The 126,961-nt window shown below is 41.2% G+C and overlaps 2 protein-coding genes across 8 annotated transcripts; one reads left to right on the top strand and one right to left on the bottom strand.

The window, feature by feature from the left end:
- The first annotated feature begins 6,091 nt into the window (after window positions 1-6,091).
- On the top strand, window positions 6,092-33,608 carry GSDME (gasdermin E). 5 transcript variants are annotated; one of them, XM_056335523.1, is made up of 11 exons: window positions 6,092-6,394; window positions 8,179-8,298; window positions 10,505-10,923; window positions 12,077-12,269; window positions 20,795-20,966; window positions 21,980-22,100; window positions 26,549-26,722; window positions 28,683-28,810; window positions 28,927-29,113; window positions 30,660-30,733; window positions 31,538-33,608. In XM_056335523.1, exons 3-11 carry the CDS (start codon window positions 10,713-10,715, stop codon window positions 31,766-31,768), a joined length of 1,491 nt encoding a protein of 496 aa, XP_056191498.1. In that variant the 5' UTR covers window positions 6,092-6,394; window positions 8,179-8,298; window positions 10,505-10,712; the 3' UTR covers window positions 31,769-33,608. The 5 variants fall into 5 exon arrangements, with proteins under 5 accessions (XP_056191498.1, XP_056191495.1, XP_056191494.1 ...); XM_056335520.1 differs by having other exon boundaries at window positions 6,094-6,394; window positions 10,693-10,923; window positions 26,534-26,722; XM_056335519.1 differs by having other exon boundaries at window positions 6,094-6,394; window positions 26,534-26,722.
- Window positions 33,609-41,407: 7,799 nt separating this feature from the next.
- PALS2 (protein associated with LIN7 2, MAGUK p55 family member) lies at window positions 41,408-97,387 on the bottom strand. 3 transcript variants are annotated; one of them, XM_056335518.1, is made up of 12 exons: window positions 97,223-97,387; window positions 66,990-67,090; window positions 61,933-62,085; window positions 54,055-54,207; window positions 53,308-53,535; window positions 52,026-52,157; window positions 49,916-50,015; window positions 49,295-49,363; window positions 48,103-48,264; window positions 45,276-45,478; window positions 44,748-44,876; window positions 41,408-42,495 (listed from the first exon to the last, which is right to left on the bottom strand). In XM_056335518.1, the coding sequence occupies exons 2-12, from the start codon at window positions 67,086-67,088 to the stop codon at window positions 42,319-42,321; spliced, it is 1,605 nt and encodes a 534-aa protein (XP_056191493.1). In that variant the 5' UTR covers window positions 67,089-67,090; window positions 97,223-97,387; the 3' UTR covers window positions 41,408-42,318. The 3 variants fall into 3 exon arrangements, with proteins under 3 accessions (XP_056191493.1, XP_056191492.1, XP_056191490.1); XM_056335517.1 differs by having other exon boundaries at window positions 66,972-67,093; window positions 97,223-97,386; XM_056335515.1 differs by having other exon boundaries at window positions 66,972-67,090; window positions 97,223-97,386.
- Window positions 97,388-126,961: the final 29,574 nt, after the last annotated feature.

Raw genomic sequence — 126,961 nt, 5'->3', positions numbered from 1 at the left:
ACCCACAGCACCTTGTGGCACCTTGCTGTCTTTTTGGGCAACACTTCCATTACATAAAAAGAACTCCCATGCAATTAGCAGCCCACACCGTTTTCAGCTGTTTGCCAGCCCTTGCTCCTTGTTTCCAAAAGAACTGTGTTCTTGCCATCCTGCTTCCCTTCGGTGGGGAAAACCGTGGTATGTTCTTACCCCTGTGTCTGTAAGACACTGAAAAGAAAACCCGTCGTGTGCTGAAACGAGGAGGCAGCAACAGCAAGCTGAAAAATGAAGTGGCTTGAAGAAGAAACATGGGCCCTTCAGTCTTTGTATCCAGTGGGGCTGAACTGTTGGCCCTGTACAAAATGGGGTGGGTTTTGCCTTTTGTCCTCCTTTGCAATGTGCAGAAGGTGCAGGCAGCCCTTGGCAGCTCCTGCTGCAGAGACTCTGGGAAGCTGTAGGAGCGCTGACTCACCTGGTAGTAGCAATGCAGCCTCACGGCCCTAAGGGCCCTCTGGAGCCACTGGCTACTTTGCCGTTTGTGGTTTTCTCCTCAGTACATCTGCTACTTCTGTGGGCCCTGGCCTGCTTCAAAGATCACCACACAAAATTCTCAATTTCTGTCTTTGTGGGTACTTCAAAAATGCATTTACTTTGCTGTCCAGGACAAACACCTTTCAGATTGCCCTGGAATGGGAATTCCAGTTGTTCGGTTCTGAAAGAGAGACTGAGCTGACAGTTAACAGATAACACGAATGGGGGGTTACGGAGTAGCAAAATAACTGGAAATAAAACAAAGGAGGCACAAAAACCAAAAGGGAGAGAAAGATTTGTTTTAAATCAAAATAAAGCTATTGCTACAAATGTTGTAGTAGATGAAAACATGCGTCTGGTGTTATCCAATGAAATATTAATGTTCGCTTCTGAACATTTTGCAAGGCTTGACTACGGCTGTGCTCCAGTTCTGTGTCAGTGCAATACAAACACCAGCCAGCTGCCTCAGGAGGAACTGCAATCGCATACTACGGACTATTTGGAAAATTCTCCCCAGATCATTTGTTCCTACAGTCAGATAATGAGTGTTTTTGAGAGTGCTTATGCATATACACATCCATTCAGAGGATCCAAGAGGAACTGTGTGAACCAGAATAAACCTGGAGAGCTGATCCTTACAGTCGGCTTTCCTCTCTACAGGCAGCTTCAGTCGCAGGCTCTTCCCCACAGATCATTTAACTCCTCATTTCGCCAATCTTGCCCAAAACTTTCTATGTATTCTTTAGATGTGCTTTCCTTCGTTCTTCCATTCGCTGTAACTTTAAGGTTGTCTATAAGTAACAAAATCAGTATAAACTGCACTAATTTTAGGATCACAGTTTTAATGATCTGAAAATGTAACAGTAGAACATTTATGAGTGGATGTACAATGTATTAAATCAATGCGTATTATGTAAATACTTACAATCAGTTGTACCTAGCTGCTTCTAGGCACTGTGTAATTACACTTTAAATAGTGCCATGAACTGTATAGTTATATTTTAAAGAACCCTGCCAGAGTGCTTACTGAAAGTGTACGCACACAGAGATACAAAGATGAAGGGCCTCATTTTTTGGAGGCTCAGTGACAGGTATCCTCCGTTTGCAGTGTTTTATTGAAAAAAACCAAACACCCTAATATTTGTTATTTCAATAGTTTGTCATTTGGCTTTGTGTAGGTCCTGTTCCTGGCTAAGAACCAAAGAGGTAGAAAAAAAAGAAAAATTAAGAAGCATAGGGAATAAGCTTCATTTCCAATTTTAGTACTGATATTTTCTAGACTTTTGTAGTTTAATTTGGAATAATATGCTTTTAAAATAACAGTTTATATGGAACCTACATAAATGTTTGGGGCTTCTACGCTATAGTTTGATAGCCATTCCTTTTGGCTAATTTATGAAAAAGTCCTACTACTGAATAGTTTGAACAATAGAGCAGCCAGATGGTTTTTGATAAAACATTAATGAGACCAGATGGTTCATAATAAACTATTATGGAAAAAGACTTTTGAGACATGCAAGAAATGCTATCTATTCCTAAGTCTTCATTTATCATTATTATAAAAGAAATGAAGTTCTGTGGCTGCCAGCTAATCTACAGTTTAAAGTTAGAAGCGCTTAGTTCATGCAAACTGTCCTCCATATTATTATTAAAGACATCACTAGACGACTCCTTAGGTAATCACAATCTATTAGACATGATCCTAGCCTACCCTTTCTGACAATTTTCTTAAAATCATGGGAAAATCATTAAATAATCACAAGGTTTTTACAGGTAGATATTTAGAAAGTTACAGCTACCGTAAAACACACTCACCGCAGAGACAAGGCAGCTTTTACAGTGACAGAGGGGAGCCCTGTGCCACATGTACTACAGAAAGGTAGATATAGTGCTGTTTCCCCCCATGCCAGCATCAATACTCAAGGCACCAAGATCTGACTGAGTTCCAGCAAACAAGCTGTGCTGAGCTACACTGCACACATCTGCCTCCTGCATCTCAGTCTGGCACTCCCCAGTTGTCCTTCCAAGGGACTAAAAGATCCAGAAGTGAAGTCTTTTTTTTCCTTTATATTGGTCCCTAAAGTTCCAGAGATGAACCTGGCAATAAAAGATAACCTCTAAATAGTGGCCAAACTCATCTTGCAGGCAAAATCTTCAGATGGTTAAAGATGTCACCTTCCCATCGCTGCCATCAAGAGCTGAATGGACGTAAACCGGTAGGGAAATGCAGCAGAACGGTTTCCTGGCTGCTTTGAGCTCACACGGTCGCTCCTGGCTTACTGCACCTTCCCACTGGTCTCCCCGAAGCAGGACACAGTAACTTGCTGTTTGCTAAGCTTGTCACTAGCTGCTGGCAATGTGGCAGGGCTCATGACAGCCATACCAGCAGGAGAGCGAGAAAGCTATTGCTGCAGCAGGAGATGTTCTGGAGGACTGAATGGTACAGGCAAAATAGAGCACTCCACCAAAACAGGAGATTCATTTTAATGTGAAATACAAACAAGGCTGGTTAGTTGATTTGAAAGAAAGAAAGAAAGAAAGAAACAAAAAAATGCTGCTCAGGTCTTTTATTCTTGCAAAAGGAAATGGGGAAAAGTTCATTCTTTTGCTGGTGATTTGGCTTACGTTGCTGGACACCTTTAAAAAGGTTTGCTACCCCAAGTATCCTTCTTTTCTAGATATAAGCCAAAAATAGTTTCACGCTTTCTTCCCCTTTCCTCCACAGCAGACCCTTCTGCACCCAGTGTGAGGGTTTAAAAAAAACCTAGCATGCAGCAACAGAGCTTTGGACAACCTCCTGGCACATCAATATATAGGCAGAATTTCAGTGAGTGCTTTCTAGCCAGGCTGGATGCAGCCTGAAACAACTCACTGATGGCTCCAAGGCGTTATACACCATTAGCACAGCTGTTAATACTGACCCCGTGAAAACAGAAGTTTTTAAGACTGAGACCAAAACAAAACAAAACAAAAAAAAAAAGGCATTTCAGAAATTCCCCTTTGCAGCCAATTTTGGACTTACATCCTAATGTCAATAGTTGAAAAAAATAAGGCTGGATTATACCATCATTAAAATAAATAAATAAATAAGTAAGTAAGTAAATAAATAAATAAATAAAGCCACATGCTTATAGGATGCAAAGAGCTTTTCTGTACCCGGTAGGAATAGCCACCTAAGCACTCTGCAATGCTGACATCTTGCGGTGGCCTGCTCAAGGATTGCTTAACATCACAGCTGAGAAAGTTGACCCAGGTTTTCAAAGAGCATACAACTATTGTGTTGGGGTTTTTTTTTCCTTTCACATTATTATCTTGTGTGTTCACATATGTGCGTTACTCATTTTTTAAGTTGTGGCTTTGAAGTTCTCGCGTCAATTGCCTCGTTTACTTAAATGAGGAAGCCAAATCCTGCCCCATACCAAAAGCAGTTTGTCCCGCAGGCAAAAGTCTCTGGCTTTCTCTGTTTGCTCGTTTTGCAAGAGGACTTTCTCAAGCAGGAGTAATGCAGAAGGATCTCCTAGTGCAGAAGGGATGCACTTCATTCTTCAGCTCAGGAGATGGAGTGCGTGGCGGACAGATCTGCATGCAGACCACACTCCGAATGTTACTCCTCTGCTATGTTCTCTCTGCTGGCTTCTGAGCCAATCATGAAGTAACTGTGTGCTCTGAGTTTGGAGCGTGTAGTACACCTGAAAAGCATTTCCTTGGAGACTGAAGGCTCAAGGTGAGTGTTCAATCCTAAATGTCTCCTGCTTGCAGCCCATTTTGGTAACAGCCTTTGAAGCCTTTCAGTTAATTGCTGCATAGCCCCAAACCTGTTTGCTAACACCCAAGACCTATGTTCGTCTCTTCTAATTAATGAAGAGCATCTGAAAACTATCCTATGCTGGCCTGTGTCTTTCAAGTGGATAGAAGATTTCCACTCAAGGTTTTTTCTTGAAAAGATGTAAATATTCCTGGTGTGGGCACCCTTTAGTGTGCACACAACCACTGGTAACATCCTTAAAACGACTAGCAAGTTTCACTGTTTTTGTGTCCTCCCGCCCCAGTGAATATTTCCATGGTAATGTGGTTCAGTGCAACTTCCTGGCTCGATTTCTCAAAATCTGCTTTAGCAGACACTTGCATTTGAAATGAATCACACATTGCCGCTCCCGGGAAAGACATATGATAGCTGATGAAACGTGTGCTATTACTGGCCACTGTGGGAGATTGTTACTGGAGCTGGCAATTCTGCAGCTTGGTGCTGATTTTAAAAAGAGATCTCCCGAGGATGTGTGGGTGCTTTTCCTCAGGATGAGGCTCTAAGAATGGAGCTTTATATTTGTGGGGTTTTTTAATAGTCCATAAAAAGTAAATTATCACAAATGCTGATATTTACTTAGCTCCATTCAGGCTCTTTGTTCAAATTTTTGTAAGTAGGTGCAACCCCAGAAGGGAAATCTATTCACCATCGATTCACTAAGGGTGTTACCTGGAAGAATCAGAAAGGAGTGAGGGATTAAAACCTGCTGAGATGAATTGGAAGTTTTGGCTCAAGTATGTAGTTAAACAGAATGGAAGAAATGGATGCTACTTTAGCTATATGCATTAACTTCTCTCCTAAGACTGTTCATTTAAGGACATGCAGCTTTCAAGTTCCCTTTGTTCCAAAGCCCAGGTGTTACTCCATTCAGATCCGGTGATGTGACATTTGTGACTATACCCCACAGCCTGAAATGCTCTCTTCAAACCACAAAGGAAGTACCTGGCCTGTGGCACGGTTCACTTGAAAAAGATTTCTTTGATGTTTATTATCTTGAAGAACTACTCCTCGGGTTTCTGCAAACTCATCTGTTTCTCACCGGATCGGTCCTTTGGTATCGTGACCAACCAAGCTGTCTGGCTCTGGTGTTGCACTGTTTTCAGAGGGCTGAGATACAGTGATGGAGCTCAGTATTTCATACTGCGGTTCACCAACCTGCCCCCCGCGCTCCGTTGATCAACATTTCCCATCCTGCGCAGTGCTGCCGGTCAAGGTCGCTGGACTGGGGACCTTGGCGTGGCAGCTGCCATTTGGGCCACTGCCGCTTCGCCGGGCCAACAGTGCCAACCCTGCAGCCGCGAATCCACAGCCCAAAGCGCGGCAGGGCTGTTGCTCCCCGCGGATCCCGCAGGCAGACCGCTGACCCTCTGCATTTCTGACCACGGGTCATCCGGGCCGGATTTGAGAGGATATCGCAAAAATTTCCCTTTTAACTGGGTCATAACGTGTCACCACCGGGCAACGACTCCCAGCAGGGCAAAGCTGCCGCCCGTGCTGTTTCACAGGCTGTAACCCCGCAAACCCAGTGCCCCGGCTGAGCTGACGAAGCAATGGGGCCGTCCGGCTCGCCGGGCACTGGGCAGCCCTCCACGGGGCCCCCCGCCGGGCACCGCCGCCGCGGCCCACCGCAGGGCCAAGGGCCAGGCCGGCCCTTCCCGCCCGCGCCCCCTCACAGGCGGCCCAGGCCGGGCGCAGGCGGGCGGGGCGGCGCGGGAAGCACGAACCGCCCCGGGGCTCGGCAGGCGGACCCCCCCAGCCGGCATGTGCCGGGGCGCCGGCCCCGCGCGGCAACATGGCGGCAGCGCCTCGACCGGCGACCCGGGGCGCCGCCACCGCGCCCTCCCCGCCCGGCCCAAGCACCCGGGCGGGGCCTGCGCGCCTCCCGCCTCGCCCCTCGCCGCGCCCTCGGCACGACACCCCCTCTGCGCCGGGGGTCTTCGCCCCCGCCACTCGCACAGCCTCGCCCTCGGCACCTCGCCTCGGGGCGCGGCCCCGCACGCCCCACGGGCGGAGCGCACCGCACCGCACCGCACCGCACCGCATCCTCGGGGCCGGGCGGCGGCCATCGCCGGGAAAGCCGTGAGTAGGGAGGCCGGCCCGGAGAGGCCGCGGGAGCCGGCCCCGGCCGCCTCCCCAGCGCCCGCTGAGGGGCCCGGCCGCCGCCGCCGCTCCTCCCTTCTCGGCGGGCTGAGCCCCACGCGTCCCGCCGGCTGGCGGGGCAGGCGCCGCGGGGCCTCGGCGCGTCAGGGGCCGCTCGCCGCCCGGCCCGGCCCGGCCCGGCCGCACGCTCAGGAGCGGCCGCTGCAGCCGCGTCGCTGACGGCCGGAGCTCCGCGTTGCTTCCCTGCCCGCCTGTGCGCGCCCCCGGCTTCGCGGGGGACCGACAGGGCCGAGGGGCGGCAGCCGAGGCGAGCTGGTTTCGAGGGGCGTTGGAGCGCGGCGGCGGGGCCGCAGGGCTGTGTGAGGGGGTCCCCGCGCTCGGGCGCTGCCTGAGCCGCCTCGGCCGGGGGTTGCTCACCGGGGACTGGGAGGGCCGGGCCCCTTCCCGAGGCTCCTGCCGCAGGCCCCCGCACCCCCGCCCCACGTAAGGAGCCCTGGTCAGGGCGCCATGGCCCTGTTGGGTGCCTTGAGCCGCTGTGGCTTCGCGCGTCCTCGAAGGCACGTGCTGTAAAGCCCTCAAGGCGCGGTAGAGGGCTGCATCCAGGGCTGAACCTTACTGGATGTGGTTTTGGGGATCACACGTGTTCCGGGACTGAAATTTGCTGTGTCAACATCCCCGCTAGGCTTTGCCTAGTAGCTTTTATGGCTGTTTTTAAATTCTTTAGGAAACGGGTGAAATAACTATAAGGTTTCATAAGAAAACACACGTCCTGCTTGTCACCACTGCCACACTTCAGTTGCCTTTTGGCGTAAACCCCATCTTAATTAGGATTCAAAGGCGGTTGCCGCTGCTGCAGGGCAGTTAAGGTCTAACAGCCCTTCTGACGCCGCGGCCACCTTTGGCCTTCAGGGGTTGTGTTTCCTTACAACTTGGATTGGCGAGGGATGCCCTGACATTTGGCAATCCAGTTGTCACAGTCTTCCCAAATTCCCTTTGTACTTTTTCCAGCTACAGCCTGGGTAATCTTATGTTAAACGGAAAAGAAAGCTTTTTTGTATTTTTTGTAAAGGTCAGTGTACGTGTGTACAGAATGTAAGAAATATCAGGCAGCTGTTGAGGACTTGCTTTTGTGCTGACAAAGGTAAACGCTGATTATTCATAAAATGTTGGTTTGGATCTAATGTCCCGTTGTATTGAGTTAGGGAGATGTGATAAGGGAAAGCAGCAGGGTAAGATTTGGTTTTCTTTAAGTAAATAATGAAGTTGCTGTAAATATCTTCGCTTGATCTCATCAGCTTCTTTGAATAATCCTCCTATAGCCCACGTTCAGGCTAATTTTAAATTCTTCGGTAGGCAGGCAAGGTACTCCTCCTTCCTTTTCTGCTTTCACACCTAGCTGTCAATCTGCGGAAGTGAATTTGCTCTTGACAGGCTTCTCGTACCAGCTTTGATACCTTCCCTTTTATCTACCAAACCAAGCACAGTTCTGACATTCCAGAGGAAGAAACTCCAAAGGCAGAGTTTCCTTAATGCTGTGCCCATAAGCGCGCCGTGTCCGTTCAGTCAGGATGCTGTCAGTCCTGCTAGCTGCATTAACTCAACTCCTTCATGTTGATTAAGGGCATATTTAATCGCTCGCTCTCTGCCGATGTTTTGTGAGCGACTGAAGCAAGACATTCGGGTGCGTTTTAGAAGTTGTGTTAGAGGCACAATATCCAAAGAGCCATAAACAGGGATTTGCATAGAATATTCTTGCTTTGCAGGTACAGCTGCACCAGCAAATATGCTCCCTGCAAAGACTTTCCCAGCACAGCAAAGTGTGGGAGATAGTGACGTCGTCATCCTGAGGCTGAAGACAGTCCCATCTCTCTCTCTCCTGCCTGGTGAGTCTCAGCAGCCCTCATGAAGCACTCCGTGGTCTTCCCTGGATGTCCTTTTTGCTAGTCAGAAGCATGGTGACTGGGAGTGAAAACAAACCACTGTGAATTGCGAGTTTTATAGAATAGTGTTAATGGTTCTTCTGATGAGATTTAGTGAATGTGTAACAATGCCAGATCATAGGAACTGTTTTTTGCAATTTGTCTTGTCAGAAACTCCTCAGAAATTGGTGAGCCTTTTTCTTTTCAGAAACTGTGCCCACGTGAGTTGGTTATGGAGGAATGGGATCAGAATGAGCGAACAGTTGTGTAAAGCACAGAAATGTTTGAGGCACAGTAATGCTGGGGAAGAGCAGCTAATGCAGGCAGTGAGAATTTTCTTGATGGTCTCCTCAACTACAAATGAGTGATCTGGTTGGTTGTGAAATAGTGTCATACAAAAGAAGTCCCAGGGAAAAAGAAAACTTGGGTTTTTTTGGCTGTTGGGGGTTGGTTTGTTTGGTGCGTTGTTTTTTTTCTGCTGCAGTGGTGCTCCATTGCTTATTCTGTTAAAGCGTTCTCACTGAGATTAAAAACAGGAAAATTAAAACCAGGAGAAATTTAAGAATTCAGAAAATCAATCTCAATTCAGAGTTTAGGGAATAGTTCAGAGAACAAGAAAGTCAGTGGAAATACTCCCAGTGCATATGGCTGGGGCTGTGCTACAGGTTTGTTGCAGCCACAATTACAGTGAAAGTCCCAGAAGACTCTTCAGTAGAATGTTATGTGACTTTGACATTGTTCAAATCCTTTTCATGCATGCATTGTTGAGAAACACTCTTTGCTTGCTTACATGGAGAGCTAAGAGTAGGCCATAGGGGTTCCATGAGGAGGTAGATACCTCGACATGAATTGGTGAATAGTTTGTGAAATATTTTCTGAAATGGGATTTGAAAAAAAGCTGGTGGAAAGTTAAGCTCCCATCTGCAAAAGGGCTTTTTTGTTTCTCTGCCCCTCTAGCTGATACTAAAACTTGGGGCCTGTGGTCTAACCACTAATACCTTCCCTCAGTTTTCCGTTTTCTCTCAATAATCCTGAGTACACACTGCAATATCAATTTTTGTCTGAAGTCTGTTGTAACTTATTTTGACGTGTATTTGTACATGACAAATCTACCATCTCTGCGCAGCAAGACAAGTAATTAATCGTGAACATGTGGGTACCTAGCTAAGACATCTTACGATCTTGGTTGAACTTTCCAGTTGGTGTCAGCTAGGGTATTCAAAGGAATGCTGCCAACTTAAAAAAAAATTACTTGATCTAATATTTCCAGAATTAAATAACACAGAGTTGAAAAACTAAAAATTATTAGATGTTTTAAAAAGACCAGTAATTAGTTCATTAGAATTGTGTATTTAGTACTTGTGAATGGTCGCTTTTACCGTTTCTCCTGCGTTTAGCCAGTTTCCCTTAATGAAAAAGTTCCTTGTAAATACAGCAAAATGGATTGCTTGGGATAAAGAAAACCTTGTAAGAGATGCCAATTTTTTAAATTTAAAACATTTAAAAGCTAGATTAAGATACTGTATGTAGCTGTTTAGCAGATACCGATAAGAGTTGCAAATAACTTCTGTTCAAATTAGCTAATGGAAAGTAGGAAATGGGAAAATGTAAGAGGTAAAAAGGTTCAGAAGGAAAACCATTAATTGGGATTTTCCAGGGGCGTAGTTCAGAAACAAAACTTAGTGAGAAAGATGCCAGCACAAATACTTGTTGCGTTTTATAGAATAATTTTTATTATCCCTGTATGTGTTTTCTCACTATTAAAAAGATCAAGATAATTTGTGTGAATACCTAATTACCTTACATGGAATAAGATAATTTTATGTTAGGTAGTAGAAGGAGGATTCTGTGGGGCAGAAATCCTGTGCTGTTGCACTAGTGCTTTTCTTATCCCAGCGAGTGTCTGCAGGGTGCTCATTAGTAGATGCTTTTTCTAAGAATTTCAGGTAAACCGTATGATCTTTTTTCTCCCTAACAGATTAATGACCTGTGCGTGTTCCTTGGAAGAACTTTGCCGCTATAGATTAGATTTTTTTTCTTTCTTTGTTATCTGCGTGATCATAACTTCCATGCGTTATTGTTGTAATGTTTAAGCCTTGCGTATCGTGTTGTATTGCATCGTTCACTGTTGCTTATTTAAAATTTTAACTAAATTTCTTTCATCTGTTAGTGTGAAAATCTTCTTACTTTGGATTAAGTGGTTTGAACCATCATGATTCCCAGCCCAGAGTGGAGAAGACAGGGTGAAAACACTAGCTGTTCCTGCATTAATACCAATACTATGAAGAACTTCTTAAAGTAAAAATATGAATATTTATACTTTCCAACTGTCGTTGAAAAACAGGTGTACTCTTTCAGGCTTTAATTGATTACCCAAGATGTTTGCAAAAGCAACAAAGAATTTTGTGAGAGAAATTGACAGTGGAGGTGACTTGATCCCTGTCTCCCACTTGAATGCCTCAGACAAGCTGCAGCTTCTGAGCTTAGTTACGAAGAGGAAGAAATTCTGGTGCTGGCAGAAGCCCAAGTATCATTTCTTGACAGTCACCCTGAGTGATGTGCTTACTGAAGACAAACCAATAAAACCAGGTAAAGCCATACTTGGGCAGCACTATTATCGCAGATAAAAAGAATGCAAAACCTAATCTTTATTATTATTTTCAATTGTTTTACTAGAGGGCTGCTTTCAGAGGAGTGCTCTGAAGTATTCTCCAACCATGGAAATGAGATGACTGGATCTTTTCTCACTTTTATTTGTTTAACTAAAACCCATAAATCATTTTATTTGCTTAACCAAACAATATAAATGTTTGTTTAAAAAAAAAAAAAAAAAGTTTTGCCTAGATGGACTACTGAAATTGAGTGCTGAAGGTTGTCAAGCCATGCAGTTCTACTATTTAATAACAGTGCAGTGTGCAGCCACAGGAACTTCCCTAGAACATTTTTGGGGGATTCCAGTATGTGCCGGTAGCGTGAAACTATACTGTGCTCCAGGGAAAAAAAGGACTGGATAAACAGTGTCTTGTTGGTGATGGTAGCCCAGGGGATGCTTGCACAGGCAAGGCCAAGCGACTTTTACCACTGCTTCCATTCTTCTTGCACAGACTGTTAAAAATGGTTGACCCTTGTACTTCTTTATTCATCCAGATGTGACGGTCCTAACCAGGTTTTAGGATTGACGATCTGGAATCCCATATTTCTGGGCATGTTACAGTTCCATACAGGAAAATAGATGAGTCCCTAGGTTTAGATGTTAATTGTAGCTGGCTTGGAAGATTAGCTGATTCTGATTCAGTTCTTTGGTTTATGGGTGTACAAGATTGAGAGTTTTAAGCCAGTCAGGTGCTTCTGTTGGTTTCCAGTGAGCTTTGGGACAGCCCTATAATGAGGTAGTCTGAATCCTGTTGTACAAGTGGGTCGGCTTTGTAGTTTTTTGTTGTAGCTGAAATAAGTTTCAGTCATTCTGTATAAATCTTCTATAGCATCTGAGCTCAGCATTTCAATCACATTATATTTTCCTAAAATGACAAAATATAAAAGATGGCGGAGCAAAGATGATGAAAATATGAATGAAGCAGAAGTAAGAGTTGCAGAGCTGTAAATTTCATTATTTATCTGCTTGATACCATTCTTGCCTTCACTAACTTGCCATATTTTCTGTAAGCTTCTGTTTTTCCAGTCACTTCAGGACTGTTTCAGCACTTCTCTTCACAGCTAGTAATTACTGTTATTACTTTCCTAGTAATTGTGGAGTCTGACTTTGCAAAATACATGGGGAAGTTTGAAGATTTTGTTCAAGGAAGTATTGAAACTTCATTTGGAAAAATCAGCCTGGGAGCTGGAGGGAAGGGCTACGTGGAAAACCAGTCCTCATTTGGAAACCTGAGGAAGCAGGAGATCGACTTGCAGCAGCTCATGAAAGATGTCAAGGACAGGTTTGTTTTTATTGTGGCCATCGTAATGGCCGGGAAAGATTACTGAGCTGAAAAGACTTGGGCCAGCTGTGATCACTGAACAATTGATTCTGTAGTATTGCCGTAGTTTGAGAATTATTTTTATTGTAAGCTCTCATTTTCTGGTGATAAATCACATGTACAAACATGAAAATTTCCAGATTTTGAAAGCTTGATGTCAGCCTTTCCCCTTTTGTTTTAAAAACATATCTCTGTGATTTCACCTTATGTATTTGCATGAATTGCCACGTGGAATGAGCCAAATCCTCCCTTCTTTGGGGGGCTGTGCTGAGGTAATAATCCGGGGGGGAAAAAAAAGGATTATTTTTTCTATGTTGCTGGGGCAGATGCTATGGAAACTGAATTCAGAACTACTAATGTTCTTGTAAGCAGGCTTTGTAATTTTTTGCATGTGTGTGACTGCTAGAAAATTGGATTATTCGAAGTTGAAGGAATAGCAGAGGTGAGCAAGCATGTTCAATGCATGTTCTACTAGTTGAACAAAATATAGTTTCTAGATCTGTTGCTCACTGTTCATACACTGTAATAGTTGAGGGGAACTATAATCTTAATTTTACAAGATATGCAACACTTCCTGTCCTGCTCTGATACCAGATTTATATAACCTTTGCAATAGGACGGTCATGGACCAAAGCCTACTTGGCAACTAGCTGACAAGCAAGGGGTCCGCTCTGTATTGCAGGTCCTGACTCATGGGAGGTGAGGGTGATTAATTGGTGCCACCATTGTACCCTAGTTCTATAGCAGGTGGTGTAATGCATTTTAATAGCCTTTGCTGATGCTCTGAAGATAAAGATGTGTTGTGGTTTAACCCCAGCCAGCAACTAAGCACCACAACCAAAATCAGCACAAGATGATACGTTTTGTTCTGGTGCAAAAGTTCTCAGACGCAGTGTAAACTTGCTTCAGATACACTGATGATTTAGAAAAAATCAATTCTTCATTTTCACAGGAACAAACGGCTGCTGTTCATACTGTGAGCATTCACAAGTCAACAAACTTACTCTGAGTTTCTATTCTAAGGCACCTTTCTCTCTTTGCACTAAATGCCTTATTAAAAGCAGAAAATACTGGGCTGAATGTGTGTACAAGGCCTGTAAAATTAGTATGCATATAGTATCAGAAAAATAGTATCAGTCAAGATTTAGAGTCTTGTCTCTAACGCTAAATAAATGAGTCCTACAGAGAAACAAATCAGAGTGACTTCTGTTTAGATCAGTAAGCTTTTACTTAGTTTTTTGCAGTATGTTACTTACTCTGTTCAAAGAAATAATCCTCCCTGATTTACTTCAGCACATATTGGTATTATAATCCTGGATGTAACCAAATATTTTCGAGTATATTATCTTCTTTTTGAGTGTGGAAAATCAGTAGCTCTACACCAATCTGAATGTAACTGTCGGTGAGGTTAACATGTGTGCTGTCCTATACAAGGAGCTAGTTCTTAGTTCATAGAAAAGATGCTCATAGCTTATTAAGGCTTACGATGCGAAGCGTATAATTGATATCCAGTCAGTCTGGCTTCTGCCAGGTCACTGAAAATGATAAGGATAGCAGAATATTCTTTTTATTTTTTCTTCAGCATAATGCTGAGTCTCACTGGAAGTTGTGGCAATGCCTTACAAATGGAATTCCAGTTACTCATTCGTAAATATTCTATGATTTATGATGCATTGTGTCCGGGCTTCTAGTTTTTATCTTATTCATGGAGCATGGTGTGGAATTCAGGAACTCAGTGTTCAGGAGTGCCGGTGCCTACAAGCTAGTGATTTTTGGATGCAAACCATTTTGGTACTAAGAGGATGTTTAGCTCTCAGTCCTTGTGAGATGAGAGTCAGCTAAATGTTCTTGATGTCATCTGATGACATACGTTGCTTGTACTTGTTTGATGAATTACTGTTTCATTTATCATTTCTACATACATAGCCTAATGAAGCTGCATTTTAAAATGTTCTTGTATTAGGCTCTTTAAGTCAAAGTTGCAGATAAACAGCAGAGAACTGGGGGGAAAAAAAGTCAAAGCTGATACGCCTTTTAAACTTAAGTCATGTGAGTCTTCAGGGTTCAGCAAGCTGGAAGTGCTGAGTGGCAGCAAATCAGTTTCCTGTCACTTCTTATGTGAACTTGCTGAAGGAGAATCCTACTGATCTTTTAATTAGATTCCAGGTGCCAGATTGGCTCTCCTTTTCTGAAGAGGGTTGACAGCTAAAGGATGCAGGATGAGATCCTTCCTGACTTGCAGGAACAATGACATTGCAAATGCAGAACACACTAACATAATATACAGTATAAAAAGGAAGTAAATGGTACTTTTAGTTATATAAACTCTGCGTTTGTTTTTTTTTAACATTTTTCTTGCTTTTCGTATTACGTTGTGCTTGTTAACAGAGTATGGCAACATACTGATTTCAGGTCAGTCCCGTGCCTTTAACCTATGGATTTAAGAGTATGTTCCGTCTTCTATTTTAAGGCTTTCAATACTGCCTGCCATAAGATCTTCATAGAGAAGCTGCTGAAGTATGGGCTGGACAAGCAGACAGCGAGGTGGATTGAAAACTGGCTGAATGGCTGGGCCCAGAGCATATTGATCAGTGGTGCAAAATCTGTGCGCAGGCCAGTGACTAACAATGTACCCCAGGGGACAGTTCTGGGTCAGTCCTGTTTAATATCTTCATTAGTCATCTGGGTGATGGCGTCGGTGAACACACCCTCTGTTGGTATGGCAAGGTTGGGGGAGGCGATCCTTCCCTCCTGCTCAGCACTGGTGAGGACACAGCTGGAGTAGTGTGTCCAGTTCTGGGCTCCCTAGTACAAGGGAGAGATGGACATACTGGAGAGGGTCCAGTGAAGGGCCACAATGATGATGAAGCAACTGGAGCACCTCACATCTGAGGAGAAGGTGAGAGAGAGGACTGCTCAGCCTGGAGAAGAGAAGGCTCGGCAGGGATCTTACTAATGTATATACATACCTGAAGGACGGATGCAAAGAGGACACAGCCAGGCTCTTTCCAGTGGTGCCCAGCGACAGAACAGTAGGCAGCAGACACAAACTGAAAAGCAGGAGGCTCTGTCTGAACGTAAGGAAACAGTTTTTCACTGTGAGGGTGACCGAGAACTGGCACAGATTGTCCAGGGAGGGTGTGAAGTCTCCCTCCTTGGAGACGTGAGCCTAGGCAGCCTGCTCTAGGTGGCCCTGCTTGAGCCAGGGGTTGGGCTGGATGACCTTCCAACTCAACCGTTCTGTATTCTCCCCTTCAGTGAAAAGGATTATGAGGAGGTTATAATCTCTGTAGTTCTCATGGATTGCCAAATTTGCCTGTTTTTTTTTTTACCATTTCACTAGGTTTTGTCAGGTGATTGAAATAGAAGCTCTGAGAGGATTGTGACAGCAGAGAGAAAGAAATAGGACCAAGTGGCAGCTGTCAGTCAGTTCCCATCAGTTGCAGAAAAGTTTGCCTGTTCCAATTCCATCGTTCCTAATTCTGATTAGCATATTAGAAAAACAGGGTAAGTGTTATTAGTGGTATGCTCTGGCATGATTGAAAGAGATTTTTACACTATTGCATTTTGCACTTTAGTATGTACTTTCATTGATTTAACTGTTGTCTGCACTGAGAGAAAAATAGGTGCCTATTCCTAACCTGAGTACAGTGGAAATTCAGCCCATCTTATTAATTATTCTTTAAAACTCCTTGAGCGTTCATGCATGTGAGAAAACCATTCAGTTTTCTACCAAGGTGCTACATGGATAATAGGAAGTCACAGTATCTTGTGAGACAGGGTTGAATAGAATCAGTTGTCTGTGTCTGTGACTTAAAAAATAAGGAGGATGCTGAATAGAAAACAGAGGAACTGTCTCACTTGCACTCTCGAAAATCTCTGGTATTCTTAGAGAAGATGTTCTGTGAAGTAATTGTCAGGTTATTCTGTAGGGAGAATTGTGAAATGCTGTCAATAACGTGACTATAGCAGATACCGTGTTCCAGTGTGACTGCAGGAAGCAGGTCAGAGAGGTTACGTTTGAAATGGATAGATGAAAGAAATACTACGCATCTGTGCTTGGTGGAAATTGGCAGAGTGAGGTCTGGTGGGTTTTACTCCATGGCATTCATCTAGAGGTCTCTGTTAGAGAAGGAACAAAGCTGGGTGAAGCCTGTCACTGGGCAGCAAGCAGCATGTGTATGGAAGGCATCAGCATTGTAAGTGGAAAAGACTGAACAAGCTGAGGAATTCTGGCTGAGCAGTGAGAGAGGTTTGGAAGTCAGTCATGTGGATGTTGTGGAAGCAGTTGTATTTGGGCAAAGCGGTGAGAATGGGCCACCCATGTCTCTAGAGCTTGGAGAGGAGGTGTGTTGAGGTGACGTTGCCCAGTGCAGGACTGAAAAGATTTTTCACTCATGAGTAGTCTGGACTAGTGAAAATTTGTGCAGGCAAGCAACAGCGCTGACTTCAGTGTGAGGGTGGAGAGTACTCACAGCAGTAACCATTCTCTTTGGTATTCGTAGTAAATTGGCAGGCACCTTGCTTTGAGGATTTTTGGGGGTAGATTACTGAGAAGACTAGACAGGATTTGATGCAAAAATGGTCCTAGCCCCCCTCCTTTGTGGACAGTCCAGTCAGAAATTCTGTATCTGAAGACCCTCGGTTTCAGCTGTGGGGGTTCGAGCAGGTTCATGCTCTCTCCTTTAACTGTGAGAGCCGGCTCTATTGCCAGGTGATGTTTGTTTCCTCTTGCCTTCCATTGGTTTCTGCCTTGCTCCTTTCTTTCCTGCTTCTAGCCTGCAGCAAATTGGCTTTGTGCCTCTGTTCTCCAATGCTTTCCTCATGCAAGAAGAGAAACGTTGAATAGAAGTGAAGGAAGCCTTTGCATTATGGGAGGGTGGAAGTGTTTAATCCATTTAAATGTGCAGTGAGTGAGACCAGAACTCAAATTCCTTTCTGTTCATGGCTGACCTATAGAGCTTCCAGCATAGTAAATCATTGACCTCAGGAAGGTTATTTAAGCAGAACAATCAAACAAAACCCTATAATCCTTATCTTTTAAATGATCTTTATTTATACAGACTCATACTCTGTGTGTTGATAATGGGACTTAGCAAGCCACCATCTCATTGTATTTTTTATTTATATTACTTTTATATATTTATTTAACTTTTGAATATTTTGGCTCAGCTTCTCAAGGTGGGAAGGAGTACGGTGATGTAGTACAGGTCACAGAAGATCGATGAAGGCACCTGTACGATAGGTGGTGAAAGAGATGGTAAGAGTGGTGGTTGTAGAGCAGAAATAAAAGCTCTGAAACGTGACCTGTAAAATAAAAAACCACAATGCAATTCATGTGCCTGCATGCCTGTATTCCTGGGGATTTAACTGAACCATCTCTTGTTACTCAGATGTGCTCGTGATATTCAGAGCCTTATGCAAGCCAGTGAGTTCAGCTCTTGCAGAAATACGTTCATAGATTCAGCAGCCATTGCCTTGCAATACTTTAAGACCTACTCTGATTGTCAGACTTTAACCCTGTTGCGTTTTGCTCTTGATGACTATTTTCAGTGGTAATTTAGATAAGCTGGGTGTTTGCTTACTTCACGTTATCTCCTGTTTGAGTCACTGAGAAGAGCAAGGTATTTTGCCTTCCACAAGCTGCGCTCCGGCGATAACTTGTGATGTGCCCACGCACAACCCTAGGGTCTAAGGGGTTTTGTATAGAAAGTTCAGTGCCAGAAGTCTAGAGGAAAGCGTATTTGTAGCTGTTGGTATGGGTATGTGTTTTAAAGCTTGGAATATCCAGTACTCCCTAAACTTAATGGGGAAAGAAGAGCTTTTCCGCTGGCTTTACAGCCGAACGCATCCCACCAAAGGCACTTGAAGCTTGGGGGTAAGGCAGCAGGCATGTCTCTGCCACACAGTGTAGCTCTGTGCGGAGACACGGGGCCTGCAGGAGTGCTGCCGCAGGGACCGAAGCAGGTAGCTCTGTGCCCCTTGGTGTTAGGGTTGCTGCGTAGCCTCCAGCGCTGCCTCAGACATTTCTTCACTGTGCCTCTTTGCAAGTTTATCTTTGTCTTCTGACTCTTCCACTCCGCAACTCTGCTGTTAGTTCCGCATCTGAACGTCAAAGCCAGGAGCATGCGGGCATCTGAGCCAGGCCTACCTCAGGCAGAATGCTGTAGAAGTAGATGGAAGGAAAAAGTCTCTTGAATTACCTTGGTCTTTCGTTTGTATAGAGTTAAATCATATTCTGTATGCTTCTAACGTTAACACTCTTACAGAAACAGCGAAGCTCTAATCTGTACTTTTCTACCTTTGATTGTTTCGTTTCTTCTGCTCTAACTTTTGGGGATATCCAGCAAGTTTGTCATCCGCTAAAGCAGGCAAAAAATAAATCATATGAAAGCAAATGACAGATTGCTTTTGTGCTTCTTCGTTGTATTTCTTCCCCTGTGGCTTCTTAGGTCAAATGTTAAAACTGCAAGTTCTTAGTGCATCAGTTAGTATTTCCAAGATGTTTAGCACACCTCTTCAGAATCATAAATAATTATTGTGAGGGATGTGATAGGCTTGATGGTCTGTTATTGTGATAAGTAATAGCTCTGATTTGGCAGACACTTCTAAGAGCAGCGGTGTTTGTGATAGCTTGACATTTCTTCCATTTTTTCTTAATCCAAAGATTCATTGCATTCCAAGCATAAAGCATGGCTTTGCACCAAAATCAAAAAAGGTTATATTAATAATCTCAGGAATGTTTGGGGGTGCTTTTCTAGTGGCTGCTGCATTGCTTCAGAGGTATTTTCTTTTCCTTGTTTAAACAATCAACTTTAAGGTTTTCAGACAGTTCATTCCAACTGATTGAACTTTCATATAACCATGTAACTCTCCAAAGAACAAAAATTGCCTCAGGATATTTTTAATTTAATAAAGAGCCAAGCTGACTTCAGGCTTACACAGGCTGCATAAATCCAAAACTCCAGAATCTAATAAATCTAAAACTTTTAATTAAAAGTGGAGATATCTTGATTTAAATAAAGTCAGACATGTCTTTCTGTCACATTTTTGGGGAATTGCCATTTAGCTCCATGAATAGCCATTTATGGTAAAAAGGAGGAGAAAAGACTGAATAACTTGAGCCAGGGATAGCAATCTTTTCATCTTCCAACTGCCTTGCTAGAGTTATCTGTTCATAGAAAGTACAACATCTCATCTGAGGACCTTCAATAAGTATTTTGCGAAAGTATAATGTAAGTTAAAAAGTTGCTTTAACTGTTACCAGAAAGTCTGTTAACACCCCAGATGGTAAGGTGGTGAATTTTATCACCTTTTCTTAGAAAATAATTCTCTCGTATTGTTTCTGGGAGTTCACTTCCTTTCTTCTGCTCATTCGAAGAAGAACCTAACTTTAGAAATATTTCCAGCAGCATTTAAATACACGCTGAATTATGTTGTGAAGTAGGGATGACTTGTGGAGTTGGAGGCAGAGGCGAGAGATCTGAGGTCCCTCCCACAGTTAATTTTTCTTTTTACTGTGACAGCCCTGGTCATGAATTGTAAATTGTGAGGTTATACTGGTAAGTAACACAGGAGTTTGTGGTGGGTGGGTTTGTTTTTTTTATAATCTTCTCCAGTCTCCTACTCCATGACATCTTTTCTATGTTTTCTCATCCAGCCCTTTGAAGTACTTGGTCCGTGCTGATCCCACTCGGCCCGGTCAGGGTTTAAGTGAACACTGGAACAGGTCAAGAGCAAACTGTGAGGGTTGGCACTGAGGCGTCACTCTTACTGTGCTGTTTATCCCTCAAGGAGAAATTCTGGTGATTCAGAATTTGGCAGTGGTGCTTCTTTGCCTGCATGTGGGCCTTCAGAGGCCAAACCAGCTTCTTACTGTGCTGTCATACGTATTTTTAGCGTGTGTGTGCATGCACTACGGTCGTGTGCTAGGCTGCAGGGTGTTCGTAATACGGACCATGAGCACAGGCCCTTTGTACTGCCTGGTAACCTTTCGAGTTGAAATAATTATTTTGAATAGAGACTGCAGGATGTGGCTGTTGACTTTCCGACACTGTTTAATGTGAGACTCTGAAGAGAATGGTTAGCCACCATCCCCTGCCCTGGCCGTGATAATGTCACTGTGAGTTCATGGTAGCAGAGCATTCAGTCCGGTGTCCGTGAGCCTGGCTGGTTCTTTTCATATTGCACCGAAGCTTAAAGTTGGCTTTCATTCTCCCTTGCTTTTTTTTTGCCTAAAAAGTAGCCAGAGAACTGCTGCATTTGCTGAGAGTAAGGAATCAAGAATTCACTACATGTGTTGAGACTTCCTGGGGAATACAGATATTTACTGCTACCAAATAGCAAAAGAGGACATAATAATTTTGAGGAGACTGCTCATACAGAAACCATTGATATTTTTATATAAAAGCTGCTTCAAGCAATGAAGAAAATGCTTTTTCTCAATTCTGGTATTTATGTTGTTAATGGTGTCTTGTCTTTTTCAGAACGATAAATCTAAACAGTAGTTTACTGCAACAAGTAATAGAAAGAAAACGTGAAGTGTTGTGCATCTTGAGAGAAAAGATAATAACAACACAGAAGTGTACAATATCTGAACATACCCAGACAGAAGAAAAAATTGGTGGTGTGATGGGATGCAGTACAAAAATAGTAAAGGTAAAAGTTACTAAAACTCTGCAAGGAATTGAACATGTGCAGATGATCAGAAAAGAAATTATGGTTTCTCCAGATAGACTTAAGAGTTATTTTTCATGCATCCTTCACATGTTGAACTCCCTTCCTTAACATGTTGAACTCACTGCACTGCTTAGTTGTGAAGAAAAGCAAAATGTTTTTTCCGTTGCCTCACTGGCAAGAAATGCCATCTTTTAATGCAAGCCTGGAATGTGGTTTCCATTCATACTGTCAGATTGTTATTCAGTTTCTGTGTAGATTTCTGCACGCAGCAGAACATAAAACAAAGACGTAACAAACCGGTGAAAGTTGAAGAGCAAAAAGCACTGCTGAAGCAAATTTATTTCAAAAGCCAAGTGATCATTCATCAAAAATGTTTGCAGTGTCTACTGAGTTTTAGTATTTATTGAGAAGCTATTTGTTTTCAATCATGGGAGTAGAGATTAACTGCATTATGATGACATCTGAAAAATTGCCTATGAATTCAGAAATAATTACCGAAGTCAAAACATATGCTCATTCATTGTAAGGTATGGTTTTTTTAAAGCTGCAGATGAATCATTTCCATGTGCAGGGTGTCCCCAGTAGCAGAAATCTGGGAGTTGCAGTTCGACGACCCTCCATGCAAATGCCACCTTCCTGGTACCGATCTCCAGCTGGGCAGAAGGGCTGTCAGGGTAGAAGAGGGGCCTGACAGGCTGCTGACGTGGGTGCCCTTTCTGTGGTGGCACAGTGTCCCATGTGTGGCAAAAGCTGCACTTGGAGCTTAACTTTGTGCTAGGACAGGGTGGCTAAGACTTGGAGAGCTGCCCCTGGCATTGTGCTTCTACCTCGCTGCTCATCGAGTTCCTTTCGTAGATGACAGATGTAACGTGCTTTAGTTAGAAATCGTGGAGAATAAAGCATGTTCTTTCTCTGTATTTTTTCCCCTTAATTTTCTGTTTAAGCTACACAGTAGCGGAATGAGATAAACTGTGAATATATCTGTCCTGTAGGTTTCAGTGAGTGAAAATGGAAGTATGATAAAGGATTCCAGTGTGATCCTTGAAATTCCTCCTGCAACCGCTATTGCCTACGGTGTAATTGAACTGTTTATAAAGCGCAGCGGCCAGTTTGGTAAGTATGAAGCTGATTTTCTGTGGCACACAGTTAACTGCGGACAGAGCTGTCTGTTGGGCAGTGGGTTTTGCATTTCTCTTTGTGTGAGGGTGATGATGTTGTATGGTCTCCATTCACTTGATAGTTATTTGTGCTGTGAAATACTGCTTTTCTGATTTAGTAATTTTTTTTTCTCACTTGTTTGAATAAATCATAAAACTCAGAATAACTTAGGTTTTAGGGAACCAAAGGAGGTCGTCTAGCTCAAGCTCCAGCTCAAGGCAGGGCCAGGTTTTGAAGTTTGATCTAAGTTCAGAGTTAGATCAGATTGCTCGTGTCCTTGCCTGTTCAAGTTGTGATTATCTCCAGAGACAGAGATTCCATCACCCCTCTGGGCAGCCTCTTCACGTTTGACCACCTTTGTGGTGAGATCTTTCTCTCTCCTCCCCCCAATACCTAATAAGAATTTCCCTTTCTTTAATTTGTGATACTTGCCTTTTGTCATCCATTATATCATCATACAGAAGAGGCTGGCTCTTGTCTTCACTGCATGGTCCTATTGAGTAGCAGTACTTGGCAGTAAGGTTTCTCCCTTAGCAATATTTTCTCCAGGTGGACAAACGCAGCCTCACAGCCTCTTCTTGTACACGTTGTTCTCCAGCCCACAGCAATCTTGGTGGCTGTTTGCTAGATTGCTCCAGTATAAGAATGTCTGTCTTGGACTGGGGAGTCCAAAACTGAACGCGACGCTGTGAATGCAGTCTCCCAAATTGAAAAATCACTTTAATTGATCCACCTGTCAGTACAGCCCAATATGCAGCAAACTTCAATAGCTGCAAGGGTACACTGCTGATCCTCTTGAGTTTGTTGTCCAGATCTTTTTCTGCAGTTTTGCTTCTAGCTAGCTGGCCTTCAGCTGGTGCTGTTGCCTTCACCTGTTAGCAGGGAGAGCGAACTGAATATAAATCAGTGGTCAACCAGGAGTGTTTAGACAACAGTTACGCCAAGAAAAGAATTATTCATAAAGTATAGGACTGGAATTTAAACTTTGCTGTCCCTTTTACACTTTCATATATAGCTTGTTCTCAGAATGGTTGCAGAAATGTCCTTGTCACGTTTTCTGGTCATGCTGTAGTTGTTTCAGGTTGAGTACTTTGAGGTGTCAAGTTAAAAAAAATATTGAAATTGGCTTTGGGGGGAGTAGTAACTCTGCTCTGCAGAATCTCTTGGGTTTTTCTTTCTTGTCTATCCTCAGTTAAACTCCCTGGCCTGAAGGAGGTTTCAGGGTATGTTATGCAAGAAGGAAAGAAATCAGATGGACTATATAGAGCTGCAAGTTGAAAAGGACCAATGTGGAGAGAAACAGGAGATATGTTGGAGAAATAATTGAAGTGCAGTTGAGATTTGAATCCAGAATGCACTTTATTTGGATAAGAAATGCAAAGAAACTCTGCACTGTTCTCCTTCAACTCACTTCTGATATTAAGGAAGTCTGTAGGCTCAGGAATATAAGTAAATGTCACGTAACCTGTAAAAAAAATTCTGAAATGGGGAATTGCTCTGACATAGACTGAACACAGAGATATAGCAGAGGGCATTGACTTCATGGTCATGATAGAACTGTAATTCAGAGTAATCAGGTGCAGTTAAGGCTGTCTGACTACCCAGGTATATAGCTGGTAGCCTACTTAAGTGATTTCTAGATGGAAATTCCTATGTCCTGCTGGCTGATAATACATGGGTCTTGTTGATGACCTGTATTTCTCTGCTCTTATTTCACTTCTCCTTCTTTTTCCACTTTCTTTTTTTCTCATATTTAATGTTATGTTTTTTAAGCTTCATAACAAGCACAGTTTGTTCCATGTTTTATCTCAACCTGTGTCTTGCCTCTTTTTTTAAATTTGTGCTATCATGCCTTGTCTGAGTGCTGTTGAGAAGGTAAGGTGGAGGAACTAACAATAAAATTAGGGATTTACCGGTAAGAATAAGTGTGGTGGAGCCTAACCTTCAACTTCTTAATGTCTGAGCAGTGATCAGTGTCTGTTTATGGAAATAAAAATAGCCTTTGAATTTAAATCCAGAGACATAGTCCTTTCACATGAGACTGAAAGTGATCAGTAGCAGGTGTAACATAATAGGATTCTCGTCACAGGTAATTACAGCGTAATGTGCATTTAAGGGTTTTTAGTTTCTTTTTCTTTGCCACTGACAGTGCTTGAGTTGTTCTGTAAGGAAGAGTGGTTTATAAACTTTCTTTAACATGTTCTGGCTAATGTGACTGGACACGCTTGAACATTTTTATAAATAAATAAGGAAAAAAAAAAAGTCTAGTCCTTTTCCGATCAGTTTACCATAATGTTTTCCTGTAATCATTCTGTTTGATTTCTACAGGCTAATTTTCCACTACATGTAAAAGCTGTTCCTGTTAAAGGACCTGCAGCTTTGTGTCTCTAAAGTTTCACTGCACGGTCTCTCTGTTTTTGCTTTACAAAACAGGAGGTATAGTAGCACTCGACTGATTTACTTTGCTTTGTATATATGTGTGACTTGCTTCCTCTTAATAAACAGTCCTGATCTTTTCACCTTCTCCAGGCAAAGGAATCTCTTTGACTTTGATTGTTTTCCTTGATAGTCTCTGGTTTTCTTCCACTTTTGTTAATGTTTCTGAATAACTAACTAGATCTAATTGCACTATTGGAGGTTTGTCATCAGTGGATGTAATAGAATTCAATAGAGAAAATAACACGGTATAATGTGTATTCTTTCATTCACTTATTTTGTAATTCTCTAATTTTGTAATACTCCTTAAAAAAAAAAAAGCGATACAAAATTAATTAACAGTCCTATAAATACAAAACTTTGTGTCCTGTATTTGCCTCTGAATCGAGTCCTGTTACAGGCTTTAACAGCAGGGTCTGTAGTTCTTGAACTTTTCACGTGATGCTGTGTGTTGACTTCCCTTATTAACATCATTCTGCCTTAGGAGGGCAGGCAGGTTTTAGCACCGTCTTCCTCCTTCAGGGTTCATGTGAAAACCTTGTTATTATCATCGAAAGCAGCATGAGCACGTTGGGCTGATGGTGCCTTAGCTGCTGTCTGGGGTCTTGTTGCTTTGGGAAGTTCTTTAATTTGTATTAATCGCTTTCTGTTCATCTCTGGCTCGCTCTTCTCTGTGAAGGGTTATGCAGGCATAAAGGTCTCTGTCGTTTGTCTTTCTCAGTGGCAGAGATTTCTTTGTCTGCTCTCCCTTTGAAAAAGCTTTTCTGCTGATGGAGTGCTCTCCGTGCTTTCTCATCTGCTTTGAATGTCCTTAATTTGGTGAGACAGACTCTTACAACTGCAGGAAGGTTATATTTAGGTTTTGTGCCTGGTACGAGGGAGCATTGTGCTTGATTAGTTACATATTATTTTTTTTCCTTTTGCTGTCAGGTATTACTTTAAAATCGAGTTCCTCTTGCTAGCTTGCCTGCCTTCTCTTCAGACCTGCTGCAGAGTACCAGGGGTACAGTTACAAATCTTGCATTTTTAACTTTGTTATATTGAGCTAATAAGACAATAAAAATATGCATATGGCTTTGATTATATTCTGCATCTTTGGGGCACAATATTGGATGCATGAATGCAGAACTTGATATTCCAGATTTCTTAACTCCCTGTGTATGTTCCAGGAGTCCCTTAGCTTCATCAAGGTGGGGTCATTGCGGTGGCGGGAAATCCACAGAAATTAGTGTCTGGGCGAGGTAGGCCAGTGCTCACCATCAAGATGAGGTAGCAGGTGTAATCCAGCCAAGGTGTGTTAATTTTCTCCATGAAGTTATTGCAAAGAAACAGTATTGCAGAGTGATTCTGTTGGTGAACATGCCTGGGTGAAGTCCTTTAGAGCATCTGAAAAGCCCCCTGTTTTCCCCTCCTCTGTACTCGGGGATGGACCTGTGGCTTGGCTGAGAAAGAGAAGTCTGTCAGTGCCATGACCAGAAGCAGCTCTGTGAGGGACTTTCAGAGTTCTTACGAATCTCGGGGTGCTTTCGGGTGTCTCTCCCATCACGAGTGGATCTGTAGCCCACCTTACAGCGCATCTCTTAATTGCTAGAAAACTGAAGAATTCATACCTGCATCTCTCATATGCAGGATTCAGGTTTAAGGTATCAGTGAGAAGCATTCGTGTTATTTGCTGTCTGCATTACTTGAATTCAGAGGAGCTGGTGTCACGTTTTGTAGTTGGTAGCTGCACCACAGGACCTTTGTCTGTACACAACTGTACCAAACATCAGGGCTGCAGTAATGCTCAGTAATTCACATACGCAGCAACCATTGCCATTCTCTCCATCTAGAAGATACGAGACGTGGAGAAATCACATGCGAGAACACTAGATGATATAAGCTAGCATCTCATTCAGTAATTGCTTGTGTATTTTATCAATTATTTTTAAAAATGTAATTTCTAATTACAGAATTCTGTCTGCTAGATGAACAGCAAGGAGGTTTTGAAAAAGAAACCACAGAAGGCTCAACTTATCCCCGTTCAGCATTATTCAGAGATGCTTCATTTCTCCATCAGCCAGACGCTGTTGATAATGAGAGATACTCGGGAGCTACAACCCTCATTCCCAGTGATGCTTCTTTAAGTGTATTGAAACAAGGTATTACCAGAAATGCTTTACATGATTACATTACAGTGAGTTAAGCAATATGGTAGGAGGAAATAATCTGGTACAAAAGTACATAAGAAATTATGTTAGTTCATTTTAATAGCCCTTATCAGGAGCTCTTGGGGGATCGCACGGAAAGAAGAGAAAAATTTACTTCAGCAATAGGTATATGCAGTGGACTGTTCCCTAGGATCATCCTGAATCCCTTTGTCATAAATGAGATCTTACAAAATCCGGGGTTTGTGCCAGTTCTGTTACATTCCAGATAAGCCCTGTAAGATTAGTGATGATTTATGCTTTCATTCAGAAACGGTCACTGAAAATATTTTTTCATTATTTGGAAAATGCTTGCAGTAAAACTTCGCAGTTAAAGCTTATTTTAAGTCTCAAAAATTACAAAGATATCTCCCCCGCCTTCACTTAGCCTCATTATTTTCTGAGAAGCTTTATAGAAATCTTCAGTATCAGCCAAGGCTGATGAAATCAAAATGTGATTTAAATGGAAGTTTGCAATTTCTTATAATGGGCCAGGCACAACTTGTTTATTGTAGGGGTGAGGAAGAAAGGGGTAGGATTGTCCCCAGAGGAATGAAAAAAGGGAAAACAAACACACTTAGTTTTAATCAGTTCTTAGGAGAGTTCTTACAGCTGTTTCTAATGATGAACAATCACTTTCATTATCTCTGAATTTCACCTTTTGTAATGGCTGTTCAGTAGACTTCACTGTGACCAAAACAGATACTCATTGTCTTGAAAATATTCTGTAATTCTCTAACGTAGACTTGTTTGAAAGGAATAACGGTGTCTCCAAATGTTATAAAACACTTATTTGTGAAAGAACGATATGCCACTGTTTTGTGTTATGTTTTAGCTTGACATACCTTTGTGCCTTTCTTGCTTAAATGACTTGGGAGTTTTTTTAATTAATTAACCTGAACTGTCTTTTGGAAAAAAAAAAATTTAAAAGTTGTTCCTACTAAAGCAATTTAAAGTAGGTTTCCTCTTTGGTTATTTTTATAGGCAGTCATATAATTGTGTCAGGTACCAGAAATACCTGCTTGTGGCTGCGATTTTTTTTATTTTTTTTTAACAATGAAGCAATTTTTAGGCATCTTTAAACAGAGTGTGTTTCTTGACCAGAGTGACATGGAGGGAAATTTCTTCTAAACAAGGGTAAGAACGTTTGCATGCCCATGTTTTTGGAATGTGGAAAAGCACATTCCAACCTTCCAGTTGGCATTATTGACTGAAAACTTACTTTCTTTTAGCAGAGTGCTAATTTGGTGTCACAAAACATTTTGGTTCAGTGTCATAGTTAAATTGTGGGGAAAGAAATGCAGTGAACTGCCTTGTGCTTCCGTTGTATGTATTGTAAGGGATTCAGCATTTCAATAAAGAGATTTTTGCCTTGATCTTTGTAATAATAATTAGGCCAGGGGTGAAGGGTTGTAATTCTTTGATGCACCTGATGAAATATGAGGCCAGCAACAATTTAGGATTGCAAATAGGAACTTTTAATTCTGTCTGTAGACTCCTACCATTGACTTCGTAATTCGTATTAACCACAGATTAAGAAGTAAAGTTATAAGCAGAACTCTTCATTCTGCCTTATAAGTGAACATTCAAGATGAACTTTCAAGTGAGAAACCTAATGCATGGTTCGTTCAGTTAACATTAAAATACCGACTTCTAAAATACTAAAAATATTGAACAGTGAATGTTGATCCTTGGTGGCTGTTCTTAGAATTTTTATTGATTGAGCTTCATTGGCTCATTAGGGAAATCTGATCAGATGCCTTCCAGCCTTGCATTATAACTTGTGCTGATGGAAACCAGAATGTCAAGATGTGATGATAAATGAGCTTATGGAGCACATAGCAAAAATGTTAACTGTTTTTACTGGCATTTGTGTAGAAATACTGTTTTACTTTCTACTGCTTTCTTGGGAAAGATCTGTCGTGGTTGAGGACTCAGTTCCAGCCCTTTGTGAAGCTGCCGGAAGACAAGCAAAGAGCTTTATATAAAAAGCTTTGTGAACTCCTGCTCCATGAAGAAATGATATCTGCCCTGGAGGACGTGGTAAGATGAAGGAACTTCTGCTTGCCTCCCAAAAGTAATTTCAGAACGGAGCTAGCATTCTCTTTTGCTTGAACTTTTCTCTTTTCAAGAAGCTTTACTTTCTGTTTTGCTTCCAGTTAGATGATATCTGCACAGGGGACAAGCCGGATCTGAAGGAGTTAAAATCTTCACAACAACGAGACCTGGTTGACTTCTTGCAGCTCTTGGGGTGCAGTTTACAGAGTGAGCTGCTGTTGCAGAAATACCGCCCTCAGGATGAAGAGCTCTTCTCAGCTGCTCACCTCCTCATCAGTGCCATCTCTGGTATGTCGTGAATGAAGAAAATAGCCCTTTTTTTGTTTGGTTTGGTTTGGTTTTTTTCCTTTTAGAAGCTCCGTCTGTGTTAAAGCATTAACTGCTTTTTTGAGCAGTTGGTGAGCTGAGTGAACGTAATTTGTTCTGTTCCTTTTTTATGAGTTTGGTATACCATGCTTAGTATTCCTGGCTGTGAATTAAATTCAGCCCTCAATTACTGACAGATTTGCCTTGTGAAATATACATTCCCCCAAGACTGTGCAGCTCTGCTTTCTGCTGAGTGTGGGCATTTCCAGTTTGGCAAGCTTAATTTCTGTTCTTATTGCATACCAGGGTTCTTCCCACCTAAATGCTAAGAATTACAAATTAGGTGCTGTATGTGTGTAACAGCAGATATTGTTCAGGTGCAAACTATATTTAGCAGAAATGAATTTAACATAGAGACAGTGCAATTAGAGGGTCTTTTGCAGCTGCTGAAAAAGGAGATTAAACATAATGTCAAACAAATGCCAGCCTCACAATCTAGTTGGCACCACAGTGTTAATTAAAAGCTACCTGCAAAGTCCAAGACAGGCTTTTCTGTCTTTTTCTCCTCTTTCTTACATAGAAAGAATTTCCTGACATTAAGATAATGAAGGGAAGTCCAGTGTGGTGGTAGTTAGACGTGGCACTGTGCAGCAAAATGTCAGTGTGCATCCATATACGCACAGTACCCAGGTAGGAGAGCTTAACTCATTTGTGAAAAGAGCAAACAAATAGAAAACAGAAGCCTGCTGATGTGGTAACACTTGTCAGATGTTATTAACAGCGGGGCACAGTTAATTGAGTGTATTGCATTATCACCTGGCTTGGGACATAATGTCTGTTGCTAATGTCCAGGCATAAGTGTAGCTGGGTCAAGAATCAAAAGCTGGTTTACGTCTCTTGCTTCTGTTAGGAATTACAGCCGCCGAGTTGCAGAGTTGAAGGGCGCCACAGGGATCGTGTAGTCTGTCTTCCGTCCCCAAGGCCCTCGCAGCTATGTCATTCCTCTCAAATCGCGTTTTTGCTGAAGTCAGCATCTCTTACAGATTTTGAGTTGCGGAGGTTCTTGTTTTATTCAAGGCCTGGATCATTCATCTAGGCTGCAGACTCAGAGTGAGACACTGGGGAGATACTTAGGCAGGAGACAAGAACGATGGGGAGGAAACCCCCTTTCCTACCAGCTGCCTTTTCTCAAGGGCAGAGATAGTGTGGGGCTTGTGCCCCTCACCCATCCCATTTTATTCTGCACTCTGGGAAGCGGGCAGGAAAGGGTTGAGTCAGCCTCTTCCAGATGTCCAGTAGAGCAGTTGTGACAGCTGTCCTCAGCATTGCATCGCTTTGGGCTCCAGCATCCCCTTCAGGAGGTGCTTACTGTACCTGCAGCTAGGCCTCGCAGACGCAGCTCACCTGTCACTGCTCAGCAGGAGGGCCCCACGACAGAGCTCACCGTGAAGAAAGCCCCGTTTCCAGCAGCCAGCCTCGGGCGGTGTTCGCTGGAAGCAATCTTTCCCTTTTAACGTTTCCTTGACAGAGCTGTCTGATTACACTCTGGTCCTGCTGCGTGCCTGCTGCGATCTTCAGGTTGTTCCAGCGTTGTGTTATTTGGTGAGTAATCAAATGTGCCGGTGTAGCGTGGGGGCCGCAGCAGCAGTAATGACTGTGTTCGCTGCCTGACGGTGTTTCTCACCCAGCAAAGGAGATGTCAAGCTCTGGTGCAGATTTCAGCCGTAGGCGTTGCTTAGGAAAGGTCAGAGTCCAACAGTGTCAAACGATGCAGGTGATTTATTGCAGGTGGATACCTAACTTCTGAAACATTTCTGTATTTGGGGGATTTAATGGTCTATAAGCAAAAGAAAATCATAATTTAACTCCAATTTTAATTTACTAATAGCCTCGCTAGCCCATTTTAAAGTTTCAGTAAGAGGAATCACCTGCCCTTGGGAAACAGAAATCTCATTTTGATAGCAGCAGTGCTCGGGCCTTGGCAAGTTCTGAAGTTCCGAATCTCCGAGGCCACTAATGGAAACTGCTGAAGGAATGGAGCAGGGCTTTTTTTAAGCTTTCTGAGCTCATTGACAAAAATAATAGCAAAAACCTTCAAATATATAGGGGCAAGGGGAGTGCTACTGTTTGCTCAGAGAGTGAGAGTTCAGGCTGATCTGCAGGGAGAGAAGTTGAACTGAGGGGAGGACACAGGAGAGATGTTTCTCCTTAAAGAGTGCCATAGAGCTTTGGTTCTGCATGAGTGTGTCGTGCTTGTTGAGGTGTGGGATGGCCTTTTGCCATTGCCTTCTAAGTGGCTTCTCTGGTGGTTCTGTAAGAAAGAACTGAGCGGTACAATGGCAGGTACAGCACTGCTTGGGAAACATTTTTAATGTCTCTGTCTTTTGCTCTCTCTCATAAATACAGCCTAACTTGGCTTCAGCCGATGGCACTGTGGCGCTGAGCAGTCCTTTGGTGGCTGCTCTCACTGACAGAGGAAGATTTGATGTCGTGCAAAGGCTGTTTGCTTCGTCAAGCATTAATTTGGAAATGACAGAGTCTTCTGTAAAAGCTGTAACTATGAAAGAACCTAGATTCTTCCCACTTGTTCTTTATGTTGCATTGTACGGATTTTATGCTTTAGGTGGGAATGTGTAGGAGCTTGGCTGAGTAACCGCTTACCGCTCTAGCCTGTCCTTTTTTTCTGTAGCTCTGCAGGGCAGCGTGGCTGTGTTTGAGCTGGCCGTAGAGCCCCGCGGTAGAGTGCTTCTGGCAGTGCGGCTGGGGGTTGTAGAGGTCAGGGTGGATGCGGCATGCCTGGCTTGAGCACTGTGCCCTGCCATCAGCTGTGCTGCTGCTCTGCAGTTTCATTAAGGTATGTATATTATGCATAAATAAAAGGGCAGGAATTAAAAAATAAAAGCCTAGAGCAGAAATTGAACATAGCTGCTTTGGTAGTTGTCTCATCTGCAGGGCAGTGGAAGCCTGATTGCTTGCATTAATATGCGTGGGAGAACGCTGCAAAGTACAAACTGCTTTTTGTAAGCAAGCAAACAAGCAGGGTGTGGAAATCCAGAGTTCTGCAATGCAGTAAATGTTTTGCTCGTGTAAGACTTGATGTGCAGAATGCATTCAACTCTGGAGCAAGTGGAATGGAGGGCACTCAAAGAGGTACTTGATTAGGTTTTTCATTTATTAAGTGTAGTTTGGCTTTACAGATGTAAAGATGCACACTGCAGGAAATAAAAAAATGCTTTTTTTTCCCCAAAACTAAGACTGCCTTAGGAATTTATGCCTCTGTACAGCGTTTCGGTTTTCTAAAAAGTTTTTACTCACCTTAGTGACTTTCAGATGTTGAATTGCATTCTGAAGTTTCTCTTTGAGGTATGGCGATGCCTTTTGGTCTGTGCACATGAAATGTCTCTGCTGCACTCCACAAAAACGGTCGTTTTACCCGTGACATTTTAAGTGGAGATGTTTTGCTTGTTTCTTTGACTAACAGCAAAGTGTTAATAAAGCACTTTGTGCTTTTAACTATTTTGCCTTTTTTTCTTCAATTTTTTTTTGTAATCATGTGGATGGGACGGAAATGCAGCACAGGTAAACACGGGCTTGGGAAGATGATGTGCCAGGCGAGCGGTGTACCGGTGCTTGCCGCTGAGCCTGTGAGATGGCTGATGGACAAACAAGCAGCTGCGTGTGCCAGGGCAGGAGCCAGGCCCAGCGGCTTAGCTAGTGGGGGTGAGTCCTGGGTTCACTTTTCTGCTCTGTTCCCACATGGTCTTGAGCAGATTATCCAGGAGGTCTTTTAAAAACTCCTGCCAGCTAAGCTTTCCCTGAGGAAGTGGACTTTGCTAAAAAGCATCGTGATACCTTTCCATACCCTGAGAGCGCAGGATGAGCCTTGTGCGCCGAGCTGTTGGCGTTTCAGTGTCTCATCTGTTCAGTGATGGTGTTGCCTGAACCTTGCGCTGGTGTGTGTGGAAATGACCTTTAGGAGGATGGGAGCGCGTTACTCTGAGGGTACTATGTGTTTGTAAATGGGGAGGGCTTCTTTTGCCAGTCACTACTCAAAAGTTGCCTCTCTGACTGACTGATTTATCAAAACTTTCTGTTAAATATTATGTCAAAACAATAGAGTAACTTATAACCTCATGCATTTGAATTCCATTGCTGTTCCTTTGGAGATTCCAGTCACGCCCCTGAGAGGTGGTGCCCACAGCTGGCAAGTGGTTATGTGGGCATCCACGTAGTGCCACCCTCTGCGTGCTGTGATCTTCCTTACGGAGTTTTGGTGTGAGCCTCACGGGCACTGTGCTGCGTAACTGCTTTCAGGCTGTGCACGCTGTCATATACGTGGGAGATTTATTGAAGGGGGGGGAACCCCCCCCTCACGGTGTTCTATGGAAACATCATTAAAAAAAGGTTTTGTTTGTTTCCTGCTATTTGGCTTTCATATTTAGATCAGTCTTTTCCTTCAGTTAAATCTGCTGAACAGGTTCACGTTGGGGACTTAACAGTTGCTGCCAAAGCCAAGGTGAGGGCGCCTGGGGCGCTGGCAGAGTTTCTGGTGCTGGGGGGCCCCAGCAGCTTCCCAGCTACAGCCAAGGAGGCCAAAGGCCGCGTACTCGCTGCAGGCCTGCCACTTGTAACCCTTTGGCAGACGGGGACGCAGGGAAACGTTGCATAAGGCACCACTGCGGGCGGCGTTTGTGTGTGATACCCCCGGTCCTGTGCCACCCACCTCGGGGTGGGAGCAGGGAGGGGACAGACACCCAGAAAGGAGGGGTGAGGGGGCGGCAGCACTGGGGCCTCTGCTCAGGAGGACAGGGCAGGAGCCAGGGCATTCTCAGACTCCCACAGCACGAGAGACGCTTGGGCAAATGGTGGTGTGCCCCAGAGACCCCGGACTTCTGCCAGTCGAGAAGGGTGCCCGAGCGTCGTGGCTCCGCGCCTCACCTGCTGCCACACTTCCAGGATCGATCAGTGTGCCTGCAGCAGTCATTGGCTGACTTCAGCCTTGGCTTTGTCCTTTTGTGTGCTCTTTGTGGAGGCGTTTCCCAGCTTTCCTCCTTTGGCAGCACTTTGGTGACCACGGAAGCACCTCCAGACCAGCCACCAGCCTTGGATGGCCTTTTTAGAACTGAGCAAGCAGCACAGCCGACAGGGGAAAGAAACATTAAGGCAGGTTATATGTTCATCACTTCCTCTCCAGTTCCTCCTCCTGTGCTCTTGAAAGTAGGATCCTTAGGCACGTTAACATTAAAAATCGCTCAGGCAGGGGGTGTGAAGATCCAAGGGGACAGCAGAAGCAACATGTCTCTCTCCAAGTAACTCTTGTCCTGCCCTTCCCTAAGCTCGATGAGGACAGCCCCTTCAGGGAGCCCGCCTGCGCTGCGCTGATCCAAATGGATTCAGAATCCGCTTTAGAAGAGCTGGATGTGCATCCACTATATCTTCGATAGAGCTGCGATTTCTTGTGGCAGGCAGGCCTCGTACAGAAAATGCTTTTTCAAGGTTAGATGGGGTCTTCCCTAGGAAATGGGGGTGGTAAAAGGGCTGTAAGGTCCTGCAGAGAAGACTGGAGCTTGTCTCATAAAAGGTTTGATTTCATGCCTTGACTTGCCTCCGCAAAACGTTGCTTCCCTTTGCTAAACTTCTGCATTCCCCAGGAGGAAGGGGAAAGAAACTGCACCTTTGCAGTTCACAACCGGGACCAGGGAAGATGGGGTCAGCAGCCTCTTCTCAAAGAGCCTGCGCTGTCTCCAGAGGCCAGCAGGCTCAGCATTGCTGTCAGCAACAAGCACTTGCCTCCTACAAACTCCAGTCCTCAGTCCCTTGGGCTTTTGTACGCCGGCCAGTTCCAGCGCAGGCTCAGGAGAACGACTCTCCCAGTGCTGCGGTGCTCGGAAGAGGCCCAGATGCAGCAGCGACCACAGTTACAGGATGGCTGAAGAGGCTCTAAGGGCTCCCTACACCGCGTGGGTATTTGAGGAACATCGAGCTGCAACAAGACCAACAGCAGTTGCTTTTCTGAACTGTCAGCACTAAATGAGACCCAAAGACGCAACACCAGCCGCGCGCACTTACCTGTCCAGCCTGCTACATTGAAAAAAAATCCCAAAGCAGCACCCAGAGCGCAAAGCCCAATCTGTGCAGACGAGTCCGTCAGCGTAATATTTGGTACTAGCACACGAGCAGGGAATAGCGTGTTAATGCACAGCCAAGTTTCAGCAGGAAAGAATTGGGTAAAGACAGAAGGCAGGTGTGCACAGATTGCTTCTTGATAGCTTATTTAGCTAACATTCAGAGTATGACCAAAAAAATCAGAAAAAAAGCTAATTTACATTTTTTCAATATTAAATCTTTATTATATACAAAAATATTTTGTTGGGAATTAAAGAGAATTTCACAATTTGTACATTAACATTTTTACGTTTGGCTGTGTTTATTGTGAAAATATTAGCTATGAAAAAGACAAGGGGGGTTTTAGAAAACAAGCCACAATTTAAAAACTTCCTATGTATTAGCTGACTTGACACTGATAAAGTCAGAATGCTAACAAGTCCCATCTCCGAGGTCTGCTCTACAGTATTGTATTCAAACAGGTATTAAATTATCTTCAGGTTTACATTAGAAAGTTTAGCTAATAGTTAAGACCTTTTTTTTTTTTTTAGTATGTTTTCAGCTAAAGAAAGAGGTGTGTTTTTTTTTACAGGAAAGCAGTTTTTAAAGTTTTAAAATGTCAATTTCATTTTAATATGCTGTAGAATTAAAAAAAACACAAAACCCAACAGAAAACCACAAGAGCTTTGAACAGGCAAAAAACAGTTGTGAGAAGCAGCAAGGTAAGGAAATACACGGTGACAGACTTCTAATACACATGTAAACCCCAATTAACGTTTTACAGTTCTTAGCCCAGCTCGGGGTGGGAGAGCAGTGAACCTTCTTCTATTTTAAAACCTAAGGAAGTGGTCCCCTCTCTTATACCACAGTACACAAATGTTACACACAGGCAATACAGGGTGAGGGAGTGGGGGAGGGGAAGGAATGCTCAACATGCATTTTCAAAGGGGGAAAAAATACATTTCAACCATTATCTCCATATAAAACCGTGTACAAGACCTAAACAAACAAAAATCAGCCAGAAAAAAAAAAAGTGTTGTTTTTTGGTTTGGTTTTTTTTTTTTTTTTACAGCCAACAGGTTTGCTGCCACCCCAGAACTGTCCAAAGCAGTGCCGTTCATTTTGCTCTACACTCTGTATCACGTAAGAGGTCAAGTAACAGAGAAGTTACTTGGGGTTTTGGAAGAGGTTTTTACTGTATTTTAGGTAAAACTTGGCTACTCAGGGAGTAGTATTTGGATCAGCCATGAGGACAGCTGAACTCACGTGGACAAGCATTAGCATGAAGCTAATGACATTAAAAGGAAAAGGATAAATGGGAGAAAGTGTTTCCAGGTCTACTTTAACTGTGTTAGCCTGGCAGGTTAGTCAGCAGGTATTCACATCCAACCTACGGCCTCAGCAGCAAAAGGAACCCAAACCCAACTAGTACGAGAAAAGGTTAAAAATACTGGAAACAAAAATCGTATTTACTTCAAGTGTAATTTATTCTATAGAATATAAATATTGCCGAGACCCTGTTGAAAAAAAAAAAATTAAATTCTGTTTGGAGGTGAAACTGCTTAATAGCCTTCACCAAGCTGAAGTTTGTTTTTAAGCCTGTAGAGGCAAATTCCGGCTGCAGTACCAGCAAACAAACTGGACTTGCCATTTAAGTAAGATGTGACAGGTTGGGGAACAGCATCCCACCATGGAGGATTCGGGTAAGATAGCAGATCCCGTCTATGAATTTCTTGCAGTATTTACCCCCAAGTTTTATTTGTATCCGTGTGCACGCACAGGGGCACACTTTTAATATGGTTCGGAAGCCAAAGCTGCCTCTGAAAGTTAGTTATTTCACAGGTGTTTTCACCCGCTCTTTTTATTTTTAGTGTCTCTCTTGAGACCAAAACCAGTAAGTTCTGCCAGTCTTAAATACCAATGTTTATATTGACTACTGCTTCCTCTACAAGACGCAAGCTAAGGATCGCAGATGATTCCCACCAGTAAGCTTATTAAATGAAGAGTACGCCAAAAAAAGAAACGGCAAAAAACAACAAAAAAAGTTTGGGCCAGGACTTCACCCCCTTCAGTAAGGGCAGTCCACCAGCCAAAGCGAATGAAAATACCTTAACTGAAGAAATCGCTGTAGGGGCCCGGGAGAGGTGGTGTGTAGGGCTGAGAGCCGGAGGGGCGATTAAGGCAAGAGGCCCAGCAGGATACCAGTCTTTGTATCCAGTAACCACGAGCTGTCATCCATAAATTGACCTTTTGCAAAAGTAGTATCGTGAAGTTTGGCAATAACGATACGGTCCTTCAGCTCTCCTGAATTTGGGTGAGGCAAGAAACCCTGCACGAAGCAAGCGGTCCAGAGCCAGCTGGGTGTGCCCAGCTGTGCTCTGTCGTACAGCTGCACCCACAGGCACAGCGAGTGGCAGGGGAGCTAGTGCAGCAGCAGGCACTACGGCCGCACGGAGCAGAGCTGCCTCAGAGCAGTCCCAGCGAAGCAGCAAGGCAGAGGAAGCCTGGAAGGGAACCCAAGGAGTAGGTAAAGAAGTGTGAATTTGTTATGTTCACGATAATAGCTCACGTGTAAAAACAGGTGGTAACCTGCACCTCCTGCTTTCTGGCGTGGTGCTCTACTTGATTGCGCTCTGCTGGTCCTTAAGCGCAGCACAGAGGCAGGCTTGGCTCAGAAGGGTCCCTAGCCAGGAAATACCCGTGTTCCAAAGAGAAAAAACTTCCCTATTTCTGACCTCCCTTCAAATCACCCGCTTCAAAACAAAACCCCGATGACTTCCTGAACACTGCGCTGCGGGCGATTTGTACATCCAGTAATTCAGGTGTGCTTTCAGAAGATGTAATGAGTTAGAATTGTATAGAAGATTGGGGAAGAAGCATCACATTTTGAGCCTATCCAAGATGTGACAGTTTATATAAACACAAATTCAAGAGGGGTGAGCTGATCTGCCATCCTGCTCCACAAAGCTTTTATACACAGAGCTGCACGGATCTGAAAATACGGCACAAATTAAGGACACTGCATTGGTTATAAATTCAATTTCCCTTGCCTACATCGGTCTGTGATTCTGCTCCAATTTCACTTTCATTGTGGATTTACAGAACGTTTCGAATGACTTTCATGGATCTGTGCCAGATGACATAGCCCATTGTCATTATCCCACTAAACTTCAACTGACTGCGTCTTGTCACATGACGTAGAACCTGAAGTAGACCTGCTAGGGTAACACGTGCACCGAAGTATTTACACTAGAGTTTGGTACACGCTTAAGGGAATTTTTGGTGCATTTAAGGAAATAACTTATGGGTCTTGGCATACTGACTGTACTTTTTACGTATAACTTTTCATTCACAGGGCAACTACAGTGTTTCTTCTATAAGTCTCTATATGTACAGAATTTTACAGCACCTCATGCACTGTCCAAAACATAGAAATTACAGATAAATATAGAATTTTTAGATTGAAATAGCTGTATATTTAGAAAAATATACATTAGTAAACACAATAAACCTGGTAGAGAAGTGTACCAGTTCTAAAGTCTCACATGCAGGTACATTTCTGGATTAAGTCATGGTAGCTTAGTAATGTGACAACAGACATGAGCATTTTTTGTTTTACCATCCACATACATACATATACACAGACAACTATTTGATAATTTACTTTTCTAAACTACTTAAATATTTATCTTGTGATACATACCACATCTTAAACATTTAGCAGCATCTTCACCTTGCTCAGACACACCTATTGTTATCATTAACAGTCAATGTAAAAAGTTTTCCTGTTATTATCTGCAAAATGAATGTTTAGTATAGAATGAGATACGTGAAATCCTACTTATCCGAACTCCTTCAAAGTACTTCAAACAGCTGTCACATGAAGGATTTTCACTTGCTCACAACTAGCCTTTCTTAGTGTCTTTCTCCCCTAATCACACGATGTGCAGGTGTCTACCTAACACCTGATCTAGCATACCTGACAGACTGCTGCTGCTGTGTATGTGACTGAAACGGCACCATCATGCTAAGAACCTCCAAGAATGCTCTTTAAAAAAAAAAGTTGTCATTCTCATTCTAGTCCTCCTACCGGGTAGTGACAAACTACGCAGAAAATCTGATGAAAACCTCATTTTGCTAAAAACAAACCCCGCCACCATCAAACCAACCCAGCCTCTCTTCTACCTCCTAACATTATATGCCTGCCAATCTGAACTCTCAGTTTGCAAGAATTAACGAATAAAGGCAAGGAGCATGGTATTTGGGTTTAGTTGGGGGGGGGGGGGGGGGGTGTCCCCAAGTGCGTGAGGACATCCAATTAAAACTTGCAGATACCTTGATCCGATCTCTGTGTACAACCTAAACAAGACATCTTCCCTTATTGCTTCAGAATTGTACTTCTCATTAGCATCTACATTAACAGCACCAGCCAGTGAGCCGCCAGGCCCTGCTGGGCTAACTGCTTGCTTTACAAACACCATGTGAACCTGCAGCGAAAGCTAAAGCTTTAGGCTTCAGCAAATCCATGGCTGTGTGGAGACAGCTGACTAGGGAGGCTCTCCTGGCAGTGTTTCTCCCTGGGATGGAAACAGAAGGAGCAAGAGGTTTTCCTGACTAAACCTTGGTGCCCATGTTTCATGTGTTTTATTTGGTTAAGTAAATTCATGGCGGGGGGGGAAAACCCAAAAGATGACAATAAGTGATATTTGCAATATAAAGTACTATGGTATGGAAACGAAGAATCCTCTCATTCCATTCATTAGGGAAGAGTGAGCTCAGCCCACTTTTGGCATCACAAATAGATTATTTTCTAACTCATAATGAAAAGGCATCATATCTGTCCAGATAGCACATCTTATTTACAGCATAAGTAGGTCTCCTATTACACAGTATGCAGATACAGTTTAGTCACGTTTAGCATATAGTGCCAATAGCAAATCGTTAAATAGTCAAGCAATGGCTCTGCTGTCATTGCTGCTACATACAACACTCGATCCATTTCTCAAAGCAGCCTCTAAGCAACGGGATCACAGAACATGTCTCCTGGGAAAGGAAAACAAGTGTCTCATGCTGGTGCCACATTGAAAAGATCTGTCAAACTTAAACAAAACCAGAGAAAAAACATCCTGAAAAGTATAACAATAAAACAAAGTAGTGGTACAATTTTTCCTTCGAGAATTTCAGATCCCTTCTAAAAGACTGAAATCTCAGTATTAACAGCCACAAAGACTGCCTGTGCTAGACACAGGTCAGACTAACATTTTCCACATACATGGGGATCTCAAGCCCCCACTGCTGCTTTTCCTCCACAACCACCAACCTGACAGGCTTTGTAAAAATCATCTGTAGTATACAGGTGTTTTGAGGTTTTTTTGTTTGGTTTTTTTTTTTTTTAAAGACTTACACTTTTCCTATACCACATCAACTCCACTTTTCTTTTCCTTGTGCATATACATGTCTTTAAGAGCCCCAGGAAACAATACTGTTTTACAGTGTCTAAGCCTCTTTTCCTTCAGAAATAGTTCTGAGGAAGCTGCCTTTTGATAGCGTTCCACATCACACTTCGGTGTCGAAAAAGAATTCAGAAGGCAGGTGCCTGTCACTAGATGGATGAGAAATTAAACAAATAGATGACTTCAGTTTAGACACCTAACCTGGTGAGTGATGGTGAATGTTGTTACATACAACAGCTGACATTATATAAAATATGGTCACAAAAAAGCTAGTCTTAGGAACAAGCTATATTTTCATTTTGTTCTTATTAAGCAGAAATTTACATCACTAAGTTTTGATCGATGAACTTGAACTTATTACGAATTACATCAATGAGCCTACTAAGGGGAGAACTGTCACTAAACAAAAGGGAAGTATGTTGTAACACAAAAAAGGTATAAACAACATTGCTTTTTAGCCCTAAGCTTCTATTTCACAAGCTTTCTAATGAAAAATGCCATTAAAAACAATGTAGCAAAAAGCACAGAAATTCCACTACATCACACTCAAAAATACAGCAGTTGATCACACACAAATACTCAAAAAGATAATATAGAACCCAGCTAGATAGTGCAGGAAATTAAGCCACAAATCACTATACAAATATCAAACAATGTCCTAAGAAAAGAAAATGCCTTTTTTTGTTGGCTTTTTTTCTTGGTGGTTTTTTGGTTTTGCTTTTGTTTTTTCTTTTTTTGTTAAAAGCAATGTGTTTTCACAACTATGAGTAAATAGTCCTAAACATTATGCATCACTCTACGGTGCTCCACGTTATCAGGTTCTCTCTCAGGCTACTTCACTATTACTCAAATTGCACTGAATTACCTTGTGGACAAGCTTTCTAACGTCAGCACTTCAACCACAACAGGCTAACAGCTTGGCTCCCAAGCAAAGCCTAATAAGCAGCTTGCAAGGTATTGCTTGATGTTATTTTAAGAGACACGTATCAGGGAACCTACACAACGGTTGTCTAAATCAAGAGACATCAAGAATTTGTGAAACATCAAGGATGCACCAACATGAAGCTGAAAGAAGCTAGAGCAATGGAGCTGTGTGTTTGTTGCTGCTTTTAGTATTTAAAATTCTGCTCCCATGAAATTATTACTTTTTTAAGGAAGAAAAGAATAATCCCAAAGAAATTAGTATTCTTTCCTAATAAGAGCTATAGACTTTTGACCAGTTAAACACTTACATTAACAAGTTTTACAAAAATTGTTTCAAGTATCCTCTTTTTAAATCACAGTGAAAATGTAAGACCAAGATGTAAATGTTGAAGTGAATGACCGAAAGTTTCTTAGACAAAAAAGGCAAAGGTACTAAATCAAAACCTATAAAAATGCTTAAACGCATTTCCTTCATGTGATATGAATAGAAAGGTTATCTGTAAAAAGTTAGAAAAATTAAAATAAATTACATATTTAAGTACACTTTCCCTTCAACATTTTTATAAAAATTCAGAATAGTGTACTTTTGAATATACACAGAGTAAAAATGCACAGGTGCCGTAGGTTATCGTCAGTATCTACACAACATCACGTTAGCGTATCTGCTGCAGTTGATTTTATTTGTTAAGCTCCTCTTGAGAAATATCAATATACCCAGCTAATTGGGACCCACTGCGGCTCCAGCCTCAGTCTCTCGATAGCAGTCTGTAGCTTCTCGAAGGCTTTGTCTAGGTTATCGTTTACAATGGTCAGATCAAAATAGTGGTTGTATGCTCGCTGGATCCGTGCACTTTCATCCACTGTTTTTTTCAAATCCGTGTCCTGTTGAAGAGATTTTAACCGTTACTAAGAATAGATTTGGCAAATCCTTACAGTACAGAAGTATCCCTTCATTACATACGGCAACTGACTAAAGCTATATACTGAATACATTTTAAAAATTATTTTTTTTTGTTTATAGTAAATCCGCACAGAACTTAAGCTAAAATGCATTGAAAGGGCTGAAAAAGTTACAGGCTGCGCCAATAATGTTAAATATGGTGACCAAACGTCTGCAAATCTTACAGTTCTTAAGAAAATGAACTTGGGCTGGCATGCACAACCGGCAATTAATCATTTTGTATGGGCAACTGACAATCCGATCCAAATAAAATTAATGCTTTAGGAATGACTGAATATATCAGTTGCGCAAATATATTTGTGCCCTTTATTATTTCCAGAGAAAGCACCAAAAAATTAAAGAATTTAATATGAAATAAAAGATGTATGTCTAATAGAATTAAACTCTAGAATACCTTACTGCTTGTAGAGGCTACATTTCAGCCTCGACCACCTGACATAATTTCCTCATTTGTCAACTACTGCTGCATTTAGTTCTGATATGAGCTGCAAAATACGCAGGAAATTTATTTTCCTACATTATGAAGCCTTCTTGAAGTGCTACCACTGAGTGGTTTTTTTGTTTCATTAGCCTTACATCCTCAGAAAATTCCTCTCCGCTTTTGCACAAAAGCAATTTTTTTGTAAGCACTTACGAGATTTGTCCCCTTGACAATATTTATTTTAATATTTTCAAGTCTTGATATAGTTGTAAATACAAAAGCCAAAATGAGAAAGTAAATTTGTGAATCACCTTTTATTCACAGTAAATGAAGAAGACAAGCAAACGTATTGCCACAAAAGCCAGAATTTTTGCAATGGAACGGCTTAGGATGCTAGAAAAAATGTAGACAGACCCACTAGCAAGCAAAAGATAACACTTCTTTAAAAAGACATCTGGTTTTCATTTGCTTAGGAAGCAGAAGAATATGAAATGGGAAATCATACTCTATACACACGTGTACAGATTCTAAATCATATCTGTAAAGATACATAAATGTGTATTTTAAATGTAACTATCCTCTTTATTATTCAGAAGGACAAGTAAAACAAAGGCAAGGATGTCCCTTAGGGAATCAAATATTAGGAAGTACAGGAAATTATTTTTATACTTGGCTGGACAGTTTTAACCTTGCCTTCTTTTATACACATCACAAAATTCCGGGGTCATTTGGGGCAGGGAGGAGGAAAGACAGAGCACCCACAGGGATACTAGAATCTGTAATAACCAGAATCCATTACTAGAACTGGACAGTCTCCCACATGGCAGGGGGCGGGAGGGGGGGGCGGTCAATACTAAAAATCCTGTGTTAATTTATGTGAAATTAACCTACCGTCCATTTTTTTGCTTTAAATGCCCTGTCAGCATTATGCAAGGCATCGCTGCTATCTCAGCTGCTGCACTATTGCTGTGAGTTGTCGGCTTTATCAGATGGGGGAATTCTACTGCTGAACGCAGAGGGCAGTTTTCTTAACCGCTCCGACTGTCTTATTTTGCTTTGGTCCTGCAGCTGGAAAAGTTAATGCCCATACAGAACATGTATGATTTGCTGTGCTGGAGGAAGCGTGTCTCGTTTCCCTCTGCTACGCTGTGTCTCAGAAAAAGAGAAGATCTAATGAACAGAATGTGCCACTTCGCTTTACATGGCAAATCCAAGGAAGCCAAGGGGAAGAGAAGCGACTCCACACTTCTTACTCTGGCAGCTCCCAGCCATTCTCAGTGCAGCATGTGCTGCTGCAACAGTGGAAACAAAGCCCAGTTGCATTCTGTTGTTGGTTTTTTGGATTTTTTTTTAATGCAGGCTGCAATTTACTGAGGATTACAGGTTCCATTTTTAACGCACATCTATATTATAAGACAAACGTGAACAAAATTTTTTGGGGGGAGAGTAAAGACATTTACATAGAAGAACAGCTCCCACCATCAAATATTTACTATTAGTTGCAAAGAATCAAAGGTAAGGTGACGTTTCCCAAAGAACACATTACAAACAATTGTAAGATGTCTAAGAAGCCATCTGCCATATACATAGTATATCATTAACTTCTACTAAATAAACAACAAAAGTCTTGCCTAACTTTTCTTAGAGACATTTCAGAACAAATTCTGTCTAAAATTAAATGTAAGAAAAAAAAATTAAAAAATCTAAGACCATCCTGTTCAAAGCAAGGTAAATATGAAATAATCTGCTTACAGTGAGAAGTTTGGTTGTAATTCCAGCATCTACCACAGCTTTGTGCATAGCACGCAAAGTCTCCAATTCTGGAGCAGCAATGAACACTACATAGGGCATGAATTCTGAAGTCCTCAGTATTTTCAGGGCCTAGAAGCAAAGAAAAAGAAAAGGAAAAACCCCTAAGTTTGAGAATGACGCACCACATGTCCCCATTATTTCAGGGGCACTGCAAAACTAGTCTTACAATGGGCAGAAACATGTAAGCCAAGATTCTTCTATTTTAGAAACTCATACGCTGCCTTTTGAAACACACAACGTAATTCCTTCCTTGGCTAAAAAGACTCTACTACCCTGCAAGATTCCTCTTTCACGCAGAATCTAAGTTGGGTTTTTTCCATCTTTCTAACTCATTCCAACTAAGTGCCACAAATGCCAGAATCCAGTTGATACTGTAATCTTTAAAGCAGGTAAGAAGCCTTCAAATTTAAAGGCACCTCTTCAATATTACAATCCTAGACTTATAGTGTAACATTACAAACGATATACCTGTGGATTTACATCCAAGATGCAGGTCCTTCCTGTCTGAACAACTTCAAGGATGGAATCAATTTTGGTGCCATAAAGATTTCCTTCATATTCTCCATGCTCTAAATATCTGCCAGCTTTAATGTCCATCTCCATTTCAGCTCGTGACACAAATCTGTATGCTTGCCCATCCTTCTCATCATCCCTTGGCTTCCGTGAAGTAACTAAACAGGAAATTGAAAATATAAATTGAATGTTCTCTTCTTATATTTGGAATACAAATATGAGACTGGACTGCCTATTAAGTTCAGGAGAGTATAATAAACATTACATACAATTATGATTGTTCCATATGCAGATTAATTATTCTAGTGCAAGTTTCAAAACTGAGCATAGCCACTCTTGTTCCTTTTACTTCTATTCCTTTCTATATGTTCCTTACGCACCCATTTGCTTGTTTCCTTTGTATTACTCCTTCGCACCATGTACAATACTCATTCATGTCATCTTTTAAAATATTTATTAAGTGAATAATTAAGTCACCTGGGAATCAAATGGAAGTTTAACTCTCAAATGCCAGATGTACTTCTGAAAATAACACATCAAAATCTGCCCCACCCCACCCTCCACACCTTAGCACACACTTTGCTCACTGTATTTGCCCTGTTACTCACGTTCGAATCACCTGAGCTAGCTATGCAGTTAAGTTAAATACCAGAAGAAGCCCAGCCACTGTAGCAGAACTTCAGCAGAGGACAGCTAATGCTGCTTTCCAGGTCAACTTACCCTTTTTAAAACAAGGTAAATTCACTGCAGAGAGATTAAAGCCAATATTTAAGTAAAATATTAGCAGCTATCTTGGGTATTGGCTACACTGTGCAGTACAGACATTATTTAAGCAAGAAGATGTAAATAAAATAATAAAAAAAAATCAGATTATTACTGATTTTGCTGTCCTATCACCATATTACCTGCCCACTACTTGCATTTCATTAGATCTGAACTCCAGAATATATTGAAGTAACAGTAAATGGATCCCTTTGGTAATAGTTGTATCATCGCTTGTTGCCATACCCCCGCTTGGTGCAACCTGGCGATACAAGCGGAAAGCATTCCCTGTCTTCCAATAATTCCTATCAACTTCGTTATTCTAGAAAACTCAAGTCCCACAAGAAACAATCTTCTGAAGCTGTTAGCAATAAACATATTACTAGAATATCTAGATTTAGCCAAGATTCTACAGAAAGATTAAAACTATAATGGTTAATACAATTTAAAAAATAAAAATAAAAAAAACCAGCCTGAAATAAATTTTGGAGAATGAGCTTTAACAGTTTACAGTAACTTAACAGTTCAGCTATCCACACTGAAGAAAAAACCCAGCACCATTTGCTTTATTAGAACTCAACACCAAGGACATGCTTCTCCCCACAGCAAAGTGGATCCATTTCAGCCATTTTCAATAAAAAATCCACAACAACCAAAAGCCAACCAACCAAAAAAAAACCCCACCAAAACCCAACCAAATCCAAAACCCCCACAAACAAAAAAACTCCCAAATATATTCATCTGTGAAAAACCAGGAGAAATGTCTTCTAATCAAAGAAACTGAGGCCAGCTAGGATTACTGACTATCCTACTTAAAATCTAAATACAAAGTAATGAAGTAGAGCAGAGACTGTCCTGCATGTGCATGAGTAGAAAGTTATTTTTTATGCCTTTGAAGGGTGTTCAAGAGCTCCAAGTAAAAGCATTTTAACACTGTGTTGCATTACTTATATATATCTAATAATCTGTATAACATTTTAGAGAAACCAGTCATTTTGAGGGGTTTTCTAAAAGGGAATTAAGAATTTTAGAAATACTAAAGAGTTTCTTACTATTTTGCAACTATAAAACAATGAGATTCCCAGGGGAAGATTTCTTTTTAAAAGTAACACTGAGAAGTCAACCTTACTATCGGTCACCCATACCAATTCTTAGTGCCCTGGCCAGTTTTGGCGTTAAGAGATTCAGCAAATGAGACTGGTTCTCTCACGTCGCACAATTTATCTTTCAGACCTGTCCCTCCTCCTCCATTATCAGATCTGCTTCTTGCCCACTGAAAACAAAGGAAACGGACTGTTGAAATTCTGCAAAGCAGGTGGCAAGAGGAGAATAGTAATGTAGCTAGGGTGGAATTCTCGGGTCAGCAGTCAAAGAGGAGGCAGATAAAAAGAAAAAAAAAAGATCTTGTGAATGAGCAAAGTATCTGGAAGGAAGTCAAGAAAGCAGTACTTCAGTAAGGGAGGAGGTTTTTGTCTGAAGCTGATAGTGAGAAAAAAAAAGACCATGGGCTTGAAGCTAGATGTGTTAAAACCTCAGACTATCATACAGATCTTGGAGATCACAAACATTCCAGTTTTATTGGAAGTCTGTTGCTCTTCCCTACATTCCTCAATACTGAAGTAACAATTTATAATGCCTAGGGTACTTCTACAGATGGGAAACTAGACGGCAGACCCAAGAAACTCTACTGGCTGTTTACAGAAGACTAATAGCAACTTCCAGAATCCCCTCAGTAGCTGATGGTGACTGACACTGAAGAAAACTAGCAGACTGCAACACTGCACATACAAAAATTGTTTTTCTGCAGCGTCGGTAACATTTAACCGCTGGTTACCAATATTTTCGCTGTCATTACACATTACTTCAGTTGTCTGATGAAAAACCTTTTGTTTTCCCACTCTGTATCATTTTTATACTCTGAGAAAATTCTTCCCACCCTGAATCACTGAGAGAAACATCAGGTATTTTCCAGATAATCAGAGACTCAAAGTATATTACAATAGGAATGCTGATAACTTACACGGCACCGTAGTTCCAAACCTAGTAGGATTCAGTACTATAAACCTGTTCTTTAAACTTCTTCGCCCCACTCCTTGGGCCCCAATTAAGACGAGTGTTTTCCTCTGAAAAGGAGGCATTTTGGCTACTTCCTCATAGATCTGGATTTCATGACGATCAAATTCTACATTGAGAAGCGTACAAAAAACCATTAATACACAGTCAGTACTGTAAGAAAAAAATAGTAGTCTCGCTATACATCAACAGGCCGGGTGTGAATACAAATAGTACTCGGAGGGCAACAAGTCTGATAAAAGCTTTCCTGCTTTAAATCGGTATGGGAATAAAATAGTCACCCATCATGGACAGCATAAGGTCAGATTATTACCTTTACTTTCAAGGAGAAAATTTGAGATTGATCAGAATGGGGGAAATTGCGATTAACAATCAGTGACCTTTCACAGAATCACAAAACGGTCGGGGTTGGAAGGGACCTCTGGAGGTCACCTAGTCCAACCCCAGTGCTCAAGCAGGGCCACCTGGAGATGGTTGCTTGGGACCACATCCAGACAGCTGTTGATTATCTTCAAGGAGGCAGACACCACACCCTCTCCAGGCAACCTGTGCCAGTGCTCAGCTCAGTCACCCTCACAGTAGTGTTTCCTGATGTTCAGAGGGAACCTCCTGTGTTGTTGCTTGTTGCCTCTGGGCCCATCACTGGGCTCCTTTGAAAAGAGCCTGGCTCCATCCTCTTTGCACTCTCCCTTCAGGTATTTATACACATTGGAGCTTCCCCCTGAGCCTTCTGTTCTCCAGGCTGAACAGTCCCAGCTCTCTCAGCTTTTCCTCATAGAAGAGATGCTCCAGTCCCTTCATCATCTTTGTATGTCCATGTCTCTTGCAGGAGCCCAGTACACTTCTGGTGTGGCCTCACCAGTGCTGAGTAGAGGGGAAGGATCGCATCCCTCAACCTGCTGGCAACAAAGCTTTCACTTTTTTCTCTTTTAACACACCGTTCTTCTCTGACTTCCTCCTACCAAAAGGTGTACTCTGCATCACCATATCTTCACAGGTCACTATTGCTTTTAAACTATAAACCCCATCTGATCTATCAAATTTATAATCAAATATTTTACTGTGAATCTTGGATACACTAGCCTCTGCAAGTTTAGAAGCCTAAAGAACTTTGACTGCTATGTAATATTAAGAGATACCTGCATTTCTTGTAGTGAGGTACATCATCTTTTTCTTTTTTTTGCTGCTTATTGTTCCACAGAAAGGCCCTAGAAATAAAATGAGACAAATTAATAATTTTTGTTAAATGTGTTTTTCCAAAGCTTTTTTATATGAACATATGCAAGTTTAAATTCATTAAATTTACAAGGACTATTTTAGAATTCTATATATTCTAGGGCAGGAGGTCATACCTATTTTTGTACACATCAAATGGTATACCAAGACCTGAACACAGAGGAAAAAATTAATTTTCCTAGAAATCTTTCTAAAGAGCACAAAAAAAATCCATCAAACATGTTTAATTTATTAACTTTCAGCGTATACCATAAAAACATAATTTAACAAACCAGCTAATTCTTATGCCTTTCCCACCTCATTTAGGTTTTCATCAGTAGGTGGCAAAAATGATTCACGTATCTATGAAGACTAAGCATAGACTTTAACCTTTGTCCTTCAGTCAAAGCCAAAAATATAATAATTAGCATTTCTCAATGTTCTATGTATTCTCACACAGCAGTTTTCTAGTATCTATGGAGGCAGGAAAAGCAAAACAAATGGAGTCAGAGCAAAATCTATTCCTGAAATTTATTAAATCTCACCCGAGTTGTCCCAGTCCCTCCTAACAAAGGCCTTTCTCTTCTCTTCCAGGAACTGGCTAGGAATAAGCCCTGCACTTCCTCCTTCTTTGACATGACTAGCCTGGGGAAAAAAAAAGAAAATAAAATCATGGGTAACTTGTGAGAAGCATTTTTCTCATCCACAGGGTGTTGACTGATTTTCACACTGCCAAAATTTCTCAATGGTGAGTATCGATATATTTACTACTGAGACTTGGAAATCAGATGTGGATATTAAAATTCTGTCTTACAGTAACAGTGTCTTGCTTTATTTGATATACTTTAATTGAGTATTAAAATTCAGGAAACTTAAATAAAATAGATACAAGTTACATTACTGGTTCCCATTAAGTTAGGAAGCTCTTACAGCCATAAACCTTTGGCATCAAAACCCTGAATGGAATCCTATGGCTCCAGATGCTGAACTCTCAAGTGACAAAACTCAAGATTTTCTAGTACACAGTACACTTATTTTGTATTCTTGAGCTGCTCATAACAGGTTCCAGTGCAGCTTATTAACTGTCACTTCACAAACAATGAATTTTAGAACATGCCTAATCATGCCTCCAAGCTTTTTACTCTAACTATAGATTTAAAATCTTAGTAACTTATGTATTCCTAGTAACTGAAGTTTGGCTAAGATTCTCTACGAAATAATTTCACAGCAAGCTCAATTCTCAGGAAGCTTAACACAGACAAAGACACAGCTATAAGACGTTATGCTTTGCTTCTCCACAACTGGTTGGCCTGCTTCCTGCTAAGAGGAACTATTCGCTTTTCAACTTGTACGCTTCTACCTATGACTAACTGACTTTTTACAGTTAGCAGGTTTTTAGTAAGCACAAGGAAAAACTAACTTCTCTTTCCCAGTGGCATGATCTGCACAGTATTACTTGCAACACCCTATACTAGTGTAACACACTTCACTTTTCCGTCTGACCGAGTGTTTAGGATTTAAGTTTTATTTCTGCTGGACTCCCACAAGTTACACCTGGAGAATGTACACAGCAATACAGAAGACAGCGTGTAAGCTAAACGTCAGACAACTCCAGAGTTCTGGAGTACCTAACTTCTGAAACTAATTAACTTGGCAGTAATAAATTTTCTGCCTTCCCTCACACTTTTTATTCTTTTTCTTTCTGTTACTACTGTCATTGACAAGCAACAGAATTCAGCAACAGTTGTTGATGTATATTCAAATATTTTTGTTGCTTTTAAAGAATATATATATATATATATATATTATTGCTTTCAAGTAGTGTTTGGCTCACTACTGCTTGTTATGTAGCAAAGGGTGTGCAATTTAGGCGTAGAAAGGGAAATCAATAATGCTAAACTCTTTGCCTGGATTGCCACTGCCACTTGCAATTCTGAGTACCTCGGTTAAGAAAATTGTCTTTAAGGTTCACTCGTCCCACTTTCAAAAGCACTGATGATATTTAATTGCATGTATAGTGTCTTGGAAAAAAAAATAAAAAACGGCATAAGCGCTGGGTTACATTTCCACTGAAGGACTGAATGTAGAAACACAACCTTAAAGCAGGATAAGCTGTTAATATTTGAAATAGTGCCAAACACTTTGATGATGGACACACACACTACAGCTCACAGACCCTGACCGCCACTGTAGAAATAAAAGATACAGTGCCTCCAAATAGCTGCTCTCACCCCTCTTCAAATCCACGGGGTTCATTTCCCTCTCTCAACTCTGAGCACTCATGAAGGGGTCCGCTTCTTCACAGTCACTGTCAGGGAAGGCTTAACCACAATTAATATCGTCCACCTAAAACTTTCTGCTAGAAACTGCCCTCTTAAACTGCTTTTGGAATGTCTAGCCTTATGATACAAGATCAAAGACAAACAAATAGCAGTGATAACAAAATGAGTGTTACACACACAATTTATACCATTCAATTTTCTCTAGTATTTGTGATTAATATCACAATATTAGCTTGAAATTGGATTGCAGCATAAATATTTTTTCTTGTATCTATTGTTAAATGGGAGTAGATCATAATTTAAAGACTTTATTATTAAAGCAACTAGCGAAGATTTAAAAAGTAAGATAAAAAACTAAAAGCTTTTTACCAACCTGCCACCAATTTGGATCTTCCCGGTTTACAATCTGAAGAATTTCTCCTTTAGAAAATTTCAAACCTGCTTCTTTGCATGGGATGAGGTTGTCATTATATGGATTATAATCGAAATGACACTTCACAAAAACCTGAAATGTGCAAAAATTTACAAAGCTTAAACATTGTAAAATACATTATTACTAAGTTATCTGTCAAACTGAACTGATGTCTATAGCTACAGCATAAAAAGTTTGACGTGATCAAAGTTGCATTTGGCAAGTGAAGTACACTCTACGGAAAAACTGGTATATACCAGCTGAGAGAGTAGAATAATCAGCAGTGCCAACCTTGGCTGAAGGAGCTTCATGATAAAAATAAAAACCCCCAACCCTGTTCTATTTGGACAATGTATTACAAACCACTCATTTTTGCATTTCAGTATATACAACTCAATTAGTATTCTGACTTTAGATTACTTAAACTCTCAGAATATAAGCAGTTATTCAAGGCTTGAGGAATCTTAAGAATTGATTTTGCTATGAACTCAAAAGACTCAAATCTGATGCGGGGCAAGAAACAGTAAAGTTGCATCAACAGGCTGGAAACGTCTTTTGACATTTTTCTGCCAGGTTAGGGAGCGAAGGAAACGGTGCGCTTTCCTCAAATACAGCACATTCCCCCAGCACCTACGCAACGTAAGCGTAGTCTGTTATGTCATGGGCATTAAGACCTGCTACCTGAAGGACTGTCTTACAAGATGCTTCAAAGGCACTGATTTAGAGCAACAAGTAACTTCTGCAGTGGAGAAACTGCCAGTCTACAGCAATGACGAAAGGATAAGGAATAGCCACCCTCCAAGCTCCTATTTAAGCCAGCAAGCTCAAGCGCATCTGTTGAATTCAATGGTTCTAAATTCTGTGAGACGGCGTACTTGGGCACTGATCACGTTACAAACACATGCGGTTCACTGCAGTTCAGTGTGATTGTGGCTAGGTCACCAAAGGTCACTCCATGTCAAAGAAACATACTTTATATGTAGTATACAAATGCTTATCAATCTGAGATACAAATTAGAACTTTTTAGGCAGGCCTGTTAGCCATGGTATTAATCTACTGAATAAACGCATTTCCAAAATGTAATTAAGGGTGAATACAGGTATCTATATTTTAGCCTTCCTGCTAATCTTAAGTACACAAAATAATCAAAATATAATGAACGCAAAACCTTAAAATAATCTTCTATAATAAAGTACCAAGTAGAAGTTCTTTTGACAGAATTGTTAGAAATGCGCTACTGACCTGTTGAGGAATAACAGTGTCTCTGTAGCTGGGGAGAATCTTCAGAGTGACACTGCCACTAATATTTTTCAGCAGTTCCTGCAGTTCTTTTGGATTGTTTCCAACCTCATGGCCATTCACCTCTTTGATAATGTCACCTACATGCAGAAGACCTTGTCGATCTATCATTCCACCATGAAGAATTCGTGCTATTACCAGATCATTGTTCTCAACTCTAAACGTAACACCCTGAAAGAGGAACGTGACACCTAGTTTGCCATTGTCTGAATTTCAATTTCATTTTACCATTATCTCAAACAAAAACATACAGCTATGGAATATTCTATCTACCCCAATGAAAAGACAGTAATAGTTACTACAGTGTAAGAGCTCCTAATACACAGATAAGCATCAGGTGACACAGAAGTGCTTTCAGACAAGGTTTTCATATAACTGAGCTATGACTCTGCTGTCCTTGATCGCATGCAATCCTGTCATTTTGTATCAGAACCAAAGAGATGCTGTGTTAGTCAGTTAGGTTTGCAAGTCATTTAGCCTAGTGGCTGCCTATTCACTATCTCATCATTTTTGACAGAGAACAGGATGGAGAACACACATATTTCTTATTTCAACCTTTCAGTACTGATCTTAGCACACACTAAATTACACAACATAATAATGGAAATAACTAGAATATAATGTAAGAAATCAGGCACATGCAAACGTTTTCACACACAACTTAAAGACACGCTCATCTTTATTACTTACCAGTGGCTCTCCTGCTCTTTTGTGAATTCCGAGGATACGAATAGCATCTACTGGAACAATCTGATTGTTCACTGAAGAATTATTGACTTCTGGGCTAGAAGGAGGGGAATCGTAACATTTTGAAGCCACAATATCATGCGCTTCCAAGAGTGACTGCAAAGGAACAGAAAAAGCCTTTTTAAAAATAATGAAATAAACATTTGCAAAAGTATTTACTGCTGAATAACCACTGAATCTGCCCTTTTGGGACCAGATTATAAAACTCTTACTTCACATGGAATGGAGCAAAAACTGCCACACAAGAACTGGCACGGACTGATAAGCCTACTGTCTTGGCAAATATGCTCTCTTTTGTAAATACAAATGCTTCTTCTAAAGGAAGTACAAGAGAAACGTAATGAATTTGGGAAGAATACATGATCTTGCAGGGAAGAAAATGAAAAAAAGGAGTACCTAAAATAGTCTTTCACCTAATGAGACAGTATCTGAGCAAATGGTTAATGGAAATGAACAACCCACTGGAAAAAACATGAAGATAACTCATTATTAGATACTTGTGTTTAACGTAATAAAATTTTCCCCCACAGTAATTTGGATAATTACAGGTATGCAAGGATTTCTAGCAATCTGCAAAATGAGTGCTTTCTGCTTGCACAAAGCCAAAGCAGAATTCTAGCACCAAATGAATCCAAGTTGACAGAATTCGTTTTCTGTACGACAAGAGCTCAGACCTCATAGTTAATGGTGTTTTCACCAGCCCACATACATGAATACAGCGAAAAGGAGGAGATCCAAATAAATACAATCATTTTTGGAAGACAATGCAATTTAGACTTTATTTTCTCATAAAAGATACTGTAAGATTTAAAGACTTACAAGACAATACATACAGGTAAAACAAGATCAAACTTGTGAAATTAAACAGCGGAGACCTTCTGTCTTCAAGAGGAAAAGGGACACTCTATAGCGACCGTATACAGTAGTTGAAGGCAGAGCATACTATAGCACAGATAGTCTCACTGACAGATACAGAAAGGGGAGCAGTAGTAAGCAGAGGAGATGACTACCAAGCCTCCAACAACATAGCTTTGTTTCCAGCAGTGACCTGATGAGATACAGTCTTAAGTCAGATCACCGACTGGTGTCGAGGAAGTCACTCTAAGCAGCCACCACAGGGACTACCACTGATGGCGACATGCCCATGCCAGAGGAAGACCACAAACTACTAGGAAGCAGAGCAGGTGAGCAGGCAACATTTAAGCCAACTTAATAATTTCGCTATGCAGCCTGTTCCATCCTTCTGTAAGCCACCTCTACCCTAGAAGCTGTACAACGCTATTAGTTCAGAACTAATCTCAACATGCGAGCCCTCAAAGGGTCACAAACCAGAGCAGTCGTTTTTATCTGCCCATTACACGATGACCCTGCTGATATTTCAGCTTGAGATTAGGAAGAGGTACTAATTCACTGATTCTGCCCCTGCCATTAAGAGAGTAAAAAAAGCTGTTTATTGTGGCTATGATACTGTGGACATAAACCAAATCAAATAAAATAGAAAAGCCAATAATTTATTTAAACCAAGCAATTTATAACTCTTCATTATCCAAGACGCATCTAATTCAAAAACCAGGAGAACAGATCTCTCTTTGCCAATGTTTGCAAGCAACATTTCTGGATCTTTCCACAATCCCGAAATGAAACCAACTAGCATCAACTACACATTTCAACACATTAGCGCTTACAAAACCAGGTAGATACATCAGTATGGTACTTCCAGTTTTCCTTTCTGGTCACATGCTAGAACAAATTGTTTCCAAACTTTCTGGCCACAAACCACTAGATTTCTCATGCAGCTTTACCCATAACGAGCTTCTACAGCTTTAACAGTCATACAACTTATGGATTACAATCTGATCCACAGTCAAAAAAGACAACTACACTAACAGGCCGTGTCATCCTTTTCAAATTAACATGCTCTGTAAGATTCTTCAGTTCTTAAATCTGACACCATTCCACATTCTGATCCTATTTAGTCACTCCTTTCATGGATAAGCATGAATTCTTTCGACTAGTACTTAACCATCTCTGGGCCACAAAATCTTTTTCCTGCTATTTACATGATGGCTGAGTCACAGAAGGACTATCAGAGATGGTACATCGCTGCCCACAATTATAAAACATGGTTTCTTTAAGAAAAGTAGTTTATTGGCCTTGTCAAAGCAAGCCATAGTTAACTTAACTACCTTCCCACCCCTCTCAGTTCTGAAACTCAGGAATCTATACCAGTTTTATAAGACTGTTTCCAGCCAGCCAGGTCAGCATACGGACCTATAGAACACTTAAACAAAGCCACCTGGCAACAGGGGCCAGGTGTCTGTATCCACTGCGGGACTATTGCTCAGTTACTTTCTTATTTCAGTAATACTGGTGAGTGATCTGAGAAAAACAGTTGCACAAACTTTTCTTACAGTATCGGAAAAAGTGATACTCTGTGCTCCTGCACCTCCAGAGCTCCCCTGGAATCCAACTTTTCCCATACTGGTGCTGGAACCCTTGCAAAACCCACTGCAAAAGTCTGCAAAGCAACATGAACTGAATCATCAACAACCATCAAACAGTTCAAAGTTTTCCTCCATACCAGCATACGTATGGATATATATCCATACGGACATATGATCATATACAGGATCAGCTGACTATCCAAGACTGGGTAACTGTAGAGAGGTTCTCACGGAAAAAATGGCAATGCTGCCAGAATAAGGCAGTTAGAAGAACTCCCTGCATATGACAAGAGATCTCGCACAACGGACATACAGTCCTGTGGCAGACTGTCATGAAGTAATCCATAAACTTAGAAAATATTGACTCCTTTACAGTAGTTTTCTGTGGCTGTACTTATTTGACAGGTTATAAAAAGGAAGTTATTCAAAATTCAGTAAACAAACTAAACCACGTTAAACATCCAAGGCTCTCTACAGTGCTGAAGCCAAGTTCTAGTTCAAAATCTGTTTTTCCTAAAAGAATTCTCAGCACAATCTATACCTATGAAACATTGCCTGCTCTATATGATAACTATTTCCCTGACTGTGATCCAATAGAACAGTTACATTACAAATTGGAGGCTGGGGTTGGGGGTTAATATACAAGAGAACAACTCTGTGGTCTTGAATTCAGGCCTCAAAAGTACTTAAAATATTTCCATTCCTCTTTTATGCACTAAATATGTGCTAGTCTTCTCTGGTAACACTATTTAGATATTAGAACTTAATAAACGGACTACAGGCCCATAACATACATGTCAAAAGCAGGTATTTTTGAAGGCTGTTCTGGAAAAGTGAGGAAATCATTTAGGATCCTAGAGATATCAGGGGGACTGGTAAGGAAGCATGAATATGTGGGAAAAATAACCCTATAAATTAAGATATGTCTAGGAAGCAACTTAAAATCACTTTTCTAAATGAAACATTTTAAAGGTATGATTAACCCTTGTAAAGCTAACTATTAGAAGAAAATAGTGGCTGCTTTTCAGATTAAGCATTTTCTTGCCAGCAGAATCTACTGTTTAGGATGGATGGCTTGCATAATTCTTGGAAAGGTGAAAGTAACTGACCAAGTTCTTCCACAAGCAGCAGAAGTGAATCTTCTGCGTATTTAACTGCTCCAACAATGCAATACTTGCAGCTCCTCTCTCCTCCCTCAAGGCAACCTCTCTTACCATTCCTCTCTTCTGCTCTGCAGCTATTGCCTGGTATGGAAAGACTTGCCATATAGCCTTTTCTATGCATGGCACGTGCCAGCTGGCTCTTCGGTATATATTGGCCTGACGGCCGGTCATCGATACTGTGAAATTCGTGAGAACTTAGTGTCTTTTACGCTTTGACCCCCGAAGAGTTCAGTTAAAACTAAAAGGGGTAAAAAGTGGAAGCGAAGAAGAAGAAAGGAATGAAAGAAAAAATGAGAAAAGGAGAAAAGGGAGAGAACAGTCAAACATAATAGCATAACCATACATGCACCTGTACTCCCTAAGTCAGTCCCCCCCTCAAGGTTCTTCTAGAAACACATGTAAAAGAAATGAAGTTCTGTAATTTGGTATTTTCAGCACTAAACGATACACTCAAATAGGCTATTGCACTGGCGACTTGTGTACCATATTTGATACCTGTATGCTGAGGTAGGTTACGACTATTAGGTGATGCTGTGATAAAGTGGCACTATTTATTTGTAAAATATCGAATCAGCCTCAAACAGTTACACAATACTGTCCACGAAACTTTAAGAGTCAAGTCAAGGTGGCTTGTTTACACATTTACTGAACTAGAGAACGGATGCAAATTACATTTCCAGTAATTATAAATTACACTGTATTTTTCCTTTCTTCCTTACAGGTCCCTTCTTACAGAATTTGGAATATGTCTCCTTGCACCAAATGAGACAGAAAGGATAGCACTTACATTCTTAGTTTTCTGTTTCCTTTTCATTGAGACATATATAGCCTCCTCAAGCTTTAGAAGGAATACTGTATCCATATTTTGGTCTGCAAATTGGCCTAGAAGCTCTTCTACAGTGGTCACAACTATGATACTAGTTAAATAAAAACACTTAATCAAATTACAGATACTTTGGCCTCAGTTGTCTTTGTTGCCTTCCTCCAGATGGGGAATGGAAGCACAGAATTAAGGGCCAAAAAGTACACCCTAATTTTAGGCTTCAAAACTGAATCAGATCAGATCTACTTTTAAAAAGTAAGTAGCCAGCTGCTTTTTGCCTGTGTGCAGCAGTCAACACTGCTTATTGTTTCTGCAAATGAGACAGAAGGCCTCTCAACAGGCACTCAGAAAATATATAAAAAAACAACAAACCCAAGCTAAAGCTATTTCACTTTTTTTTTTTTTTTTTTAATTTGTTTCTAATGAACACTTATTCTGACAGAGCAAGGCGCAGGTTAGTTCACCAGGGCAGCAGTTAACTATCTTAACCATCAAACAGTCATTTCTCTTCCTTTCATACCTAATTCTTTCTGTACCATCCAGGTTATGCGGCAAAAGCGGCAGGGAACCCTAGAAATAGCTTGTTTCTCTTTCTTACCCATGACTTGCCCAACAGTACAGCGAAAGAAACAGCACGCAATCTTGCACGCAGTAATCGTGACATGAGTTTTTAAACTGTGTTCCAAGGAAGAGTCAACAAACTGTGAACCAGTAAGTCTGATGTTGATATTAAACAAATGAGAAGTTTCCATAAAAAACAGAATGATTGGACAAAATAGATCATGGGAAAGCATCAACATGCATTAAAACGGGAAGTCATGCTTCTCAAATCTAGTTAAGTTCCTTGAAAGAGTCACCAAGCATGGTAACAAGGCAGTTACAGTTGATGAGATAGATGAATTCCCAAAAGGCCTTAGATAGACTTCTTTATCAAAGTCTTTTAAAGAAACAAAGCTACTACACGGCAAGCAGTAAGGCTCTCAAGTGGATGGTTAAAAGACAGAAAAACTGGGCCCAGGAATATGGTATTTTTAGTTTTCAAAATTCATGTCACCAGGGGATTTCTCAGAGGCATCTGGGCTCTGAGTTCTGCACCTGCCAATACGCTGACATGTCAGATAAGTGGTCTAGGAAACGCGGAAGAGAAATGAATGACAGGGTTTGCTGATGCTGCTGAACTATTCAAGGAGTAAAACAACTGACTGTAACATGCAGGAGCACCTCATGAGCAACAGAGTAAGAACAAGGTAAATCAAATTCAACACAGACTGCAAGGAAAAACACAATCCTAATATAACGTGTTAACCGAGAGACTCAGAAGTGGTATCTCAGAGGTGTAAACAGTAGAAAAGCAAAGCAAACTGAAAAAAACAACCCACCTCTACGGTTACTGAGCCTAGAAGTACCTCTGCATTACTAAGAGGGTAGTCAAACATTGGAACAGGCTTCCTAGAGGTGGTTGATGCCTCAAGCCTGTCAGTGTTTACCAAGGCATTTGGAAAATGCCCTTAACAACATGCTTTAATATTTTGTTGACCCTGATATTGTCAGGACTAGGTGATCATTGTAGGTCCCTTCCAAATGAAGTATTCTATTCTACTCTGTTCACCAGCTGTTAAAAAGGCAAACTAAATACTAGGAATTTTTAGGCAATGAGTAGGAGATGTAATGGAAATTACTACACCACTTCATAAATCCACATTGCTGTGAATGCTCTGGGAAGCTGTATACAGCTTTGCTTCCCTTCTTTTTATTTGAGACAGACAGACAGACATATACCGTGAGGTCTCTCAAATCAAGAGTAACAAAAAACATGCAAGGAATCGCATAAATGTTAGCATTTTTGTTCAGCAGCTGCTTTGGGACTTCTATGTTAAATGTGTGGGTTGCTTAAGCCTGAACCAAGGGAGAACATGACTCCAGCATCACGTTGTGCCGCTCTAAGTATGACTTAGAATGACTCCTGGGTTTGCCTTAGTATTGGCTACTCACGCTAATTAAAATTTTTATTTGATCTCCGTCTCCTAAAGAACATTTCCAGTCTCCACTACAAAAATTCTTTGCCTGGTTGGTCTCTGGTCTCTGCCATCTCTCTCCAGAGATCACTGCTATAGTGCCTTTCAAAGTCAGTCTATTCCAGCACTTAAGTCACTTTGATCTTTTGATTCATTCTCTTTGACTTGTCAATTTTAGTTTCTCTGTCTAACACAACGGAACTTTGTCAGGTCTGTCACAGCACCAGTGGGCCTCCAAAGCCAATCTTTTTGCATTACAACGACCAGTTCCTCTAAACTCATCCTCTCCTTTTGAGTACCCATTTCTGCTAAGGGATCAAAGACTGATTTGCAGGTTTATTCACCCGTAAGCCTCCAATTTGATCCACTGGCTATGACAGCCTTCTGGACAAGTAAGAGCACAAGGGAGACTCTTCAGAAGAGGCAGCGGAACTATCAGCATCCAGAATAGCTACTACCTCAAAAGCTGAGCTCTTGAAGTGTTTCCTCTTCCAGCAGGCCACAACACAGCTTGGCAGCATATCCAGTGATTATTTATGTTAAATTGTAACGCACCTCACTGCTACATTTGTGTAACGTATAACTGAAAACTTGGGGGGAGGGGGGGGAAGGTGTGTTTAAACTCACACACCCCCCAAAAATATCTATGACTCTATGCCAAAAGCAGCACATTTATACTGTGACAAAAGGTTTCCTTGTGTTCTTCTACAGGATACCTACAGCTAAGTCCCAAAGTCAGCTGAAGCCTGGCCTAGGAGGTCCAGAATCTAGCAAGGATTTACAAACCCTAATCTTCAAGGGTTGGTACAGAAGCTGGTAACAGAATGGCAGTATGGAAAAACATCTGCTTTTGACAAGCAGATGTCAAAATTTCACTTAAATACAGCAATAGTGAGAGGGATGCAAAGTCTCAACTTGAGCTGCAGTGCAGATTGCAGCATAGAAGAATCACGTTCATTCACTCCACAAACTGTGTTATCTTGCACGAGTATGAATGCCAACAGCTGAACCAAAATGCAGAACGGTCGGTCAATATCAGGGACTAGAGACCACCTGGAAATGCTGAAGATAAAGCCTTCAGGGAACTGTTATGGAAACTTCAGTCATACAGGAAGTAAATACTTGTCCTGCCCAAGATTTATAACAGAAACTTCAGTGGATTTTAATACAATAAGTGAAGATATTCTTGAAGTGATATTAAAGGATAAAATCATGCGCACTCTTAACCTCACATGGCTTCTGTTTTACCTGTCATTTGCAGTAAAATCCTACATATTAAAGTCCACTACAGTTCAGGTTTTGTTTTGTTATTATTCCTAGATCCGTATGTGGACGCTGACACAGTAAGTTGGTAATAGACAGTAAAAACGTGGCACCTGAAAATGAGGCTCCTTGAGTATTCCAACCAATTCTGCAATATTTTCATCTTTATTTACTAAGGGACTGATGTCTTCAAGAATTTCATTCACCAACTCCAGGTTGTTGTCACTGACAGCCTCAAGTTTAGAATCTTCCAGTCGCTCATGAGCCTGTAAGATTAAACATATATCTATAGTGTGATTAAGTTTCAAGTAGCTCCAATTTATAAACCTTTAAAATAATTTCTTGGCGCAACCTTTAGCAGGAAAGCCAGAAAAATTACGTCTCGTGTAATCTGTGTATTTTACATGCTTACATTTTGCATGACCCAACAAACCTCATAAATGGCACCTGTCAGAGACGCTTGTATATCCTTATTTGCCACAACCTTCATGCTATATACACCAAACAGTCCTCTCTGAACAGTACAGTGCCTCAGATCTCTTCTGCTTCAGAACCCACTACAAGTACACCTTCTAGAAGGACAAAAAAGGAACTATGGGACCTGCTCAGAAGACACAAAGTCTGCAAGAGCAGCATTTACCACAGGCTCCTCCTATTAAAACACCTACAAACCAGCAAATTTTAAAAGGAAATCTGCATAACTAAAGGAAATGCTAAAGAAAAGTCTGCAGCAAAGGCAGCTAACAGCATCCCAGGCTGCATTAAGAAGCGTGCTGCCAGAAGGTCGACCTCTACTCAGCAGTGACGAGGCCACACCGGGAGTACTGTTTATAATTGTAGACCTACTGGAGAGAGTGTACCGAAGGGCCGTGAAGACAATGAAAGGACTGGAGCACCTAGTGTTTGGGGAAAGGCTGGGAGACCTGGGACTGCTCAGCCTGGAGAACAGACAGCTTCAGGGGGGTCTCATCAATGTGTATAAATACCCGAAGGGAGGGTGCAAAGAGGATGGAGCCAGGCTCTTTTCAGCGGGTGCCCAGTGACAGGACAGGAGACAATGGGCTCAAAGTGGAACACAGGAGGCTCTGTCTAAACATAAGGAAACACTTCTTCTACTGTGAGGGTGACTGAGCACTGGCACACTTTGCCCAGAGAGGTCGGAGTCTCCCTCCTTAGAAATATTCAAAAGCCATCAGACATGGTCCTGGGCAGCCATCTCCACGTGACCCTACTTGAGGAGGGCGTTGGACCAAATGCCCCCCCAGAGGTTCCTTCCAACCTCAACCATTTTGTGATAACTTTTAATCTCTTTCTCTTTTTAATCCTTTCTTAAACACTGCAGATACTTAGATTCATTGAAAGGTAGGAGCTTTGAGTGGTAAGAGAAACATACCATCTTACTTATTACAGGTACTGCTGTACCATAAAATTAGGGAATAAGAGGAGGCCAAAAATAATTAAGATTCTCAATGCATTCAAATAAGAGTTATTTACAACACCGAAGCAACAAGTTCAAAAAAGAACAATCGCTTTGGCATGTAAAAATACAACAAACAACAGATATATTTGGAAGTCATCTATACATACTTCCCATATATATAATTTAAAGGTATGTGCACACATCTACTTTCTTATTAGTGCTTTAAAATAGATGCTAAAATAAGATTTTGCTAAAACCAGAAAACTTCGTTTCCTGAAATCATCTGAGTATTAAATTCTACTTCATATCCATAAAATGGTATTTGTGCAGGACCGATGATCAAACACTGGAAAGGCTAACTTAACATAGAGAAAGACATTTCAAACATTTCCCAACACCAACACACACAAACCAAATGACCATGATTACGAAGTCATAGGAAGCCTGGCACCTACACACATTCTCCTTTAGAAGGGAATGAATGCTATTTTGTACATAATACATACAGTAAACAACATCCTTCTTTTAAAGTCTGCTTCTTCTACAGCAAGTAAACCCATAAATCTATTGACTTTTAAACATACACCCACTGCAAAACCTTTATAAGATTAGAGAATATGGGTTACCTCCTTTGTCACTCATTTTCTTTATAATACTACCACTAACACAGTATAATTTAAAGTATCCTCACCCTTCACCCCAAAATCAAGGCCATGTATATACTGAGGAACAGAAAGTTTATCAGTCAACAACCTCTGATCCTGTATTATGTTGGGGAGTAGCAGGACATGGAGTGGTATGAATAATTTAAGAAAGAAAAAAAATTAAAAAAGGAATACTTAGGTATTGCAACTATTTTTTTTATTCCAGTTTACAATTTCAAAAATAGTGATACTGAATTGAGGTTTTTGATTCATTCAATATTTATTATACTTGCCAAATGTTCAAATAGTAAGGCCTTTGCCTCCAACCATCTGACATCCTAAATACTGGACTCAACGTTTATAGATTACCCTCGAGATGTTTCCTTGGTCTGAGTTAGGCATTCACCTGGTGTGCTCTAGGCTATGCTACAATATTAAAAGCAGTAGTGACTGCAGAGAAGAAGATAAAGTTGTGACGTTCAAAAGAACAGTTAACAACCCAGGAGAAAATAACTTTAATAAGACAGTTCAGTAGTAAAACTGAGTACAATTCATGCATGTTCCAAATTCAACAACTGTTTTCAAAAAAGCATAACAATTCTAAAGGCTAGTTAGGATTGAACATAAACCTCAGCACAGGAAAGACACAGATTTGTTGGAGCGGATCCAGAGGAGGGCCATGAAGATGATCAGAGGCTGGAGAACCTCACCTATGAAGACAGGCTGAGAGAGTTGGGGTTGTCCAGCCTGGAGCAGAGGAGGGTCTGGGGAGACCTTACTGCAGCCTTCCAGTACCTAAAGGGGGCTTATAAAAAGATGGGGGCAAACTTTTAAGTAGGACCTGTTGTGATAGGACAGAGGATAATGTTTTTTAGACTAAAGGAGAGTAGATTCAGATTAGATATATAAAGGAAGACTTTTTATGATGAGGGTGGTGAAACAATGGAACAGGCTGCCCAGAGATGTGATAGATGCCCCATCCTGGAAACATTCAAGGTCAGGCTGGACACAGCTCTGAGTGACCTGATGTAGGTGAAGATGTCCCTGCTTATTGCAGGGGTGTTGGACTAGATCATCTTTGGAAGTCCCTTCCAACCAAAATTATTCTATGATTCTATAAACATCAGTAAAAGACAGGAAAATACATTTTACAGTGATTACGGTTACTTCCCTTTCCCCTACCACCTACTGAAGAATGGAAAGGTACAGTAAAAGAACCCTATCACAAAAAAGATCTGTATTTTCTACCTTAATGCCTTTATTCTAGACAGAACAAGTGTGAAATTAACCTAGAACAATTTTAAAAGATTAGCCAAACAAGCATTGCAAAATATTATAAACTAATGACTATGCTTATAGCTTGCCTTCATTTTTTTAAGGGCTGAAAAAGAAAAAAAAAAATAAGGCTTGTATGGCTCATGACACATTTCCTTAAGTTTCTTTTGGTCCTTTTTGGGATACTTTACATAATGATTAGACTTAAAAACTGACTAATTAAAGGGAAATGAAAAGCTTTTGCATTTCTGGCCTGGTCTGAAATGCATCTCCTTAAATAATGTGACCATCTCAGGGTCCTGAGAATTGCCTATTCCATTAAAACTAGCTCTTCTAATAGAAGAACAAGTGTTACGTATCTTTAGGGACAAATGGATACATATGAACTATATATACTTCATGAAATGTGTTCTCATTTTGATCTTGTCCTTATTTAGCTCTGCTGGTTAGAACTGAGTTTTTCAGTTTAATTCTCAAATACTTTCAAAAGAAAATACGATTGCAGTCATGCCATATGAACACAATTGAAACCTTTCAGCATTCTAGATAAAGCAAGTTTATAGTGAAGAATCTGTTTCCATTACAAGCACTTTCTTACATCTGCTAGTCATTAAATTCCACGTAACTGTAATTGGCCATTAAAGCACAAATTCTTGATACGAAAAAAATGCTTTGCAATGAACATTTTCCTCATAATAAATATTAAATTAAAGATGACCTATGCAGCAAATACTGAAGTTCAAAACAACTCTAAGTAAGAAAATGATTTTACTTACTCTAGCAAATTTAGTACACAAATCTTTCCTTCTGCAGTCACTAGCTGATGAGACACTTCCATTATTTCTAATTTTATTACTGTGCAATGTCTTCCACTTACAGCCAATTTTTTTGACCAGCTAAACAGAAGTAAATTCTTACACGAATTGTTATGAGAAGTTTTCCTTTTTAGATTTTTATACTGAGCAAAATCCCTGCACAACAATCCTTTCCAGAGTATTTCATGCCTGCCCAGAGGGCACTGCTTTCAGATGTCTATTCATATTAAAGAGATAGCTACATTTAAGCTGACTGGTTTTTTCCTCATGAAAGTAGCTTTTTTTAATGAGGTAAAATTAAGAAAGAACATTAAGTGCTGTGCAATATTGACTGCATCTCCTACTGGTAAGATCAGCTACATTTTAATTACAGAGTCCAACGATTTTTTGTAAATATTACCTTACATATTTATAATTGATTGCTACCAGCTCTAAATAAAATACTTTCATAATGTAAGACCAAAACTAAGGATAGCCCATGTCTCACAGAGCTGACAATTAAAGGTACCAGCATTAATCTGAGATCCAGGAAAGGGCATGGAATCAATATTTCACTGGGCTGATCAGAGCCAAAGAAAAAAAAGAAAACTTTTTGGGAGAAAGAAGGTTATTGCTCTCACTTTTCACTTTTGGCAAAAATGGTAGAGGTCAGATGGCATGTGGGTTTTGCACACAACAGTGGTCATGAGACTATATCAAAACCAACTGCTTCTAATTTCAAGTATTTTGACATTTTCTTCATAAATAATGTTACCACACAATTTCTGGAGTCTCTGAATTTTTCTTCTTCCTCTAGAATCTTCTATATAACAATAAATCACTGTGTACAGAAATTACATTACACCAAATATTCAACTTCAAGAACTCCTGCAAGTCTTTTAATAAAATGTACCATACATAGTGCCATTGTTAATCTCTCAGTCCATACTCAATGTTCACACAGCAATTTCAGAGTAAACATATTTCCAGATTCTACTCAAATCAGCAAATTGAAATACCTTAGCAAGTGATCTTACAATAGGGTTTTCCATAATTCCTTTAAGAAAAATCAGGTCTATTTCTTCAGCGCCTGTTGATGTCGGCAGATCAGTAAGGTTATCCAGGACCTGCTGCATGGCTGCTGACAAAACAAAAGCAAAAAGTAAGTACTGACCAAAACAGGCTTGCATAAATAGCAAAAGCTCTGGGAAACATCACAATTTTAACTTTAGAGACATTAAGCAGCCAACTACATCTACTGTAGACAGGCAAGTGGTCAAAACAGAAGAAATACTTTTTTTGTGTGTTTGAAAGATGGAAATAAAGGATCTATCCAAATCCTTATCACCACGATCAACTTAAATCCAGCCCCAGCACATTCCTTTCAAGATTCACTACTACTTGAAAGATTTAAAAAAACAAACAAGTATGAACTATGTATAAGGTATGCATAATCTTGCAAATACAATAAAGCAACTCATTCACGACACTCTTCATTTCAACTCCCTTTCAGAGGAAGTTTTCAGCCCTCATATATACTCCAAACAGCTACAGGTTTTACAATGCTTGTATAGGCTATATGCCACTGTTTTTAAAATGAACACATAGCTCCAAACTAATATAACCAAATTTAATTTAACCAAAAATCTGCTTCTAAGGCAGCTTTTACCATGGCAACACTTGTGCCCATGCCCAGCAGTCCTTTACAACCAGGCCTGACTTATTGCACTCCAGCACCAAGTGTAGACGGTGCAGATGCTAACATCACCCGGGCACCACAACACACTGCAATGGGGAGCGTATCCTACAGTGCGAAACACGTGCCTGCCCAGTACCCTCAGTGATTTTCCCGGCTATCCACAGACTCACAGAGAACTGCAGCAGCTTGGGTGAGAATGAACAACGTTGCCCAAGAAAGAGTCAGAAAGATGGAGTCCCACCATCCCAGCGGCCTTATCCCATGAGGTTGAACGATGAGAATTTATTTTAAAACTGTTTCCCAAGAAAAAACTGTTTAAAACTCTCCCATTTAAGATAAAGTTGAACAAAACACACCTTTTATGCTGGACAACAGGTTCAGTGTGTTCATATACTACAGAGTTCTTGCACATCTGGGCTCACATGCAGCAGCCCTTAGCTGGCATTACACCAACTAGCCTCAAGTTTGCAAAGATGCACATGTGCCAGCTTGGGCTGAGCACAAAACGGGGCAGCACTGGGGACAGTTAGGACGTCCTTCACAAGGTAAATGGTTATTCTTTCTCTGTTTTCCAACACAGGACTAAATATTCTTATCTTGTAGTAATATCTTAGTAGTGAATAACCTATACTGTTCACGTTTTTAACTGTATTCTTTTGCACTCCTGCTGAGTTATATGTGCACGCTCAGGCTCCGACAAACACATACACAGGTATACTAAAAAAAACCACCTTCTGTTGAGGTTGCCAACAAGCTAAAAAGCATTAGAACAACCACTGTGTACTGCAATGATCTGCATGTTGCATAGCAGCATAATTCAAGAGAATTAGAAAGCGTATATGCTCCTTCTCCCACACAGGAATTTACCCTTAACTTTCCCCATTGCTTTATAATGAAAGCTATTATGAAACGCTGTACAGTAACAGAACAAACAGCATTTCTCAACACCTACTTTCTAATTTCAATTCTTCCTAGAAAATTCCATCCCAAGAAAAAAAATTATGGCCATTCTTTCTGTCAAGTGGAACTGACTTTTCAACAATCAAATCATCTGGTGTGCCACATTTTAACTACAGCAGTGTATGTCAAAAGACTGCATTTAAAAAAGGATGTTTTAACCATACTCCTTGCTTTCAAAAAGTGAATCTTCTGTGAAACCATGAGTAGGAGGGAAAATGACACTTCATGCTTTCAGATTTTGAAGTAATATTACTTCTATTTTATAACAGACAAAGTGCTGTTAGCAATCACACATTACATAAAGTCACCAAATCAACCTGTAAATAGTCCACACCTGCCTCAGACTAGGCATGTCCTATATCTTGACAAGTTCAGCTGTAGGTGCAACTGCCTTGTTCCACATTTTCTCAATTCCCAGTTATAGATTAATGACTCTTAATGCAATCATGCAAGCTACAGTATTTGCAGGAGACAGATATTTCTAGGCAATGTGTGTAGTGCACTAGGTGCTGCACTGCAAGAGCTCCAATAATAAGCTTTCTTTACATTTTTAATGGTTATGTAAATTATGTTTAAGGGACTTCAGGTTAGCCTTTTGTTCTTATAAATAACCTGAGTAAAAATATAAAGCTTCCTTCAGGTCAAAGCATGCATCTCAACTACCAGTTGCAGTTCCAGCACTTGGTGCTGACAGGCATGCGTAATAAAAGACATTCCGTATCTATTACCATGTTAATAAGCTGTTTCTTACATAACCCTTTCAGAATTCTGCTTCTCTTAGAATGATGAAACTAAAAAATAAAATCCCTACATAAAAACTTTATCATCAAGGAGAAACTGTTAAGAGCAACATTAAGCTTCAAAAGAATGACTTTCAATCTTTGCGCAGCTAGGCAGTATATTTTCAAACGAATAATTGTATTTAGTAAAAGTTTCACAAATCCTAGCACCAAACCTGCTTATATTTTAGCACTCTTGGAAAGCAGAAAACACATTTATCAACATACAGAGTTCAAAAAATTCACAAAGGCAGACTTGCATCCCAGGTGATCAGAACCAAAAGCAGCTGTTTTCAGCAATAGCTTGCTATTGCTGTGCACCTAATGGTTGCCTTCTCTCATGGCAGAGCCATCATGACAGGAGTCTTAGCTAAAAATAGTGTTGCCACAAGAAAAACAAGAAGGCAGGCATATGTAAGTTGCAATAGGGCACTTTTACTCACCCTGGAATGTTTATGTTTGAACACAGTGTGGGTCTCTGTATTCTCAGTCTAGCTAGCCATCTTAAAGGGAAGAACTTTCTAAGCAGCTGAATAAAAAAAAATAGTTAAGTAACCCTTTATTTTAACCAGCTACAAGACTAAGTAAAAATTTTTTAGCCTGAGAGAAAGCTTTAAGCAGCTTCAACAAAGTCTTTGCACCCGTTACCTAGTACACAGTAACTAGAAACTAGAGCAACAGTAACTAGAAACTAGAGCAACTAGTTCACTGTGTTTATATACCTCACAATTTGACAGCTTTACATTCACCTGGCAGTGAAATTCAGAACATAACCAAATGGGTTTTTTGTTTGTTTGTTTGTTTTTTTCAAAAAGTCATCACGAGCATCTTCCAACAGGAATTATGTCAGCTGGTTTATTTAAAAAGAATAGAAACAATACCTGGGTACTTTTTGTGACAGACTAGACTAAGTACTTTAATTCCAGCATTCTACAATTATTATTCAAGTCATGGCCCAGCTTCAAACATAGTTCCCATTTATTGTGAAATGCTAATATTTGCTCACATGTGATAATAGCTTTGAAAGTCTAAGCAACATATTGATCTACATATGCCTTAGATATTCATATGTGTACTTCCCAACAACTTGATTTATTCAAAGACAATTTCAGGGGGGAAGACACTCTGGTTAATGTATTATAAACCCTCTTTTTATGTATCTATTCAACAGGCTTTTGTTTATTCATTTCTAGGGAAAAGAAATCTTATTAAAATACAAACAGCAGGAGAAACGTTGTTTCCAGGCTTAATTATAATGATCTTTCAGAATAATGTAGATATCCATGGAATTTCAAGTAGCAGTCTTTAAAACAATTTCACTTTTTTCTTTCCTGGGGCAAAGCCACCTTAGCTCTTTTAGAAAAGTATCTTATCTTTGAGCAGCAGGAATGAAAGCTGAAGATATAAGTACTCACGTAGAAAAGTTTTACTTAAAAGAGCAGGTCCTATCAAGCAAGGAACAGATGGAACTAAGGAGTTTAGAGACTACCAAATCTAAATACCCTATCAAAAATTGCCTTTTGAGCCTCCCTTCTCTTCTCTGGAAAATCTGCCCTTGAAATGTTGATAGAATTTACTCGGGGTGGGGGGGTGGGGGTTGGGGGCGGCCAGGGGAAGACTTGCAGAACTTCAACGTAAATCAGGCATACAAGAACTAAGGACTACACTGAACAAACTGAGTAAACCAGGTTGCCAGGAGCACTCCTTATTGTTGAATACTTTGGTGTTCATTAAAAAGCAAATGTTTGCTTTTCCTTCGGTGGAAAATTATTTGGGTCTCTCTTCCTCTCTTGTCGCATCTTTTAGAGGAAACTGGTAAGAACACTCCAACTTTGAGAGCTCTACCATGCACCTCCTTTTCTCTTTTTCTATATTCAAAGACTCGCCTGGGTAAAATTTTAAATTCTCATCACATTGTGAGGACACCATGAGATAGGCATGGCTGACTACAACAGTTAACAATATACATATTACAAGAAACACACACTGACAACAGCATCCAGACAGAAGTGGAGGAACTGAGCAGCAGAAACAGGTTCTCAGTTGAGGCTGTTGAAAAAGTGACAACAGAACTGAGTCTGAGCTGGGAATCTGAAGAGAAAATTAGATTACAATGGGCCACGCTCCCCTCCCTGGCTTTGGTGACAAGGAACATACACACAGGCAGAATGAATTCCCACAGTCAATTTTCAAAGAACATCTTCATAACCACAGAAATTTTAAAGCCTCAAGCAAGACTCAGCAAAAGCATACTCGTCTGCTGTGTACACACACTGAACAATCTAATCCTATTATGCATATGACCCCATACTCAGAGAAACTATTTTGCTGTTTGAACCCCACATCGGAAAGGGAAAGGGAAGGGAAGACAAGTTAATTGACCTCTGTAGCAAACAGTGTGCAACCTGAGACGTAAGAATACAGAAACCCCACTTTCTAATGCAAAATGCACTGACCAAAATTAACTCATAATTCACATATAGCTCTTCAGACAACCAAAGGATGCTTCAAAGGTTTAATCTGCATACTGTACCTTACAAGAGTAAATTCAGATCAAATAGAAGTACAAGATACTATGATAACTCTTTTTCTATTTGTAAGAAAAAGACAGGTTTTCACCACGCTTTCAACTATGACTCTTCTATCCAATTTGATTTCACTCTTTCTTTCAGTGCCTAATTCCTGTCTACATTAATTCTATGTAAAGGAAAGAGGAAGCATATATTTAAATAAATTTTCCAGATTTGCAGACAGAAGACAAATGTGTCACTCACTGGGGAAAATTAAAGCTTTGCAGAGCGAGTATCTTGCACGGATTTTTTTTTTTAGCTCCATTTTATTAGTCTCCAAGCTTAAAAACTAACAGAAATGAAAAGAAAATTATGTATAATACATTTAAATAAATGTATGCATATTTATTTCCACATGCCCGACTCATCTGGATGGGAAGGTATAATAAATACCTCAAGGGCTATTGGTGAGGCTAGTGCTTTACACAGTTTAGAAAGTTACATTAAAATCTCATCACAACATAAAGTTTGGAAACAATTTATTGTGTGATTTAAAAACTTTTTAAGAGGGATATATCCAAAGAAAAGTTTCACAAGGCACCCAATATGCATAAACAAAAGAAAATTCATTTAACTCATATTGTCCTCAACCAATGGCAGCTGTGTAAAATTTTGCCGTTTGTATTCATGCTTGTAAAAAAACTGATTTATGCTTTAACATAAGGCAGAAAAAAAAGTTGTTTTGTATTGGCCACTTCTCTCCCCAGTTATAAATGATAATGTCTTTGGCAGCCCAGGTCTAAGAAAAGGAGTACCTATAACAAGTTAACATTTTGAGCTTGCACAAACAAGTTCATTCAGTAACAGACTACTGAACTAGAATATATGAAGCACTGTTACCACTGCTAAGCTTCAGAAACCACGTTTTAAGATAACAGTCTCTGGGAAAGAATTATGCAATTGAGCACATACAACAGCATGTTTGAGTTTTTACAGCCAACAACTGTATTCACCGATCAGAGATCACATTTAGAAATACCTCCAGGGAAGTGCTATAGAAGTGATGGACAATTGCAATTTAGCCCCTCTGCTCCTCTGCGCTAGGCTACAAATTAGTTACACAATGCCATAAAAAGGTATGACTACGTTGCTTATTGTAGTAGGGTACACTGACACGTGGGCTCTCAAGCATCCACAGATTTTGCATCTACATCAATCTGAGGTTTTATCCAGGGTATTTGACAAAAAATTGCCAAGAAGGGAGCGTAGGGCCAATGCAGCTATAGCCCCGTTGATAACCACCTGAAGTATTTCTGGGTGGCAGCCCACCGTACCACCACGTAGGCACATTTTCTGAACAGGACCCCTCCTCATTCAGTAAATACAATGGAACTTCTCTAGAAAGACAGTCAGATTGCTTAATGAAGGAAGCTGTTGTCTGCAGCATGCATACTTTACTGACTGCAGAATCAGAGACATGAATAGCGTGTATGGCAGCTAATTAGTAAAGGAGGAAAAGTCTTAACTGATAAGAATGAATGCTGCTCTGGATACTCTAAAACTATGCATTGACTTCTTGCACGTTGAAAAGAAATAACACAAATGCTTAGAAATGTTTGTTAATTTTTTTTACTTCATTTTCTCCAAGTTTCCTGTCAAGTCAAAATTGAGCTATGTTAGCATACTATAAATAGATGCTTGAGCAGTCAAAACCTACCTCAGCTTATCAAACCTAGCTCAACTACATCTTACATGCCCATTTTTCACGATGCTTAAGGTCACAGAAGCTATAGGGAAGAGTGAATAACCCTTCCACATCCCAAACACTGTTGCCATGCCTCTTTCAGGCTGTGAAGTTTGTCCAAAAAAAAGATGAAGCGCAAATTTTCTGATGAACAGATGGACCTCACAGCTGCATCTTTTGGAAAGAAAAGCACTACTTTAAAATTATTTCAGCAAAGATAAAAAAAAGGAATGAAGCATCACATCTCCAAAACCAGCTGAATTAAAAGGTTAAGTCTTATTTGAAGAAATACATCATGACCAACAATAAGATACTGATAAGAGATACACTAAAATCCAGTGCTGAGGAAGTTGTGTTAGACATTTCTTTCTTAAAGGGCTGTTAAGAAAAATATCTCAATTGTAAAGTACAAAGGCAATTAACTTAGCTGGATGCTCACTAAGCTTGATGCTTTGAAGATAAGCCTATACAGGTGTTAAATACTACCATGTTTTGTGACTTTTTTTTTAATTAGGAAAGACTTCACGAACAGATGATGTTTAACTAAGGAAGCATACACATACACAAAAGTATGCTGAGTATGTCTTTTCTGACAGAGAGAAGTTTCTCATATAATGGTTTAAATTGTACAGGTCTAACCTCACAGTTAGAAGTTCTCTGCAGCAAACAAATGGTAGGACAGCAGAAAGCTGCAGAGCAATTCCTCTGTTGTAGTCTGAGCCACCTAATGAATTTGCTTCTTCATTATTGTATTAGTGCTGTACTGGCAGAGGCAGGAGGGCTTAAGATGACTTCTGAAAAGTTCAGGAGATGCAATTATTTTAAAAGAGCATTCACATTCCTGTTTCTCTGCTTAAACACTTTCATACGCCACTAAAAAAAGTAGCGTTTCTTAGTGAATCACAACATATACAACTGTTTGAGAGTAATGGTTTAAAACACAATTACTAAAAAGTAGACATTTTCCTCCCAGGGGTACATTCAGGAAAATAACTGAATCAAGTTATGAAAGCCTAACTTAAGAGGGAAGGGTCCCCACGAGGTCTCTAATCCAACCTCCTGTTCTGAGAAGGCACAGCTATGACAGCACACCACGGTGCTCAGGACCGTACCCAGTAAAGCGCTGAAAGCTCTCCTCCCTGGATGGAGACTACACAGCTTCTCTTGGCAACTGCTTCTACTGCTTCCTAATGATGAAAAAGGTTTTCTTTACCTGCAGCCTGAACTTCTCTTGATTCCATTTATGTCATCTGTGTCTCATCCTCACTGGAACAATTACCCACAGAATTTGTGGAGTCTCCATCCCTGGAGGTATTCAAAACCCCATGGACACAGTCCTGAACAACCTGCTCCAGTTGATCCTGTTCGAGCAGGTGGGTTGGGCCAAGATGATCTGAAGAAACCCCTTCCAGACTCAATGGTTCTGTGATTCTGTAATTATTTCTTGGCATCCTTCATTCAGATGGAAAGCTCTGCTCACTACTATTACTCTTCTTGAATTTCGCTATATACTTTTTCACACCATGTAAATACTACCTTTAAATAAAAACTGGAAATTCATATTGATACTATACTGAAAGACAGATCACTCTTTCTGTAATACAAAAGGCCACAGTATAAACCCATCAACACCAACAGCTCAGTTATGGATGCCTGCACTTCTGCAGGGCAACTCAGGCAGCACTGGAAAAGCTATGCCATCAGTGTTCGTTTTGAGCTGGACTTAAAAATTTGCACATCATTTTAAAAAAAGGAAAAAAAAAATCAGACCTATGCCTCCAAATAACTACTTTATGAACTGATACTAAATCACTAATATGCTGTTTTACAGCATTTCTAAATACTGTTCATCAGGAACTTAATAACTACACTAAATCTGAACGTTACTACTGCCAGCTGCCAACAAAATAAATTTACTTCCACAGTTTCTGAAAACTTTACACATTGCCCTAAACATATGAAGCTTTTGTTCTAGCTGAGTATTTGCATTAGTCTTCCTAAAAGGCAGTACTAAGGAGCCAAATTTTGAAATCAGTCCCATTTCCCCAGTTATGATAAGGCACAGCTTAAAGGAAACCACTACTTTTCCTCTTGCTATTACAAATGTTCATATGTTGCCATTTGAAGAAATAGTCTTTGAGAAGATCTCAGAAAACTTCAAAACATAAGCATTTCTCTGCAACTGCCAAGTTGCACGCATCTGAAGACCAAATATTCCAGACATTGAAGAAATTATTAAAAAGTATTCAAGTAATCCACAGGAGGCAAGGGAGGTCAGTGGAAAGAAAAGGAAATATGCTGTATTTTTGGAAGCCTCTACCTATAGCCTAGACATTTAGGGCTGTACACGTAAAAGTTTCCATTGCAGGAAAAAAAACTCAGTGTTCCAAGAGGAGAGAAATTTAACAGTATTATGCCTCAAATTACCAACAGCAGTTGTGTTTGAAATAAAATATGCAAGGAATTTAATGCAAAAGCTTCAACCACCACACAGCACAAACTGAAGTGTGCAAAAGCAAGTCAACTCAAAGCTTTCTTAAAAGGCTGGATTTATTTATTTATTTATTGTGATATTCTTACTTTTCAGCTACAGATGTTAGAAAAACATGTCTTGATGTCACACAAAGACTACTGTACTTACTGCACTTTAAATGAATATTAGCATATGCCCCAGCAGAAATTTCAATTTTGGTGAACAAAGACCGGACTCCCTTAGTTCCTCAACTGCGTTAATGCTTCAGGTACTACAGGATATTTTAAAACTGGTTTTTACATGAAGGCAAAACGCATTCAGTGGATATGCAGTCTAAGATACTACTTTGTACCCCAAGTTTCAGTACAAATTCAGAAAGTTTCAGACGCATCCTGCACTCCACTCAACTTATACAACAGGCTGAACATACTGGATCACATCAGTCATCCTCCCTGGTATTATACAAGAAACAGCTGGATGAAAACACATATATTCTCTGCAGCCACACAGGCAATTAATGACAGTATTTATGAAGTCCAAATGCCAGCATAACAGATGCAACAAAGTACAGCTTTTGAAGTATGCCTTTCTCTGTATCTTAATTTTTCAGCTCCAGTGTGTACCCTCCCAAATGAACCAAAGCTTTGTATCTGTATTTCTGTCAGAGGATGCAAAATTATTTATCTGTTGCAGGGTGACAGAGCCTGAAGACAGAGCAACTGACTGACAAAATACTAACAACATAAGTAAAGATCACAGTTATATACCCACAGGAGTAAGTTATGGGTAACAAAAAAATAATTCAGTTTATCCTACCACTTTTATTGGTGGAAAAGTTGAGGTGAAGTCATGCAGAACCATCTATACAGTTTTATCCCATTGATAACTTTGTCCTAAGGCCAACTGGAAATCAATTAAGAGAACTTCCTAAATCAGATCCCTTCCTCACACAAATACTAAATTTAGACCTGAAGAGAAAACAGTGAATACCCTTCCGAAGAGAAATGAAGATTCCATTTTATTACGTGCTTGCATCTTATTACTAGCCTCCAATCAACAGTGTCATAGTGAATAAAGGTAAGCTGTGAAACTTCAAGTTGTATGTTGTGCCCCACTCCTAAGAACAGACACCCCAGCAGCAACAAAATGGGAGGTTCAAGTTCTGCTGGGAACATGTTTCTTCAACCATTTGCACTCTCATCTAGTCACACTATAAAGGTATCTTTTCAAAGAAGCTAAAACTCAGAAGGATTGTAAGGTACTCTTTTGTTGGTGTAAATGTCATGGCTCACAACACCTAAAGAGCTATTGTGTAATGTGGTATGGGCACATCTGTAAACAAGGCAAGGTCCTTTTAATACACAAAATTGGATACTCTACTGTATAGCAAAGTAACAAGACTGCATCTCCAGAGACCCACAATGAATCTGATCGCTAGAGATCTTGTTGGTTCAACTGGAGTTTGCAGGGGTGCTTGCATCCTTCCATCTGAAAGCACCTGATCACTCAACAGATTACCAGTAGGAAATAATTTTTAAAAAAACACATTTCAGATACCTGTGTGTTTCCTCAGTCTTGGTTAATATGAAATTTAGCTTAAACAATTCTTTCTGATCCCTGTTCTCAACCCAATTTTTTTTGTATCTAGCAAACAATACCTTGGGTTTCATCCTTCTAACCTAAAGAGGGCAATTTTCTGCCCTACAGAGGGCATTTTCTCCTTTCCTATATTGACTGGGAAAGAAGCAAGCCTGGCATAATTTCCCTGTACCTCTTCTAGTCTGCACCTTTTTTTCAATATGGACAGTCAGAATTGTGCTAATTATATCAGACAAGAGTCTCATGAGTGCGTTGTGCAAAATCATTAATACTTCCCTTTCTACTAATACAGATAGATCATGAGATCTACCTTGACTTTCTCACAGTTACATCATACTGTCAGCTCAATCTACTGGTTTGTCACGAAAGAATATAAAAGATCATTCTGAACCTCTGTCTCCTCCAAACCTTAAAGTTGTAGCTGAACAAAGTGTCCTCTTCCTTAAGTGCAAAAGACTACATGTATATTTTGCCCTACTGCTATTACTCTGGGCTTCAAATCAGTTTTTGGCACTTTGGTTTTGATCCTTTTTTGCTTCAGAAAAGATACTTAGACAATTAATTTCACCAGAAACCACCTTTCATCCAGATGCTTTTGCTGTTTTTAACACTACGTCCTTCTACAGCTTTAAGTGTAGGAGACACTAAGGAATCTAACAGTTAAGAATTTTATGATGAAGAGTTTTGATATCTATTTAAGTAAGGCTGTATTAACACATTCTCAAGTCTTATAACAGCAGCAGAATGCTTTTTTAAATGAAAGCGTCCAAACACAGCACTTTCAAAATCTGATTGCCCCATTATGGTGCAGCCACTTCAAAAGCTACACCTATGCCCTTTTAATACATCACATCCATATATTAACATTTCACGCATGCTGTGTTTCAGACTTCGGTTATTGTGAAGTGTTTGTTGAATTATCCCTTCCAACCTAAAACACTGGAGTATTTAAATTAGATCTGCATCAATGCAGACATAAAAATATTTTTATTTGAGGTTCTATTATGGATGCTGCACAAGCATTTGAAAATTGCTCAATAAATTCATATGCAGAAAACAGAAACGCAAGGCAGCTTTTTAGAGTGCAAAATAAATTAAAGCACTTTAGAAAAGACTTAACTATCTCAACACATTTTTTAATCAAAAATTAAAGTTACTTTAATTTAAAATAGAAAATATATTTGATTATTATAGCTACTCCATTTTTCTAGAAGGAAAAACACCCACCATGCAAAACTTCCTTAGGGAAGTTTTCAGTTAATTCAGAGTCTACTTAATTTCACTGAAAGTCTTCCTCTGCATTGCAACTTGCAAGTGGAAAATTTAAGACAGGAATAAAGCTGCAAAAAATACAAAATTTAAATGAAATTATCTCTGGCCCAGGACCTCAGTTTTCAATTTTACAGGATCACCTGGTACGTTTTCCAGAAGTTTCATTTGAAGTTCATGCCTAAACTCTAATGTTCCCACTTCCACTAAACTAAATTATCTCACGCAAGCACTCCCCGTCTCTGTCCAAACAAACATCAGGAAGCTGTAAAAGCAAGTTGCTAAATTGCTATGGTTCAGGATGACTTGCAGCAGAAAAAAAAAAAATGTTTTCTTTACTACCCTTGTCATATGACACAGTTCTTGTTTATTCTAAGGACACAAGATAAAGCCTTACCTACAATGAAAATTCACCAAAACACACTTGGAATATTAGTAATGACACAGTGGATAGAAAATGGCTTTTCCAAAAGTGTTTGCAGAACAACATCGCTGATGTTTTTAAATGGCAAAAAGTACCACATAAAACCTTTGACTTTAATACAGAGATGGCAAAACATGATGGCATGCTAAATACTTCCTTGACTGGCAAGAGTATCCAAAATTAATCTCAGTCACTGCCCTAGTAAAAGACTCTATTCTAAACTTTTAATTTAACATAGTCAAGATTTACGCAATCACCTATCCAATATCCTCAACTGTTACTTTCCTTTAGTCCTTTAAGTGGTATGTTCAAGAACCTTGGAAAAGGAATAAAAAGATCACCTTGACAGTCAGATTTTGAAGGGAAATTAAAAACTCCATGGAGTAAGCCACACTGCACTTAAGTCATATGTTTCACCTCCCAGACTACTTCCCCCAATATGCAGTCAGGATTTATTTAGGATCACAAATGCTTAATTAAAAGTGGGAAATGTAATTTCAATTTAAGAATATCTGGGCACAATAACAGGGGAAAAGGTTATTTCTAGCCTTGGGACAGCTTGCATTAAGAACTACACCTTTTTAAGGAAATTTCTACTTCAGACATTCACTTTGTTCACCGCCTTCACTTCCATGTCAGTTTCCAACTCCCTGCTGTGAACAGGAATGACAAGACTTTGTGGTTTGTAATGTGGACACAGGAACAGAAAATGCAAAGGGTATCTTCAAAACAGTATTTTGCACTTGTACCTGTGATGCATACGGACAAGTCTGAAATTTTCTACTCTGTTTCCTTATAATACCAGGTTTGGTTTCATTAAGTTTTGCCTAAGAACTTCTGAGTTTTCAGTCATTTACTCTATCACCCTAACTGAAGAAAACCAGAGAACTTTTAAGTAAAGGCTTGCGGTGAATAACCTATGACCAAATAGTTACAAGTTTTTGAATTACACACTACGTTTTAAACATCTTTCCATTCAATTCTTCCTTTGGGAAGTGGGATACTAGATGACAGAAACTCAAGAGCATAACTGAAACTTCAGAGTAGTGGAAAGGCTGCAGAAAAAAAAAGGGGAATATAGTTCATGCTCAGAAATTTAATGACCAGCTTTGTATAGGAACAAAAATCCTGCTTCCAACAAGTACTGATGGCTTCACTCCCAGTGTCCAAAGAATGCCCTGAAATGAAGTACAGCTTACTGACAGAGCTAAAGATTAAGTGGGAAGTTATAAACATGCTATATGCCCAGATACAACCTGCTGCTATTGTACCAAGCCCACACCAGTTGATATGAAAGCACACAAAGCCTAATAACTGTAGGGGAACGCAGTCATCTCACTTGTTTATTTCTCTTCTTTGATCGCAGTAACTATTCAAGTACATACTTCCAGTCACCAACATTACACAAATCGCTCCCTCAATTACTGCTGCACAAGTCAAGTTCTGCACATCTGCAGTTCAATTATTTTCTTTTTTTTCGAAAGAAATTCTGGCAAACGTAGAGGCAGCTGAACTTTTCTTGGACAGTTCACACCACTGCAAAAATTAAGTCAAAGAATAGAGTCTATCAAGTCTATCAAAATATTTTATATTTTTCATCATTTTCTGAGACAGGTAAATTGCTGTAATGTCTGAAAGCAGATATGTTTAAAACCACAACTTTTACTTTAGTTCATGACCTCTTCTATAATCTGTTTTCTTGTAAAAATGAGGCCAAGATGGAACTTGGCTTTTTGAGTGCATCTGAAAAATGAGAAAGTCTACAAAGGGGAAAAAATTAAAGAAATTTTAACATAATTTCTTTCTAGACTGCAAACTGCAATTTCTTGAAAGCAGTTCATACATATGCTAACTCTCTTCAATCCCGTTTATGGTGAAACAACAAAAGCCACACTCTCTTGGGTTTGACCTAAGTCCTTTTTTTCTATTCTTTCCCCCACTGCTGAGATGTCTCAGAGAAAGGCATGGGAGGAGAGAAGAGAGGAAGATGTTAGTACAAGCAGTACCTGGCTGAACCAAGAACCTCACTGCTTTTTGATGAGGGAACCTCTCAGATTTGCACAAGTTTCGAGACTCAGTTACTAGGGTATCAGCGGTCAGAATTACTTACTAATGCCACCAACAGAACAGAAGTGGAGATAACTCTAAAAATAGCCTAATTAAATCCCTCCCACGTACAATCAGAAATGCCAGGTTAGGAACCATGATCCTTCCAGAACAACAGACATCAAGGGCTATGAAGGAAAAAAATATAATCAAGCCTGCATCATGTTGGCTCAACATAGGATTAAATTATGACTGAAAGTAGAGAATTAAATAGTCTAATGATAATTTTTTAAAGTATAGAATCTATTTACTTGAAATTCACAACGCAATTACATAAATTTCACATGTGTTCAAAACTGTGGTTTTCCTGTGCTTAATAAATGAATTGTTAACACATTGAACAAGTTTGAGTACACCAAGGAGCTTTGTAATTTCCTGGTCTCCTGTGCCTGGTATGCTTTTCTTGCTTTGACATTACCTGTAAACCCATACTCTGGCTCCATGTAACTCCTATATTTTTATTCATTCTGAAGACAATACTGACGAACAGCAGGAAACCGTAGAACCCTTCCACTAAAGGATTGTCACCAAAGACCTAGAGAGAAAGCACTGTCTGTCAGTTTTCCTAATTCTTCTTTAGCCAGGTTCATCACTCAGCAGACAGTTCTTGTTCTAGACAGACACCTGAACCTAAACAGGCATCTTGTCGTGAGAAAGGAACGTTCATACAGTGTTGTATGGGCACATATGTCAGACAGTCTTCCTGATACTTTAAATCAAGAGACATCTCAAGTTCAAGACTCAATAAAATAAACAAATCGGCAAAGTAATTCTGCCAGTCTTGCTCTTCAGTTATGGGGCTTTCTAAGAAGAGGTGGATATAGGGTTTTCTGTATGATAGATACAAAAAAAACAACGCAAAGACTGACGAGAAGTGCACAGCGCACACAAATTTGCCGGTTATGTAGAGCTGCAAGACTCTGCCATAAATTCAAAACACAGAAATACCACTGCAACTGCATCTGAGACATTCTTGCTCTCCCTAAAAATTTTTACTTGAATCTACAGTGCAAACAGCAAAGCCAATGCAACACACAGTGTCCTACGATTTTTAAGGAGGGGAAATAGATTGCATGAAAGACAGACATTACAATAAGAGTACCTCAAACAAACTTACAGACACAGCACTTTTTATAGAGGCATATTTGTACAAGGTGTCAGAACTAGCTGATTTTAATCCTTTCAAGTTTTTTGTTGGATTATAATTTTGAGAGGGGCAGAAAATACATTTTAATGAGTTTAATCACCACTAAGATGCAGAAATTCATCATCTTAGTGTCTGATTAACTTTCATGGGTTTTTCGCAGTCATCTGTTTTGTACACTTTGAAATTATACCAGCCATCATAACACACATGCATGCACACACACCCCAACATCAGTGTTTAACAATATTTAACCAAAATTTAAGCCCTACGATACACAGAAAAGCTGGTCACTTCTCCAACACAGAAACAAGACTAAAATTTTGTTTGAGGTCCAGAAGCCCAGAACAGCTATTTAAAAGCTAATTATTTGGATATGTATTGAATAAAGGCAAAAAAAAATGGCTGGAAAGTAGGCAATACATCATGATGAAGTTAGAAAAACTAGATACAGCAAAAGGAGTGGCTCAGAAGGACAAAGAAAGAATGTTAAACAGGTTACAGCATGTTCAGTCTGATGGCCCAGGAACCACACTTGTCCTGTCATCTTCATGTGTACAGCCTGGCACTTCTACATGGAAGATGACCCTATTCTTCCAGTTCCTTCCTTGATGGGAAATAGAGGGAGGTTCCAAAAGCTGAGTAGGTTCAACTTGCCACTCACTGTGCTCCTTTTTCAGCCTACTGCCTTTAGAACAGTTCATTAGACAGCATTACAGAGAAGTGGGATTTGCTGAAGTATTACTGAAATGATTTAAGTGTATGTTCAGTTGCAAGCAGGTAAGTCGTCCCGGGGACTTCAAAGTTAAGTCATCTGTTGAAGTTGTTTTGGGGAATTAAGCCAGAGAGAAAGAGCGAAAAGGAAGGAAGGAAGTGACCTACTTGAATGAAAGACTCATTCGGAGGTTTATACGCTCAGATCGCCTCAAAGGAGGCTGACAGGAGGTATTTGCATATATTTCCTTAAGTACAAACTGTGAAATGTCACATAGTATATAACTCTTGATTAACCCGCTTGGTTCACAAAGGTTATTCATACTCATATATACTCAATATTTTTTCCCTATCCTTCCATTCACCGCCTATTTCTGTTCAAGGAAGTATTCCTCCTGTTTCCTAAGTATACCAAATGCTTAAAAAAAAAAGAGTAGAGACTAACGTTCAAAATGGCAGCTTAGCTGCATTACAAGGATGAGTAGTTTGATTAAAAAAAATCTGTGCTATAGAAATTTAGAGATCTTCCTAACATGTTTAAATTCTATTTTAAAAGTTGGCCAGAATCTAGAGTACTGATGACTCTTCATTTCTTTTTCCTTTCTTGTTCTTGTTAACTCAGTCAGAAGCTGCCAATGAACTCTAAAAACTACATAATAAAAGCTGCAGCAGGATTCTAATTTTGGTCACAGATAACCAAGTATAGTAATTCTAGATAATATTAGCTGAGGTTTATGATGCATTCAACATCTTCAGATGCACAAGAGTATTTTTGGACATCACTTGAACGGACAATATTCAGTGTACAGCTGGTAAATTTTACTTTTTTTTCTTCTCCTATTTCTACACAAGTAAGTATATGCATGCTGCACTTGATCCCAATTTTCTTCCAAAGGTTCTATTTCTCAAGCAAGAGAAGAGACAAGTTGAGTCAAGCCTCACTTTCAAGACATCAGAAGATCAAACTATAGCTGTTTTTGAGAATAGAAGTTAGGTATACTGTCACCACTTCTCTGAGCAAGATGTACCAATAGTTAGACAAACACCTACTACCGTACTGGTGCAGTTTGGGATTAAGAAAAGTTAGTCATTTTTTCCTGAACTCTGCTGTTGCATTATTACTAAACTACCAAAACCAAACCAAAACAAAAAAATATCCAATTATCTGTTTTACCTACCACTATCAGAATCTCTTATCCCAAGAAGAAAGCGCACCTCAAAAGCTTAGATCAAGTTCTTGGTAACGGAACTGCTCTTACTTTTATACACTTCCCAACTTATGTCAAGCCTGAGAACTTCTACGTTCCATTTATTCTAAATTAGGGGTTTGCCAGTGCATGCTCTTCTTGTTCAAAGGTATTAAGAAAGTCACCTTGAAAAAAATACTGTTTTAGACATTTAAAAAAAAATATACTGGGGCACTGCTTCTTTACTGTGTCTTCAACTGACTGATGAAAGGGTAAAACACAAGAACCTTGACTTTTACCAGCAGGTGTTAAAAGATGAAATACTGAAAGGCAAAGGGGAAAGAACTCTTTACATCTGTGTCTTTGTCATACATTTCCAACAGGTAGCAGAAACTATTTCTTTAGCATGAGTCTCTACTCTCTATGGCAATCATTGCTTGAATTCTACAATCTCATATCAAGCTGATTTGACAGAACAAAATACATCTCCTGTTCACTGTTAACACAACATGGTCTAGAAGCCCTGACTCCATCCTTCTTACTTGCATCAGAGACTGAATCAAGAAGCTTAAAAGTAATTGGGTATTACAGCAAACTTGGAAGTGTTTTCCAAGTGATTCTGAATATAACAAACTGCTAGCTACTTGTAGAATGACCAAATTGAGGGAAAGATGAGCCAGCTGCTACAGTTTGTTCCCAATTCTGGATATAGAGCAATGTGAAGAGGAACCTTAGGAAGAATTCTTTTTTAATCACAGCAATCTAAAACAGATCACTGTTTCCTTACATGTTTCCTTCTGCATTTCCACAGATAGGTTGAAGTTCTGTTTCCAAGCATGGGATTTATTATGACATAATCATGGGATGATTATGACCATATTGTCAGTCTGATTTGAAAGACTATTTCTATTGCTAATCTAGAAGTCTTTCCTTTAGCTTCAGGTGACCACCTGTTATCAGCACAGATGTGTAAGTTCAAAGGACTCTATGACCAACGAACCCAAAATTCAAACTATTAAAATGTTCTTTGTTTAGGCCCATCACGCTGTATCTTTTCCCAGTTTATTAAAACCCCACAGTGAGGGCAGAAGAACCTTTAAAGCCACACCAAGACCTTGGCGAAGACTAGGTCCACCTTATGCTGAGTGCCTGTGTGGCAGATGGGATCAGAAGGAGCACGTCACACAGCAGCAGTCAGATTTCTGGAGAGCAGGTAAATATGTCAACAGGTATACAGGCTGCAGCTTGGAGGCCGAACATCTATTTCTGCTGTTCCATCTGGACACATCATTAGGCAGCACAAAGCAATGGCCAACCAAAGAACAATCTGTGGGTATCCTGGTCTGTCTGACATGCTTCCTAAATTACAAATATGGGTAACCATTAATTTGCTGCAAAGCTACCACCAGCTTTATTACCAAAACAAGAACTAGTACTGGCTCAATCCTCACAGCAGGCTACAATGATACACGTATCACATCTCAGTTATCAAACGCTTCAGAGAAAATCCATGTCAATTATTTAAAGAAACTAAAGAGTAAATCCAGTCCAAGGAGAAGTTTCTCACATTTAATCAAACTGATCTTCAGTGCACAGTAGCTATTTATATATGAATACTAGTCCATGAAGAAGTTCAGACTAGTTTTGAAACGGAAACATCTTGAACAGTAAAAGCACACAAGATGAATTACATAAACAACCCACAAACGTTATTTGGTTCAAAAATTCTTCAAGTTAAACATTAGCTGGATTCTGGGAGACTACCTGGAGAAAACAGCATGTATGCTTAACTTTGGTTTTATACTTTCCTAGACAGTTTAAGGATACTGGGCTTTTTCTTTACAGACAAGTGTTCTGTTTTTTAAGATACATATATAAGTATCTCTGTATTTATACACACATACACTCTTATCAAATACATATAAAATATAAAAATGCTCTCTTTTTATGTACGTATGTATACAGTCACACGCACACATACAAACAAAAACAATTTTTTTAAAAGAGCATTTAATGGATTGAGTGCCAGCTCCAACTCATTACTGACAACAACCCCATTCAGTTCAAGTGGGTAATATCTCAACAAAGAGCAAGATCACATCAAAGAGGAGAAAGGTCCTGATGCAGAGTCTTTCTTCTGTGCAATATTAGAGAGTAGGAATCTTTTTCTTATACATAGCCATAACCACGGCTGCTTACCACCTGTGCCTGGTATTTTAGATCACTCCTTGCATTTATACTGGCTCCCTAATGACTTGTAGAAAAACAGAAAAAGAGAAAGGGTGGCAAATGTGTTATCTTTGTTGTCTACAAGGGGATGGACACTCTGGAGACCTTCAGTCTTACACGTCCAGCATTATCAGCCATTCTGCAGTCTTCGTTTTCAATACCCTCTGCAAAGCAATCAGATCTTTTTGGAAGCTGTTAATGTGCAGGCCCAGGGAAAATTACATAAGATGTTATTTTAGTCGTGAACAACACATTAAGTTTTGGATCCTGCCACTGTTGCAGATTAGCACAATGAAATTCTCTACCGGTTTCTGGCTAATGATGTCTAGGCACTTCGGAATTATGATACGCTGCTTTACCACCTTCTGGAAGCTGAATGTAAGGCTAGCTATCCAGACACTAAATTTTTTGGTCCCAACTGATTCTCATCAAGAGACATTCATGTTTTCTGTTTTCTTGGTATTCTGCTCAGAGATAATGTTAACAGGAGCTCCTGATAGATTCTGAACAGTTTGACAAGTTCCACTGCATATTGGAGAAAGGAGTCAGTCAGATGGACCTTCAGTCTGATCCAATGACAGTTCTCACTATTTAAAAACAATGTAGTAAAGAGCAGCCAAATACTTTCAAGGTCTGTAATGGACTCAAGCGTTACGTAGATAGGTTGTAGGACTTCACTGACAATGCAAGTAACAAGTTTTACCCATTAATGCATTTAACAAACAAATCTTGCATTACTGTATAACACTCCTGCACTGTGCTAGCAGATGCCAACTACAGAATTGAAATGAACTGCCTCTACAGATATCCTGGCTAGTCTTGGATTCAACACAAACAGGAACTCACGTCCTGAGACCTTAAAACACCAAAGATTTCTTCCTGCCTATTTCAAGCAGCACTATATTCTCAAAGAATGAGGTTCACTTACGAATTCATCTTCGTAGCTTTCTCTGATCTAATGCTTGATGCTACTTCTTAAATTCCAAATAGAAACAGGCCATTTATATAAAAGCATTTGCATTTTGGAATTACTGTACCACTGTGGCTCACAATCAACTATCCAGAGGATTGCCCTTCCCGCTGAAGTTCATAAAGAAAAATGGGAAAAATAACTTTTTGACTGTAGTACCTCCCAAGACTAACTCTGCTCCTCAGTTTATTTCATACTGACTGGCTTTCTGTCCCAAGGTTTCGTAATAGAGGTAAAATGTAGTAACTTGTTTTCTTCACGCAGCTTACTGCCAAATTACATGAAAAGTTTGCACACACAGAATTCTGGAAATACAGATTTAACAAAAACATCGCTTTAACTAGACTTACTTAAATGTCACAACTGAAAGATTCAGTGTGCTTACCCTCTGCTTATTAAGTGAGTATTTCCAGTATTTCCAAACTAAGAAACTCTACAACTGAGACTAAGTGAGGAGTAGAGCAGATATCTAGCTGGAGAATATAAAATTACAGGTAAAAAAAAGTTAATGTTAACCTTTAGAATGCAAGTATTCTTAGCTATCCCAGTCTAGTAATAAGGAAGAATAGTAAGCATTAAAAGTAATCTAAATTTTGAAGTAATTACAGAGAAATAAAACTCAATGTACTAACTCACCCTGGAGGAAAAAACAGAGTAATCTAATTCAAACTAGTCTATGGCTGTCCAGAGAGATTACCTTCTGGAAGTACAGTAATTATATTTGTAAAGTAAAATCACTTATGCCTGGGGTGGGGTGGGCCATGGGATTTTTTAATTATTTTTTTTAATTTGAAACGTGTAAAAGCTTCAGAATGGCATGAATACTGAGAAAAGAATTTTGTATACAAAAGTACACATTCTGTGTAATGGTCTTTGTAGGTGGTAGCAAACATATGTGTAACTGGTAAGACTGTGGAACACCAGACATCAAGCATGAACTGACTTACAGTTCCACTTTTCCATATAGTGCCTGTACATTCTAAGCTAAGTAGCAGTGTTTTGGAACTTCTTGCAAAAGCACTTCTGGCTAAATTTGTAATTAGACTAATTCTTGTAACTCTAAAGAAAAAATTCCTACTGGTTTCACTGGAAATTTCTCTATATAGGTTTTTGTCAGTACCTTACAAATAAGATTACCTTAAAAAAATAGAACTGTATTCTTACGAGCTCTAACTCAATAGTCCACATAAAAGTGTCTTAATTCAACATCTCCAGTTAATAGCAAGACCTAACAGCAACATGCTGACAGTCTCAATGTGATACAAAACTGTCTCAAAATAATTTTGGTCAAAATAGGCCTAACCTTATGTCTTGTCTACAAAAAAGAACTTTACTAGGAGCCAGAAGCTCAAGTTTTGAACAGTTAAAAAGAAATAAAGCAAAACAATAGCAGAAGTTTGGAGTGAGGTATGAAATACTCAGTTTTCTTGGAAATTTCAAATTATTTACAATACATCTTGAGACTTTCCACTTTATTAGGAGTCCAGGTGCTGAACAGTCCAACTTTCTCTTTTCCATTTCCTATACATTAGTACCAATGAAGGACTTTCTCCTGAAGGCCCCTGTTAAACAGTTTTACTGTTGCTGCTCACAGCTGTCCTGAACTGTAACAGCGTGGAACCTGACCTAAGACCGAGAACTGCACGGTAAACTTGGTAACAACTACGCATTTCATTTTGCTGTTGGTTAGTTTGCCTGTGTTGTTTGCAGAGCTGTTTGCCAAGATCTGGTAGTTAAATGCACACACTTCAATTCATAGCTAATAAATTCCATTCAGCAGTTCACTTGTACGCTTCCAGCACAAAAAGTGCCAGCAAACGGACTGCAGCGACTTCCCCAAGGAATACACTGGCCGGGAGATTCCTTTTTTGATCCAGTTACTAAACCATGATCTCTAAACGTATCAAGTTTTGGCTACAACGGTTTGTGGGGGTTTTTAAATGTCTTTAGTTCCTTACTTGTTAAGCGGCACCAGCTTATTTATCGCGGCGCACGGTTGAGCCGGCAGGCACCCGTACGGGCACCGGGGCAGAGCGGCACCTCGGCCCCGCGGAGCCCTCCCCAGCGCAATGCCGCAGCGTGACCACTAGAGGGGGCGTTCGAGCCACGGTTCCGAGCCACCGCAGGGGCCCGGCTTCCCGCTTTCGGCCTCGACACTCGGAACTTGAAATTAACAAAATAGCCCCCACCCTCCTACACCTTTTCACAACACCCAAAGCCTCTTACCCTCCTCACCAGTTACTCTTCTAACAATGTCTTGATCCCCAAGACCTACATCTTGGGAGCTAGGGAGACGACGACACGGACAGATTTTTTCCTACCTAATTACGTGTCAAACTGAAGAGACAATTCACCTGCCAGCTCCTCTGTGCTCTCCTAACGCTTCCCTTAGTCTATCCGTTGCCTGGATGGACTATCCAAACTGCCCAAACATTTCTCCCCTCTAGCCCCGGGAACATGAAATGGCCACGATCCCTGCAGGCAGCGGCAGCAGGACGAGGGTTCTTCCCAACCATCAGAGCAACCCAAGCACCATCACGACCCCTACGCGACCAGCTAATGTTACAGAAACGCTGTTTAAAACCCAGTAACGCTGGTTATCAGTTTATCTTGCTTTCCAAAGAACAGTGGCTCCAAATGTAGCCTGTCCGCTTTATCAGTCTTGAGCTAAAGACACCTATGAGGTTATCACAGAGCTAACGATGGGCGACTCCTCTCACACAACAGGTTCATGCCAAGGTTAAATTTCATCTATGCAGCCAGCGGGCCGCCCTGCAGAAAGCTATGAAAAAATGAAATAGAAATCAGAGCCAGCCCAAATATCACCAGTGTTTCACTCCACAAGTAAGCTTCACCTGAGCATTGCTTTAAATATCGCATATAGCAACGTCCTCTGAGGGAGGATCACACATAACAAATGGCAGTTACATCAAGAAACATGCTTCTGGAAGTTGCTCACATACCGCATAGATCAGGTCTATATAAAAGAGCTTCACTGATCAGAACCGACCAAATCAAGCAGCGCTCATCCCATTTTGCTATTACTTACCAAATCTACTGTAAGCAGCAAAACTGTACCAGTAGATCTGGGAAGAGCAACTGAATATGCATGACTTGCATTCAGATGACTGCCTTACAGTCAGACACTCTATAAACATTAAGTTTCACTTAACAATCTCTCCTGCCCGCATGTTCTTTACTAATGAATGCATAAACTGAACTTCTGATTGTTAATTACACCTCCTCCTCCTGCACTCCTAGTGACCCGAAAAACGCAACTGAAGCTGTGAAAAGCAGTATGACTATGGTAAACAACATAATTCAGGCAATTTCTGCCCAGGGATGCTGTGCTTTGCTACAGTACAATAGTTCACAACACAATAAGCCAGAATTTCTTGGAAAGGCAAAATAAACTTTTTCCTTATTTCATTCAGTAGACTGCAGCTTGCCTTCCCACTTTCAGAACTTCTGCTGTATAAGCACTTTCATCTTGCCAAAAGGACTTCTGTAAACTTCAGCAGTGGATCAGGAAAGGCATGGGGTGGAATTTTAACAAGATACATAAAGGCTGACTTACCAATAGGTCCACTGACTTGTTAAAAAAAAAAAAAAAATCAATGTTACATAAAAAGTTGAGACGTTTTACATACAAACTCTCATGACAGCTGCATGCCTATCTCCAAACATAACATTGGCAACTAATGAATGAACATACAACCAAATATTTGTGTTATTACATTCCTTGATGATTTTAAAAAATCAGAACAGCTGATACATTTTTCTTTCACTCCCTACCGGTTTTCACTCCCCTACAGATTTGAGTGCTCCCCTACATTGTGTTATTAGTCTTAAGCAAAAGCTCTACCCTATCTTTTTACCCTCAGTCTATTTACCCCATTTACCTTCAAACTACTTTCCTCCATTCTGTGATTAGATATTTAAAATGGCATCACTTTAACCTTTCATCAATGTACATTTGACCAGTGGGTGATTATTTTTTTCAAATAAATTTCATTTATTTAAAATCTTTAAAATTTAAAGTGTTAATTAGAAAACTAAAACCAACTGAGTATTCACTTACTACAGAAATAGGAATCAGTCAACACTATCTCAGCAAAAGAGGCTTAAATGAACGATCTTAAAATAAAAATTTAAACTACTTTTCTTACCTCCTCATTTCCATTACTTCAACAGTATCTTGACAAAATGTTTGGAATTAAAAAGTAAAGACTTAAGCTTATTTGAAATCAACAGTTGTGTCTCCACTTACTACTGCAAAAGTGAATTCAACTGACACAGTAATTTGATCCTTTGAGATCTGGGTAATCAAAAGCTGTAAGAGCAATGGTTTTGTGTCAGATGCAAAGAATGTGTTCTCCCTCCTTCCCCACCCCCCCCAAAAAAAAAATAATTGCAGAAATCACAGACATGCCCCACACTCAGCATGGATTTCACGAGGTTCCAAGGTTCCCACTCTCAAACAGTTGCTTGTCAGAATGCAAAACTAGTCAATACTATTAAAATTTCATACCCAAGCCTTAAATAACATTTGTTGCCAATAAACCTGAAATGTCATCTAATTTCACTGTCTTGCTAATCTCCACCATGCTTGCACGAGACCGGGACACTATCACTAGAACAAGTTCTTCAAACAACTGGCATGTAAAAGCCACAGAATGGTTGGTAGTATGAAGCATTCTCAATAAGCAACACCTTTTTTTAAGCCCAAGAGACCCTGAAAATAATTAAACATGAGGTAAAAGCAGAGAACCTCCCACTTTCAATTTTATTTTTTTTAGTATGTAACAGAGGTTGTGAAATCACTTAACATCATTTTAAAGACACTAATTAACCCAAAAAAGGAATGTAAATGTTTTGAGATGGAAGAACACCTCTCCCAACCTCTCTTTTTCTCTTTTTTTTTGTCTTCATTATTCTTGTAGGAATGACATCAGCTGTAATAATTCAGGATTGCTTTATTCTGAAAAAAGCAATTTTTAAGACACAGGACAGCACACTAACATGATGATGCTTTGTTTATTCCACTGCAAAAGACAACAGTTTTGCTGTAGTACAACCTGAGATCCAACTGCAGATGGCTATAATGACCATGGCATCAGAGAATACCTTAACTTCAAAACTATCTTAACTCCTCCCCGCAAAATCTGAAACATTATTCTGACAGTGTTGAACTCAGATTAGAAAGACTTCAGTCACAATCGTAGTGAGCTAGCCACTAACCTACTAGTCCAGATATTTGGTACTGCCTTCTAGCTAGCACACAAATAAAATCTTAAATCAGTTTTACACTCCAAAACAATCATCATCTAATATTTATCCTGTGATAAAAAGTCACACATTGACACTTTCCTGTCAGTGAAAACATACCATTACATTCCTATAATAGTATTTGTGACCGGCACATCTGTATTTCAGTCTGCCCCTCACATGTCAGCCTGAACTAAACTCACTTTTCCCCAAGGACCCTTTATGAGCTTCTTCTATTGTGAAGGACAGTAAATCCACTTTCCCTCTCACAGACTCGTTCTTAACCCCTGTCATCATTTTCTACTTCATATTTCCACATAAATAATCCCAATAGTGGAACTGCCACTCCAGTTGCAGGACATTTCTAGTAAGTCAGTTTTTTTCCTACACGTGCAAGGCCAAACCCATTCCAATCCCATGCTAAATTGCCTTAGCAAAGAATTTACAGAACTTACATCATGCACTTCCTACTGGTACAGTAACTTGTTTGGCTTGCAAGTCAAGAGTTTCTCCCTTACAGCTCAACTCCTCTACTGGCTCTCTTTTCCTCAAAAGAACAACCACAAGCATCTCATTCAAGGCCAACTCAAAAAAAAAAAAGGGGGGGGGGGGCCGCAGAACAGACAGATGACACACGGGGGGACTAAGAAAGAGAGAAACAATACGCAGCAAAAAGCAAGTTCAGCTGTAGGTAGTGCTGAGAACCCATCTGTCCATCCTGTGGTACTCCTGCAGCAAATACTGTTTCCTCATCTAACAGCATCATCACTACCTCAGTCAGTTCCCTCAAACCAGGATAAGTCAATTTTTATCCATTTTTACCTTAAACACAGAACACAACAGGGCATTTAAATGTGTGTGTTTTTTATCCTTTCAAATCTTAGGACAGGATAATTAATTCCACATCTGGACAGAGACTGCAACACCTGAAATACTACCACAAACATTATGGCAATTCCAAGTGCATACCTGTCTCTTAAGTAAAAAGAAACTCCTCACTCTTTTCTACAGCATGAGAAAAAAATTCACTGATCTACAGATGAGTGTCCTGCACAGAGGATCAAAGGGCACTCACAAGAGCCTGGGACAGTCACATCAAGTCAGAACTTTAAATCACTTGTAACTACAGCAGAAAGCGTAATTTTAAAGCAGGACATCTTAACTTTTATAAAACTGCATTCAGACTGTAATTTCTACAAATACATACAGAAAGCCAGAACTGTTCTTTTTTAGAAAAACAGAATGATTCAGGGACTGAGTCACTGTATGAAGAGACTGATGCTAAAGAGTCTTTTGCCTGTCATTACGGTACCATAAAGTTTTTCCCAGATCACTGACTTTTGTTTCTGCAGATAGAAATGCCCAACACAGGGACCCAATACCAAGCTGGAGCTTGATTCTGACTGAAGAAGCTGAGTGTTTGAGAACAATGATCAGATCACATCCTTAACAGCTCAAAACAAAGCCTGCCAAATTATTTGGTAATTATTTGGTTTTCCTGCTCTTACTGTGGTTAAACATCAAGTAAAAATCCCAAAATTAGTAAGTTATACTGCCTAGATTTCTGTTCCTTTTTATTTCCCTGAGGTTTGCATACACAGTAATTCATAAAAAAAGATCAGATTAAAATTTTATATTTTGAATATGAAACGTCCTAAATCATGGTTCTTGCAGATTCATCCTATTAGCCTTCATTAAAACTCCTTCATATTAGTCAGGTATGTTTTCACTACTTCCTTTCTCATGTTTATTTTATTTTAAAAAACCCAAAACATAAGATTAAGCCATGGTTTAAGTTACTAGCTTCCATTATTTGTTCAAATGAAAAAAAAAAAGCAACAAGAAGGTAGTTCAAGAAACATTCAATTGCACATACATTGCAACAGCTTTTCAATCATTTTAGAGACTTCTAGTACGCACAGTTAGCCCACTAATATAGCAGCAGAACAGACACCATTCCACATAGCTGGTACAGTATATTTGTCAATAATTTTCATATTAAGTGGTTCTTGACAAGACAGGCTGAAACAGCAATGATCCATAAGATATGAAACAAATGCAAGCACCCAGAATTCAAACAAGCTGAATATACACACTTTTGGTTAGATGCTGAAGGTTCCATTAAAAAAAAAAAAAAAAAAACACACACCAAAAAACCCAAACCCTAACAACAGAGAGTAGTAAAATGTCTCACCTAGAAAACGTGAGGAAATCAAAAACTAACAATGGTACCAGCATTATGACACCATGCCTCAGTACTGCAGATTTTTCACAGCAATATGGATCTCAGGTATTCTATATAGTGCAATCCTTCAAGAACAAAATAAGGAGAGCAAGATCATCAATTCCAAACATTTCAAGGGAGGGAAGAGGAAATTGAAGATTTCTCTGAAGAGTCCTTTAAAAATCACATTAAAATGAGCTCAAACTTAGACTCCAATTATCAGCGCTTCATTTAAACGAGAATTTTCTCTTTGGCATCTTCAAGAAGAATTTTGTGACAGATGTTGTACGGTCCAGTCACATGTCAAAGTGTTAAACATCAGCCACCTTGGCACAAATAAAAGGAAACATTATGATGCTAGTGTCAACTCAACCAGTTTAACAGACACTATCTGTTCAGAAGCAGCATGCTAAGATTTCAAAGCCTCCTCTACTCTGACATCTATTTATAGCTGCCCAGCCTCTCTACAATTTCTCACAGCCTCTCCTCCTCTCAAAGCCAAATCGGGGAAGTTTAATGGATATAAACCTGGGCCTTGTGCTATAAGATGGTCAGAAGATCTGCAACTCTCCTCCAGCGATCCCATGCGCAGTAAAACCAGGAGTAAAGAGAACAGAATTGTCTAACCTACACAGGAACCAAATACATGGGATAAACCTTTTCTCTCTGCTTTAGGAACAAATTTTTCCTCTGCCAGCACGTTGATAGTAATGAACCACATAAGCACCAGCACCTAAGCAAAAGATACCTGCCTCCTTCCTCCTCACCACAGGGCAACAGGCTAAGCCAACTGCCTTGAAAGCCAAGACACAAGCTATCCAAGCCAGCTCTGACCCCTGGACAGCAGCAATGTCATCCATGAACCTTACCACTTACATTGTAATGCCACTACTGTACGTTGCACCTTCCTCCACGAAACTAGGCGGCTGTTGGCTTCTCGTCAGCACAGCTTCTGGTTAACGTGCGATATCCACCACCACCACCTAGCCATGCATGTGCATGTCTTTATAAAGCATCGATCCGGATAGGCTCTTTCACCAACATCTGTGACATCGCAGAAAGGGTGCAGAAATTTTCCTGCATGCGGAGCACAACGCCAGCGGCTGAACTCTTGCCACAAGCCTTGTGCATCCCTGGTGCCCCTCCTACCACCTCCATCCACTTGCCTGTAGTACTAGTACAGCGAACCAGGAGATGATAGCACTACTGGAAACTCCTGCCCACCCGATTAGGACCACATTTTCTCCCCTTTCCCCAGCCCGAAGCAGACGGAAGGGGAGGGATGACTTCCTCGGGAGGAAAATAAGCAGGGAAAGGCCGGGGCAGAGATCAAGAGAGGAGGAATCACCCCAAAGGGCGAGCAGATAATCCCCGAGAGGCGAGGCTGCGGAGGGGCATAACCGGGGAGGGAGGGACAGCGAACCGGGGGGGGGGGGATAATCCGACAGAGAAGGGGGGAGATAATCCCCGCGGAGGAGGGGGGAGGCGGAGGATCCCGGAGAGGGAGGGGCGGGAATCCTGATAATCTCCAGGAGGAGAGAAAATACCGGGAAGGGGGTGGGGGAAGGAGGGTGGGCGGGTAGATAATCCGGAGCGGCAGATGAAGAGCGAGTCTCCCGGGGACGCATCCGGAGGCGGGAGGAGGAGGGTTAATCCTCGCTCTGGGGGCAAAAATCCCTCTTCCCCGGCTCCGGCGCTGCCATGTTCGCTCCCCTGCAGGCCCGCCCGGCACCGGTACCTGCGGGCGGGCGGGCGGCTCTTCCCCCCTCACGCCGCACGCACACGGGGCGCCGCGGCTCCCTCCGCCGGGCAGCGCGCCCCGCTCCGGCCTCGGGGCAAGCGGCTCGGCCGGGATGGCTGCGGGACCCCGCCTCCCACCACCATTTCCCCGCCGGCTCCAAGGGAGGCAGCGGCGGGCGGACGAACCCTCCCCCCCGCACACGCGACCTCCTCGCCGGTACCGCAACTCACCGGCTGGCACCGGCTCCCGCTCCCCGTCCCCTCCTCAGCGGGCGCCGCTCAGCCCCATCTACGAACTCGGGCGCGCGAGCTGGCGGTTGGCGGAGAGCGCGAGCCAGGAGCGCCGCCGCTTCCCCCGCCGGCTCCGCAGCCGCTGCCGCTCTGCGCCCGCCTCGGCGCGCGCCGCCGGCGTGCCTGTAACACGCGCTCGCGCTCCTCCTCCCCCGCCCCCTGCCCGCCCGGCGCGCGCGCGCGGCCTCCGCGGCGGTGGCGCGCGAGCACCTCCCCCGCCTCCCCGGAGCAAACGGCTGGGCGCCTGAGGGGGCGCGCGCGCCTCTGCCTCGCCCCGCTGCCTGCTGCCTGCTGCCCGCCCCGCTGCCTGCTGCCCGCTGCCCGCCCTCCTGCCTGATCTGCTGCCTGGCCACAGCCCGCCCCGCCGCCTGCCTCTTGCCGGCTGCCCGCCCGCCCCGCTGCCTGCTCTGCTGCCTGACCCCCGCCTGCCGCCTGCCTGCCCCGCTGCCCGCCTGCGGGACCGCCCCCGCGAGCGTGTGCGAGTGCGTGCCTGTGCGGGTGAGAGCGCAGCAGGCTCTGGCAGCGGCCGTGTGGGAGCGCACCTAGCGCGTGGGGCTGCGCGGGTGAAGGGGAGAGCGCCTGGGTGTGCCAGGGCGGAGCGGGTGTGCGAGGGGGCACGCGTGTGCTCGTGTAAACGCCAGCGTGTGTGAGGGCGACCGTGCCCGCGGCGAGCGCGGCGGCGTGTCAGAGCCAGCGGGTGGGGCGCGGGCGCCCCGTGTCCCCGCGCTCGCGCCGCGGAGCACACGCACGCCGCGCGGGACGCGGGGTCGGTGTTTGCCAGGGCAGGTTTGGACCCCGTCCCGGTCCAGGGGCGGACGCGCCAGCGTTTCGCTTGGCGCTGCCTTTTCGGTCACCGAGCGAGAGAAACACTGGCGAAGGATAAGTCAAATATTTCAGAGGGGAAGGGGAGTGGAAATTTCCCCCGACAGTAATAACGCCCAAGACCACTGAGACAGAAACAGCAGTGAAAAACTGATTTTCCCGCACTTCTGATCACCGTTCGCTTTAAACATTTTGTTTGCTTTGAACAATGATAATAGACCAGCTTTTACTTTTTGCTTCTGGTTGACTCTGTGAAGACTCTCACCTTTGGATACTCCCAGACTTGCTGAAATTTGAGTTGCAAACATTAAGTCAGTCTCGTGTATGCAATTCTCACTAAAGCTGGATCATATATCTAAGGGTAAAATTTGCTCCAGGAAAGAAAATGTTCATATCCAAAACAATACTTCATTCCTCAGCTTGTTTTCATTCACTTTTTCCTTCTGTTACCAACTTTTCCAGAAATTTTTAAATCCAAGCGTACAGTTTGACTGTAATCTACTTAATTATACTGTTTTAAGAATACGTGATAGCCTGGTGTGACATATGGTAATCCTCAATAATAAGCCGTCTGCAATTTGCACTGGCTTTTGCTTTGGGAGGCATTGGGGAGAAGGGAAAGCCAGAACTATGTGGGGGTAGAGTTTGAACAGAAAACCTACTAGGTATCAATTTTTATTTTAACAGGTTCAGACTGTGCTTTCCTACCAGATAACAAATAACTTGATTTTTATGCCACCAAAGATATCAAAAGAAGTGGCGTATGTATGATGGGCATAATTAAAGAAATTGTGGAACAGCAGCCAGCAGATGAAAAACCTCTCTCAGACAGACCAATAAAGATGCATCAAGTAAATAAGATCTTCTGTCCTCATCTTGGGAAACCAGCATGTAAAATTCCTTTAGGAATTATTTTTACTAACTCTTCAAACTACAGTAGCTACCCTGTGCTGAGAGCTTCACAGGCATGTGGAATTATGCATCCCTGGGTCCAAAACGCTTACAGCCCTCCTGCGATTTCTCAGTAAAGAAGTCCAAATTGAACATATTTTTGGTAATTTGCTTCATAAGCAGTTATCTTTTCCTTATTAAACTGAAAGGAAACTTAACATGTCATGAGGGATTCTAAGCTAAGTAATGACCTGCCACCCTTTCCGTGTTCAAACCCCTGCAGCTACAAATGGAAAAACGGCCAGATGTAAAACAATCCTTACTCCCTGAAAAATAACTCCAAATCTTTCTCTCTCCTTTGCTCCTCGTGTATTTTTTGTGACGTTCTAATGGAAAACCTTTTGAACCAGAGCCACAAAATTCGTAATTGTCATTGTGTCCTGTATTTCACAACTCCACATCTTGTTGACTTCTTCCCTTACAGTCCCTGCGTTTGAGGAGGCTGAGCATTATTCTGTTAAGGAGAAAGGGCTGTAGCAATTTATGCTGGCATCTTTCATGATATCCTGACTTTACCTGTGTGGCCAATGAAAGAAAATTACTTCACTGCAAAACTTAGAGGTTCCTTATTACAGTTCAGCTCAAAGCTTGAATCCAAACCTGTGAAACATGAGAGCCCATTTTTGGCCGTAACAGAAATATCTAAACACAAAGTACTTCAACTGCTCCACAGCCTTTCAAATGTCTTCCATTCTGGCCTCTGCAGCTGCTATTTGGCTATTAAAGCCCTTCAGGGAATGTCCCCCAAATACTCGCACACCATTTTTTGCCCACTGCTTAATCCATTTGACCCATTAGGGTCAAGGAAGAAACAGAGATACATTGTTTTAGAGAAGAGTTTAGAAATTGATGTTTACCCTCTGGCAGGAATTAGCATATCCTTTTGGCTTTTGACTACTCGCATTCACATGCCGCTCATAACAGAAATCCCCCACCCCAGATTAGTCATTAGGACCCTGATGGTACAGCTCAATCTGATAGCATCATTCCTGCAGTGCAAAACGACTGTAGATGTCTCTTATCCATTTAATGGGCAATTACTGCGCTTCAGCCAAGCCTCACCCTATTCCCAGTTTAGGGCAGCGAAGACGGGGACCTGGCCAGGGCTGACTTATGCCCCAGCAATTTCTGGCTAGTGATCACGGTCAGCCAGGCATAAGTTAGAATAGTGCCAAAGCCGAGTTGCTTTATGCCAGGGATTATCTCAGTCTCTATCTAGCCACAGGATTTGGGGAGCATAAAGACTGTACGGTAGGTCAGCCCCAGCCCTCGTGCTTTTGGGCTGATTGATCAGTACTCACTTGAGCTGGAGTTTATGACTACAGAGCTTTGAACTTTGCCTTTGATGATACAGATCTCACTCAAGCAAAGGGTTTCTTTTACTATGAAGTCTCACGCTCATCTCTAAAACTGCAGAGACTAGAGTTGCTAATGCTGAGATATCTCTCTGCTGGTGCTACAAGTAATGTGATAGAGGTCTTTCTCCAGGGTCTTTTGGTTTTGCTAGGGCTCCTACCCTGATGTAGAAGGGTTAGAGGATCAGACACCCCAGTGTACAAAATGTGGGAAGGAGCATGATGGTTTTCAGTCCCTTTACAGATCTGGGTGTACAAAATGGAAAACAAAACCTGTGATCATCACCAGCACTGCCACATTTGCTTATTACTGGAGGAATGATCTACTGGCAGGTGTCAACTATGACAACTTTTTCTTTGCCTTATGCTCTGTGGAATTCTGGGTCTGAACTCTGAAACCTCTGTCACTGTTCTGATCACTATTTTAATGATGAAATGAACAGAGGTACCCACAGAAGAGCTTCTTCTTAGACTTAGTTCCCCTCTTTATATTTACTTGTTGTGGGGACCTGATGTTGAGCACTTAAAGTGAAGGATTTTGAGACAGTACATTTTTTTTTAAATTAAGTTTTAATCTGGTTGCTGGCATACTCTGCAAGTCCAGTGTCCTGTGTACTTTTAGTTTACCAGTGTCTGACTTGGATAATCAGTTGTTATGATCAGTCTTCAGAGAGATGAAAGTCAAGACTACATCTTTATTTGATAACCCCTAAAATATGCCATCTTCATCACCTGATAGATTACAAAATATCAGATTCTTTGCTGTGTTTATCACCATTTGGGAATCTTATGATGATAACTTACATATCCACTGGCATACCATCCAAGATCATTGTCATCAAAACAGATTTTTTTTTAATGAAGTTCTTTGTGCCAAAGAAATGAGCTGGGATGGGAGCGGTGGGGGTATACAGTATGGCTTCCTGATTCATCCAATCAAATCATCATCCAATATTTTCAAAAAGATCCAGCAACAACAGCAAAATCTACAGGAAACTGCATGATTTTCCAAACTATCCCAGAGGAAGTCATTAAAAGGCCACATGGATGATTACAAATGTTGGAAGTAAATATTGAAAGTTAAATAATACCAGTTTGCTTTGGGCAGAGGGGAGTGGGGGTGTGATCAAAACTACAGTGATTAGGAGAATGTTGATTTACAGGGAAAGGCAACATGAAAGAATAAAAGGAGACAGTACCTACAGAGTTAAAAGGCTGTAGGTCTAATTCCTATGCTATTTTCATCCCTGAGGTCTGTTTGCATGTGGAATTCAACTCCACAGGAGGAGATAATCAAGACAAATAGTATGGCTTTATTTTTAAAAGGGGTGGATAATTTCATGGCAGCTTACAACATTGGTAACTGGGCAAACTAAGATAATAAGGCTAATCAAATCTCATGCTTCACAGCACTAGTTCCCTGCGGGGTCAGGAAAAATCTTTCCACTGTATACAACACTATACAATTTGCAAGGTTATTATTGGGGAGCAGAGGTACAGCCTTCTAAAGCAACAAGCTTTTACCATTACCAGAGAATAGAGGCTGTACTTGGCCAGATAGAGAAAAAAGCGTAATTTTCTTATGCTACTCCTGCACCTCTTCTCTACCAGAGTTTTAGAATTACAATACTTGAGTTCATTTAAAAAAAAAATAAAAAATTTCCCCTGAACATGATTACTTAAGTGCAGTACTATCTGAAACCTGTCAAAAACTCTTAACACCTGTGACTGGTAGCCCAGTTCAAAAATAGCTGTCACTGACCGGACACAGGAATGGTATTGATTAAGCTGTTGCAGGTTGCAAGTGCACATTGCTCTCTGGTTAGGTCAGTAATGCTGCAGAATGTGCTTCTCAGTAGTGGTTTAGGCAGAAAGGCATAGTCCCAAATGATGATCAGTTCTTAGCTAGGAACAGATATGATGCGTTTGGAGTATTTAGTTTTGGAAGTACTCTTCATTTTCTTTAATTGCCTGAACATATTGTTGTAGGTGTTCTGTGTGTATACTTGAATTTTATTTTCCATCAGTGTGTGCATCAGAGAAATGATATTAGCCACAATTGAAAATATTTAGCTATTTTTTCAGCAAAATTTATGTTCTGTATATGAATGTGATACTCCTTAAGAGCTGGTAGGTTTTTGTTTGTTTTGTTGTTTTGTTTTTTTTTTTTTTTATAAAGGCAGAGGAAGCACTATAGTAGAACAACATCCTTTGAAAAACCTATATTATGAAAAAACTCTCTACGAGCTACACCTCAAATGCAAGGAGTAGGTGATTCCTTGATCCCTACCTCAGATTTTTTATTTTAAATGTGCAAATTTTCAAGTGACCTATTCTTTTTTCCTGTGAACAACCTATGTGCATTCTCAACTCTCAGCCCACATACTGTTCAGAGCAGGGAAAAAAAACCCAAAACACAACCTCACCTCTGTCACAGCACTCTCAAAACTAGCCAGCTGCAGCAAGGCTTTTACCATCCCATACCAAGTTAACTTCAATAAGTAGTTAGCACACCTTGCCCCGGCACAGCCACCAATCCCCCACAAGGTTTCAACAGTTCATTTAGGGTTCCTGCTCTTTCTTCATCCTCTCCAGGCCAGTCCACCCTGCTTCTTGCCTCTCCTGCATCCTTCTCCTTGTCTCTCCTACCTCCAGGGCACTCTCTGTCCTCCCTCTGCTTCTTCCAGGTCTCTCTTCATTGGCTGCTCCTCTTCCATCCCCCTTAGAGCTATTAAACTACTTAACAGAACCAGCCACAGCTGCACCTTCTCCACATCAGCCAGCCCACCGCCCCTGAAGCCAGCCCACAGCTGTATATTGTTAATTAACCCAGCTTCATTCCTCTACACACCTCCATCTTGAAATTTGGGTTAAATGACAAAAAAAATCTAAAAATCTGAGAGGAGCTTACATAAAAATGATTTCAAGATTTCTTCACAGGTGAAAAAGTGCTAATCTTTCTTATACAAAGAATATTCAGCTTCTTTCTTTCACTGGACTACATGGCCATGAGCTGTAAAAGGTTCAGCTAAATGAAGTGAATTAAAACTTTTTTGTTTAATCCTTGGGTCTCAGTAACAAGTTCAGTAAAGGATCTACCGTCTACATTATCATCCTGAATCTAGAGTTAGGCACAAAAGGTACATAAAATGAATAGGGTAGGTGATTTAATGACAACAGGCACAGCTATGTTTTAGGTACTCAGTGCCATCTTTCCCTCATTCTTCACTAACATCGTTTTGTGGAGGGTACTCCTGCTATGGCGGGGGGGTGGACTACATGATGTTTGAAGGTCCTTTCCAACCCAAACCATTCTGTGATCCTGTGAGGAGGAGAAGTATCAGCAGCAGCTGAAAATCATGACAGGAATTACTTGCAAGAACTCAGCTCATCCAAGTCCCTGGGACCAGAAGGGCCACATCTGAGACAGCTGAGAGGGATGGCTGATGTCCTTGAAAAGCTGCTCTCTACCAACTTTGAAAAGTAAGAGACGGCAAAGGAGGTCCCTGACAACTGAAGAAAGGCAAATATTTCACCCATCTTCAGAAAAGGCCAACAGGACAAATTGGGAAACTGCAGGAGGGACAGCCTCACTTAGATCCCTAGGAAAATCCTGGAGCAAGTCCTCTTGGAACACATTTCTAGGCATATGAGGAAGAGGACTGGAAAAAGCATGGATTACAAAGATCAAATCATGCCTTACCAATCTGAATGCATTTCTACAGTAAAATGACTAGATTTGTGGATGAGGGGAGGGTCGTGGATGTCAACACTTAGGCAAGTCTTGAAAGGCTTAATGGACTACAGCAAGGTTTTTGACACTGACTTTCACAATGTCCTTTTACCCAGGTTCACATGTTTCAGTCTAGATGAGCGGAGAACTGGATGGATTGGATGGTCCGGCCCAGAAGGCTGTGGTTAATGGACCATGCTCTGCCCAGAGGCCAGTAGGAAGAGTAATAAGTGAGGTACCACAAGGGTCTGTCCTGGAACCAGTCCGGTTCAACATCCTTAACGATGACCTGGAGGAGGTGACAGAGTCATGGTTGCTCAATGAATTTGCAGATGAGACCAGGTTCAGGGTACAGTTAACACACTGGTGGGGAGGGCTGCCATGCTGGAGGAATAGGCCGACAGTAACCTCATGAAATTTGGGAAGGACAAACACTGAGTCCTGCACTAGAGATGGACTAACCCTTTGCACTGATCCAGGCTGGGGGAAGAGTGTCTGCCTGGTTGGGCAGCAGCTGTTCTGAAAAGGCCCAGGGGGTGTTGGTAGACATTGAGCTGAACATGAGCCAGGGGTATCCTCTGGCAGCAAGGAAGATCAGCAGCAGCCCAGGCTCTATTAATATAGGAGGAACTTCAGTATATCATTGCCCCCCGTTACTTGACACTTGTTAGACCACATTCAAATACAGCCTCCAGTTTTGAGACCCTCAATATGAGAAAGACATCGAATAAACTGCAACAAGTTCAGCAGAGGACCACCAAGGTGACTGGGGGTTGGAGCACTTGGCCAGTGAGGAGATGCTAAGGGAACTGGGCTTATTCAGCCTAGAGGAGAGATGGCTTTGAGGGGGACAACAGCAGCCTGGCAGTGCCTATGAGGAGGTTATTGGGAAGGTGGAGCCAGGCTCCTCAGTGGTGCATGACTGAAGGATGAGAAACAAAAAACATAGATGGAATCAAGAGAAATTCAGGCTATAGATAAAGAAAAGCTTTGTCATCATTACGAAGCAGTGGAAGCATTTGCCAAGAGAACATGTGCAGTCTCCATCCTGGGATGTTTGCAGGACTCAGCTGGAAAAAGCCCTGAGCAACATGTTGTGCTCTCGTAGTTGTCCTTTCTTGGACCATGAGATTCAACTACAGTTCTCTTGAGGTCCCTTCCTATCTGAATTACTCAATGATTCAATGACTCAATGAGTTCACAATTTGTATACAAAATATGGGGGAAAGGAACTGTATCCACAGGGAGAAAAGAGAGTTCTGTTATATATGGTTTATCCAATCAAATGATAAATCTTAAATTATACGGAGAGCCTGGACCAGAATCCAAGCTACAACTGCCCAGCTGTTCTATAATAAGTTGGCTGTAGTTCTGTACTCCCCCTTGTTTGCTTTCCTTTTGGCCTCAGCAACCATGCACTCTTGGCTGCACAGCTTTAGGAGGAAGGCTTGCATATTTGAAGTCTTCTTTGGACACCAGAAACTTTCTTATTATTTTCCTTTTCCATCGCCTCTTTCCCAGACAAGAAGGTCCTCAGAGTAAAAGAGAAGCCATGGCAAAATTCTGAAAATAATACTCGCCAGATCTCTTGACAAGGTACTCGTATCCGAAAATAATTTTAAAGAAAATGCAGAAATTCCCCTATTTCACCATCTTGTCTTCAGTCCAGACACACAAAGATGAAATTCCAGAGAAACATAATACAGACATTCTCATTTTCCCTAAGGTTTCCTTTACATTATTAAAATGATGTCATTTACGCCCACTTCAAAATTCTTTTACACTACATGATGGCTGTAAAGGGACTCTAGTTTAAACAAAAATCAAGTCCCAAGAAATCTTTGTCACATTCAATAAAATCAGAGTACCTATGAAGAGAATTTTAATTAAAATCTTCAAATAAACTCAAGGGAATCAAATAATTTGTGAACCTAAGCAAATCAGAGAAGTCGTGGCTCAGCGGCCTACATGAGTAGACAGCTCATTTTTGTGATCGCGTTCTCCACCTTACAGAAAGTGTTGCCAGAGAGATTCTGTATCCTCACGCCTCAAGGCATAATTAATAGTCAGCTAAGGGCAGGAAGAACCATCCCTTAAAACAGAGAAATGAGCAGCATGAGCAGCTTCAGACTGCAAGGTTGTCTTCCCTAAGCTGCTGTTGTAGCTCAGGCTACAAAAGACAGTTCCTCCCCAAGCTCTTTGACTGCAAATCTTCTCAAGACAAAATACACTGCCGTTCGTGTCTCCAGCTCAAATGGGATGCCAGCAAAAAGTGATGTCTGCAGTGAAAATCTAGTAGAAGATAATCATTGTCAGGAGCAAGCGTTGCTGCTGGTTCCCTGGTACCTGCCATGGCAAATTCATTTAAAGAAACCCACAAGTCAGTCTGACAAAGATGACAGCAGCATCGGAGGACACTTTTCTGCCTGAATGAGGAAATGAAGAGGAAATAGTGAAGAAAAAATATGAGGTGGTTTAAAAAGATACATGGATTGGAAAGGGGAACAAAGGGAAAAATAAATGCTGATTAGGTATTTTACTTTTTTAAAAGGACTCGTTTTACTTACAACCACATTTAGGGATCAGATTCTTATTTTAGACAAATATGATATCATGGGAAGAGTAGTTAAGGAATTATTCCACCACTATGGATCTTACATAACTTCTGGTTCCTTTTCCTCTTTAATTTTCAAATGCTTTCAAGACTGTAATATGTAATTTTAAGTTTTAAGCCTGTTTGTCCTAAAAGTATTTGAGAGAAATCCAATTATGACCACTACAGCAAAACAGGCTTTAAAAAAATGTAATTGACCGTAGGCACATGTAACACAATGTCTCCATTTAAAGTCTGATTACTTATACTGCATTCTCTAAATAGGCCCCAAACCCGTATTTTTTGTTCCTGCACTTAATTTCTTTCACAAAATTGCTTCTCATTTGAGAAAAGTTGGCTTGTAGGACAAATGGTATCCTTTTGTTCTGGTTTTTATGTCCAGTCAAAACACCACTTTTGCTGCAGAGTGCATTTTGGAAAGCCAGGGATAACTGGGCCTCCTGAACCTCTTTGTGCAATTTCTTCTGGGGCAAGGGGACACTTACAATGCAGACGTATGGAGCTGAAAAATACAAATCTGTCTGTGGGAGCTATAGACAAAGCTCTCAGTTCTTTTGCCTCAGACATATTTCTGGCAGATGAAGCGACCGAGAACAAAGCTGACAATGTGGGGCAGCACCTGCCAAAGGGGAAGTACAGGCTGGTTACCATTTCTCACAGGACAAAGGCTGTTAGTAGGGATGAATTTCTGGTTATTGGTTAAACTGGCTCATGCAAGGTGTGGTTTTGCACATTACCTAGGAAATGTGGCAGAATTTCCAACATCATCAGTCTTTAAGAACCTTAGAGTATCACGGGTATGGTTCATTCCGCCTTAAGACAGGGACAGGGACTGGGACTGTTTGACTTTTGAGGTCCTTTGGATTCCTGGTTTTTCTGTCATTTATAGAGAATAATGTATAAAACAACTGGAAATTATCCAATGTTTTACATTGCACTGTATTATTAAAATATTATCTGTGATCTTTCACACAAAGTAATTATATATTTTAAGGAAACTGTAATATATAAAATAATTATCCTTTTTTACAGTATTTATCAACTGTATACCCTTTTCCTTATTGTTTTTTATACTTATTTATTTACATTTAAGCTCTGTAAGGCAAGGATTATCTTCACTCTGCGTCTGAAAGCGCCTAATCTGTTAAAACTCCAGTTCTTGTTGATCCCCAGGCACTCCTATGAATAAAACTACTAAAAATAGTAAACTATTTCTTAGTTTTCAGCAATGTTACATACAGGGTCCTCTTTTTTGTTTTGACTTCAGACTTTAGCAGATCCTCTCCTAGGTGTTCTGGTGCATTTTATGCCTTTCAAAAGCTGTGTACACACCACAGGGCTTCCTTTCAACTTCTGAAGGATTTTACTAAAAATCAAAAGGTGTGAAGTTTAGGACTTTTTTAAAAGCAAAATTTAGAAACAGCAATATCTGAAATCCACATCGAAGTTAGTTCGATCATACAAGGGTAAAAATCCTTTAACTTTTTTTTTTTTTTTTATTTGACAGACTGCCAGTGACTTTTAATAGCACTTCCTTCCTACCTGGCTTTTCATTTCTCATTAAAGAAAAAAATATTAAATGAATCTGCAAAGAAAATTGAAAGTTGGCAGCAGTAGTTTCCCAGGCATAAGACTACTCAAAGCAAAGCTAGATAATAGTGGTAACTACCTACAGCCTAGTAGTATATTTTACTTCAGCCTAAGAGAGACCAAATTACTTTATAAACTCACAGACATGTTACGCGGAGATACTATTTAGCCTACCAGTAAAATTCTGGAATCTGGAGGGGGGAAGGGAGAAGGAAAGAGGACATGCCATTGATACTTCACAGTGCACAGCTGTTTCAGAAAAAAAAAAAAAAAGTTAAGAAGTAAAGAAAGTATTCAGCTGTAGGTTGAATATATGAAAGTGGTGCACAAAACCTGGCCAGGTCACAAGGCCATCTGATTTCTTCTAATCACAACCAGGGATCAGGTTTCTAAATTTGTACCTTATCTAGGTTCCTATCGGTGTCTGAAGAATGCAACACCTGGCTCAAAGGTGAGGCAAAAGTGACTTATAGCAAGGCCAGGTGCAACAACTCTATGGATGCAAAAGCATACATAGCCATGTGCTGCTTCCATATCACGAGGTCTCAAAAGCATGCTGCACCTGCTGGTACAATCGCAGAGGCTACAGCTGCGCTGTTTATGGTTATCTACACTGTCTTTGTGGCTGTTTGATTGGGCACAACTTCTTTTGTCCCAATACAGGACAGAATACGGTCCACTGAGCACCGGGTGCAGGCTCCAGGGTCAGAATTTCCGTTCATTGTTGCTTCTAAGGGAGATGCACCCACTTTAAAATCACCAGTACGGTTGCTCACAAGAGCTCGTGCTTCCAGCTGTACCCCACACCATTACTGGTAAGGCCAGCAGCCGACAGCTAATAGGCTTGTTCCTCAGGCTGGAAATTAATTGAGACCCTCCAGCTGCAAAGCAGTCTATGTCAAAATCAGGCTTACAATGCCAAACACTGAATGCAGGTATCAGCTGCCAAAAAACTTGAGTTATTAGAAGTTTGGATCCGAGGTTCCCAGTTACGAATGGGGAACCCCAATGGTGAAGGCTGACCTCTGCCCCTTACAGCAAACACAGCCCTTTGCCAGAGCCATGTCCTTCACAGCTACAGTCTCGGGAGTAAGACCTAGTAAGAAAGAATGGGATGTCAAATCATCATAGGGGCTACGTCATAAATTAGTCCTTCCAGGGTTGGAGAAGTGTTTCTGTGTCGAACCGAAAGCCAATGTAGAGTTGGCAACCCCTACTGGGGATCCATCCAGTGGCTGGGATGTCTGCTCTCTTCCACTCACAGAAACACAAGGGAACGTATGGTTTCATACATTTATCTTCTGTGGCATGACCTTTTTTCCTCTGCATAAGGGAAACGGAGTGCTAAAAAAATGCTGCCTTTTTAGTGGTGTATTAATCACCGACTGCAAATTTGCAATCATCTAAACTAAACACTTGAGTTTGATTTTTATTTAACAGAAATCTTTAGCCCAACAGGTATGATTTGTGATTATCACTTACATTTCCAGTGTAGTAGATTAAAATGACAGCTTTAAAAAATCATTATGCAGTGCACTAGAAGCCCTCTCCTTTTATTACAATCTATTTTTCCCTAAATAGGAATATTAATTCATTGAAATATATTTCATTAAAATGGATGTTTATTGATAAATATTAGAGAACCATATTATTATAAGAACAGAACACAATAAAGCATGTATTAATTGACCATCAATACAGTTCTTGGGAAGCTAAAGTTACACAACCTTGATCTTCTTGAAGCATGTGAGGTGCGTTTTAATAGATCATTAAAATATGGCACATTGTGCCTCACTGCAGTGCATTATGGAGTGAAACAAGCTGCATCTCACTGAGAACATATTGACTGCTTCTAGCCTGAAAAATGGATGAGAACACTGTGTTCCATACATGTGGGGAGAACCAGAAAATTATGGCATTTCTTCCCAGTGACACAGAACTTTATGGGAAGATGTGAGTCATACTGGGTAGGAATCTGTTGCCTGAACTAAGACATTTTTGACACTGCAGGCAGCCTGCGTGGTGTCCAGCTGTCTCTCCAGGAGGTGCCAGCCTCTTCTAGATCTCTTTTCATCTTCACTGTCATTTCTGTGCAGATGTCTTATCTACTTTGTGTCATCTGAAGGACTTCAAATGCCTACTTGTTGGCACCTGAATGACTACCACTGCAACCCCTCCCTCCCATAATAAACCTGCTAGACCAGTGCCTACATACTTCAGCCGTGACCTATGGATAGACAGGTAGATAGGTAACCTCTCTGCAGCACAGTTTTCCAGACTTCCCACAGAGCTTAGCTGCTGAGGCATTCTGGTTCTTCCAAGGTGACAGGAACCAGGTAACAGAGCTGCTCTCAGTGCAGTTGTCTCAGCTGAGACAGCCGATGCTGTTCTCAGCAAGAGCTTTTACTTCCTCAGAGATTAGCTCCTGCAAGGAACAATCAGGAAACCATACTGTTTCCGTGAGCTCTCTGGCTCTTCCTCAGAAGGCAGTGAGCGAAGGAAAGCTGCCAACTAACACCTCATGAAGTTTCTCGAGTGCCCATGTCCTCCCTGTGGATATCTAACAAGGACAGGAGCTTCAACCCAGTGTGGTGACATTTGCTCTTCCTGTCAGAATTCAGGCAGCGTCATCAGAGCTCAGAGTGAGTTTCCACTCATTCTGAAACAAGGGGGGGGAAAAGCTTTTAAATCAGAACAGAGTAATTTAAAAGTGTTCTAAATTTACGTGCTACTCTAATGGTCTCGGTAAATTTTTTCTTCTTTTAGTGTACAAACTTTTACAGCAGAGAGTTTTCTATATTTGTGCCTAGTACTTTATCAGATCTTAATAAATGCATAATAAAAAATGATCCCAAACTGGTATACTGTGATAACTTAGAAATATGGCAATGCTTTTGAGTTTTCTGGTGCATTAAGAAAAGATTACATTAGTGCTTCAAAACCGGAGTGAAGTAAATAGGCTATGACAGTATAAAGAAATGTTGGAGAGAATGGATTCAAGTTAGTAAGAGAGTTCTCTGTTTATTCAGAACTGAGTTTGATGTGCTAACTGTTAAACATTAACGTATTATCTTGATGGATTTTGTACCTACACACTTGAACATCACAGATGAAAAAGGTTTAAAAAGAGTGCATTGTAATATGTGCTTCATGTATTAAAAATGTATGGGCGAAACAGATTGTATTTTTCATCTTCTTCACGTTCTTGTAGTTGTTCTCACAGTGAAAATCACAAATGCTGTTTTGAAGCTGAAAATGAATTGCAGTTGTCATTAAATGTGGGTGTTTACAGATGTTATTAATTGAGAAAATAGTACACTGTTCTCAACAAGAGAATGCTTCATTTATATTCTGGAGAGCTGAAAGCTACCCTAGAAGGAGGGGAGAGCACTTCACAGCTTTTGAGACATGAAGAACATGGCACATGAAGAACTTTATCTCTCTCTTACCTTTTTTTTATTAATAACCTGAAATAGTTTTTGCTGTGTTTCAAATTTCTTTTATCAAGTTTCACCAGTAACTTGGACAGCCAAAACAAGGATCTAATCCTTCCGAATTTTTAATAACTCTTACAAAGTGTTGAAAACAGGTAATGTCCAAGGTAGGTTATGGAATGGACAGCACCCAAAAGCTTCTACATGTTGTGTTCACCTTCTAGTTCTGCTGGTGGCCTAATGACACCGGCTTTCATCAGTTTCAGTAGGAGTTTCAAACTTCATTTATCTCTTTGGATCAGGAAACATTTCCAGCAGAAAAGTTTTATGCAAAACACACCTGCTCTTGTAAAAAAAAATTAAAATTGTTTCCTGTTTAAAAAGTATTTTACTCCAATTTTTTTTACTTGAACTGCTTTATGTCAATAGAAATCAGAATCAGCACTTTTGAGTTATGATAGGAAACTGATTGCAGGATTGGCCTGTAATTATCTTGCTCATTCCAAAATAATCTGAATCGTAACATACAATAACATACGACTGACTCTTGTCTTTCAGGAATCAAAATACAGGCTATTAAGGCAGATGTTCCATTAAAGCAAGAATGCATGTAGATTTTGGCAGCTAATAGAGAATGGGCAAAGTACAGAATGAACAATGTCTATATTGAATTTTCAAATTAGCCTGTTAATATTTAATAGGAAAATGTAGAACACCTCTTGTTGTCAAAACATTATATTTTAATTCTCTAGTCTGGTATCCTAAACTGGCATATTTGAGTAGTAACAGTATTTATCCTATATATAATTTCAGTAGTACCAAATAGTGTTGCTATGATGAACACATATGCCAAGATATACCTTACCTTTTTTTGTGTTGTTTACTGTATCTTACTACTTTTTGAAAGACAAATAGAAAGGCAAAAAGTGGCCTATGTCAAAATAACCAAATGAGCAAAACCCCAGTACTGCATGCCAAGACGTACAGCTCATATCTGCACTGATTCACACTGCAAAACCACTTCCCAGCATTGTGGTGTTTTGTGAATATGTTTGACAGCCCAGTAGCAAAGTATATTCCCACTTTGGATGGAACACTGCAGTTCTGTAGGATGTTGGTTCATTGTGAGTTTGTACAGTTGGCAAGTTAATTAATGTCAATCGAGAAGAGTTATAAATATCCTCATACACCACACTCTTCCTTTTGCTTCTTCAGCCCTACTATGTATGACGGTTTTGACCTGGGCATGATCACTAGGTTAGCTGAAATTGTCTTCCTTAAGTTGATCATTTAATCAGTTAACCCTTGCTTAACATGGCAGCTCGTTAGTGAAGGGCATCTCAAAGCACAATTTGTGGCTCAGTGGGGGCTTGCAGACAGGTGGTGACTGCTTTTGTGCTGGAAAATGCTTGGAAAATCACACAACACAATGCTTAAACTAAGATTCCACCTTAGTCACAACATATTTCTTACAGGATTCTTCAGCAAGGTTTTCCAAACTGGGGGTCTGGTGAACCTTGTCAAGAAATGGCTTGGCTGGGTTTGCAAAATACTGGAAAAAATGTGATTGCACCAAATAAATGTTCTTCTTCCAGATGAGATGGCAGCAGCTCAGTGCTTGTAGGGCTGGGCAGGGAGAAGCACTGCAACTGTGTTTGTGCAGCAGAGCTGCAAACATCTTTTATTCGCCTTCAACAATTTGCAGGTCCCTGGTCCATACAAATATCTGCGACGACACGTATAGCAGCTCTCGTTCTGTGCCCCCAAGGGCTAGGTGTGAGCTGACAGCTCTGCCACTGCACCCCTGAGCTCAGCCACGCCTGGGCTTAAATTCAGCTTGCCTGAAAGCAGCCAGGTGAGTCTTCCTACAACCTGCCTGAGAACTTAGATCAACAGCAGATTTCCGTGAGCTTTTCTAGCTGGGGTCTTTCAACTGAGACTTTCAACAAGCTGGTTTCCTCCTGGTGCCTCTCTCTTATTTTAGTGGAAAATACTGAATGCTGCTCATGTCGCTGTAAAGCAGCTAGAGACCTGCACAAGGGATATAAGCACGTGGTGTGAAAGACCGGTGCGTGGCCAGAGCATTTCCTATCAGCCAGCCCCAGGTGCCCGTGTGCTCCCTGTTCACTGCTGCAAACCCTTCCTGAGCAAGCCCTCTGCCCCCACACCAAGTTTAGGTACTTCAGGTACTTACCGCAGAGCATGGCCTCCTGCTCTCTGGGCCAAGTTCAGGAAAGACAGGCACTTCAGTGCCTCAATTTAATTACCCACATTATTTATTGGCTCCCACATCTTTCTATTGATTGTATGTCAGAACCTAATTTAACAGTAGTGGAGTGACAGGGAACAGAGGGCACCCAGGGGCTTAAGGCGCTTACGTGGTTTTCCTAAAATATCCTGAATCGTGCTGGTATTTTTTTTTTCCTCTTGACGGAATGGGTGAATATACATTAACATCAGAACTAAACATTTTGACATGTGAAGTCAAGGAGAGTTTTGCCATCAGCTTGAGTGCAGCATGATTAAACTGTAGCTGGCCAGCTGCTAACAAGGTAAAAACATGTCCCTGTGTTCATACATTCTCATGACATCCAGAGCTGTACGTTTACATGCCCAGGAAAGGGCAGCCTTGTTAATCTGAATTACCCTTTGTCTTTTCTAAATTGACAAAAGTGCTGCTCTTGCTGCTACTCCTTAATATAGGGCAGATCCTGTCACCTGCCAGGAGGACGTTTTCGCCATATATTCCACTGCTTATTTGAGATGTTTAAGTAGCATATTAAGTAGGGAAGAGCTTGGTCAGTAGAAAAACACAGTGAACAGATACGTACAAGTCTGAAGATGCACATTCTAGGGAAAAGCCTAGCTTTCCTATGAAGAGAGCTTCACAGAGCAGCTGAAGTCAATTTATTAGAAATTTGACTGAAGAGTTTCTCTCATTAAACTAGAGACTCTTCTGGTCCTGCAAGTGAGCCAGCATCTGATGGGACATCAGATACATAGCCCTCCCACTGCAGACAAATCAGATTCTTTCATGTCCTGAAGTTAAGATTCTTTCATTTGTATATAGACTGTTGTATCACTTTTTCGGTGCCTTACAGGGAGATGCGTCATTAGGAGGAACATAAACGTGGAGAAAGCTTGAAACTCTGGGATGGGGAGGATAGGAATAATAAAAGTAATGAATATAGGTGAGGAGATGAGTGGAGGAAGCAGAATTGATGACTAGAGTATTGATATTGTTTGCGGCTGACAGCCTCGGGAAAACTAATTAGGGCTGAGGAAGCTGATGAATTCCATATGAGAAAATGGAGTTTCAATATTAATAGGCTCCGCTCCATTATTGTCCGATTTAAAATCCGTTAAATTTGAAGGGGCTTAAAGTTTGGGAAAACACATTTTCTTTCTTGTGACATGATGAAGAATGCAAGGATTAGGAGATAGTACTTTTTGCAAGGGTCCAAACCTGTGTGTGTACTGAGGATTAGTACACAGCTAATGCACAGCTGAAGTCCCACTTAAATAATTTCTTTTTTGAGGATTTCCATAAAACTTAAACAGTGAACTGGTCTCTGTTCCCATGAGCTTGGCCATGTTATTTAGTATTTTCTGTCAGACAAGGAAAAAGTGTTACACATTGTATTTTTCATTTGTTTTGCTATTATACTGTTTTAAGAATAACGATTTGCCATTGCTTGGCACTGTGATTCATTTGATTGTTTTCCCTCATTTCAAGATGAATCGTAGTTTTTAATCTGTTTGCTGTCATGTCTCATTTCACTGAAGCACACATATTGCTCTTATTGCCATGCAAATAGGTGCTATATAAATAAAATGTATTATTATGATCATTAAAGTAAAAGAACCCAGAGTCATCTGTTACAGAGTGTGCTTTTTGCCAGACTCGGTGTTCGCGCTCATGGTCCATCTCTCCACGTCTGCTGACAGTGCTCTGGGGAGGCAGCATTTCTGAGCCGCACCGCCTGAGAAGCACCAGGCCAAAAGAGTAAATGCAAGTAATGGGGCAGATTTATCACCCATACTTCCAGAGAATTACAACTTACTTTCCTCAGGCAGAAACCGGCGATAAGATTACAGCTGTGAGTTTTGAGCTCATCGTACCTCAGAGGAATGGAGATGGCAGATTAGCACTTGGCTGGGAAGCCTCCCAGGAGCACCCGTAGCCACAGTCTGACAACCATATTCCCCTGTGTCTCTCCTGCACTTACCTGCTGGATGCTCTCCTGTCTCAGCTGCCTCCCAGAGGAGTAAGAACGGCAAGTGCAGAAGCACAAAAGCATTCCCCCGTCTGCCTTTGCCCAGCTTTCCTTTGGTCAGGCAGTGCGTAGAGAAGCAGATGTGGGGATATGGGAAGCAATTTTGGGCTAGGTACAGCTTGAAGGGGCTATAGGTTCTCCCAGTCTTCCTAACAATATTGCCAAAACATAGTGAAGATTTTTGTTTGGGTGTTTGAGTTGCAATCTGAACTCCTGGAGGTACAGATGTGACAGCCAGCCACCTCTTGCTTTGCTGAGAAGGTGAAGAAGAAGGGAAGAAGAAGAGAGTCCCTGGCATGTTCACTCCCGAATGACATCTGCTTGAATATAAGAAACCTCAAGGAGTACATATTGGAGTGCTGGCTGCATGGGTGTGCTAGGGGGAGAGGAGGAAGAGACCTTACTTACATTCTATTAATTAAGTTGTTCTGTTATAAAACAGAATACATATTGTACTAAATTAGGCCAAAAAATTAAATGTGTTTCCTGGATGCCTGGGTAAAAGAGGCTGATCTATATCTGTTCCAAACACACAGTGATTTATTGTGTTCTCTGGACTCCTGAGAGAGGCTGGTTAGCCTGCATTGGTCACATCTTGCTGCCGCTGCTTTCTGTGCTGGCGTGTAATCTACCTATGGGCTCTAGATGTCCTAATCACTTGTGTTCTTACTGCAAGCCGCGACTAGCCATATTTTACAACACTTCTGAGGGAATAAATATGTTCAGCCAGTTGAATCTGAATGCTCCGGCTTCTTGAAGGTTTTCTTAAAATTTATCACAGCCACCAGCTGGGGTACAGTGTGATCTGCTTCCATTGGACTTTTGCTGTGCATCCTGAGGACGTCTGGATGCAGGGTCTACACCGGGAAGGTTGCACACGCGTTATGGGGGGGTCTCAGAGTGGGAAGAAAAGCCTCGCTGGGTGTAGGGCACAGGAAGAAGGAAAATGCCAAACTTCCGTCACGTTTCATGACAGGGAAATGTTATTTCAAGGTTTAGAACAGGATATGTGGAGAATTTGAAAGCACAGTATATATTGTACTGGGCAGGGAAGCACGGAAGGGAGGACAACCGCTTCAGGGGACTTCGTGGGATACAGCGGCAGGGGAGTGGTGGACCCTGAAAGAGGACTTAGGAGCAGCAGGGGCAAGACATTGTTGAGGCATGTGGAAAAAAACAATGCTTGGGAGCACAGAGACTACAACATATGCATTCAGCGCCCTTGAACACCAACTTACAGAGACACACACCGCAACACAGTCTCCTCTTTCCTTGCAGGACTCTCGGCAGCTGCTAGTGGCACTATCAGGCAGGGAGCAAGCTCCTGAATCCTGGCTGTGGTATCACACATCATGTCAGCAGCAGGGGCGGCCAGTAACATGCAAAGTGTCTGCGGAGTGAATGCAATGTGAAGGACTCCTCACCTGAGTGCACTGGAGGCTGACAAGAAGCATATGGTGCAGATAATTCAGGTGGCAAATGCCCTCCTAGACCCTCGTGGTAGTGCAAAGGGGCACGGGGAGCTGCAGAGCCTGAGCTGCTGTGCGGTGTCAGCCCGAAGCAAGCTCTGCGGACAGGGCACTGCAGTGTGGACACAACTGTGTGAAGCCACTTGGCAAGGTAAACTGGAGCCCTAACGATCATGCTCCAAGCAGCACGGCTGAGTCACTCCCTTCTGAGCTGCTCTCCCCACTAAGGCTGGGGAACACGGACTGGGGGTCGGGTATGAAACAACCCAGCCTCCCCAGGGCTTCCTAACCCTATCAGCACTGCCTCAGGTCTCTGTCCGAACACCTCGGCAGTTCAAGGCTGGCAAATTACCAACACTGAGATCCAGCTCAGAGACAAACCTCTGCTCTTCTTGTGCATTTCTCTTCTGGCGTCTGCTGAGTCCCTGAAGACACATCGTATGATAAGCTAAAGTAGAAATAATAGTGTATTTTTAGTAGTGACAGCTTCTTTTACCTGGCTGACAAGCCATCCAAACCCACCTCTGGCTTTGTGCAGGAGGGTCAGAAGTGAAAGCTGCCAGCTGACTTTCTTGACAGTCCACTTCTTAATTAAGGCGTCCCAGTGTCCCCCAACATCAGCTTTGTCCCAGTTTTTACATGCGATCCTCTTTTTAATCTGGTTTTTCATAGCCACCCACGGGGATTGTTGTAACTCCACCACTTAACAGGTATCAGCTCCACAGCACCTGCTGCACCTTCCATTTTCCCTGTCTCCATGCTCTGCCTCCAGGCAATCAGAGGACGGTGGCTTTTTACTGGCAACCTCTGCTCAGCAAGGAAGGGACATCCCCAGGGCTGCCATTTTAAGCACAGGAATACCAAGACACTGTCTTCCTGCTGTGGCGCTTGATTCATGCCAGGAGCGTTCTGCAAATTTACTGAATTTCATTGATCTGCCAAAGGAAAGCAGCAAAAAAAGCTGTGACTTCCCTCATCCTAACAAAGAACCTTTCCCTCACAAGGGAAACACCAGGTCTTTTCTATGATCAATACCACTGCCCGTATTGATGGGACCTTTAAATACAACCAGGCAACATTTGATGCAAGGTAAAAACCAGGCTCTTGCTGTATTGCTGATCTAGACAAACTGCTGCTGACTCATTGCCAGCTCATGTGGAATATAATCATTTTAGCTGTTTCCTGGTGGTGGGAATTTTACACCTCCACTGAGGTGTGGTGTACGACGTCGAGGGACAGATCAGTGCAGCTCCCAGCTGCTGAGCACATGCAAGGCATTTATGCTGGCCTGAAATAACTCCACATGTCTGAGGAAAACCATCTTACGTGCCACAGGAATTGTCTGGGGACTCACTCGCCGAGGTTTGACTGGGGATTTTTTTATAAAGACTGATATATTTCATTTTGGTTTTCAAGGAATTGAAACAGACGTCAACAACAAAAATGCTGAGAAACAGCCCACGAGAAGGAAAGCTGAGCAAGGAGGATTTGTGGGAGAAGTTATCTGACACAGACAGCGCAAATACCCCCGCAAATGGCCGTGCCACTTCAGAGCTGAGGCTCCAGACTCAAGTGGCTTGAGCTTGACGGATCCATGCGGACTGTGAGGGCAAAGCCTAGGCTTGCCTCTGCACTTGGGTTTTCCTGCCAGGAAACCAGGATGCTTCCTCCAGGCTGAAGGCACAATTGCGGACAACTGGAGACAAGCAGGGAACGTTGCAGGGGGGTGGGGGTGGGAAGTGCAGCCACAACCACAAATGAACATGGCGATGTGGGTGCACCTGCTGACTACCTCAACCACGGTGAAACATGGGGCTTGTAAGGAGGCTGAGGCAAGGGAAACAGCTAATTAGCTCTGGACTGAAAAACGGGGAAGGAGGGCCTTCCTCTCTTACTTCAAAGGTAGTCCTGCCTCTTGATGAAAGTGGTTATTTGACAGTGTGAGGTCCCTTCCAAAATTTCCATGCATAACAAGTTATCATCAGTATGGCTGAAGATCCTTTCTTACCAACAAATGCGGAAGAAAAAGGAGAAAATCTATCCAAAGTTGTTAAACTGTTACTTACCACTGAATCTTAAAGATAACTTCAAAACCACTGTGTTTTGACTTCCATGACAACTTGCTCAAGAACAAGGATATCCATCATCAAATAGATGCTCTAAAAAAAATCCCTCTGCAGAACTTCAGCTACTTCAGCTGAGCAATTCAGACTGTCTGTATCTCAGTAACATCTGGTATATGTGTTTGTTGCTCGGCTTTGGTTTGTAAATATGTTTGCTCTTAGCGCCATTTGTTAATACAATTTTCCTTGTATGAGTGGTTTATTTTCCACTGTGTGGCACAGTTAAGAATTTCCCATTCTTAACAACATACCTTAGCAGTTTTGTCAAAATAAATACATCCATTAAAAGCTAATAGATAACTGGTATTAAATTGCACTGAATGTTGGTGTTTTCTAGATTTAAGTAATCCTGAGTAGAAACTATTGATTTCACTGAGCTGTGACTGTTCAGCACTTCTGAGACCCAGGTCCATAAAGCGATGTTGTTTTTATAACTGCCCAAACTAATAGCCTTAATGCCTAAGAATTGTCCTTTCCTCTCTTGAAAGTAACGATCATGTTCTTATTGTGACTCTTACGCTCCCTGCGGATTTGTTTGCCAAAAGACCAGGGCAAATCACCACAGTCCCTAGCATACCACCATTTAAAAACAGCGTGACAGCACAAGTCTGTACATACTCTGTCTTCATCACATCAGAGGCTGAAACTTCCCGGCAATTTGAGAAAAAGCCATTAATACTTATAGCCTTCTATTAGCCAAGCCAGATCTGTTTTAATTTTCCTTTGGCAATTGCAGTAGCTCCTTCAGACTGCACGAGCAGCTACACCTGAGCGGAATCCAAAAAGGACACCTTGCTTCCACCGCAGGAATGTTAACCCTTGCGTGGTGGCTGTGAAAGAGCTCTTGGTATTTCAGTGCCAGGGGAGTCCTCCTGACAGTCACACAGCTAAAACTGACTTTTAACTCGCAACAGAACCACTATTTCAGCCAACATAACCGTGAGTGTGAAAATTCACCTAACCTGTGCCACACACCAGTGCTGAAAAGCCTTGTCAGAGGCAGACGCTCCTTGTTTATTCTGCTCAGTAGAGAAGGCACAGTGCAGTCTCCAAATGCAAAATTTATTGGTGCTATGAAATCAGGTGTTTGTAGAGAAACCAATAATACCACAAGGTAATAATCTGGTTCTGATGTAGCCCATTTCTAGGCGATTGTTTTTGGCAGTCTGAAGTGTCGCCCCAAAACATGATTTTCACGCTGCTTGTCAAAGCGGTGAGTTTGCAAAATCATCTGGGCCCTCCCTCCTGGAGTCAGTTCACCTGAACTGTTGAGCGATGGTGTCTCCCCTGACATTTCCCTTCTGAAGGTGATGGCAGAGCTACCTCCAACCAGTTGTCTCCCCCCCACCAACACCACCTATTTTTGTATTCTGTTCTCATCTCAATTCTAGTGAGAATCGTGCTTTGCAAACTAAGTAGGGGAAAAAAATGCAGTACTATCTGCATTCGCTTTTATTTTGTTCATGGTCTGACCACCCATCTTGAAAACTTTGAGTTTTTCCTTTCTTTTAAAGCCGGCACATTAAGGTTCACTTATACTTACAAAAACATATATGTTGAAGTTGCTGTCTTTGAGAGCATCTGATTGTTATTCTTTGACAGAGCTGTCACTAGAGGGTCCATTTTGAGCTTATTCATTGAAAGCCGTGGCAGCAGCAGCCAGCCTTAGCTCAGTTCTGCCTCCAGAGATTTGCAGAGAAGCTATTTGGAGTTTATCACACAGTTTTGCAAAACACTACAGCCTCGGCAAGCTGTCATAAAGAGCCTCTCATTCCAACTGGGCTCATTTACAACTAGTATTTTATTACTCTTTGCTCTGTTTTACCCTGCACCTTGCAAAATCTTTCTTCACCTCTTTTACTCTGTTGATAGATTAAAAAATTCTGAAATACGACTCTGAAAAATGCTTGGTATTTTTCATGCATTTATAATTCAAGAGCTACCCAGCTCCAATCAGACCGAAACTCTTTGATGCTCAGCTGTTCCACGTCCCGAGCCCCGCTGGCCAGGGCTGGCAGCCTTATCCCGAGCTGGGCCACCGAGCAGAGCCAGCGACTAGTTCCCACCTGTGACCGTGACACTTGCGGACAGTCCGCCACTTCCACCTGCTCTTTCCATAACAGAGTTTCTTTTTTAATTTGAGCACCAAAAGCCAACTGGTGTCTGAAAAGCAATGCGCTTTTCCTCCCAGAAGGTGGATGGGAGAGCAAATAAAAAAGTCCACGAGGCCAGTTTCAGCCCTGTACCTTGCCCTGCGTATGTTGGCTCTGCCACAAATCTGTCTCCCAGGGGAACTCCACCGGGAGCTGGCACAGCGGCTCCATGCAGCCCTTTCTTTGGCATAGCGTGACAAGGGATTTGAGGGTGTTCCAGGTCAGAAGCTTGAATTTGGGGTTGTATCAGACTTGTCATCTTAAGTACACTAATCTGCATCAAGAGAAACCTAGGTGTGCCCTCCCCACCAACTCTTGGCACTCCAAGCAGCAGTGCTGCCAAATCTCACAATTTTATCTCAGGGCATATAAACATTTGGTGCTTTTCCCAAAGTCTCAGCTCCTTGAGTCAAGTTATTATGTGTGCACACCAGCTTGCAAAGGTGAAGAGCCAAGTTCTTGCCACCACTCTGCCCTTTCAAGCAGAGCTAAAATGTCATGGGAAGAGAAGCAAAATGCCCCATTTGACAGGTAAAATGTAGTGGATGATACGGTCTTGCTAGCCAGCTGCACGCTGCTAACACATCCCGGCGGCTCTGCGCCACATCCACCAGGAGCAAAGATACAAATGAAGGAGCCGGGTTTGTGCAGCTGCTGGTCCCCTGGGGATGCTCCAATTTTAGTTCCACGTTTGGTGCAAACCCATCCCACAATGCTACGTTTTCTGACTGGGAGGGGAAAGCAGCTGCCACCTTAAAGTTGCTATTTTGTACATGACTGCCTGCTAGCTAGGCTTCCCTCCCTCCCAGAGCTTACAGTTAACTCCCGCTCTGTTTTCCTGTGTCTCTTAATCCTCGGAGGCAGTGTGTCCTCACATATTTTTCTGGTCAAGAAGGAACTGTCTTCTCTTTATACATCAGTTTCATCAGTCATACGAATTCTGTATGAGACTTAAAAATCATTGGCCTGCATGGGATTCTTATACCTATTTAGTGGCAGTAATTCAGGTGATTTTTTTCTTCTACTTCTTGTTCATCCACATTAGTGGGTGACAGCCTGTAACAAATGCATTTGTACCTGGCAGATAGTATTTATTAGCATAAATTCCAGCTCCTTCATGAGGTAATTAATACCAAATATTTTTGTCACTTCATAGGATCATAATTCTGAGAACCATTTTTTTTAACCCATGTAAACAATGATGATTTACAGCTTTGCAGATATGTGACTGTAACCGTCTCCTCTTTTTTTTATGCAGAGGGCTTTGTTTGTTGTAAAAAGAAGTTTTCTCAAAATCTATTCTATGAAGCAGAGTCAACTCACATTCATTTATTTTTCCTCAAAGACTTTCTGGTACTTAAAATAGTAACTCCTTTTAAAACCCTGTATTTATGTCTCCGAAGTCTGTTGATATAGCAGCAATTTCATGGTTGCCAGCAGTAAGTTTTCTGGGTGACCACACCAAGAGCTTCACCTCTTTTTTGATCAAAGGAACTCAGTTTCCTTCTCCAGCCCAGCCCGGTCCTTTGAACTTTTGCATTCTCTTACCAAGATAAGCTTTGTTTCCATGCAGCTTGAAGAACCTAGAAGGTAGGTCTGCTCTTTCAAATTGCTTTTCTGACACAAGGGAAAAAAAGAATATCATATCTGATTCAGAAATTGCTGCATACCTTCTGAAACCTAACATCTTGTTCAAGAACCCTGCTACTGAGGACTGCCAGAAGTTCAGCCGTAATTGCAATTAGTGCTAGTATTAACCAGAAGGTTTGTGTTTCCTCTCCTTCCCTCCCCTGTTAGCAATTTCTGCCTAATGAGAAGTGTAACTGACAGTGTTGCTTGCGCTTGGGAGTGGAAGGACACCTTCACGTGCTGCTGCCTGAAGCCCCATCCATCTCTTTCCTCATGCCCTTAGCAGGGGTTGGGAGCGATGCAGTGTGATGGCACACCCCCTCTTCTGCTACCCCACCTGCTGCAGCCCCCCTGGGTGCAGGTCTCTTCTGCAGGGATGCACAGAACCTTAGCAGAAAGGTGGTGGGGACCGGCACCCCGGGTTCCCGCTGGGGACCCCAAGCCTGTGTCACAAGCAAAGGGGGCTCAGCTGAGGGCTGCTGGTGTAGGTGGGCAGGTGCAAGACCCTCCGTCTGTTGTGCGTGGAGTATTGAAGGGCTTATCATACAGCAGCTTTTGATCACTACCCACTTTGGACGAGAGCCAGAAGCAATGACGTAGGGATGAAAGCTTCTGTATCCCAAAAGCAATCCCTAAGCCATCCAAGTCCCACTAAAGCTCTGACCGTTTGCTAGCTGAAGAGTTTTAGGTTGGTTATGTATCAAGGATAAAAGTGAAAACACTCCTGTAGTGAACGCCAGTGTTCTTTTTATTTTGGATGCTCAGTCTGTTTCCTTTCCAAGTATACATTTGTTTGTTTGTTTGTTTTTGCTGTACCGCTGCCCTTTGAGAGATTCAATTCCAACTCTACAGTAAGGGCGATGTGGCTGGCTTAACCTCTAAAAATGTGCTACCTTGTGTACCTCTTTTGTTAGTTCAAACAAAGGAATCTTATTAGTATAGACTCTTTTATTTAAATTACATGTTTATGCTGCTTGAGTTTATGGACTTTAGATTAGCTTTAATTCTTACACCGAAATAAGCAGTAAAATAAAGCTGAAAAACATCCAGTGCTGCCAGGGTCACATTTTTCAGCTGAACTGCTAAGGGGATATAAAGTGTGCTTTGGCTTTTTTTGATAAATTGTGATTTCTCCTTCTCCCAAAGTCTACGGAGGAGTGGTATTATGTGTTGGTTTCTTCCACCTCTTTGTAAAACTCACTGTGTTTTACAGTCTTTGGTACAGTGGTCCTAAGTCTGCAAAGCACTTACGCACCTACAAAAAAAGCCTCAGATCAACTCCCAGAAGCAGTTGATTAAAATCAGACTGATTTAAGAGGCAGAGAGTATTCCGATTTGCCTGATTTTAATCGGCCTGTTCCAGGAGCTGTCCCTGACATTCTGGGTTATTTTCAAATGCTTGATCCCCGTGCTACATGAATTTGCTATTACAGCAGGGTCAGTAAAGTGCTCTCTGCTGAGATCAATGGGAGTTTTGATCCTGACTTCAGTGGAGTCACGATTCACCGATGATATAGCTGGGGTTTGTCTACTCTTGATTTGACTGCTGCAGCATTCCCCCATTTCTCATACACGCTGAACGTGGATATTTACACCTATTTGCCGTCTGTGGACATCGGTAGCTTTCAGCAGATAACTGCAATGTAAACACTGAAATTTAACCATTTAACCATTACAAACACTGAATTTAAAATTATCCTACTAGTGAGGGCATAACATGCAAATGTCTATATCATCATTTGATTTTTGAGCAGATGTCTGTGAAGAGATTTGGTGATCTGTATGAAGACTATTAAAATCACTGTGCAGGATTTGAGCGAAACAGAACAGCTCACAGACCTGGATTCCTATGCAGTGATTCAAGTTCGCAGAGCAAAAGGTACCCAGGAGGTCTCTATCAAAATTTCAGGTGCACTTTTTCCTAATCATGGAAATATTTAAATAAAATCACACTTCTTAGCACTCTCACCATTAGATCACAATGTTTAAAAGACGCCTCTTTCAATGCCCTCCCAGAAACATGCCGATTTACCGCTCGAGGGAGAAGGGAACCACGCAGCTTGCTGTTAAACATCCTTCTCGGATCTGGGCTGCTTCTCAGTTGAATATGGGTTGTGTTGCATCCTGTACAGCTGGTAGAACTGGTCTAATTCCCTGGTGTGATAGTTCAGGAAGTTTAAAGAAATAATCCTATACTGGAAAGTGTACAAAGATAGAAATAATTTAATTTACAGTTTATATGTACGTGAATCATAAATAGAATTAACATCATTAATAGAGTCATTTGGCTACATTCACAGCAACGTACAAACCCATTAAAAGCTCCAAGTCAAATTCTAAATAGAAAGTCGAGGGTGGCTCTTCATTTAATTTAAAAGCCTTTTTTTTAACTAAGATACTAACTGTATTGTGGGTGGTGTGCTTCTACTGCTGAATAATTTCTGAACGTCAGAGCCCTCAGCACTTCAAAAAAGGTGATCAGCATCTCAAAGAACATGGGCCTAACTTTAGCAAACAAGTGTTTTGATCATTTCATGTTAATGAAAAACAAATTTCCAGTAAACGTTAAGTATGCTAATGAAATTCATTCCAGTGGCACTAGATTTATGCTCTATTTATTATTTTTTATTCAAGCAATTGCAATTACCTAAAGAGAAATGGAGATTCATACACAAGTTATTTGTCCGAGTTGTTAAAAAACAAAACCTTAAGAACACCATAACTCTCTTTGAAATTTCCTTTAACTTCAGATTCCTACTGAGGAAAGTATTTTAATGATGAGGAAGTGAAAATGTATGTATGTCATATCTGAAGTTTTAATTGAGTTTGTTGACTATACTCCAATAGCAGCAGCAAGAGTGCAAGCAAGGACTTTGAAACAAAGGCAACGAGCCAGCCAGTTCCTGAATGGCAGCTTGTATGCAACTGAATATATAATTATGTAGAATATTTTACCCTAGCTTCCATTAGCAAGAAAGTGTGTGTGTGTGTGTGTGTGTGTGTGTGTGTGTGTGTAAGTGCATATGTACGTGTACGTATGTATATTTTCAGCTTGGGACTGAGACTCTGGAATCTAAAGCCTGGATGTGGCTGTGGTCCCAATTCAGCACTCACTAATATTTACTTTTCAAGAGTCACAGTACACAGAGGCATTGTTTAATTCAGGCCGCACCTATGGAGATGATGGGAGGTTGGTGGGGAGTTCGCAGATGCCTGTTCTCCAGTGGCTGAAGTGCAGTTTCTCCAGACAGACACCCACATTGCCAAACTTGCTCTCACCTGCACCATACTCCAAGGTCAAAGGCTGCTTTTGGCATTTGCTTTAACTGTTCAGGATTTTTTACGTTTCCCAAATTAAAAGAGCACATTAGCTAGTAGGATGTGATGTCAGAGGAGTACGATACACAACTAAAAGTGCTATTCAAAAGGGCACATTCAGCCATGCTCTTCTCACCACCCAGAAGAAAGAAATCTGAAAACCACAGCGTGTTACCTCTGAACATTGCCAGTGGTACTTCTCATGTACACA

The sequence above is a fragment of the Falco biarmicus genome, chromosome 4, assembly GCF_023638135.1.
Source record: "Falco biarmicus isolate bFalBia1 chromosome 4, bFalBia1.pri, whole genome shotgun sequence".
Classification (NCBI taxonomy): domain Eukaryota; kingdom Metazoa; phylum Chordata; class Aves; order Falconiformes; family Falconidae; genus Falco; species Falco biarmicus.
This window is presented reverse-complemented; position numbering and strand designations above follow the sequence as displayed.

What these genes read in the sequence shown, in the direction of transcription:
- GSDME (XM_056335520.1), top strand. Translation starts at nt 10,713, where the DNA reads ATGTTTGCAAAAGCAACAAAGAATTTTGTGAGAGAAATTGACAGTGGA. An exon ending in ATGAAAGATGTCAAGGACAG is followed by an intron (nt 12,270 to 20,794) that starts GTTTGTTTTTAT and finishes TGTCTTTTTCAG; the next exon opens with AACGATAAATCTAAACAGTA. An exon ending in CCTCATCAGTGCCATCTCTG is followed by an intron (nt 29,114 to 30,659) that starts GTATGTCGTGAA and finishes TTTCCTTGACAG; the next exon opens with AGCTGTCTGATTACACTCTG.
- PALS2 (XM_056335517.1), bottom strand. Translation starts at nt 67,088, where the DNA reads ATGCAGCAGGTCCTGGATAACCTTACTGATCTGCCGACATCAACAGGC. An exon ending in ACACTGTTATTCCTCAACAG is followed by an intron (nt 52,158 to 53,307) that starts GTCAGTAGCGCA and finishes TGCACATTTCAG; the next exon opens with GTTTTTGTGAAGTGTCATTT. An exon ending in TCTTGGATGTAAATCCACAG is followed by an intron (nt 44,877 to 45,275) that starts GTATATCGTTTG and finishes CTTTGCTTCTAG; the next exon opens with GCCCTGAAAATACTGAGGAC.